Raw genomic sequence first — 144,179 nt, forward strand, 5'->3', positions numbered from 1 at the left:
GCGTCAAAAAGAGAGTTATTCGAGAGATAGCGGATTAGACGGGAGTGAACAAAGCGTTCCAGGAGTTTAGAGATAAAGGAGTTGTTAGAGACAGGTCTGTAATTAGCAGTGCAGTTCTTGTCCAGGGAAGGCTTTTTAAGTAAAGGGGTAATGATGCCATGTTTAAATGAGGAAGGAAAGATACCTGAAGAAAGAGAGAGGTTAAATATTGTAGTCAGGTGAATGGTGACCACTGGTGAGAGAGACTGCAGGATATGTGAAGGAATGGGGTCTCTGTTGCAGGTTGCAGGCCGAGCAGAAGTGAGGAGCTTGTAAACTTCTTCTTCTGAAACAGGCTCAAAGATGTCTAGTGAGCTTGAGGTATGGCAGGGAAGGGGATCCAGGCACTGAGGAGATTGCGCTGAGATATTCTGATGGATGCGGTTGATTTTTTCTAAGAAATTAGTGGCCAGATCCTCACCGCTGAGGTGGGTGATGGGGCCTGTTCTTTAGGTTTCAGGAGGGAGTTTAAGGTTTCAAAAAGTCATTTTGGGTTGTTGGATAGTGAGGTGATGGGGGTGGTGAAGTTGGATTGTTTGGCCAGATAAAGGGCAGAGTTATAGGTTTTGAGCATGAACTTATAGTGGATGAAGTCTTCTGCTAAGAGAGATTTTCTCCACTGCCGTTCTGCACACCTTGAGCAACGTTGAAGAAAGCGTGTTTGCATAGTGTGCCAGGGCTGCCGTTGTCTGTGTCAGGTCTTTCTGCGCGCAGAATGTGCTGCTTCATCTAGGGCATTCTTCAGTGTATTATTGAAGTGTGACAATGCTAAGTCTGGACTGGAGAGGGAGGAGATGGGGGGCTAGAGATGTGTGGAGATTGTCCACAAGCTGCTGGGTATTAATGGTACGTGTATTCCAATAAGTGTGGTAAGTGGGGGGGTCCCGGGTGTGGAGAGAATTCTTGATAGAGAAAGAAAGAAGGTTGTGGTCCGAGAGCGGGAGAGTGGAGTTAGTAAAGTCGTGCAGCGAGCGGGGATGGGAGAAAACCAGGTCCAGAATATTCCCGTCCTCATGCGTAGGAGAATTAGTAAACTGTGAGAGACTGAATGAAGAAGTTAGAGAAAGAAGATGAGAGGCAGATTGGGAGAGGGTATCATTGATGGGAATGTTAAAGTCTCCCATGATGAGGGCCGGGATGTCACAGGATAGAAAGTGAGTAAGCCAGGTGCCAAAGTTGTCTAGAAACTGGCAGGTCGAGCCTGGAGGGCGATAAACAACCGCCACTTGCAAGGTGAAGGGCTTAAAGAGTCTGACGGCATGGACTTCAAAGGAAGGAAATGTGAGTGAGGGAACAGGGGGATGACCTGGAAAGCACATTGTGATGAAAGGAGCAAACCAACACCTCCACCCTGTCTGTTCTCAGGTCTGGTGGTATGTGAAAATTTCAGCCCATCAAACGATAGTGCGGCAGCGGCGGTGGTGTCTGAATGCTGGATCCAGGTTTTTGAAATAGCCAGAAGGTTAAGGGAGTTAGAGAGGAAACGATTGTGAATGTAAGTTAGTTTGTTACACACAGACCGTGCATTCCAGAGAGCACAGTGGAAAGCGATAGGAAAAGGCATGCACTGAATGTTAATAAGATTAGCAGAGTTTCTATATGTAGCTAGAGAAGAGTAATGTATGCTTCTGTCACCTGCAACTAGTTGAAGGAGAAAAAACAGAAAGAGCAGGTGGTGGGATGATTTGTATGAACGTTTTGAGTGCTGCATGGAGGTAGTGGCTGGTTTGGAGTGGGTAAGAAATGTCAGTAGAGCCTCAGAGTTATACATGGGAGAGGGGAGAAGGGAGGGGTGGATATAGAGAGAGTGCCCAGAATGTGTTAAAGGGCGGGCGAGTTGTGAGAAAGCAGAAGTAAAAACAAATGAGAAGCAGATTGATATGATCAATGCATAATGTAGTATGACTGACCAAGAAGCATGATTGTTTCAAAAACGTATGAACGTATGCACCTTACCTGTCTCCTGCTGTGTCCAACTGCCATTTTCTAACTGCCAAGTACTTTAAACTGTTGCACTTAAAATATGTTGCACACACGAACCCGCACCCGTGCTATCCCAGCCAGACTAAATATGTATTAAATGGAGTGACTGCTAGCATCAGGAACCAAGTGGTCACAATCAGCAATTAACCAATTAGCATAAGGCCAGAGCAGGCATTAATATGGAGGGTAAACAACCAATGCTGAACAAGGCCATAAAGTAGTGGGAAAAAAGGAAAAAAAAATAGCTTTGAAAACTTTAAATCAGAAACCAAAAACAGAAAAAAAAACAACAACACAGGAGTGATGGATAAAATACCATGTGCAAAGCTTGCTAAATATGGTTCAGTTCACACTTGCAGTCAGCACACAAATGGATGGATGGATAAAATATCCTTATCATAGTTGTTATGGATTTTTCCCATGGCAACTCTCAGTCTATTAATTTTATTTTAAGGGATTTACACAGAAATGAAAATGCCTATAAAACTTAAAGAAGTTGTGCCCTTTAACCATTTACCATTTTTTCCCACCTCCCTTTTTTCTATGCTTTATCTTTGCATTTGTTGCCCATTTTGTATGCACTCTATCCCAGTGCTCTATTGTCATTCTTATTGGCCTCCGCTAAATGTCCTAGAACCAGGTTTCGTGCTTGGATGATAAATTGTTGTTTTTATAGCATTTATAAGGTGCCAATCAGGATTTTTGTTGTCACACCTCCATTGGGAGGCCAAATTTGTGACCGGCTAGCTCATTAATGGATATTTCCATGCTCTTTGCTAGCACCATACTGATGAGGGATTTCCTCTGCAGCGGCCCATGGCCAGGAACTCAACATACCATCCTCATCAATATACCTCCCTGGGTTATTAAAACGTGCTCTAATGGGCGGTCTACCTGGAGCTCTATGCTTCATTTTATTCCTAGCATGCCTCCGATCTGAATCATCCACTCCGCAAATGGCTGAAGGTATTACTGACATTAGTAGTTGCCACCCCTTTGCGCACACTTTCTTTCTCAGATGCGAGCCTCGTCACTCACCCAGACTGCATCTCCTGATCAAAGCTATAACAAGCATTGGGATCACCCACGCCTTTTTGTGTTCCTTCTTTTGTGACATATGAGTGGCGGTTCCACCCACCTGAGGTAATTGATTGCAGTTGTCAATCATAAGAATTATAACTGCATCTTTTATCATGCACATTGACAGCACATGTCGCGTCACCACCACCCCGATCATCACTATTGCCGAAGGGACATGCGCCTCTTGCCGAGCCTTTCAGCACTGTTGTGTTGTGTAGTGTCTGAGCACTATATATGTGTCTCCATGCAATATAGCTTCTGAACACATGATCTTAAGGCTATTAGGCACATTTCAGACTGAATTTCAACATGTCTTCATTAAGGTTTAGTTCCTCTGCATGGCCTTTCTAAGGATCTGTTTTCTGAACCCTGGGTTCTAATTTCTCCCTTTCTATTATTACATTCCCCTGATGAGGCCTCTATATCAAATCCAAAACGCAAAGGAAGGAACCTTGAGGATCATTTATTTAGGGTCTTAACTTGGGTACTGCCCTTGTCAGACCTGGAGCTCTGGTATGGGGCATGACAGGGGATTCTCTACAGGCCTTCTCAGGATACTAGTGAGATCTTCCTGTGTTTTTTTACTTGCACAGTTGTTATCGTGGCCATGGGCACTTATATGTCAGTAGGGCTGTTGTTAAATTGTACAAAATTGTATATCTATTTTTGGTTTTGAACATGGCTCTTGTAATATATGTGTATTAAAGGTTAAGTTTTACAAACACTCTCATTGCTGTTTATATAGAGTTACCTTACCAGAGAGCTTGTGGTAAGCACCACTATACCTAACTTTTTTCTTGTCTGTAAGGTAAGTCATACATTTTTTGCAAAAAACGTATCAACCAAATACCCTGTTTTTTACATCTTTTACTAGCACTTGCGGATTACTGCAACATTTTTTCAAACTGAGTGTTTTTGGTTTTACTATTCTCTTTTGTGTCTTCAGGTTTCTTGGTGGTGTGTGAACATGATCATACAGACTTGTTCACTGTGCAAGTAGCCCATGTGTTCCTGTTTCCATAATTGTTCTCTTGTGTCTACAAGACTGGGGAGTTCCACCACTCCTCTTGGGCTATCTGCACAAAAGCTGTTCTACCCTGTATGCACACATGGATTTTTCCTCTCTGAACCCTGTTCACACAGGTTATATACAGATGATCAGGTTTTTAAATACATCAGATAGGGATTGCATACATTAGTTAGGACTGCTCTGATAAGGGTATACCGTGAAGATTGGTAGAGCAGCTTAGTATACATTTTTTGCAAAAAACGTATCAACCAAATACCCTGTTTTTTACATCTTTTACTAGCACTTGCGGATTACTGCAACATTTTTTCAAACTGAGTGTTTTTGGTTTTACTATTCTCTTTTGTGTCTTCAGGTTTCTTGGTGGTGTGTGAACATGATCATACAGACTTGTTCACTGTGCAAGTAGCCCATGTGTTCCTGTTTCCATAATTGTTCTCTTGTGTCTACAAGACTGGGGAGTTCCACCACTCCTCTTGGGCTATCTGCACAAAAGCTGTTCTACCCTGTATGCACACATGGATTTTTCCTCTCTGAACCCTGTTCACACAGGTTATATACAGATGATCAGGTTTTTAAATACATCAGATAGGGATTGCATACATTAGTTAGGACTGCTCTGATAAGGGTATACCGTGAAGATTGGTAGAGCAGCTTAGTATACATTTTTTGCAAAAAACGTATCAACCAAATACCCTGTTTTTTACATCTTTTACTAGCACTTGCGGATTACTGCAACATTTTTTCAAACTGAGTGTTTTTGGTTTTACTATTCTCTTTTGTGTCTTCAGGTTTCTTGGTGGTGTGTGAACATGATCATACAGACTTGTTCACTGTGCAAGTAGCCCATGTGTTCCTGTTTCCATAATTGTTCTCTTGTGTCTACAAGACTGGGGAGTTCCACCACTCCTCTTGGGCTATCTGCACAAAAGCTGTTCTACCCTGTATGCACACATGGATTTTTCCTCTCTGAACCCTGTTCACACAGGTTATATACAGATGATCAGGTTTTTAAATACATCAGATAGGGATTGCATACATTAGTTAGGACTGCTCTGATAAGGGTATACCGTGAAGATTGGTAGAGCAGCTTAGTATACATTTTTTGCAAAAAACGTATCAACCAAATACCCTGTTTTTTACATCTTTTACTAGCACTTGCGGATTACTGCAACATTTTTTCAAACTGAGTGTTTTTGGTTTTACTATTCTCTTTTGTGTCTTCAGGTTTCTTGGTGGTGTGTGAACATGATCATACAGACTTGTTCACTGTGCAAGTAGCCCATGTGTTCCTGTTTCCATAATTGTTCTCTTGTGTCTACAAGACTGGGGAGTTCCACCACTCCTCTTGGGCTATCTGCACAAAAGCTGTTCTACCCTGTATGCACACATGGATTTTTCCTCTCTGAACCCTGTTCACACAGGTTATATACAGATGATCAGGTTTTTAAATACATCAGATAGGGATTGCATACATTAGTTAGGACTGCTCTGATAAGGGTATACCGTGAAGATTGGTAGAGCAGCTTAGTATACATTTTTTGCAAAAAACGTATCAACCAAATACCCTGTTTTTTACATCTTTTACTAGCACTTGCGGATTACTGCAACATTTTTTCAAACTGAGTGTTTTTGGTTTTACTATTCTCTTTTGTGTCTTCAGGTTTCTTGGTGGTGTGTGAACATGATCATACAGACTTGTTCACTGTGCAAGTAGCCCATGTGTTCCTGTTTCCATAATTGTTCTCTTGTGTCTACAAGACTGGGGAGTTCCACCACTCCTCTTGGGCTATCTGCACAAAAGCTGTTCTACCCTGTATGCACACATGGATTTTTCCTCTCTGAACCCTGTTCACACAGGTTATATACAGATGATCTGGTTTTTAAATACATCAGATAGGGATTGCATACATTAGTTAGGACTGCTCTGATAAGGGTATACCGTGAAGATTGGTAGAGCAGCTTAGTATACATTTTTTGCAAAAAACGTATCAACCAAATACCCTGTTTTTTACATCTTTTACTAGCACTTGCGGATTACTGCAACATTTTTTCAAACTGAGTGTTTTTGGTTTTACTATTCTCTTTTGTGTCTTCAGGTTTCTTGGTGGTGTGTGAACATGATCATACAGACTTGTTCACTGTGCAAGTAGCCCATGTGTTCCTGTTTCCATAATTGTTCTCTTGTGTCTACAAGACTGGGGAGTTCCACCACTCCTCTTGGGCTATCTGCACAAAAGCTGTTCTACCCTGTATGCACACATGGATTTTTCCTCTCTGAACCCTGTTCACACAGGTTATATACAGATGATCAGGTTTTTAAATACATCAGATAGGGATTGCATACATTAGTTAGGACTGCTCTGATAAGGGTATACCGTGAAGATTGGTAGAGCAGCTTAGTATACATTTTTTGCAAAAAACGTATCAACCAAATACCCTGTTTTTTACATCTTTTACTAGCACTTGCGGATTACTGCAACATTTTTTCAAACTGAGTGTTTTTGGTTTTACTATTCTCTTTTGTGTCTTCAGGTTTCTTGGTGGTGTGTGAACATGATCATACAGACTTGTTCACTGTGCAAGTAGCCCATGTGTTCCTGTTTCCATAATTGTTCTCTTGTGTCTACAAGACTGGGGAGTTCCACCACTCCTCTTGGGCTATCTGCACAAAAGCTGTTCTACCCTGTATGCACACATGGATTTTTCCTCTCTGAACCCTGTTCACACAGGTTATATACAGATGATCAGGTTTTTAAATACATCAGATAGGGATTGCATACATTAGTTAGGACTGCTCTGATAAGGGTATACCGTGAAGATTGGTAGAGCAGCTTAGTATACATTTTTTGCAAAAAACGTATCAACCAAATACCCTGTTTTTTACATCTTTTACTAGCACTTGCGGATTACTGCAACATTTTTTCAAACTGAGTGTTTTTGGTTTTACTATTCTCTTTTGTGTCTTCAGGTTTCTTGGTGGTGTGTGAACATGATCATACAGACTTGTTCACTGTGCAAGTAGCCCATGTGTTCCTGTTTCCATAATTGTTCTCTTGTGTCTACAAGACTGGGGAGTTCCACCACTCCTCTTGGGCTATCTGCACAAAAGCTGTTCTACCCTGTATGCACACATGGATTTTTCCTCTCTGAACCCTGTTCACACAGGTTATATACAGATGATCAGGTTTTTAAATACATCAGATAGGGATTGCATACATTAGTTAGGACTGCTCTGATAAGGGTATACCGTGAAGATTGGTAGAGCAGCTTAGTATACATTTTTTGCAAAAAACGTATCAACCAAATACCCTGTTTTTTACATCTTTTACTAGCACTTGCGGATTACTGCAACATTTTTTCAAACTGAGTGTTTTTGGTTTTACTATTCTCTTTTGTGTCTTCAGGTTTCTTGGTGGTGTGTGAACATGATCATACAGACTTGTTCACTGTGCAAGTAGCCCATGTGTTCCTGTTTCCATAATTGTTCTCTTGTGTCTACAAGACTGGGGAGTTCCACCACTCCTCTTGGGCTATCTGCACAAAAGCTGTTCTACCTTGTATGCACACATGGATTTTTCCTCTCTGAACCCTGTTCACACAGGTTATATACAGATGATCAGGTTTTTAAATACATCAGATAGGGATTGCATACATTAGTTAGGACTGCTCTGATAAGGGTATACCGTGAAGATTGGTAGAGCAGCTTAGTATACATTTTTTGCAAAAAACGTATCAACCAAATACCCTGTTTTTTACATCTTTTACTAGCACTTGCGGATTACTGCAACATTTTTTCAAACTGAGTGTTTTTGGTTTTACTATTCTCTTTTGTGTCTTCACATGTCTTCATTAAGGTTTAGTTCCTCTGCATGGCCTTTCTAAGGATCTGTTTTCTGAACCCTGGGTTCTAATTTCTCCCTTTCTATTATTACATTCCCCTGATGAGGCCTCTATATCAAATCCAAAACGCAAAGGGAGGAACCTTGAGGATCATTTATTTAGGGTCTTAACTTGGGTACTGCCCTTGTCAGACCTGGAGCTCTGGTATGGGGCATGACAGGGGATTCTCTACAGGCCTTCTCAGGATACTAGTGAGATCTTCCTGTGTTTTTTTACTTGCACAGTTGTTATCGTGGCCATGGGCACTTATATGTCAGTAGGGCTGTTGTTAAATTGTACAAAATTGTATATCTATTTTTGGTTTTGAACATGGCTCTTGTAATATATGTGTATTAAAGGTTAAGTTTTACAAACACTCTCATTGCTGTTTATATAGAGTTACCTTACCAGAGAGCTTGTGGTAAGCACCACTATACCTAACTTTTTTCTTGTCTGTAAGGTAAGTCATAAACATCATGAGGTCTGACACCTAGCAACCCCACTAATCAGCTTTTACTAGCTTTTATTCAAATACATAGAAACAGATCTGAAGTACCCAAGGGCAGCCATTTAACAATGTGCATTGTTGCTGTCGTCCTTTCCAAACCATGTTTTCATCCAGATGCTTACAGAAATGGTAGCAATTGAGTGTTAGAGTTCCCAGGTGTCGACACGGCTAACGATCTGATATTAATGACCAATCCTACACATAGGTCATCAATATCATAGTAGTGGACAACTCTTTAAAGGGACACTGTCACCTGAATTTGGAGGGAACAATCTTCAACCATGGAGGCGGGGTTTGGGGGTTTTTGATTCACCCTTTCCTTACCCGCTGGCTGCATGCTGGCTGCAATATTGGATTGAAGTTCATTCCCTGTCCTCCATAGTACACGCCTGCGCAAGGCAAGATTGTAAGGATTGCATTGTGCAGGCATGTACTACGGAGGACAGAGAATGAACTTCAATCCAATATTGCAGCCAGTATGCAGCCAGCGGGTAAGGAAAGGGTGAATCAAACACCCCAAAACCCCGCCTCCATGGCTGAAGATTGCTCCCTCCAAATTCAGGTGACATTGTCCCTTTAAAGAAGTTGTTCACTACTTGAACAACTTCTCATACCCCTTGCTTGGCCCCTGATAGCATAATAAAGCTTACACTCACCTCTCATGCCAGCGCTGTTACCGCAGTGTTGGCATTCATTCTCCCCGGAGCTCTCGTTCGGTGTTGTGACACGTCATCACATTGCCGACACGTGTCACAACACTGCACAAAAGCCCTGAAAGAGTGAGCGCTGACACAACGGGAGTGGCGCCAGCACGGGATGTAAGAACAGGCTTTATTGGACAACCCCTTTAAGCTTATAGCTTCTATGTCTCATGTTATGTACCTAATACTGAATAAATATCACAAATACGATTGCAACAGATTAAGAAAAGTTGAAATGTAAAACTCCCTTTTGGGGAAAAAGTGTTTATTTTGTTGGATAGAAATAATCTTTTTATAAACAATTCTAGTAACGTTCTCAGCTTTCAGTGAAAAAATAGTATGGGCCCACAATGTGCAGTTCTAGAATTTCTTAATGGTGCTTCACACTGTTCTTCCACTAAACCAATGTAGTACATTTTGTTTAATGGGTAATTTCTGTTCTCATTGACATAGGTTATGCAATCTCAGCTAATTATGCTTGAATATTTGAAGTACAATATATGTGAGTTCGTGTTACAAACAAAAAGACAGAGTAAATAGATTATACAATTTTACGGGTGAACAATAGAAGTGCTTTGGCCAAAACAACACATTAATAACAAGCCACGTATGTAAAAATATTTAGTTTACTTGACCTACACTAATATAAACAACAAAAAATAACAATTGTATGAGCTCCGGTATAAAACAATGAGGACAGATTGATTTTTAGCTACAGTGCACAATGATAGTAAATACAGTATGTTCCCAAAATGAGATTTTGGGAGGAGGTTAACTGTCAGGTTGGGTCACACTTGCGGGTGCAATGCGAGAAACTTACACGAGTCTCTCTCATCAATACCCGGCACAGCCGACGGCACTTGGGACCAGAGCGTGCAGCTGTACGTATTTCTATGCAGCTGAACGCTCCGGTCCTGAGTGCTGGAAGCAGTGTCAGGTATTGATGCGAGAAACTCATTCGAGTTTATCGCATTGCTCAAGCAAGTGTGCCCCGGCCCCAGGTGTTTCATCCATTGTCTCAGTGTACAAGGTTAAAGTTGGGGATATACCCTGTACAGCCTTATATATTGATGAATTTATCATCAATTATTAATAGCCACCATTATATACTTACCTTGCTGAGGATCTGTTTATACCAAGGAAGGTGACGGGCACTAGGGGGCATTCTTTGCATCTGGAGGAGAGAAGGTTTTTCCACCAACATAGAAGAGGATTCTTTACTGTTAGGGCAGTGAGAATCTGGAATTGCTTGCCTGAGGAGGTGGTGATGGCGAACTCAGTTGAGGGGTTCAAGAGAGGCCTGGATGTCTTCCTGGAGCAGAACAATATTGTATCATACAATTATTAGGTTCTGTAGAAGGACGTAGATCTGGGGATTTATTATGATGGAATATAGGCTGAACTGGATGGACAAATGTCTTTTTTCGGCCTTACTAACTATGTTACTATGTTACTATGTTACTTTCTGGTCTGATCAATTGTGTAACTGTCCATCCTTGAGCCCCCTCCATCAATCGTCTTGCTACTTTTTGTTATATGTAATTTTAGTATACTTTATTCTGGTCATTCTGCACTTCTAACCTCAGAAACTACATTGATAATGCAGGACTCCCATTATCAGTGTAATCTCTGGCTTGTAAAGCCTGGACACCCTTTTGGGACAGGAAGCACTGGGCAGTTTGCCTGTTACCCTCCAATAATTCTAGCTCTGATCCTATAAAAAATGTTGTGGAAGGGCCTAAAGATTGCAGTTCTTGGAAGAAAACAAGGAAACATAAAAGAGTTTTAGCTGTTTTGTAATTAACTAAAATTCCTACAGGGTGATGTGCAAGATTAGTTAACAATTAGTGGAAATGTTTAGATGTAGTTAACAAGGGCGTCTCTACATATACAGAAAGCAGAAGATTCACCTACTGATACCATTCACAGATATGTGATATTGGATCATTTCTCTCAATAAAAAAGACAAAGTCTAATGTTTTTTACTCAATTGTTTGATTTGGCCCCTTTTATCTACTTTCAGGAATTGTGTGAAAATCTGACATACCTAAAAGGTCAATTTAATCTATGCAGAAATATGGAACATTTTTGAAAGTTCACAAACTTTAAAGCGGCACTATAAGTTTTTTAAAACCTGTCAAAAGCCCAGACCATTAATTTTAGATTGATGCTGCTCTAACTGGGGGGAGCTGTGTCCCTTTTTTGCATACATTCCTTGCATTGGATAGTTCTGTACTTTTTATTGCAGTTGTGCCAGGCTTTGCAGATTTGACGCCTGAACTACATTATTAAATGCATGACATTGTGCCGTATATACCGGTGTGAACAACAAAAAAGACATGTCACACACCAAAATTTCCTATTTGCTTCAAAATAAATGGACCCTTATTTTATATTGGTCGCACAAACTGTAATAGACCATCAATTTAAAATCTGGAAAAATACTTTAACCCCTTCACGACATCCGCTGTACATGTACCGTGCCACTCGGAAGCGGGTGTATGGTGCAAACTAATGGTGCCTCACACTCAGCTCACAGACACATGATTGGCAGATAATGGCTGGGCTTGAAAGGAAATCATGATTTTTTTATATATACAGCAATACTGTTGCAATAGCAGCTTCAGGTCGACTTTGAGGAATAATAAGAACAGTGAAAAGTTAAAAAAAAAGTTTAAAAAAATATGAAAAACATTAAAAAACATAAAAGTTAAAATCTCTCCACCTTTCCCTAATTGAAAACAAAGATAATAAAAAATTTAAAAAAATATACAAATGTTGTATCGCAGTGAAAAGAAGTCCGATCTATCACATGGGTTTTTTTGGCCTTCCTCTGGATCAACATGTTAGGGCATGTTAGGTTAGGCTATGGGTTGAACTAGATGGACATAAAGTCTTCCTTCAACCTTAATGACTATGTAACTATGTAACTAAAATATAAAAATAATTGACCCGATCAGTAAACACCTTAAAAAAATATAAAGGTATGCCAAAATTACAAATGTATTGCTATGACAAGTGATCAAAATACATCTGCCCAAAAATGGTATCAATAAAAACATCATCTATCCTCACAAAAAATAAGCCGGGGTTCAGCTCCATCGACTGAAAAATGAAAACGTTAAAGGTCTGAAAAAATGACAACGCTAAAAAAAAAAAAAAATAAAAATTAAACTTCTGAATTTTTTTAAACTTCTAAATAATAAAAAAACTGGACATGTTTGGTATCACCATAATTGCACTGATGATCAGAATCATATTGTGAAGAAATGTTTGCCACAAAATGTACACTGTAAAAGCATTTCACCTAAAACAAAGTCAGAGATGAGTTTTTTTTCACAATTTTTTCCCACTTGGATTTTTTTTTCCCTGTTTTCTAGTACACTATGTGGTAAAATGAATATTGTCATTCAAAAGAGCAAATTATCTCACTAAAGAACAAGCCCTGATACGTCTGTGTGGACAGAACAATAAAATACTTATGGCTCTGGGAAGAAGGGGAGGAAAAACAAAACCACAAAAATGGAAATCGCGTGGTGAATGGGTTAACAGTTTAGGCATTGGTAGATTGCTTTCTCTAGCTCATTTTCTTTCCATATGCCTAGACCCTTTTACAATAGGATCTCACAGTAATATTTCACAAAACGTGCATTGCTTTGGGAGCAAGGATGCATTAAAATATTGTTAATTAGATTACTACTACTAATTTGGTGAATCACATTGAGACATTGATACTTAGACATTACACCGATATCTTACCATTCAAAAGAATATTGATGCAACATCGATAGTTTTACTTTAATAAATATTTGAAGACAACATAAAACGCTAAGACCCAGGCAGGTTCTGTATGCATGAGCTGTTCTGGCACAGATCTTTATGAACAAGCAGTCAAGAACTTCTGTGAATATTCCGATGAAGCATAAGTAGTTAGAAATTGGGTCAGAGAATATTGTGCCTGTGCACTTATATTTTAAGATTGATTTTTTTTTTTTTCAATATGAGCCATCTGTGTCAATATGATTTCTGGTATTTGTCCCACTTCAACAATTTTATCTTAATTTCAGAGACACATTTCGAGAAATTCTCGAGATTCCTTGACAATTTTATTAAACCACCTTCCTCAAACAATCTGACACAACATTGGAAAGGTACTGTCAAAATTATATGCGCTTATTTCCTGAAGATGACTTTTGTCACTGTTCCAAGTAAACACTAAGAGGAGATATGCAAATGACATTGCTGAGTTTTGTAATATATGATATCTAATAATGCTAGTTCTGAGAAAAGTGGGGGGGGAGAAGAGTTTGCTCAGAACAGCGACTGTCAGAAAATGATCTCCGGTATTCTGCATAATCACAGCCATGTGGAACATTCCGTCATTCTCCCTCCCTGCTCAGCTATTCTGTGTTTTTTAAGAAGACAAATTTACTGTTCTTGTTTGCCTAAATCCTCTCTTGCTCTTTATCCTAAGCCTCTTACAGAATTCATAGTCATATTTTGATGGAGACAAGGCAAACAAGTAATTAAAAGGACTGTATTGTCTGTATGACACTTTCTGAAATAAAGAAATAGAAAGATAAAAAGAGATTTACTGTTCTTCTGTGATTAAAGAAAGACTTGAGAGGAGCAAAGTTAACAAAAAGACAGCGATGGGCAAAATAGGTGAGGCTTAATGCATTTTTAGTTTAGAGACAATAAACAGTAACTTGGTGATGCCTTTCAGCATTAAGGGCCTAAACTTGAAGGGCTACAATGTTCTCCACCTATTCCGGTCATAATATCAACATTATAACTGGTCTAATGCAGGTAGAGGATTAATGTCCGCATCACTGGAGTCTTATGATATTAAAAGGGTCAATGCCAACATGCTTAGTAATCAATTGTGGTCTGGAGAATGGATAATTTCAACATTCCGGGTGGTCCACAGCAGCAAAAACGTTAATAATAATAATAATAATTTTTATTTATATAGCGCCAACATATTTTGCAGCGCTTTACAAATTATAGAGGGGACTTGTACAGACAATAGACATTACAGCATAACAGAAATCACAGTTCAAAACAGATACCAGGAGGAAAGAGGGCCCTGCTCGCAAGCTTACAAACTATGAGGAAAAGGGGAGACACAAGAGGTGGATGGTAACAATTGCTTTAGTTATTCGGACCAGCTATAGTGTAAGGCTCGGGTGTTCATGTAAAGCTGCATGAACCGGTTATCAGCCTAAGTATGTAGCAATACAGACACAGAGGGCTATTAACTGCATAAAGTGTATGAGAACATGATGCGAGGAACCTGATTATGTTTTTTTTTTTTTTGAATGGGCCACACAGGAATCGTTAGGTTAATGCATTGAGGCGGTAGGCCAGTCTGAACAAATGAGTTTTTAAGACACATAAAAATGTGGGGATTGGAGATTAATCATATTAACCTAGGTAGTGCATTCCAAAGAATCAGCGCAGCACGTGTAAAGTCTTGGAGACGGGAGTGGGAGGTTCTGATTATTGAGGATGCTAACCTGAGGTCATTAGCGGAGTGGAGGGCACGGGTAGGGTGGTAGACTGAGAGCAGAGAGGAGAATATTACGTTAATATTACACACAATGAATTCATTTGGATTTTTGGTTCTCCAGACTCCAGCACTTGACAGGAAATCAAATGAAAATCAACCCCATGCATTTTGGTTCCCTGTTCCTACTATTACCTTCATGACTACCTATTAATGATTAACAAATGTGCTGATATTTGAATTCAGCAGTTTGCCTTGAATTTGACATGAAATTTCAATTAACATTATTTCATGCATATCAAATTTCCCCCATGCTTCAAAACATAATAAACATAGGTGTAAAAAAAGAATAATAATAAATATAATATTAATACCCACCTCACTTCTCTCTTGTCCCATCACTGCCACAGACCACTGTCTGGTTCTCCACTTTGTCCGGCCTCTTGTTTCCTCCCTCCTCCGGCTCATGATGCTCTCTTTGGCATCTTCTCTCGCTAGCGCTTCCAGCACAGCTATTTTGTGATGAAGTGATGTTACAATGAGGGCTACCATCTTACAAGCCTACTCGGCACCAGAATCTCTAACACAGAATGAAGATTCCCAAAGAAGTTGTGTGAAAAAGGAAGAAGGAAAGAAGAATCCAAATGAAGAGGCAGACAGGACAGTGAGCTACTTCTGCGGTGGGTCTTAAGAGCAATACGTGAGTACAAATTAGTTTTTAACCCCTTTCCCAGCCCTCTACAATTCCATATTTTTGTGATTCTGGTATATTTTCACAAAATGAATTGCAAAAAAATTGTTTCAGGAAAATCTGATTTTTTTTTTAACTTTAGACAAATTCAATTTGCCTTGAGCAAATTTGCTCTTTTGTAATAGGTCAGCTATAGTTCTGTTCACATGTCCTTAAATTTAATCTGTCAGCAGGTATTTTTTTGCTATGTCATTTGAGAGCAGAATGATGTAGGTGAAGAAAGCCTGATTACAATGGTATATCACTTACTGGACTGCTTGGCGCAGTTTTGATAGAATCCTTGTGTTCTCTGTTGAAAATGTAGCAGTGGTCAGAATGCTGAGTGTGTATAACCCCACCCACACCCCTAATTGGCAGCTTCCTGAGTACATCATGCATTGTCAGCTAGTTGGCAATCAGTGATGGGGGCAGGGTTGCACAGATTACTCTTACTGGTCTCCATGTGAGTCCTAGTCAGGCAGTGATAATCTCCTGCTGATAAAACACTGATTATATTGAAACTACAACACACAGCCCAATAAGATACACCTCACTTGAATCAATTTCTCTTGCTCTAAATTACTCCACATTCAGATTAAATAGCAGAAACCTGCTGACAGATTCCCTTAAGCCTGATTAAGGTAACTGTTCACATGATACGCATGTAATGTGATTTTATTTTTGGGCCCAATTTTTCATAAATGCATTTTTCTTAAGCTGTAGCAAAAAAATGCATAGGAAGTGTAACGTGTAAACTTAGCCTAATCTAGTACTATTTATACCTACAACATTTGGACCCTACATGGTTTTACTGAATTGGATTTAATTTGTATAGATAACCATAGATCATTATGTTGATCTAAGTTTTGATCAATAGCGATCAAGGCTTTTGAAGCTTTTTATAATTTTGTCTATTAAATTTGATATATGTGTTGAGTAAAGCTGCAGAACATAATGTTCATATTTAGAACTTAAGTTAGTTTCAAGTAGCAATGAACTAAATTTAATATAAAATCACATTGAAAGTATAGAAAAAAGAAAAACTCATCCTACTTTTCCTCTATTTTATGTATCTTACAATGCGACTGGTGAAAGATTGAAAGATTTGCTGCATTTCAAGCAAGGTCTTTAGACTGTAAAGCTGTGTCTTGTCAGTAGTCAGTCTTTTCCTGACAGCTCCTATTAAAGGTAATTTGTGATGAAAAGGGCTTAAATAAAAGAGAAGCAAGGATTGATGGAAAGAATTTTATACGATGGATGGCATATTTCTAAGTGATGCAGGTCACTGGAAGCCATTCGTTTTTGCTGTTCTTGCAGAGGCCTTACATGAAGTACATTGCCGTAGAAAATGCAACTGGGTCTCTTCTACAACAAGCCACAGAATATCTAAAAAAATGCACTGCTGCTAGGACTCTGTAAAAAAGTATGGACCTACTATAACTCCTTTGGTAGCTCTTGGTGTTATGACATTTTTCATGAATCTTATTGCTATCTTAACATACCCCTTTCAATATGTTCATTACCATCCACTAGTACTTGCAAATGCTTTGCACAAACATTTGACAATTATAGACTTATTTCTGTATTATGTGTGTCTGTTAATATTGAGGTTTAGTAAATGGATTATTAATTAGCATGCAAGTATATCAATCAGATCTCAATTGTTCCATTTTCAAGAGGATCTCACAAAAATGTGACTTTGACTTTCATTGGCTAATTATTTGGCAACTGGTGCATTTCTTATTTAAAATAGTCAACATAAATCTCACTCACTGTGTACATGTATGACGAGTAGTGTTGAGCATTCCGATACCGCAAGTATCGGGTATCGGCCGATACTTGCGGTATCGGAATTCCGATACCGAGATCCGATATTTTTGTGATATCGGGTATCGGTATCGGAAGTGTAAAATAAAGAATTAAAATAAAAAATATTGTTATATTCACCTCTCCGGCGGCCCCTGGACATCAGCGGGAGGATCCGGCGTCCGGCACGGCTTCTTTCTTCAAAATGCGCGCCTTTAGGACCTGTGGTATGACGTCCCGGCTTCTGATTGGTCGCGTGCCGCCCATGTGACTGCCACGCGACCAATCAGAAGCCGCGACGTCATTCCTCAGCTAAAGTCCTAGAATGAGCGCCTTTTAGGACCTGAGGAATGACGTCGCGGCTTCTGATTGGTCGCGTGGCGGTCACATGGGCGGCACGCGACCAATCAGAAGCCGGGACGTCATTCCACAGGTCCTAAAGGCGCGCATTTTGAAGAAAGAAGCCGTGCCGGACGCCGGATCCTCCCGCTGATGTCCAGGGGCCGCCGGAGAGGTGAATATAACAATATTTTTTATTTTAATTCTTTATTTTACACTTTAATATGGATCCCAGGGCCTGAAGGAGAGTTTCCTCTCCTTCAGACCCTGGGATCCATGAGGATACATTCCGATACTTGATGTCCCATTGACTTGTATTGGTATCGGATATCGGTATCGGCGATATCCGATACTTTTCGGGTATCGGCCGATACTATCCGATACCGATACTTTCAAGTATCGGACGGTATCGCTCAACACTAATGACGAGCAAGAGTAAAGGTGTTATGGAAGGGGACTTTGGTGATGTTAACCCTTGTAAAGAAATGATTTAGAAATACAACCTACACTGACTCATGTCAATGTTTTTAAAAAATCAATAATACAAGTGAAAATAAATAACTTTGTAAAACATCTTATCAGAGAAAATATGCATATTTTTCCTCCTGAATTGACCTGTCTCTCTCAATTTGGGGGTAAAATGTGTATTAAGTGAATACAGACTTTCCCATTACTGAGATAGAACATTACATTTGGTGCTCATAAAGTTCTATGTAGATTTCCCCTCCCAACTGCATAGAATCTTATTATTATTATTTATTCATATAGCACCATTGATTCCATGGTGCTATACATGACAAGGGGTTACATGCAAAATACAGAAATCATTTACAGTAAACAAACTAAGAATGATAGACTGGTACAGAGGGAAGAGGACCCTGCCCTTGCGGACTTACATTCTACAGGATTATGGGGAAGGAGACAGTTGGTTGGAGGTTGCACTAGCTCTGGTGGGGTTGAGGCGGCAGCGTGGTCATTGCAGGTTTTAAGCTTTCTTGAAAAAAATAAAGACAGAAACATAATGATTAAATACTGTGCAGTAAATACATGAATAGCATAGTGCATGAAAATAATATACGGTATGTAGTTAACTTTTTTATCAAAAAATGTGAAAGTCATCCCACCTCATCACGGCAACTGTAATTGGGATAGTCCTAACTCTAATTTTAAAAACCTTACCATTTGTCAAGTGACATCCATGTAGATAAGGGCTGAAAGGGACTGAGCCCAACTAGTGGATGTACAGCCGTGGGAGACCACATCAATAATGCCCAGCTTAAAGGAAGGCAGGTCACACCTTTATATGCACATGATGCAATCAGACATAAAAAAACCATGATCAAAAAATATGTAAAGTAAATAACATAAAATATTTTCATGCGCTATGCTATTTATTTTTTTTACTGCGTGTATTTATTATGTTTCTGATTTTGTTTCTTTTCTGTTTAGTGGCTAGTAGTGTGAACATGCGCTTACATGCTGCATGCACACCAATTTAAGTCCCAGTTCATACCTTTGCGTTCTTTTTTAAGCTTTCTTGAAGCAATGGGTTTTCAGTAGAGTTGAGCAAATTTGTTAGGGTTCCCTCTTATTCGGAAAGCTATAGCACTTAACGAATAAGTTGCAGAGGGAACCTGGCTTCCTGGATCATGCCGGCTGATCAGCTGATCGGCACCACAGCTGTATGTGTTGCATCACAGTCACAGCACATATATGGAGAGCCTGTTTGTTGGGTTTTGCAATACAGGATGTCTTTTAGTGGGTGTCACACAAGCCAATCATGAAAAGCTGAAATAAATCTCGTATTGCTGTAATCGCACCGACCTAATGAATAAAATTGTCCAATCATTTATACCTCATGAGGAACAGCATAAAAAATAAATAAAACTAACTCTTGACCTGCTGTTAACTTGTTTATTCTGCCTCCCAAAGATCGCAGTAAGGCTTGACCTATGATCCGTTGGTGTCCCTCATTTTAAGCATACATAAAAACATGGTCAGCCACAGTTTTGTGCACCTCTGAAAAGGACACTGGTGTACAGAGGCCAAACAGAGTCCGGAGTAAGCTTGCTGCCTCATTAAAGTGAATGGATCTCTTAGGTAATTCATCTGAGTCATGTTGTCTCCATGTAAATCTATGAAATGAGGCAAATGGAGGCACTGTGGACTCTGTTTGGCCTATTATCTATCGGTGTCCGTCTTTTTAGGCATGCTTAAAACAAGGTCCACCAAAGTTTTGTGCACTTCTGTTAAAAAACTCATCACTGAAAAGAGGCCACACGGAGTCCAGAGTAACTCTGTTGCCTCATTATAGTGAATAGATCCCTCAGAGATTTTATCTGAATCGCGTCACTTGGAGATTTAGATGGAAACCCCAAAAGTAAGTTCTTAGCGTTGAGCGCAAGATAAATGTGATCCCAAGCATAATGTAAATTGTTCTCAATAAAAGCTTCAACTCAATCCACAAAAAAAGTCCCCACTCAGGTCCGTCATCTGTTAATGAAAATATAGGGGGCTTCAACGTTACTGCTAGCATAAAGCTCTGAAAAATCCCCTCCAAAAGAAATTAAGCAAATTCTGCGCTCCCAAAAGCAAATGCTTCTTGACAGCACAGTGTGCATAAACCACATTTAGTGCGCACATGTTTGGCATCTCTGGATCAATGAGAACTCGCCTAATTTATGGCTGCTTGTCTCCAGAAACATAAGCTTGGCATAGCATATTGGTCACTACAACGTTCTGGTCACTACAACTGAAGTTTGCAATTTTCACTCAGCAACATCCACTGCTGCTTGTTTCTGGAAAACATCCATGGAGTAAAAATTGTCACTACACCTGTAGATAAATTCCCAAAGGAGTATAATTTCCAAAATGAGGTCAATTGAAGGGGATTCAGCTCTACTAGCACATAGGAGCATTGCATTTTCAGTCCTCAAACTATTTTAGGAAAATCTGCACATCAGGAGGCAAATAGCGCTCTGTCCCTCCGAAGTCATGCCATGTAGCAATACAGTACTATTCTAGGGGCTTATTTCAGTCGGGTCCCTGAATACACACATACAGGCGCGACCACAAATAACAAGCTCATGACATGAGGTGATACTAGTGCATGGCCGTGCGGCCATGCAAACCTTTTATAGCTGCAGCAGCTTCAGGACCTTCCTAGGGAACCAATGGAACCAATAGAAGAGGCTACAGTACCTGAGCAACTTCAGGACCTTCCTAGAGGACCAATGATAGCTGCTGCAGTACCTGAGCATGTGACCCCTGACCTCCAATGAGTTGTCTTACCTTTGGCATGCTCACTGTGTGCAAGGCAGGACCAGAAAAGCCTGCTCGCCGCTGACCAGTGCAGGCTACAACAGCAGAGCCTGGAAAGGCAGCAGTAACCCTTTGCACAGTATCAGATTGAGCGAGATGCTGGGACCGATGTCTCCGCTGGGCAGGCTCCACTGCGGCTGATGTAGAATGGGAGACCGCAGCAGACATGGCTCGAGACTCACCCTGCGCAGCGGCAGGAACTCAACTCCTAACACACTATGCCTTAAAAGTGTTTTTTTGACCACATATGGAGTATCAGCATACTCCGGAGAAATTACACAAATTTTGGGTTTCATTTCCTTCTGCTACCCTTGTGAAAATAGAAAAAAATTGGAGCTAAAATACTATTTTTGTGGGAAAAAATAGATTTTTTTTATTTTCACAGCTTTACGTTGTAAACTTCTGTAAAGGACCAGGGGGTTCAAGGTGCTCAACACACATCTAGATAGTTTCATTGAGGGGTCTCGTATTCAAAATGTTGGACTTTTGTGGTGTTTCTCACTGTTTAGGCACATTAGGGGCTCTCCAAAAGTGACATGATACCTGCAGACCATTACATCAAAATCTGTGTTCCAAAACATCACCCCTTCCTTTCTGAGCCCTGCCAGGTGCCCAAACAGTAATTTTTCACCACTTATGGGGTTTCTTCCTACTCAGGAGAAATTGCACACCAAATTTGTGGTCCATTTTCTCCTGTTGTCTTGTGAAAATAAAAAATTTGGAACTAAGCAAAGAATTTTGTGAGATTTTTTTATTAACCTTATAAACTTCTGTGAAACATCTGGGCTTTGAATGTTCTCAGTGCATATCTAGATTAGTTCTCTGAGGGGTCTAGTTTCTAAAATTGTGTCACTTTTGGGGGGATTTCTTTGTTTAGGCACAACAGGGGCTCTCCAAACATGACAAGGCATCCTCTAAAGATTCCTGCAAATTTTGCTTTCAAAAAGTCAGATGGTGCTCCTTCCCTTCCAAGCCCTGCTGTGTGCCCAAACAGTAGTTTTACTCATCATATTGGGTATAACCATAATCAAGAGAAATTTTACAACATCTGTATGGTATAATTATTACTGTTACACTTAAGAAAATGCTAAATTTGTTAAAAAAAAATTTTTGCGGTATAAATGTGATTTTTTTATTTTCATGGCTCAATGTTATAAACTTCTGAGAAGCACCTGGGGATTCATGGTGCTCACTAATCATCTAGATAGATTCCCTGAGAGGTTTAGTTTCCAAAATTGTGGGTCACTTGTGGGGAGTTTCCACTATTTAGGTCCATCAGGGGCTGATCTCCAAACATGATATGGTGTCCGTTAATTATTCCAACAAATTTTGTATTCAAAAAGTTAAATGGTGTTCCTTCTCTTCCATGTCCTGCCATGCCCTCAAACAGTTGTTTTCCCCACATGTGGTATAAGCATGCTAAGGATATATTTCACAATAATTTTGAGGTCCATTTTTCCTATCATTGTGAAAATAAAAAATGGGGGTCTAAAATAATTTTTTAGTGGAAAAAAGTTAACTGTTCATTTTTTCTTTCCACATTCTAAAAAATTATTGTGGATCACTTGTGGGGTTAATACATTTCTTAAATGTGGTTTTAAGCACCTTTTGAGCCGTGTCAGTTTTGGGTATGTTCTGTCTTATAGACCCCTCAAAGTCACTTCAAATGTAATGTGGTCCCTAAAAATATGGTTTTGTAAATTTTGTGGCTAAAATTAGAAAGCACTGGTCAAATGTTAACCCTTATAACTTTGTAACAAAAAAAAGTTTCCAAAATTGTACTGATGCAAAGTAGACATGTGGGAAATATTATTTATTAACTATTTTGTGTGACATATCTCACTGATTGAAGGAACTAAAAATGAAAACAAATTACAAATATTAAAATATTGAAGAAATTTTACCATTCTCTTGTAGTAAAAAATGTCATGGAAAACTGTCTTAGAATTAGTGGGATCCATTGAAGCATTCCAGTGTTATTATCTCATAAAGTAACACTGGTCAGAATTGCAAATTTTTGCCTCGTCATGGAGGTGAAAACAGGCTTGGGGCAGAACTATTAACATTATGACTAATAACTATTCTCCAGAAAGTTGTAAACTATCAACAAAGGTGTAAACGGTCAAATTAAAACCCCGTCAGAGTTTATAATTTCTTTCTATATAACATTTGTACTCAAGTATTTTCCAGACCTTTGCTTTCAGCTTGGCAATAACACTGTTTTAGACATCCATAAAACTTAGCTTAGCATGCATGTTTAATTAATATGACCTAATTCAATGTTCTTAATAATACTCTTAGCTTAAGAGAGGTTTTATAGAATTTTAAAACTGCTCATTTGAGTGGAAAATAGAGGAAAGAATTGCAGTGACCCTCATAATTTGATTTATATATTACATAACGAAGGCTACATTCAGTAATTATACTAAGGTAATGTTTGCAGTGGATTAGCACAATTTACTGTAATTTGATAAAAAGGTATATTAACTGAAATTATTTACTTTTGTACATTGATGCGGAAATGTCCACTGTGAATAATTTAGTTTTGTGGAATATCAGTTAATTGTATATAAATAATCACCTTCAGTTTTCATATCATGTATAGGCAATGTTCCCACTTAGTTGTGAGAAGGAGGTGGTGTAGGTGGATGTGGCAGTGTTGGTGGAAGAGGCAGGGGAGGAGGTATACAACGTTGTTTTGGTGTTTTTTTCTTTTTGTTAGGAAACTGACTTAAAAGAATATAGAGCTAAAGAACTAACAATTTAGAGCCAGGAGGTAGATGTCCAAGTGGAGGTGTAGGTGGAAGAGACTTAGGAAGAGGAGGTAGCCAACACTGGATTTGAGTTTTTTTTTAGGAGGAGCTCTGAAACAGGCAGTGTAATAATCTGCTGGCCACTGTCTCTCTGTACACAAACCATGTAATACTCTGCACTTTTTTGGTTGAAAACAATGAGGAAAGCATCAAATACGGGACGTGGCCTTGTTGCTGCTGGTGGTGGTGTAGCTGCTGCTGGGAGAGAAAGGACATGGTCGATCTCCACCTGCTATATGCCCTAATAAAACACCTTTCTCTGGTGCATGCAGGTGACAGGACGTTCTGAGTAATTTCATAGGCACGAGTACCGCTGGATGAATGGTGAGTCCAGAACAAGTAGAAATGGTTTTAGATTGGCTGGCTGAGAGTGCCTTCAGTTGCTTTGCTTTATCTTTGACCCGGTTCCATGCTGAAAGCATAGATTTTGCACCTGTGGCCCATGGGCATCTGTCTTCCTCCTCACCCCCTTACAAATCTGTCAAGCAGTCTGTTCTCCTAGCCTTGCAACAATCACTTCTGCTTTTTGATTACTCTGCTGGCAGTGGTGCTGTGGGCCATCCACTTGAACCTAACCAACAATTGTAAGAGATTGTGCAGGATTATTATTATTATTTCTTTTAGAGCACCTTTGATTCCATGGTGCTGTATATGAGGAGAGGTTACTTGCAAACCACAAATAGAAATTACAGTGAACAAACTAATATGAGTAGATAGGTACAAAGGGGAGAGGACCCTACCCATGCTGCCTTAAATTGTTCAGGATAATGCGGAAGCAGACAGTAGGTTTGGGGACTGCAGTAGCTCTGGTGTGGTAGAGGTGGCAAGGGGTCATTGCAGGCCGTAAGTAGTTCTGAAGACATGAGTTTTCCATATCCATTTGCAATTTCTGAGTGTAGGTGATAATCAGATGTATTGGGACAAACAATTCTACACTATGGGGGATACTCAGGAGAAGTCTTGCGATTGGATGAGGAACATACAATTGTGGAGGAGAGAAGGCTGTCTTGGGAGGACCAGATATTGGTGGGAGATATTGGGAGATTAGTTCAGAGATATATGGGGAAAACAAGTTAAGGACAGGTTTATAGGTCATTATCAGTATTAGTAGTGGATACTGTGATGCTTAGGAATAGCTACTCTGAAGCGACTCACATTGGACCAGCAAAAGTGCAGTCACAGACACAGTTTGTACAAGCCACCTCTGCTAGGCAAGTCCTTAAGGGCCAAGTTATTCTTCAATCACTCCTGAAGTGGATTGGTTTACAGAGCCCTTCCCAGATTGCTGGTGTCTGGTGATGCAGTCAATGTGGAGTCAGGTACAAGAGGAAATCCAAAGCCAGCAAAAAACCCAAATGAAAACCAAAGGGAAACCCCAGGACAATAGCTAGTAAAGAAGAACCAATAGTGACCAATGGCTATTCCTGAGAAGAAACCAGAGTTCAACAAGTAAGCACTCACCATTCACCTACACAAGGGAACTAAAAAAAAAACAGCACTGAACCAGATTAGAAGAAGGCCAGCCCAAATCAGGTAATGCATTCCTCCCAGTCATGTACAGGGAGCTACTCCCTGCTCACCTGAACAGCAGGGTTCACAAATTCCCACCATTGGCTAACACCAGGCAAAGCAACATCCTGCATTGCTTGGCAACTGGGAGATGCAGTGTCCCATGTCTCCCAGCCCGCAAAACCAGTGGGAAGCACAGGGTCCCATGTTCCCACATCCCTCACCACTTTCACACACGAGACACCACAGTGTGTAGCCGCACCACCAAAATGTGCGTTAGCTCTGACGCCAGCACAAAATGAGTGCCGGTGCAGTCAGGAAACCATAGGAGGATGATTGTGTTGCAGAGGGGAGAAGCAGAAGAGTAGAATGAACAAAAGTGGATTAGTAGGTCAGCCGAGTAACGGACAGACTGGAGAGGTATGATGGGAGATGATGAGCTCCACATGCGAGTGACGTGGACAGTTTGGAGGAAAAGGTGGTAGTCACACTGCCACAGCTTTAGAGCAAACTAGAGAGCAGGGTGCAAAAGCACCGAGGCTGGCCCCTAGTCATTATGTTGGCTGCTAGTGTGCACCACAGGAAGCCCCTAGCCTTTTCTCTGTCTGAGTTGGCCTCCATGTGGGATGTGTGTTCCATGTTGCACTGCTACGAGTACTTTAGGAAAAGGGCCAGCACTGATGATGTCATCATCAGCATTACTATACTATTTCTATGCTTCCTCCTGGCTTTGTAGATGAGTGTTAGTATCTTGAAGTGGATACATTGTGAAATTGGGAAAAAATGAAGGGATTTGTAGCAGGGAAAAGCACCGATGGACTGAGCACTCCAAAGCCAGCTCTAAGGAGCTCCTTGACAAAACACAGATTGTTTGCATGCTGTAGAGATTGAAGAGAGGTGTAAATGTTCTTAACCTGAGCACACCTTTATATCAAGGCATCTGAGTGCAAAACACAAGCTGCAGAGGAGTATACACCTGAAAAAACAGTAAAGATCTGAGCCACCTCCTACTCCCTCTTCTGCTGCAGTCTCGACCTCTTATTCTCCCTCCAGAGCAACAGGGCTTTTTGGTTCCCTGAGAAGAGAGGGTATGACAGTACCTTCACCAGCAGTGAAATAGAGCGTCTCCACATTATCCCATTGAAGCATTCAGCTATACATCTGCTAAACGTTGGATCTCATAAACTACATGTGGTTTCACAAGTGATTTCCAAAGGGCTAACAATAAGTTGGGATCCTGAGAACCACAGTATATGGTTAATAGCCACCACTATTTTGCAAGCAGACTATCCCTGACCTGCATGAAAATCAGAAGTGCACTGCAAAATGCCACTGATACATAGACCGTTAAGCATGGAAAGGGACAATTTATTTTTCTAACTGCCCACTGACTAAATGCTGTGTCAGCTGGCCTTGAGGCAGAAAGCATTTTAGTTCCTGTCTTACCTCCGCAGAGGATAGCCGGAGGTTTGAAGGATGTTTCTCTGTCCATGTTGCCTCCTCCTCCTACTCGGCTTCCTCCAATGCTTCCTCATCTGGTCAGTGTAACACCTGCACAACCAACTTGAACACAGCTAGGGGTAAACTACAGCAAGCTATCTGAAGCTCATCTGTTTTGGGGAAAAATCCCACACTGTGCAGGAGCTGGGGATGGGGATCAAAGAACAGACAGATGTGTGGTTGGTGCTGCTAAACCTCAAGCCTGACCTGGTGGTGTGCAATAATGGGTGAAATATTGTAGCAGGTCTGGGCCTAGCCTGTTTTACACATGTACTGAATTTGGTGGTGTAGAGCTTCAATAAGAATTATTCAACTATGTCAGAGTTGTAGCTGAAACTGTCATCTGTGAAACCTGCTAGTCTTCTGGCTTCTCATTTAGCACCTCATATGTCATATACCAATGTCACGACCCTGTTGTTGGGTATCCTGGGACAGTGGTCTCCTTCCCTGTTCCTACTGTTAATTCTGATGATGAAGACACCAGGGCTAAGTACTTAGCTTCTGAATTTGCCCTCAGTCTTTACCTCTCCCCCACCCAGGAAAGGGGTGAGTTGTAGTGCACCTTAATACATGAACCAGACTAATAAAATAATACAAACAGGGATAAAGGAAAATACCAATCATACATATACACTTACAAAAACAGCAGAGGTATTCACCAGGGAGTGAAGGATGGGGAAAAAAAGTAGGAGAAAAAGGTGATTAGCACACACCTAAAACTTTGCAACAGTATCAAATAAATCCACCAAACACCTCACACAACAACCACAAACCACCATCTCCAACCATGCAACATAAGCTAACTCTGTCAATGAGTGCTAGCCAGAGCCCAGATTATATAGGAGATGTGAGTGGCTAACAATGAATAGCTGAGAGCCTTAATGCAGGAAAGCTTCCAAGAGCTCTCAACTGCACAGATTATCCCCTGCACTGCTAAAAGAAACTTGCACCATTTAATACGAAGGTTAAGTGCTTCTAAACAGTGCAGAAGTAGGGGAAATCAGGTGCTGCGATCTTCTGGCTCCTATCGTGACAGTACCCCCTTTCTACAAGGGACCTCCAGAACCTCAGATCTGGGTTTATCAGAGTGTGCCACGTCAAAAGACCTGATCAACCTGGCCACATGGACGTCAAATGCTGGTACCCACATTCTCTCTTCAGAACCGTAACGCTTCCCATGTACGAGATACTGAAGCGACTGATGATCTAAGCGAGAATCATCAATATTAGCTATTTGAAATTCTAAATTTCCACCCACAATAACCAAAGATGGCACTAGTGGTAGTCGTATTTGTGAGTAGAGATTAATTAAATACATTAGGAATCCTAAAAGGTGGCAAAGCAAGGAGGAATGTTATGGGATTGATGACCATATACATAGTCAGAGGGAGAAAGGTGATATAGAGCTGCTCATCTTACCCATCAGTGTATGCCAGTGTGTGTCCGGCAACTGGACCACATGGAGATTTACTTATCTGTAGGGATTGATCTGCATATATTCTAGCACTTTACTATGCACTAAGCACTTTTTTTGTCTGCTCTGTTATATGCATTATTTACCAACCTGCTCATTGAGCCCATACTGCTATTACAGTAGTCTGTGTCCTCTGTACATGAACTCTGTCTGGATCTTGTTATGTCAGTCTGTATTTATATTCTGATTTAATTGATTGTCAATAAAATGCATTGTTATCTTTTTTATCACTAGCTTATGGGACTGTTTACTCCATGGCTTGTTGTAGGATATATAGTTTTGGAGTGTCCTTGGTATTTACATAGTGTCCAAGCTTATTGGGTATACACCCTCAGTATAGTTTCTAGGATATGCATCAGTGGTATCTGTTCTCAGAAATATTATATAGTCTGCTCTTAGGCAGCTTGGCCACAGGAAAAAGATTAAGGGTGTAGTCATAAAGACAATAGGGAGGAAGTTCTTGGCACCCCTAGTCTGAAAATACATACCAAAAGACAGACAGATATTTAGGCACAGACTGGGTATCCACCTTAGCTAGCCGGGTGCCCAAACAGTGTCCATGGCAATTCCTGCTCCACTTTACCACCACCTGAGTCTGCCAATCTGCCATAGAGTAGTGTAGCTTGAGCCAAGGTAGACCAAGAACCAATGGCGAGAGCAGACCATCTAGCATGTAACAGTCAATACATTGTGAGTGCATGACCCCTACCTGCAGATGTAACCCTTGAACGACTTGAATAAAATAACCCTGTCTCAAGGGTGCGGAGTCGATGAAGATTATGGGTATATGTATGGACAGCATATGGCTTGATTTCCTGGACCTGGACGAGCCTAGCATCATAGTAACATAGTAACATAGTTTTAGCAATGCCGTAAAAAGACATTTGTCCATCCAGTTCAGCCTATATTCCATCAGAATAAATCCCCAGATCTAAGTCCTTCTAAAGAACCATCGATTATATTAAACCCTTTCTCACTGTCCAGAAAGGCAGAAACATCCACCTTATTTTTGTCCAGATGGATTTCAGCTGGTAGAAAACATTGTGTTCTACCCAAAGAGGAGATATGTACACCTGGATCGATAACCTCCTTGTAATCGAGGCTCCTTAGTTATCTGGCGGCTGCTTACACTGAGGTAGAGAAGGACAAGCACTCAAAAAATGGCCCTTTCTCCCACAGTAAAAACACACTCTTGCTAAGATGGCGACACACATACAGTTAGAGATTGTTTGCCCTGAAAATGTTGCCATTTAGGCTTATGGAGATGTAATGTTTCTGCAACCTCTTGGCGGTGGCTGTCCCTCGGTACTTGGTCCCCAGCCACACTATTTGTCCCAGTATGCTTACACAAGCAGGTGTCCTATAACAACAGCTGTGTCCTGATCAATGCTGTGGCTGGGATGGTCCACTTAACCATAGACAGCTGGACAAGTGCTTGTGTCCAGGGCTGCTATATTTCCCTGACAAGACACTGAGTGAACATTGTGGAAGCCGTGACCCAGTCGGAGCCTGGGATGGAACACATGCTACCTACACGGAGGATTGAAAGCCCTGGTTTAGTCAGGGTTGGCCCCATCTTCAACAGCAGGTTATGCACCTGCTCCTCCCTATCCTCCATTTCAAAATATCAACATCAGTTTTCAAGCTGGAAGCATTACAGCACTGCCTCGGCCAAGGGGCACCAAGCTGTGTTGAAGCTAATCTGCTTAGGCTACGTTCACATTAGCGTCGCGTCGCCGTTGCGTCGGCGACGCAGCGGCGACGCACGGAAAAACGCGCGCAAACGCGCGCAAAAACGCGCGCGTTTTGCGACGCGTGCGTCGTTTTTGACGAAAATCAGACGCACAGAAAATGCTACATGTAGCGTTTTCTTGCGTCCGACGCTAGCGTCGGAAACGACGCACGTGGCGAAAAACGCCACCAAAACAACGCACGCGTCCCCTATGTTAAACATAGGGGCGCGTCGCCGCTGCGTCGCCGCTGCGTCGCCGACGCAACGGCGACGCGACGCTAATGTGAACGTAGCCTTAGCTGACTAACTGCACACTGGCGAGGAGTTGCTGAAAGGTCTAACAGACCTGACTGATCTGTGGCTCTCGCCCCTAAACCTACAACCAGGCAAGGTCATGTGTGATAACGGCCCTAACTTGGTGACAGCTCTGAAGCTTGGAACTTTTCACACATAACTTGCCTGGCCCAAATGCTAAACTTAGGGGCTCAGTGGTTTCTCAAAACCTACCTAGGTCTGTCTGAGCTACTTGTGAAAGTAGGCTGCGTGTGAGCTCATTTATGCAAGTCAGCTACAGCTGCTGCCCTGGCAGTGCTGCAGTAGCATTTGAAACTTAGAGATCACCAACTGGTGTGCGATGTCACCACATCTTGAAACTCAAAGTTACACATGTTGTCAAGTCTTTGTGAGTAGTAGAGCGTAGTAGTTAAATATCAGCTATACCATGCATATTTGTATTCCGATCAGCCTCTGCACATAGGGGCTGATGAGTGGGCATGGATGTCTGACATCTGTTCTGTTCTCAAAAATTTTGAGGACTCGACCAAGATGGTGAGCGGCAATGACGCAGTAATCAGCATCACTATCCCACCTCTGTCTATTGAAATGCTCGCTGCTCACATTTAAAGAGGAAGCTTTGCAAATGGAGAAAGCTGAGATGGAGCAAGAAACTATACTGGGTGATGCTACGGAGCCCAGCCTCATCTTATCTTCTTGGATTGGGTGATTGTGAGGAGGAGGAGAAAGAGCTGATTGGCTGCTCCACAGTCAGTAATACACATACCACCTTCATCCCGTTTGTTCAGCATGGATGGTATAATGACAAGGAGGAGAGGGCGAACAAGGAGGACAACATGGGCATTCACCTTCTTGGTGGGGCCAAGGGAAGTTTTGGTTGTTGGCAATCTGGCACACATGGCTGAAATTATGTTCCACTGACATTCTCGTGACCCTCGAGTTGAATGCATTTTGGCAAACTCTAAATTCTGGTTGGTCACCTTCCTAGACCCATGCTACAAGGAGAACTTTGAATATCTTCTTAACTTGGTGGAGAGGTCAAAGAAAATGTTGCAGTACCAGAAGGCCTTAGTTGAAGATTTATTACAAAAATTCTCATCTGACAACGCAGGTGGCAGAAGTCACAGTTTCTTGGACAAGGAGTTGAGACTAGGGAGACACACACCAGATGCAGCAGAGGCAGGGAAACATTCTAAATGGTCTGGAATAGTTTTCTCAGACCTTCCCATTGTCCAGGCCCTGATGACGTTTTGGAAGATGCTGAAGGAATATATTGCCAACTGTAGCAGAGTCCATTATGATTCCTCTGTGCCTTACAACTATTAGGTATCCAAGCTAGACACATGGCATGAACTGTCTCTCTATGGCTTGGAGGTCCTGGATTGTCCTGTTGCTAGCGTTTTGTCAGAGCTAGTTTTTAACTTTGCCTGGGGTATTATAACCGATAGGCAAATCTGCCTGTCAGTACTGAAAGGCTGCTTCTTATTAAAATGAACAAGAGCTGGTTTGGGCAAGATTTATGTACACCCCCAGATGACTGCAGTGGAGCTTAAACTCAAATGCAGGTTTTTTGTTTTTTCTTCTGGTGTATTTCCATGCACCCTTTCCCACCCAAACATTGGTTTACGCTTCAGGATTTCATCTTTTTTGTGTCGTCCTCCCTCTTCTCCTCCTCCACCACCAGATCAACAGGGTGATCATGCTAGCTCTACAATTTTTAAGGGTGTTTATGATGCCCACATTAACAATTTTTAGAGGCCTACCTCGAACATTCTATTATATGAATGTATACACCTTCCAGCTGTAATTTTTTTTAGCCCATGCATGGGCATTACCAATCTAGGATACCACTCCTTAATAATGGGAAAAGAATGCTTTCTGAGACACTCCACTATGTCTCTACGAAAGGATATTGTAGTGCATCCTTCTAATTTTTGGCATCCCTTGCACTTAGTGCATATCCTTTACCGTCTAGGAGACCCACTCCATAGTAAAGGAATAAAATGTTTTTCTGAGGACACACCTTCTAGTTGAGGGAAATTTTTTTTAAACCAAAAAAGTCGGTGGGTTCTATTAGTGTTTGATTCAGTGCCTTGTTTTGGCTGTCAGGTGGTCGTCACATAGGAAGATCTCATACTCCTTACAGGATTCCACAACTATGACAGTAGAGTTTGTACATTAAGTACAGAAGATCCTGGTCTCCTATGTACCAGGCTGAGTAGATGCGAGATTCTCCACTATATTCCCCAGCAGGATTTGTGAAATAACAGTCCTTGATGCTGCTACATTAAACTAATCACTTTTTTCAGGGTGTCACGTTACTGGTGATACAGGACTGAAGGTCAGTGGCCGAAGCAGATGTATACAAGTGACCGGACCATGGAAAGACCTTTGGAGAGGCAACATATGGCAGTAATAGTTCAATATATCCGCAGATGCAGGCACCAGCTCGAGCAAGGGCCGGCCTGTATCACACACGTGCACAAAGTCCGTATGAGCAGCAGGAGTTCAGGGTAGTAGCAGCAGAATATCAGTAAGAAGCAGAGAGATGCCAGCAAGACACCTTCCAACCAGGAGCTCAGAGATTGCTTCACTCAGTTAGACTGAGCACACAAAAATACTCAGCAACAGGAAGCTGCACAGGGCCAGGTACATAAAGCAGGTCCAATCAAGCTCAGTCAGGGCGGGGACAGATCAACAGGGCGGTGATGATCTCTAAACAGACAAAGTTCATATGGTTTCAGACAGAAGTCAAGCAAGTTCAAAATAGCTCCTCAAGCAAAGGAACGGACTAACAAACAGAGTTACAGGTTCAAATCCTAACATAGGGCTAATTCAAATAGATTCCATTATGTTATAATAATACTGCTTTTATCTGCATTTCGTCTACGGGGTGAGGTGTGGCAGTAGTTATAGCGTATGACAGCCATCTAGTCAGGGTTTTTTTTCATTATAAATTCTAAGCTTTGCTGTTGCTTTTTCCCATGGATTCATTGACAGATTAATGTTTTTAACGTTGATCTGTACTCAGAAATTCATCAAAGCTGACAGTGTTACTTAACTATAATGCTCAGTTGAGATTTTTTAGTGTCTAACCTATTAATCCCAAGTAAGTTGCTACACAAGCATAATGTAAACGCTGCTTCCTGCTAATAGGGACTGTATCAGATGGTGGTGCTGGATGCTGTGACATGTTGAGTAAGGTTTTCCACATTTCTGCCATGCTAACCCTCCCAATGATGCCGATACCCTAGCTGCAGTGGTGACTTCCTCCTCCTCTGCCTTGTGCTTCCCCTGTCCTCCTGGGATATGGTTGTTCATTTTATTTATTTTTTTTACAGGGGACATGGGCTTCAAAGGATAAGGTGAGAAAGTGAGCATAACTTTGCTTTTCTATTTTTATTGAAAATAAAGGTGTCTTTATTTGAAATAAAGGATTTTATTCTTGCAGTGTGCCTATTTCAAAACTTACTGTTGAGTTGGTAATGGGGGTGACTTACAGATGCCTCTCCATTACTAACCCTTATCCTTGATGTCAGCTTACAATACAAAGCCAATATCAACCCCACAAATATCACCCCACTTGCCACCGCAACAAGCAAGTGGTAAGAGTGAGCCTAAGTTCCAGATTTGGGGCATTTTATGGATGCTCCATTTCTGGAGAGGATGATGGCGGATGTGGGGGGAGCAATATCTCTTTCACTCTGCTGGTTTTACGTGGGAGCCCACAATTTTGATTTATTTTTATTTATTTAACAAAAAAACACAAAGACATGTTCTGAGATGCCAGAACAGCACCAAAGATGCAAAAATAAATATACTGTGCATCATATTTATAAAACATTAGAAAACTGACATTTACATTAGAGGTGAGCAGATCAGGCAAAATTTGAAATTGTTTATTCACTGTAATTTTTCTTGGAAATTTAATTTGCAGTGAAAGTATTCTCCGTAGATTTAGGATTCGTGTAGATTACTGCAATTTCATGACAAGTGCGATCTGACAAAAAAACAGGTCATTCTTTTCAGAGTTTGATCAGAGAGTAATTTTCATAATCAACCTGATTATCTTGGAGGAAAAAACATAACATACGGTTGTCTAAACCTGCCCTGGATGTCCCTAATTATGCTGCAGACTTCAATAAAAAATAAGATAATTCATAACAACACTTATACTCCAACCTAGTATGAGATGGATAGGGGATGTAGCTCTTATGCTCTTGTGGGGGTGATAAGAGTCGTGATTGATATGTAGGTGTCACACTTGCAACTGCAATGCGAAAAACTTGCGTGAGTCTCTCGCCTCAATACCCGGCACTGCCACCTGCATTCGGGACAGGAGTGTGCGGCTGCATGTATGTCTATGCAAGTGTGACACCGGCCTTAGGAGTGAGTGTGAGGGCCCAGAAAGGTGAGAGATAAAGTGAGTATAACTATTTATTTTTAACCTTTTCATGGCCCATTACAAATCAGAAAATTGGTGACCAGTGATTGCCCTTTTGCTGAAAGTGCATGGAAACAAAAAAAAAATTCACATTTTGGTGAATGCAAATTTTTGTAATCGAGTAAAATTCAATTCTACTTGAATATTTTCGCTCATCTCTAAATTATATGTAGAATGTTTTCTTTTAATTATTCATATCTTTTAAGTTAGGTCAACATTCAACATGCACAGAATTGCTTCTGCTCAGCGCTATCAAAACAAGAGAGATAATTAGTATTTGCCTACAGACAATAATGATTCATGTTTGTGTCTAAAGAATTGATGCTCACAAAAAACACAAAAAATATTCTTAGACCCAAATTCAGACATTTCCTTTTTTTTTAGAAAAATGCCACTGCAGTTTTTGATACGGTGTGCTTATTTTTTCTAAGTCAAAGCTTTTCATGTTATAGATATCCTGCAGGATCTCTGCACCTGTTAGCTTAAATTAGGTTACTTGCAGTTTTTTCATTGCATTTTTGAGTTTTTTAAATAGATTTTTTATTGCATTATTGACGCTGGGGTTTTTGTCTTTTTTTGGTATGTTATTTTTTAAATAAATCTTCTTTGTTTCTGACACTTTCTGTTATTTGGCTTAGACAAAACTTTATTGTGGCTCTTTTAATGTTCTTAGTCTGTTTCTGTAGCAGAAATGCACTTAAAATGTATATGGGGAAAATCGCCAGAAAAAACTATTTTAATATTTGAGCATAACTATTTTTCCTTAATTTTCTACCATCTCAAAGCCCTTTATAGTTAAGAAGCAGAGTGGATGAACATATTTTAAAAATACACCCCAGATAATAATTGTGCAGTCTAAAAATAAGAAGCAAAGTGAGTATAATATTTTCATAAATACTATCCACTTTGCTGGAACTGTTAGACACTGAATTTTATGAGCAGAGAAAAAATATGCAAAGTGAAAGACTCACTAAAATCTCACCATGAGAACTTAACCTAACAGTGTGAAATAAAAGAGATGTGTATTACACATTTAGGGTATGTGTACACGTTGTGGATTCTCTGCAGATCTGCAATGTTTTTTGCGGTGCAGAAACACTGCAGATCCGCAATTGATCTACAGTACAATGTAAATCAATGAGAAAAAAAAAAAGCTGTGCACACTTTCCGGAAAATCCGCTGCGGAAAAGCTGCGGTTTAAAAGAAGTAGCATGTCACTTCTTTTTGTGTGTATCTGCAGCTTTTTTGTACCCATTCCAATATAGAAAACCGCATGGGTAAAAAACGCAGCAAATCCGCAAGAATACCGCAGCAAAAATGCACAAAAAACGCTGCGGAACCGCACAAAATACGAGACAAATCCACAGGTGCGTTTACTGCCAGGAGAGGCAGAATCCGCACCAGAAATTCCTAAGCCTAATCCGCAACGTGTGCACATAGCCTTAGTTCTCCAAATACATATACATGTGCATTATATTGCATACTTTATTATATTGATCTTGAACAAAACAGGCACCTTAGAAATATCAAATGTTAAAATCAATAATTTAAATTAATAATAAAACAAATTGGAGAACATAATAATACATTACCGAAAATAACTTAGATCATTACGATCTTTTTAAGCTTATAGGACCCAAAGCTTCCATTTTCATAATTAACTGTGTTTCTTTTTGCAATATTGTTTTGTGATAATTTCCTCTCTGCTCAAGGTTTAGACCTATAAATGATGGTGAGTAAAGTCCTTTAGACCCATAAATAAAGGTAAGGAAAGTCCTTTAGACCCATAAATAAAGGCGAGGAAAGTCCTTACTAGAGATGAGCGAATATGTAAGCGCTATAGCACTGAATCATTTATAAACTGAATGAATTGTTTTTCCAATATAGAACCTACCACAATTACAAATCTGATATATAAAGCTGAATGTGTGTGTGTGTGTGTGTGTGTGTGTGTGTGTGTGTGTGTGTGCGTGCGTGTGTGTGTGTGTGTGTATGTATGTATGTGTGTATGTCCGGTATTGACATCTGCAGCTACAGCCACAATATTTAGCACAGTCACACGTCTGGACCCTGAGAGCGTCATAGGCTATGTTGTGAGGCGAAATTTTAACCCTGTGCATTCCAATTCACCAAACAATTTTGCCCCTATCTACATAATGGAAAAAAGTGAAAGGAGAAGTGTTCCAGGCAAATTGACAACTGCCAGATGTGAACAAGGGGGACTTAAAGAGTGAGAGCGATGACTCCAAAGAGTATATACCATACAGTTGCTAAGGTGGGGCCCCGAAATGGGATACTCACCACACACGGGGATATGAACACACACACAAAATGTGCCACACACTACCACGTGCTTGAACACATATACCACCCTCAGCACACATTTCACCACACATACACCAACCTCGCCACATAAAAGTCGAAACAGAAAAGTCACTGCTCAAAACTCACCACGCGCAAAATTCGCCACATGCAAAACTCGCCACATGCAAAACTAGGCTCACGCAAAACTAGCCACACATGCAAAACTCAGCTCAGGGAAAACGCGCCACACGCAAAACTTGCACACACGGAAAAATTGACACATGCACAAAAGTTGCAACATATGCAAAAGTTGCCTCACACAAAACTTGCACATACTCAAAACGCACCACACATAAAACTCGCCACACACAAAACTCACCATGCGCAAAACTTGCTGCACACAACTTGCTACACTAACCTGTCACATGCAACTCGACACACAAAAAGTTGCTACAAACATGTCGCCACACAAAACTCATCTCACAAAAGTCACTACATGCTTGTCGCCACACGCAACTCAACACACACAACTGGACACATGAAACTTGCCCTAAAACAAACACAAGTCTAGTATTATCCTTCAAAAATAAAAATCTGATTAATGAGCAGACAAACTACAAGAGAACAAATGTACCATATAGGAAATACGGCAGCTGTCAGTCACATGACCTTTCTATTATGTGTATGTGTGAGCTAATATATACTGCCAGGGGGAGGGCTTCCTGTTGGCTGGGGATTTATCAGGCTGCCAATTTAGCTTACAAATACTGAGGTAAAAATACTGACCAAACAACGTGTGAATGTGGTCTAATACAGGAGGAGATAACGCACAGATATATATTATATACAGGAGGAGATGACATACAGGTATATACTATATACAGGAGGCGATTACATACAGGTATATACTATATACAGTGGGGCAAAAAACTATTTAGTCAGTCAGCAATAGTGCAAGTTCCACCACTTAAAAAGATGAGAGGCGTCTGTAATTTACATCATAGGTAGACCTCAACTATGGGAGATAGACTGAGAAAAAAAAATCCAGAAGATCACATTGTCTGTTTTTTTTATCATTTTTTTTGCATATTATGGTGGAAAATAAGTATTTGGTCAGAAACAAACAATCAAGATTTCTGGCTCTCACAGACCTGTAACTTCTTCTTTAAGAGTCTCCTCTTTCCTCCACTCATTACCTGTAGTAATGGCACCTGTTTAAACTTGTTATCAGTATAAAAAGACACCTGTGCACACCCTCAAACAGTCTGACTCCAAACTCCAGTATGGTGAAGACCAAAGAGCTGTCAAAGGACACCAGAAACAAAATTGTAGCCCTGCACCAGGCTGGGAAGACTGAATCTGCAATAGCCAACCAGCTTGGAGTGAAGAAATCAACAGTGGGAGCAATAATTAGAAAATGGAAGACATACAAGACCACTGATAATCTCCCTCGATCTGGGGCTCCATGCAAAATCCCACCCCGTGGGGTCAGAATGATCACAAGAACGGTGAGCAAAAATCCCAGAACCACGCGGGGGGACCTAGTGAATGAACTGCAGAGAGCTGGGACCAATGTAACAAGGCCTACCATAAGTAACACACTACGCCACCATGGACTCAGATCCTGCAGTGCCAGACGTGTCCCACTGCTTAAGCCAGTACATGTCCGGGCCCGTCTGAAGTTTGCTAGAGAGCATTTGGATGATCCAGAGGAGTTTTGGGAGAATATCCTATGGTCTGATGAAACCAAACTGGAACTGTTTGGTTGAAACACAACTTGTCGTGTTTGGAGGAAAAAGAATACTGAGTTGCATCCATCAAACACCATACCTACTGTAAAGCATGGCGGTGGAAACATCATGCTTTGGGGCTGTTTCTCTGCAAAGGGGCCAGGACGACTGATCCGGGTACATGAAAGAATGAATGGGGCCATGTATCGTGAGATTTTGAGTGCAAACCTCCTTCCATCAGCAAGGGCATTGAAGATGAAACGTGGCTGGGTCTTTCAACATGACAATGATCCAAAGCACACCGCCAGGGCAACGAAGGAGTGGCTTTGTAAGAAGCATTTCAAGGTCCTGGAGTGGTCTAGCCAGTCTCCAGATCTCAACCCTATAGAAAACCTTTGGAGGGAGTTGAAAGTCCGTGTTGCCAAGCGAAAAGCCAAAAACATCACTGCTCTAGAGGAGATCTGCATGGAGGAATGGGCCAACATACCAACAACAGTGTGTGGCAACCTTGTGAAGACTTACAGAAAACGTTTGACCTCTGTCATTGCCAACAAAGGATATATTACAAAGTATTGAGATGAAATTTTGTTTCTGACCAAATACTTATTTTCCACCATAATATGCAAATAAAATGTTAAAAAAAACAGACAATGTGATTTTCTGGATTTTTTTTTCTCAGTTTGTCTCCCATAGTTGAGGTCTACCTATGATGTAAATTACAGACGCCTCTCATCTTTTTAAGTGGTGGAACTTGCACTATTGCTGACTGACTAAATACTTTTTTGCCCCACTGTACAGGAGGAGATGACATACAGGTATATACTATATACAGGAGGAGATGACACACAGGTATATACTATATACAGGAGGAGATGACATACAGGTATATACTATATACAGGAGGAGATGACACACAGGTCTATACTATATACAGGAGGAGATGACATACAGATATATACTATATACAGGGGAGATGACATACTGGTATATACTATACACAGGAGGAGATGGCACACAGGTATATACTATATACAGGGGAGATGACATACAGGTATATACTATATACAGGAGGAGATGACATATAGGTATATACTATATACAGGAGGAGATGACACACAGGAATATACTATATACAGAGGAGATGACATACAGGTACACACTATATAAAGGGGAAATGACACACAGGTATATACTATATACAGGAGCAGATGACACACAGGTATATACTATATACAGGAGGAGATGACTTACAGGTATATACTATATACAGGAGGAGATGACATACAGGCATACACTATATATAGGAGGAGATGACATAAATCAGGTATATACTATATACAGGAGAGTTGACATACAGGTATATAGTATATACAGGAGATGGCATACAGGTATATACTATATACTATATATAGGAGGAGATGACATACAGGTATATACTATATACAGAAGATATGACATACAGGTATATACTATATACAGGAGGAGATGACACATAGGTATATACAATACACAGGAGGAGATGACATACAGCAGGTATATACTATTTATATACACCTATAAATTGAAAAGAGCATAGGGCCCCATATTGGACAAAAACTAATTAAGTCAGATAGAAATATAAAATAAATAAACTTTATTAACAACAAATACACAAAAAGTACAATAGTAAATAATAAGGAAGAAGTATGTGACGACACTCAAGGACAGACACACTGGAGTACGCTCATATGCCAGAGTATAGGCGCAGCAGGAGCACATGGGGAAAATAGTAAATAGCAACAGCTAGTGATAAAGTGCCAAAAGTTTAAATATATGTATATTGGGTGATAGCACAGAGGAAAAGGGGAGGGTTTTTCAACAACGCTAACAACCCTAGTGGGTGTATCTCCTATCCCTGAATGTGTTCACCCACATTGCAACCTGCCCATAAACTATAGCACAAAGAACACACCCCTAGACCTGCTAATTGCTTACCCATGAACGTGACCTCCAATGTGCGCTGTCCCACCGAAAGCCCCGACGCGCGTTTTGCGCTAAAAGTGCTTCCTCGGGGGGCTGTGTGGTTTGTGACAGCTGCCCGGTTTTTATATCATGCCCGCAGCTGAAGCGAGTGAACCGCAGGAGCACTACGGCGCATGCGGGCGGGTCCAGCGGCCGGCAACGCGCCACTTCCGGCTTTCCCAGGTACGCCCCGAGAGGAGGGAAATCCCTCTTGACGTCACCAACTCTGGGCGTCCCTGTTGCGGAAGCCTTACGGAGGCACGGCTCAGCCGAGGGCCCACGACGCACGCGCACCGCCCCGGCGGCCATCTTGGAAGAGGGAAGACGTGCTGGCATCATAACAGCAGGTAACTAGTAGCATTACAATGATATAAAACAGAACGAGTATAGGTGAAACGAATCCAGCAAGGTAGTGTTATCCAAAGGAGTGTGGATATATCAGCCACAAGTCCAACATTGTAATATTCTGGATTGTCTTTTTAAACGTCCACGCCTCATCATATGAAAGTGCTGTATCAATGGAATGATGCTGTACATCTTTCAGATAGTGCCTTCCAAAGGAAAAGTATCAGCTGCAAGGATGTCTGTTCCACACCAATTAGAGTCAAATACCTATAAAATCTACAAAACTAAAAATAAACATAACAAACTAAAAAGAAAAAAGAAGAAAAAGGGAACAAAACACAAGTTAAAAACCAAACCATTAAAATGATATAAGAGAGAAACAGTTGATGGCGACTAGACACAGAATCAATAAGTATAACCAGCAGGAATACTAGTACTAATAATCACGCGTCTTATAAAAAAGGGATAAAGGACACCTGTTCATTCAGGCCGTTAGGGACCATAGTCCCCAGAGAGACAATCCAACGGCACTCAATTTGTGCCAAGATCCATTTAAGGTCCCCCCCCCTATTGCCACTATGGACCCTATCAATCCCACGCACCTTAAAGGACGCCGGATTACAGGCATGGTATAGCTTGAAATGTCTCGGAATGGTGTTAAGCTCCGAGACATCAAGCAATGTCCTTAGCTGCCAAGATACCCCTCACATGTTCCCGAACCCTGACACGGAGCTCACGTGAAGTCAGGCCGACATAGATTAAATTACATGCGCAAGTGGCATAATACACCACGAACGTAGTGCTACAAGATATGTAGCTTGTGATTCGGTAATCCCTACCTCCCCCGCTGCCGAAAAGTGAGTGGCTCTAATGATATTGTTACAAGCTTTGCATGAGCCACATGGGAAACACCCCCATCTCTGTGGTCCCGATCCGAAAATTCTAGAAGGGGCAGGGGTGTAATGGCTCCTCACTAGTTGGTCTTTTAAACTTCTGCCTTTTCTCGCTGTGAGGAGAGGACGATCGGGTAAGATCTTGTTAAGGATAGGTTCGGTTTTTAATACTGACCAATGCCTTTGTAGAATCTCCCGCACCATATCCCACCTATTATTGTAGGTGGATATGAATCTTAATGGCTGTGATTTTTTGGTGGAAACTGATCTAGGAGGTCCACATAGTAACTGGTTTCTGGGCGAGTTCCTGGCTCGTAGATAACCTTTCTTAATAGTCCTGTTGCTATAACCCCGATCCTGGAACCGTCCGACAAGGTCCCGAGCCTGCCTCTCAAAGATCTCATCCGCAGAGCAGATTCTCTTCATTCTAAGAAACTGACCCACTGGTATGGCCCGTATTGTGGACCGCACATGTGCCGAGGTGGAATGTAAGAGGGCATTGACCGACGTCTCTTTTCGAAAGACGTCGGTCTGTATTTCACCATCATTGCACCTCATTATTTTGATGTCGAGAAAATCAATATCACCACTTGCTATTCTGTGGGTCAGCCTGATATTACGATTATTCTGATTGAGCTCGCGGATGAAATCCAAGAGGGCCGGCTCAGGACCCTGCCAGATCATCAACATATCGTCGATGTATCGATACCAGCACTGCACATGGGAGGCGGCGTGAGCGCCCCCACCAAAAACCTCTCTCTCCCAGAGACCGAGAAAGAGGTTAGCGTACGAGGGCGCACACGCCGCGCCCATGGCAATGCCGCGTTTTTGTAAAAAGTATCGGTCCTTAAATAGGAAAAAATTGTGCGTTAAGACGAACTGTAATAGTTCCAGGATCAGGGTCTGCATCAGGGAGTCCAGGTTACTCATGCCCAGAAAGAACTCGGCCGCCTCCAAGCATCACTATGTTGAATACTAGTGTAAAGAGATTCTACATCAATAGTCGCAAAGATCATATCGGGCTCAAGAGTAAGGCCATCTAGCTTTAACAGGATGTCCGTGGTGTCTCGGACATAGGAGGGGAGCGACTCCACCAGCGGGTGCAGATAATACTCAATAAACTTACAAACAGGGTCGCAAAGCCCACCCATGCCCGAGACAATCGGACGTCCTGGAGGTGTCACCGGATCTTTATGTACCTTTGGCAGCAGGTACAAGGTAGGGACCACCGGGAACTCAACAAGCAGGCCTTCAAAAACTTTTTTTGTTATTATGCCCCGTGTCAGGGCCCGATCCAGAATCCCAAGTAATTCACTTGAGAATCCAGATAATGGATTAGATGACAGAGGGGTATATGCTTCCCGATCTCTCAACTGGCGAAATGCCTCTCTTTCATACTTAGCTGTTGGCCAGATTACCAAAAAAAAGAAAAAAGAAAAAGGTATATACTATTTACAGGAGAGATGACATACAGGTATATACTATATACAGGAGATGACATACAGGTGTATACTATATATAAGGGAGATGACAAACATGTACTGTATATACTGAGGGGAAAATGAGAGGTGTGAGGGGAAAATGAGAGGTGTGAGGTCAAAATGAGAGGTGTGAGGTGAAAATGAGAAGTGTGAGGTGTAATTGAAAAGGTGTGAGTGCAAAATGAGAGGAGTGAGGGAAAATAGGGGAGTGATGGAAAAATGACAGATGTGAGGTTGAATGTTAGAGGGGAATGAGAGGAGTGAAGGGGGAATGAGAGGAGTGAGGGGGAAAATAAGAGGAGTGAGGGAGAAAATGAGAGATGCGAGGGGGAAAATGAGAGGCGTGATGGGAAAATTAGAGATGTGAGGTGCTATAAAAAAACACAGATATTTACTATGCCCAGGCAACGCCGGTCTCTTCAGCTAGTAGTTACATATAATGCATATTCAGTTTGGAATGTAAGCAAAAATGTTAGATACTTAGTCATCTATTCATCAAAACGATTATGCTAGAAGTTGCAAATAATTTGATGTTTTGGGTGGAGCTGGGATTGAACGCAAATTTATACTGGTGCTATATTTGTAGTATATACAATTCTATGTAGACAGAAAGAGAGGCTAGAACGAGAGCTCTTCCCTCCTACTCCGCCTCCTATCTACATAGAATCTTTTCATTAGCGCGTGTCATCTCCTATCTCAGTAATGGGAAAGTCTGTCTTCATTGAATACAGATTTTACCTCAGGATTGAGAAATTTGATATTTTCTGGTTAATCTTAGCACAGAAAGAAACAGATTTCCCTGATAAGATATATTACAGATATATTTCATTATATTATTTTCATGTGTACTATTGATTTATTAAATTAAAACAACTGTTATTCTTTAACCATCGTGTGCCAACTCTTTTGGAACTTCTGTGAGTCATCCCCTCCACCCCCAACAAAAAAGGAAAGACTTCCCAGACTCTTGGAAGAATTGGCTAACCCCCCATATCCCGTGAAGTATATTGGAAGCCATTGCTTCCCACCTTTTTTTATTGCCATGAAACAGAGCCCTGAAATCAAAAGGTGTATTCAGGAACAAGTCATGTCAAAAAAGGGTCTTTAGGGGACAAAATGCTTTTTAATCTGCAAGAAAATTTAGAATATTGTTAAGTATGGCTGAGTCTACCAAATTCCATCAATCGTGGGCAAAGTTTTATGTTGCTGAGAAAACCTTTAACCGTTCGGCAGGCTTGCTTTCTTTCATAAACTTATAAAGTCTTAAATTGATGATGATATAGTATTTAATTTATATGCATCATTTTCTACCATGCCAAATGTTACTTACTGGATTGATCTTGGATTAAAAGACGTCTAAGGAACAGGAGGTAAAAATAATACATTTGCCTTGAGCTTCCTGATGAATTGTCCGTTCTATGAAAAATGACAAATAATCCTTTTTCTTTGGATCTTCATTACCTTACAGGATTGACGCAGCATTTTTGCTTGCTTGTTTAATGATATGCAAGTTCCAAAATTATTCATATAATTTAAAAAAAAATAACTTTAATTCAGGACTTTCTACAAACATTTACTACTTTGCAAATGTGCTCTAGAGAAGCGGTCATATAACTAAGTATTAGAATATCGTTATGGAAACAGAGCGTCCAGCTAGGTAACAAGGCAATAATAACTACTCTGCGCAGGGAAGGGAACAAAACTATGGATTGCAGCTTATTAGTGTTAACAACTAGTTGAAATCTTTACTATCCTCACCACTCTTGTCTATAAATATAATAAATGTAATAAATTATATGTTGCTTATTTTTCAATAGCTGTACACTTAGCTCCATCTAGAGAACTAGAGATGAATTTTTTATTAAAGGTTTACGCAGAAAATGTCTTGCTTTAGAATGTCACTCTATTAAAGGGAATGTCCTGGCTTGGGATATTGTTGACCTATTTTTTGGATAGGTCACCAATAGCAAACTGGTGGATGGGACTCGCTGATCAGCTGTTATTACCTACAGCAGCGACCAGACATAGACAGTAAATAAATCCAGAATTGCACAGCTCCATTCACTGTTTGGTGGCCTTTGCCAAGAACTGCAGCTCAGCTCTTATTCAATTCAATTGAATATGTCTAACTGCTCTGGAAATCCTCACTCTACTTATTGAGGCAATCTTTTGTGCAGGTGGTCTGGTCTCCGTTATTCAGGACAACAGCTACTTGCTTGCAGCTGTGGCTGGCACTTAAATGCTTCTCAGTGGCCCTAAAGGTACCTTCACACATAACGATTTTGTTAACGATATCGTTGCTTTTTGTAACGTAGCAACGATATCGTTAACAAAATCGTTATGCGTGACAGCGACCAACGATCAGGCTCCTGCTGGGAGATCGTTGGTCGCTGGGGAATGATCAGGACCTTTATTTGGTTGCTGATCACCCGCTGTCATCGCTGAATCGGCGTGTGTGACGCCGATCCAGCGATGTGTTCACTGGTAACCAGGGTAAACATCGGGTTACTAAGCGCAGGGCCGCACTTAGTAACCCCATGTTTACCCTGGTTACCATTGTAAAAGTAAAAAAAAACAAACAGTACATACTTACATTCCGGTGTCTGTCCCCCGGCGTCAGCTTCCCTGCACTGTGTCAGCGCCGGCCGTAAAGCAGAGCACAGCGGTCACCGCTGTGCTCAGCTTTACAGCCGGCTGGCGCTGACACAGTGCAGGGAAGCTGACGCCAGGGGACAGACACCGGAATGTAAGTATGTACTGTTTGTTTTTTTTAACTTTTACAACGGTAACCAGGGTAAACATCGGGTTACTAAGCGCGGCCCTGCGCTTAGTAACCCAATGTTTACCCTGGTTACCCGGGGACTTCGGCATCGTTGGTCGCTGGAGAGCTGTCTGTGTGACAGCTCTCCAGCGACCACACAATGACTAAACAGCGACGTTGCAGCCATCAGCATCGTTGTCTATATCGCTGCAGTATCGCTAAATGTGACGGTACCCTAAGTAAGCATGTCATATCACATAAGTGTTTACTTATCACACTTCCAGCTATTTTAGTGCGTACATTCCTTTAAATCACTCTTTTCTCTTTTTTTGTGCCTGTAGTGAGTCCTATCCTTACTACCGTATATACTCGAGTATAAGCCGACCCGAGTATAAGCTGAGCCCCCTAATTTTGCCACAAAAAACTGGGAAAACTTAATGACTCGAGTATAAGCCTAGGGTGGAAAATGCAGCAGCTACCGGTGAATTTCAAAAGCAAAAATAGATACCAATAAAAGTAAAATTAATTGAGACATCAGAAGGTTAAGTGTTTTTGAATATCCATATTGAATCAGGAGCCCCATATAATGCTCCATAAAGTTTGATGGGCCCCATTAGATGCTCCATATTAAAATATGCCCCATATAATGCTGCATAAAGGGTAATAAGGGCCTCATAAGATGCTCCATAGAGATATTTGCCCTACATAGTGCTGCACAAATGTTATGGCCCCATAAGATGCTCCGTACAGTCACTTGCCCCATATAGTGCTGCACAAGTGTTATGGCCCCATAAGATGCTCCGTACAGTCACTTGCCCCATATTGTGATGCACAAGTGTTATGGCCCCATACAGATGCTCCGCTCAGCTACTTGCCCCTTATAATGCTGCACAAGTATGGCCCTATAAGATGCTCCACACAGTCACTTGCCCCATATAGTGCTGCACAAGTATGGCCCCATAAGATGCTCTGCACAGCTACTTGCCCCATATAGTGCTGTACAAGTATGGCCCCATAAGATGCTCTGCACAGCCACTTGCCCCATATAGTGCTGCACAAGCGTTATGCGTTATGGCCCCATAAGATGCTCTGCACAGCTACTTGCCCCATATAATGGAAACAGGAACACATGGGCTACTTGCACAGTGAACAAGTCTGTATGATCATGTTCACACACCACCAAGAAACCTGAAGACACAAAAGAGAATAGTAAAACCAAAAACACTCAGTTTGAAAAAATGTTGCAGTAATCCGCAAGTGCTAGTAAAAGATGTAAAAAACAGGGTATTTGGTTGATACGTTTTTTGCAAAAAATGTATACTAAGCTGCTCTACCAATCTTCACGGTATACCCTTATCAGAGCAGTCCTAACTAATGTATGCAATCCCTATCTGATGTATTTAAAAACCTGATCATCTGTATATAACCTGTGTGAACAGGGTTCAGAGAGGAAAAATCCATGTGTGCATACAGGGTAGAACAGCTTTTGTGCAGATAGCCCAAGAGGAGTGGTGGAACTCCCCAGTCTTGTAGACACAAGAGAACAATTATGGAAACAGGAACACATGGGCTACTTGCACAGTGAACAAGTCTGTATGATCATGTTCACACACCACCAAGAAACCTGAAGACACAAAAGAGAATAGTAAAACCAAAAACACTCAGTTTGAAAAAATGTTGCAGTAATCCGCAAGTGCTAGTAAAAGATGTAAAAAACAGGGTATTTGGTTGATACGTTTTTTGCAAAAAATGTATACTAAGCTGCTCTACCAATCTTCACGGTATACCCTTATCAGAGCAGTCCTAACTAATGTATGCAATCCCTATCTGATGTATTTAAAAACCTGATCATCTGTATATAACCTGTGTGAACAGGGTTCAGAGAGGAAAAATCCATGTGTGCATACAGGGTAGAACAGCTTTTGTGCAGATAGCCCAAGAGGAGTGGTGGAACCGCTGTGCTCAGCTTTACAGCCGGCTGGCGCTGACACAGTGCAGGGAAGCTGACGCCGGGGGACAGACACCGGAATGTAAGTATGTACTGTTTGTTTTTTTTAACTTTTACAACGGTAACCAGGGTAAACATCGGGTTACTAAGCGCGGCCCTGCGCTTAGTAACCCAATGTTTACCCTGGTTACCCGGGGACTTCGGCATCGTTGGTCGCTGGAGAGCTGTCTGTGTGACAGCTCTCCAGCGACCACACAATGACTAAACAGCGACGTTGCAGCCATCAGCATCGTTGTCTATATCGCTGCAGTGTCGCTAAATGTGACGGTACCCTAAGTAAGCATGTCATATCACATAAGTGTTTACTTATCACACTTCCAGCTATTTTAGTGCGTACATTCCTTTAAATCACTCTTTTCTCTTTTTTTGTGCCTGTAGTGAGTCCTATCCTTACTACCGTATATTCTCGAGTATAAGCCGACCCGAGTATAAGCTGAGCCCCCTAATTTTGCCACAAAAAACTGGGAAAACTTAATGACTCGAGTATAAGCCTAGGGTGGAAAATGCAGCAGCTACCGGTGAATTTCAAAAGCAAAAATAGATACCAATAAAAGTAAAATTAATTGAGACATCAGAAGGTTAAGTGTTTTTGAATATCCATATTGAATCAGGAGCCCCATATAATGCTCCATAAAGTTTGATGGGCCCCATTAGATGCTCCATATTAAAATATGCCCCATATAATGCTGCATAAAGGGTAATAAGGGCCTCATAAGATGCTCCATAGAGATATTTGCCCTACATAGTGCTGCACAAATGTTATGGCCCCATAAGATGCTCCGTACAGTCACTTGCCCCATATAGTGCTGCACAAGTGTTATGGCCCCATAAGATGCTCCGTACAGTCACTTGCCCCATATTGTGATGCACAAGTGTTATGGCCCCATACAGATGCTCCGCTCAGCTACTTGCCCCTTATAATGCTGCACAAGTATGGCCCTATAAGATGCTCCGCACAGTCACTTGCCCCATATAGTGCTGCACAAGTATGGCCCCATAAGATGCTCTGCACAGCTACTTGCCCCATATAGTGCTGTACAAGTATGGCCCCATAAGATGCTCTGCACAGCCACTTGCCCCATATAGTGCTGCACAAGCGTTATGCGTTATGGCCCCATAAGATGCTCTGCACAGCTACTTGCCCCATATAATGGAAACAGGAACACATGGGCTACTTGCACAGTGAACAAGTCTGTATGATCATGTTCACACACCACCAAGAAACCTGAAGACACAAAAGAGAATAGTAAAACCAAAAACACTCAGTTTGAAAAAATGTTGCAGTAATCCGCAAGTGCTAGTAAAAGATGTAAAAAACAGGGTATTTGGTTGATACGTTTTTTGCAAAAAATGTATACTAAGCTGCTCTACCAATCTTCACGGTATACCCTTATCAGAGCAGTCCTAACTAATGTATGCAATCCCTATCTGATGTATTTAAAAACCTGATCATCTGTATATAACCTGTGTGAACAGGGTTCAGAGAGGAAAAATCCATGTGTGCATACAGGGTAGAACAGCTTTTGTGCAGATAGCCCAAGAGGAGTGGTGGAACTCCCCAGTCTTGTAGACACAAGAGAACAATTATGGAAACAGGAACACATGGGCTACTTGCACAGTGAACAAGTCTGTATGATCATGTTCACACACCACCAAGAAACCTGAAGACACAAAAGAGAATAGTAAAACCAAAAACACTCAGTTTGAAAAAATGTTGCAGTAATCCGCAAGTGCTAGTAAAAGATGTAAAAAACAGGGTATTTGGTTGATACGTTTTTTGCAAAAAATGTATACTAAGCTGCTCTACCAATCTTCACGGTATACCCTTATCAGAGCAGTCCTAACTAATGTATGCAATCCCTATCTGATGTATTTAAAAACCTGATCATCTGTATATAACCTGTGTGAACAGGGTTCAGAGAGGAAAAATCCATGTGTGCATACAGGGTAGAACAGCTTTTGTGCAGATAGCCCAAGAGGAGTGGTGGAACTCCCCAGTCTTGTAGACACAAGAGAACAATTATGGAAACAGGAACACATGGGCTACTTGCACAGTGAACAAGTCTGTATGATCATGTTCACACACCACCAAGAAACCTGAAGACACAAAAGAGAATAGTAAAACCAAAAACACTCAGTTTGAAAAAATGTTGCAGTAATCCGCAAGTGCTAGTAAAAGATGTAAAAAACAGGGTATTTGGTTGATACGTTTTTTGCAAAAAATGTATACTAAGCTGCTCTACCAATCTTCACGGTATACCCTTATCAGAGCAGTCCTAACTAATGTATGCAATCCCTATCTGATGTATTTAAAAACCTGATCATCTGTATATAACCTGTGTGAACAGGGTTCAGAGAGGAAAAATCCATGTGTGCATACAGGGTAGAACAGCTTTTGTGCAGATAGCCCAAGAGGAGTGGTGGAACTCCCCAGTCTTGTAGACACAAGAGAACAATTATGGAAACAGGAACACATGGGCTACTTGCACAGTGAACAAGTCTGTATGATCATGTTCACACACCACCAAGAAACCTGAAGACACAAAAGAGAATAGTAAAACCAAAAACACTCAGTTTGAAAAAATGTTGCAGTAATCCGCAAGTGCTAGTAAAAGATGTAAAAAACAGGGTATTTGGTTGATACGTTTTTTGCAAAAAATGTATACTAAGCTGCTCTACCAATCTTCACGGTATACCCTTATCAGAGCAGTCCTAACTAATGTATGCAATCCCTATCTGATGTATTTAAAAACCTGATCATCTGTATATAACCTGTGTGAACAGGGTTCAGAGAGGAAAAATCCATGTGTGCATACAGGGTAGAACAGCTTTTGTGCAGATAGCCCAAGAGGAGTGGTGGAACCGCTGTGCTCAGCTTTACAGCCGGCTGGCGCTGACACAGTGCAGGGAAGCTGACGCCGGGGGACAGACACCGGAATGTAAGTATGTACTGTTTGTTTTTTTTAACTTTTACAACGGTAACCAGGGTAAACATCGGGTTACTAAGCGCGGCCCTGCGCTTAGTAACCCAATGTTTACCCTGGTTACCCGGGGACTTCGGCATCGTTGGTCGCTGGAGAGCTGTCTGTGTGACAGCTCTCCAGCGACCACACAATGACTAAACAGCGACGTTGCAGCCATCAGCATCGTTGTCTATATCGCTGCAGTGTTGCTAAATGTGACGGTACCCTAAGTAAGCATGTCATATCACATAAGTGTTTACTTATCACACTTCCAGCTATTTTAGTGCGTACATTCCTTTAAATCACTCTTTTCTCTTTTTTTGTGCCTGTAGTGAGTCCTATCCTTACTACCGTATATACTCGAGTATAAGCCGACCCGAGTATAAGCTGAGCCCCCTAATTTTGCCACAAAAAACTGGGAAAACTTAATGACTCGAGTATAAGCCTAGGGTGGAAAATGCAGCAGCTACCGGTGAATTTCAAAAGCAAAAATAGATACCAATAAAAGTAAAATTAATTGAGACATCAGAAGGTTAAGTGTTTTTGAATATCCATATTGAATCAGGAGCCCCATATAATGCTCCATAAAGTTTGATGGGCCCCATTAGATGCTCCATATTAAAATATGCCCCATATAATGCTGCATAAAGGGTAATAAGGGCCTCATAAGATGCTCCATAGAGATATTTGCCCTACATAGTGCTGCACAAATGTTATGGCCCCATAAGATGCTCCGTACAGTCACTTGCCCCATATAGTGCTGCACAAGTGTTATGGCCCCATAAGATGCTCCGTACAGTCACTTGCCCCATATTGTGATGCACAAGTGTTATGGCCCCATACAGATGCTCCGCTCAGCTACTTGCCCCTTATAATGCTGCACAAGTATGGCCCCATAAGATGCTCCGCACAGTCACTTGCCCCATATAGTGCTGCACAAGTATGGCCCCATAAGATGCTCTGCACAGCTACTTGCCCCATATAGTGCTGTACAAGTATGGCCCCATAAGATGCTCTGCACAGCCACTTGCCCCATATAGTGCTGCACAAGCGTTATGCGTTATGGCCCCATAAGATGCTCTGCACAGCTACTTGCCCCATATAATGCTGTACGAGTATGGCCCCATAAGATGCTCTGCACAGTCACTTGCCCCTTATAATGCTGCACAAGTATGGTCCCATAAGATGCTCTGTACAGCCACTTGCCCCATATAGTGCTGCACAAGCGTTATGGCCCCATACAGATGCTCTGCACAGCCACTTGCCCCTTATAATGCTGCACAAGTATGGCCCCATAAGATGCTCTGCACAGTCACTTGCCCCATATGCTGTGGCTGCCATAAAAAAAAAAATCACATACTCACCTCTCTTCGCTCAGGACCCCGGCACTGTCACCTGCTCCTCATGCAGCTCCGTCTTCGGCACTGATGCTCAGCAGAGGGCGTGCACTAATCACGTCACTGTGCCCTCTCACCTGAGCGTCACTGCTGAAGACAGAGCGACACCCGGACCGAGGAGCAGGTGACTATTGTGCAGCGCAGCGCTCCCCCTCCCCGTATACTTACCTGGTCCTGGCGCTGCGTCCCTGCTTCTTCCCCGACGCTGCATCTTCTTCCTGTATTGAGCGGGCAGCATCACCACTCATATACAGTAATGAATATGCGGCTCCACCTCTATGGGAGGTGGAGCTGCATATTCATGACTGTAATGAGCGGTACCATGTGACCACTCAATACAGGAAGAAGATGCAGCGCTAGAAGAAGCAGGGACTGCAGGGACCGTGCCGTGAGCAGGTAAGTATATTACACAGCCCCCGCTCCCCCTCCCGTGCCGACCCCTGGGTATGACTCGAGTATAAGCCGAGAGGGGGACTTTCAGCCCCCAAAAAAGGGCTGAAAATCTCGGCTTATACTCGAGTATTTACGGTAATTTTTTCATGCTCTCTAAGATACTCTAGGGGACTTGAGAATACATGCCAGGATAATCCTATGTTCACTCATAACACCTGACTCAACTGTGACCTCATGCATATTTAAAAGGAGTCCGCCACCTACAAAATGCATTTTTAATGTGCTATAAAGTGTTTTAGGGGATTTAAACACCTTATAACAAACCATACTAGCTGTGATAAACGTGAAGGATCCACACCACGCCACCACGCCTGACGTCACTATTACCTCAGTGGGATCACGTGGTAAGGTCTCCCTACTTGTACCAATGTGACATTCAGCACATCCTGGGGACAAGTAAGATCAGCTTGGCACAGTTTTACACAGACAACCCACTGTCCACATGGGTCCAAGGAGGCATGGGAAGTGAGAGAAAGTGGTCCACGCAGTCACTGACGTGGCTGTTATGAATAGGTAATTCAGAACCACAGTGGACCTTGAAGTTCAGAGCACACAAGTGACCTGACAAAAACCACAAAACATAGGACGAGCTCTGAGACGTGGGAACTCTGCTGACCGCAATCCCTAAACCTATCAAACCACACTAGAGGTAGCCGTGGATTGCGCCTAACGCTCCCTATGCAACTCGGCACAGCCTGAGAAAATAGCTCGCCTGAAGATAGAAAAATAAGCCTACCTTGCCTCAGAGAAATTCCCCAAAGGAAAAAGCAGCCCCCCACATATAATGACTGTGAGTTAAGATGAAAATACAAACACAGAGATGAAATAGATTTAGCAAAGTGAGGCCCGACTAACTGAATAGACCGAGGATAGGAAAGATAGCTTTGCGGTCAACACAAAAATCTACAAACAACCACACAGAGGGGCAAAAAGACCCTCCGCACCGACTAACGGTACGGAGGTGCTCCCTCTGCGTCTCAGAGCTTCCAGCAAGCAAGAAAAACCAAAAAAGCAAGCTGGACAGAAAATATAGCAACAAAAGTAACACAAGCAGAACTTAGCTTATGCTGAGCAGACAGGCCACAGGAACGATCCAGGAGGAAGCAAGACCAATACTAGAACATTGACTGGAGGCCAGGATCAAAGCACTAGGTGGAGTTAAATAGAGCAGCACCTAACGACTTAACCTCATCACCTGAGGAAGGAAACTCAGAAGCCGCAGTACCACTCGTGACCACAGGAGGGAGCTTGATCACAGAATTCACAACAGTACCCCCCCTTTGAGGAGGGGTCACCGAACCCTCACCAGAGCCCCCAGGCCGACCAGGATGAGCCATATGAAAGGCACGAACAAGATCGGCAGCATGGACATCAGAGGCAAAGACCCAGGAATTATCTTCCTGACCATAACCCTTCCACTTAACCAGATACTGGAGTTTCCGTCTCGAAACACGAGAATCCAAAATCTTCTCCACTATATACTCCAACTCCCCCTCCACCAAAACCGGGGCAGGAGGATCAACAGATGGAACCACAGGCGCCACGTATCTCCGCAGCAATGACCTATGGAATACGTTATGGATGGAAAAAGAATCTGGAAGGGTCAAACGAAAAGACACAGGATTAAGAACCTCAGAAATCCTATACGGACCAATGAAACGAGGCTTAAACTTAGGAGAGGAAACCTTCATAGGAATATAACGAGATGACAACCAAACCAAATCCCCAACACGAAGTCGGGGTCCCACACAGCATCTGCGATTAGCGAAACGTTGAGCCTTCTCCTGGGACAAGGTCAAATTGTCCACTACATGAGTGCAAATCCGCTGCAACCTGTCCACCACAGTATCCACACCAGGACAGTCCGAAGACTCAACCTGCCCTGAAGAGAAACGAGGATGGAACCCAGAATTGCAGAAAAACGGTGAAACCAAGGTAGCCGAGCTGGCCCGATTATTAAGAGCGAACTCAGCCAACGGCAAAAAGGACACCCAATCTTCCTGATCAGCAGGAACAAAACATCTCAGATATGTTTCCAAGGTCTGATTGGTTCGTTCAGTCTGGCCATTTGTCTGAGGATGGAAAGCCGAGGAAAAAGACAAATCAATGCCCATCCTAGCACAAAAGGCTCACCAAAACCTTGAAACAAACTGGGAACCTCTCTCAGAAACGATGTTCTCTGGAATGCCATGTAAACGAACCACATGCTGGAAGAACAATGGCACCAAATCAGAGGAGGAAGGTAATTTAGACAAGGGTACCAAATGGATCATCTTAGAGAAGCGATCACAAACTACCCAAATGACCGACATTTTTTGAGAGACGGGGAGATCCGAAATAAAATCCATAGAGATATGTGTCCAAGGCCTCTTCGGGATCGGCAAGGGCAAAAGCAACCCACTGGCACGAGAACAGCAGGGCTTAGCCCGAGCACAAATCCCACAGGACTGCACAAAATAACGCACATCCCACTACAGAGACGGCCACCAAAAGGATCTAGCCACCAAATCTCTGGTACCAAAGATTCCAGGATGACCAGCCAACACCGAACAATGAACCTCAGAGATAACTTTATTCGTCCACCTATCAGGGACAAACAGTTTCTCTGCTGGGCAACGATCAGGTTTATTAGCCTGAAATTTTTGCAGCTCCCGCCGCAAATCAGGGGAGATGGCAGACACAATTACTCCCTCTTTGAGAATACCCGCCGGCTCAGGCAAACCCGGAGAGTCGGGCACAAAACTCCTAGACAGGGCATCCGCCTTCACATTTTTAGAGCCCGGAAGGTACAAAACCACAAAGTCAAAACGGGAGAAAAACAGCGACCAACGACCCTGTCTAGGATTCAACCGTTTGGCAGACTCGAGATAAGTCAAGTTCTTGTGATCAGTCAAGACCACCACGCGAAGCTTAGCTCCTTCAAGCCAATGACGCCACTCCTCGAATGCCCACTTCATGGCCAGCAACTCTCGATTGCCAACATCATAATTTCGCTCAGCAGGCGAAAACTTCCTGGAAAAGAAGGCGCATGGCTTCATCACCAAGCAATCAGCACCTCTTTGCGACAAAACAGCCCCCGCTCCAATTTCAGAAGCATCAACCTCAACCTGGAACGGAAGCAAAACATCTGGTTGACACAACACAGGGGCAGAAGAAAAACGACGCTTCAACTCCTGAAAAGTTTCCACAGCAGCAGAAGACCAATTGACCACATCAGCACCCTTCTTGGTCAAATCGGTCAATGGTTTAGCAATACTAGAAAAATTACAGATGAAGCGACGATAAAAACTAGCAAAGCCAAGGAACTTTTGCAGACTCTTCAGAGATGTCGGCTGAGTCCAATCATAAATGGCCTGGACATTAACAGGGTCCATCTCGATGGTAGAAGGGGAAAAAATGAACCCCAAAAATGAAACCTTCTGAACACCAAAGAGACACTTTGATCCCTTCACAAACAAAGAATTAGCACGCAGGACCTGGAACACCATTCTGACCTGCTTCACATGAGACTCCCAATCATCCGAGAAGACCAAAATATCATCCAAGTATACAATCAGGAATTTATCCAGGTACTCTCGGAAGATGTCATGCATTAAGGACTGAAATACTGATGGAGCATTGGCAAGTCCGAATGGCATAACTAGGTACTCAAAATGGCCCTCGGGCGTATTAATTGCAGTTTTCCATTCATCGCCCCGTTTAATACGCACAAGATTATATGCACCACGAAGATCTATCTTGGTGAACCAACTAGCCCCCTTAATCCGAGCAAACAAATCAGATAGCAGCGGCAAGGGCTACTGAAATTTGACCGTGATTTTATTCAGAAGGCGGTAATCAATACAAGGTCTCAGCGAACCATCCTTCTTGGCCACAAAAAAGAACCCTGCTCCCAATGGCGATGACGACGGCCGAATATGACCCTTCTCCAAGGATTCTTTTATGTAACTCCGCATAGCGGCGTGCTCAGGTACAGATAAATTAAACATTCGACCCTTAGGAAACTTACTACCAGGAATCAACTCGATAGCACAATCACAATCCCTTTGCGGAGGTAGGGCATTGGACTTGGGCTCATCGAATACATTCCGGTAATCAGACAAGAACTCTGGGACCTCAGAAGGGGTGGATGATGAGATAGACAGAAATGGAACATCACCATGTACCCCCTGACAACCCCAGCTGGACACAGACATTGATTTCCAATCTAATACTGGGTTATGGACTTGTAGCCATGGCAACCCCAACACGACCACATCATGCAGATTTTGCAACACCAGAAAGCGAATATCCTCCTGGTGCGCAGGAGCCATGCACATGGTCAGCTGGGTCCAATACTGAGGCTTATTCTTGGCCAAAGGCGTAGCATCAATTCCTCTCAATGGAATAAGACACTGCAAGGGCTCCAAGACAAACCCACAGCGCCTAGCAAACTCCAAGTCCATCAAATTCAGGGCAGCGCCTGAATCCACAAATGCCATGACAGAATAGGAAGACAAAGAGCAGATCAAAGTAACGGACAAAAGAAATTTCGACTGTACCGTACCAATGGTGGAAGACTTAGCGAACCGCTTAGTGCGCTTAGGACAATCGGAGATAGCATGAGTGGAATCACCACAGTAGAAACACAGCCCATTCTGACGTCTGTGTTCTTGCCTTTCAGCTCTGGTCAAAGTCCTATCGCACTGCATAGGCTCAGGTTTATGCTCAGATAATACCGCCAAATGGTGCACAGATTTACGCTCACGCAAGCATCGAACGATCTGAATGGCCAAAGACATAGACTCATTCAGACCAGCAGGCATAGGAAATCCCACCATAACATCCTTAAGGGCTTCAGAGAGACCCTTTCTGAAGATTGCTGCCAAAGCACATTCATTCCATTTAGTGAGCACAGACCACTTTCTAAACTTCTGACAATAAATCTCTATCTCATCCTGACCCTGACACAGAGCCAGCAAATTTTTCTCTGCCTGATCCACTGAATTAGGTTCATCGTACAGTAATCCGAGCGCCAGAAAAAATGCATCAATATTACATAATGCAGGATCTCCTGGCGCAGGGGAAAATGCCCAGTCTTGAGGGTCGCCACGTAATAAAGAAATAATGATCTTAACTTGTAGAACTGGGTCACCAGAGGAGTGAGGTTTCAACGCCAGAAACAGTTTGCAATTATTTTTGAAACTCAGAAATTTAGCTCTATGTCCAGAAAACAAATCAGGAATAGGAATTCTTGGTTCTAACATAGAATTCTGAGCCACAAAGTCTTGAATATTTTGTACTCTTGCAGTGAGAAGATCCACACATGAAGACAGACCTTTAATGTCCATCACCACACCTGTGTCCTGAACCACCCAAATCTCTAGGGGAAAAAAAAGGCAAAACACAGTGCAAAGAAAAAAAAATGGTCTCAGAACTTCTTTTTTCCCTCTATTGAGAAGTATAGTACTTTGGGCCTCCAGTACTGTTATGAATAGGTAATTCAGAACCTCAGTGGACCTTGAAGTTCAGAGCACACAAGTGACCTGACAAAAACCACAAAACATAGGACGAGCTCTGAGACGTGGGAACTCTGCTGACCGCAATCCCTAAACCTATCAAATCACACTAGAGGTAGCCGTGGATTGCGCCTAACGCTCCCTATGCAACTCGGCACAGCCTGAGAAACTAGCTCGCCTGAAGATAGAAAAATAAGCCTACCTTGCCTCAGAGAAATTCCCCAAAGGAAAAGGCAGCCCCCCACATATAATGACTGTGAGTTAAGATGAAAATACAAACACAGAGATGAAATAGATTTAGCAAAGTGAGGCCCGACTAACTGAATAGACCGAGGATAGGAAAGATAGCTTTGCGGTCAACACAAAAACCTACAAACAACCACGCAGAGGAACAAAAAGACCCTCCGCACCGACTAACGGTACGGAGGTGCTCCCTCTGCGTCTCAGAGCTTCCAGCAAGCAAGAAAAACCAAAAAAGCAAGCTGGACAGAAAATATAGCAACAAAAGTAACACAAGCAGAACTTAGCTTATGCTGAGCAGACAGGCCACAGGAACGATCCAGGAGGAAGCAAGACCAATACTAGAACATTGACTGGAGGCCAGGATCAAAGCACTAGGTGGAGTTAAATAGAGCAGCACCTAACGACTTAACCTCATCCCCTGAGGAAGGAAACTCAGAAGCCGCAGTACCACTCGTGACCACAGGAGGGAGCTTGATCACAGAATTCACAACACGTGGCACCATACTCACCCACAACCCTGATAGACTGAGAGAACCCCTTTCACTAGCACCTGTGAAACAGAGCCTTTTCAGTCCGGTAGGACTGCCACCAGTTCCTCATTCGATATATACACCTGGTCCATTAACAGGGTTATATCGGGCCAGAAACCCGCCCGAAGTAGCATGTGAAATTAGGCCAAGAAACGGACGTGTGGATTCATGGATCGAGATAAATCAGGAGCCCAAGTTTAAATTGTATATTTAATCACCTTAAGTGAACACTAGACAATACACTATATATGTATAATGGTTATACATACAGTGGGTACAGAAAGTATTCAGACCCCTTTAAATTTTTAACTCTTTGTTTCATTGCAGCCATTTGGTATATTCAAAAAAGTTCATTGTTTTCTCATTAATGTACACACTGCACCCTATCATGACTGAAAAATAACAGAAATGTAGTAATTTTTGCAAATTTATTAAAAAAGAAAAATTGAAATAACACATGGTCGTAAGTATTCAGACCATTTGCTCAGTATTGAGTAAAAGCACCCTTATGAGCTAGTACAGCTATGAGTCTTCTTGGGAATGATACAAAAAGTTTTTCACACCTGGATTTGGGGATACTCTGCCATTCTTCTTTGCAGATCTTCTCCAGTTCCATCTGGTTGGATGGTCAATGTTGGTGAACAGCCATTTTCAGGTCTCTCCAGAGATGCTCAATTGGGTTTAGGTCAGTGCTCTGGCTGGGCCAGTCAAGAATGGTCACATAGTTGTTCTGAAGCCACTCCTTTGTTTTTTTAGCTATGTGCTTAGGGTCATTGTCTTGTTGGAAGGTGAACCTTTGGCCAAGTCTGAGGTCCAGAGCACTTTGGAAGAGGTTTTCATCCAGGATATCTCTGTACTTGGCCACATTCAGTGCTGCCTTATTTATTTGATTGCATATGAGTTAGTGACGCTAGGTCCAGCACCTGTTCACACTTAGTCTATGTTTGGATGTGGCGGTCAGTTTTTTGAAATTTGTATTCATTAGCCATCTGACTGAGAACTCCGCCTTTTAGCCACAGGCATTTTTAATCACAGCAGGACCACTACCCCTCCACAGAGATATAGATTTTAGTCTAACAGAGGATTCATGTTCCCATGCAGATGAAGACTTTATTCTAAGTGAGGAAAGGCATTGTTAGTTCCTGGTAAACAAGAAATGGCTTTTCGCGGCTACCAGGTACACATGAATTGGCCAATTTATGCGCTAAACTTTCTCAATTTCTCATATTTCTAGAGCAGTAATGGAATTCAATTTTCATATTTCATGTGTTAGGGGTCGAGTTCCCACCTCTGCACAGGGGGAATCTCGGGCCATCTCCACTGCGGTCTCCTATTCTTCTCCTGCTGCAGTGGAGCCTGCTCAGCGGAGACAACAGTCCCAGCGTCTTGCTCAGTCTGACTCTGTACAAAGAGTTACTGCTGCTTTTCCTGCTTCTGCCATTGAAGTCAGTGCTGGGCAGCGGCGAGCAGATGCTTCTGGGACTAAGTCCTGCTTTTCTCATTCTGAGCATGCCCAGGGTAAGATCTCTCAGTGGAGATCGAGGATCACATGTTCAGATACTGCAGCTAAAGCCATTGGTCCTTCAGGAAGGTCCTGTAGGTGCTCAGGCTCTGTGGCAGCCTCTCATTGGTCCTTCTAGGAAGGTCCTGTACATGCTGCAACTATTTAAGGCTCATTTAAGGATCGTTTTAATAGTCTTGTGAATCGTGAGAGTTTTTGGATTTTTAAGCTCGGTACATTAACCCCTGAGGGGCTTAACTTAATGATTGAGAAAGTAGCTAGATAAGAGTCATAATTATTGAACACGTTATTTTTTGTCTATATAGGTGTAGATTCATAATGACTAGTGTTGAGCATTCCGATACCGCAAGTATCGGGTATCGGCCGATACTTGCGGTATCGGAATTCCGATACCGAGATCCGATACTTTTGTGGTATCGGGTATCGGTATCGGATACATAGAGATGTGTAAAATAAAGAATTAAAATAAAAAATATTGATATATTTACCTCTCCGGCGGCCCCTGGACTCAGCGCGGGTAACCGGCAGGCTTCGTTGTTCAAAATCAGCGCTTTTAGGACCTGAGAATCACGTCCCGGCTTCTGATTGGTCGCGGGCCGCCCATGTGACCGCCACGCGACCAATCACAAGCCGCGACATCACCGCAAGCTATTAGCGCGCTCATTTTTGAAAAATGAGCGCGTTAATGACTTTCAAAGACGTAGCGGCTTGTGATTGGTCGCGGCCACGCGACCAATCACAAGCCGCGACGTCACCGCAAGCTATTAACGCGCTCATTTTTAAAAATGAGCACGTTAATGGCTTTCAAAGACGTAGCGGCTTGTGATTGGTCGCGTGGCCGCGACCAATCACAAGCCGCGACGTCACCGCAAGCTATTAACGCGCTCATTTTTAAAAATGAGCGCGTTAATGGCTTTCAAAGACGTAGCGGCTTGTGATTGGTCGCGGCCAATCACAAGCCGCTACGTCTTTGAAAGTCATTAACGCGCTCATTTTTAAAAATGAGCGCGTTAATAGCTTGCGGTGACGTCGCGGCTTGTGATTGGTCGCGGCCACGCGACCAATCACAAGCCGCTACGTCTTTGAAAGCCATTAACGCGCTCATTTTTAAAAATGAGCGCGTTAATAGCTTGCGGTGACGTCGCGGCTTGTGATTGGTCGCGTGGCCGCGACCAATCACAAGCCGCTACGTCTTTGAAAGTCATTAACGCGCTCATTTTTCAAAAATGAGCGCGCTAATAGCTTGCGGTGACGTCGCGGCTTGTGATTGGTCGCGTGGCGGTCACATGAGCGGCCCGCGACCAATCAGAAGCCGGGACGTGATTCTCAGGTCCTAAAAGCGCTGATTTTGAACAAAGAAGCCTGCCGGTTACCCGCGCTGAGTTCAGGGGCCGCCGGAGAGGTAAATATATCAATATTTTTTATTTTAATTCTTTATTTTACACATCCCTATGGATCCCAGGGCCTGAAGGAGAGTTTCCTCTCCTTCAGACCCTGGGAACCATGAGAATACCTTCCGATACTTGATGTCCCATTGACTTGTATTGGTATCGGATATCGGTATCGGCGATATCCGATATTTTTCGGGTATCGGCCGATACTATCCGATACCGATACTTTCAAGTATCGGACGGTATCGCTCAACACTAATAATGACTTTTATTTATTATTTTTTATCTGTCATATAGTTTTAAATATTATATGTAAATATTTTTAAAAAATAAATAAAAATAAATAAAAAAAACCTTGTTTTCATGATTTTAATGTTATATTTTGAATTTATGTGATTATTGTTTGATTATATTTATCAGTGAATGTTCCTTTAAATTTGTAAATCTGTGAACAGCATTGTGATTGGCTGTTTATTGTTTAAATACTGCCTTCCTGTTCCCATTAATAAACTCCCACCTGAAGAAGACAGTGTTTACCGTCGAAACGCGTTGTGGCAAACGACATATGTTGTCTGAGTTTCCTTCAGCGCTCCTGGGACTGATTTCTGTTTGACACCTGCTCTTTAAGATCTTTTAGGCTGCCATCAACTTTGAACTCTCCTGACTGGACGTGTGACTGGACGTGGCCAGAATAGACGAGACTGCCAAGTTTTCGGTCAGTTCCAGGGACTTTTGGCCATGGTCACTGCAACTGCATGTAGTGTCTGCTTCTCTTCTGCTGCTGGCCAAGTCACTGGTTCAGACTATCTAACCTGGCCCTCTAAAATCCTGGTTTGTGAGGAACCCTGCAATGAGGCCTTACCTGGGAGCCGTACCTTTCCTGGGATCACCCTGGCCTCAATTGCATGCTCTCCCTCCGCTGTTGTCTGCCCCCTTTCTGTCCTCTCTGTTACAACCTCACAGTAAACTGTTCCAGCCAGCCTGCTGGCCACATTCAAAGGCATTATTCCAGCTGGCTTGATTAATCTCCTCCCCTCCAAGGGGGGTGGGGCACAGTTAATCACCCACCTCCAGATCTCCATCAGTAGGTACATTATTCAAATTGACATCAACAAGGGTGGACATTATGTTTTGATCTGGAGGATCAGGCCTTGGAAGTTCAACGGCCAGATACTGGGACATTAGCCGCCCCAAGTCTGTCCCAAGTAAATAGTGAAAGATAAACTTAGGCACTCAACTTAAATGGATTTTTTTTGCAATTTATTGTAGTCATCAAAATAAATGTTTCGGCCTCAATGCTTGGCCTTCTTCAGTAACAGTTTCCATAAGGAAGATATAGAAGCGTCCCTTGGACGTGATGTGGGATGTATGGCACTAGTGCAGTATGAGCTGCTCGAGGTAATGAAGTCTGGGTTATAGTGTCCACAATTAGTTATCAAGAGAACGGTGCCAGATTGTGCTAGTGTGACGCGGTATCCACCACTAGTCTACTGAGTCACACTAGCACAAGCCGGCACCGGTCTCTTGATAACTAATTGTGGACACTATAAGCCAGACTTCATTACCTCGAGCATCTCATACTGCACTAGTGCCATATATCCCACATCACGTCCAAGGGACGCTTCTATATCTTCCTTATGGAAATTGTTACTGAAGAAGGCCAAGCATTGAGGCCAAAACGTTTATTTTGATGACTACAATAAATTACAAAAAACTCCAATTAAGTTGGGTGCCTAAGTTTATCTTTCACTATAAACGGCTTTGGACCCTACTAAGGCACCATTTCCAGATAGTGCACGCAGTTTTCCTCTACACTGTCTCAAGTAAATCACTTGCAGGAATATTTGAGGTTACCTCGACTTCCCACACTCTCCTCTTGGTGCCTCAGTCCAAATACACATTGGCAATAAGCAGCGCCGGCTTGTCACCTTCAATCCTGGAAACCGCAAGGGCTTTCCTGGATACCTAATCCTGTGGGGACACCAGCTCAGACTGCACAAGAGTCATCTCAGTGCCGGTGTCTTGCAGTCGCTTAGACATAGCCTGGTCTATGGTGATGGACTGAAGGTTGTCAAGTGACCTCCCACCACCCCCACCTACACACAAAAGATTGGACAGTTTCTTTTCTGGGACAGGGACGGCCCTTCTGGTGATGGGGACACATGGTTTTGAATTTTCCTGGCTGTCTGCACTAGCCTCTTACTTCCGTAACACAACAGATGTCCTGGCACAGGTTGATGGTATCCTTGTGGACAGCAACACTCTTTTTGTCTCTGCAGATGTTTAAACTCTGTGTACCTGCATTGGTCACTCACTGGGTTTGGAGGCAATCTGCCTCTTTTCGAGAGCCTCCAACCTGGACGGCCCTTTGTGTGAGCTCATCCTCGAGCTGATGCACTATGTCCTTACCCACAATTACTTTGTGTACAAGGACATATTTTATCTACAGAACCGTGGCATGGCCATGGGAGCAGCCTGAGCACCCTCATATGCCAATCTCTTCCTAGGTTCCTGGGAGAGATCTCTCTTTGGCGACGCAGGCACGCTGGGCGCTTCACATGTGCTTTGCTGGCTTAGATACATGGACAATGTTCTATTTTTGTTGGAAGGGACTGTGCAGCAGCTCGAGGAATTTATGGCATGTCAAAATAAATATTAACAGTAACATAAAGCTTGCTTATAATTTTGAGAATAGGAAGATAGATTTCCTGGACATCTCTTTTGAAATCGACACCAACAAGTGTATACAGACAGATGTCTACAGGAAACCTATGTCTGTGAATGCCTGGATGCATGACCAATCAGCACACAATCCTGCCACCATTAGGGTCTTCCCAGTAAGACAGCTCCAAAGGCGTATTTGCTTTTCTGACAGATTTGAGACGCAAGCCTCGGACCTTAAGAAATGCTTTGAAGCCCAGGGTTATAGCCACAAGTGTTTCAAGCGGGGGTATGTTAGAGCTAGGAGAACACCCCATAGTGACCTTTTGAATGGGTTATAGGAATGTGAATGTCAATGGAGATGGACCTATTTGGTTTATCTCCAGCTACAACCATGAGTGGAACAATATGCCACAAATTCTTGACAAATATTGGGCTATTCTTAGAGCTAAGCCCTACATTGGGGCTTCACTGGGCAGCTTCCCCTCCATGACCTCAAGAAGGTCTAAGAATTTAAATGACCTGTTAGTTAAGAGTTAATACATCCCAGCAGTCACTAATTTGTTTGGTACTAAAGGTCCTATTTTGGATTGTTCCCTGTGGTCAATCTCTTGCCTGCGCAAATGTCCTGCGCTGCTCCACCTTCCACTCAGATGGCTCCTGAGGCTAGGGTCACATTGCGTTAGTGCAACCCGTTTAGCGCTAGCGCTAGCGGGTTGCGCTAATGCAATGTTTTTAATGTGGCCGCGTCCCGGGGTCGCGGTAACGTCTCCGCTCTCGCAGATCCCCGATCTGTGAGAGCGGGGAAAGGACCGCGGGCGCGCCTCGGACGCTGCAAGCAGCGTCCGCTGCGCGCCAGGAAACACCGGCGCGTCGCTAACGCATGCCGAACATGGCACGCGCTAGTGCTGTGCGTTCCCATTGCCGTGAATGGCCGCGATAACGGACGCGTTGCACGGCGTTAATTTCGCCGTGCAACGCTGTCCGTTAGCGCATTCCCATTAACGCAATGGGAACCAAGCCTAAATGGTTTAATATTCAACAACGTATACAGCTCTGGCAAAAATTAAGAGACCAATGCAAAATTTTCAGTTTCTCTGATTTTTCTCTTTATAGGTATATTTTTTAGAAAAATGTAAATTGTTCTTTTTATTCTATAAACTTCTGACAACATGTCTCCGAATTTCCAAGCAATAAATTTTGTATTTTTTTCTGAAAAGGAGAAATGGTCAAAATAAAAAATAACCAGTGCTTTCAGACCTCAAATAATGCAAAGAAAACAAGTTCATAATCATTTAGAAACAACAACACTAATGTTTTAACTCAGGAAGAGTTCAGAAATCAATATTTTGTGGAATAACCATGATTTTTAATCACAGCTTTCATGCGTCTTGGCATGCTTTCCATCAGTCTTTCACACTGCTTCTGACGCAAAAATGTAAGCCGTTCTTCTTTGTTTGATGGCTTGTGACTATCAACCATCCTCTTGATTACATTCCAGAGGTTTTCACTGGGTTTCAGGTCTGGAGATTGGGCTGCCCATGACAGGGTTTTGATGTAGTGGTCTCTTAAGTTTTGTCAGAGCTGTATCTTACAGCAGTACTAATGTAATATATTATGCTGAATGATGAGGAATCCAGCTCAACGATAAAGTGAAAAAATCTTTTCTTTATTCACTTAGAAAATTGCTCGGTGGAGGATAAAAACATCAGCAATAACAAAGAACAAAATGCGATATCAATGGGTTTCTGGTGACCAAGCACCGTTAGTCATGCTATCCAACATGTAGCTTGTCTTACACTTTTATACTGAAATCCGGTGAACACACCGGTATGGTAATTAAATAACATAATTGCTGAGCAAAGTGAAAACATGTGAAAGTGAATATAAATTAAAAACAAGTACTTTGGCTGCATGGAGATACAATGTCAATAATGTATTATTCACAGTATTAGTATTAGTTTTTGGATCCAGGATCCTGTTAGATAAAAGTATCAGTAAAAATATCTAGAATATATGAAATTTCATTTAACATCATTATTTTATAAAAAACAGAAAATTCACTGTAATTGATAGCATATCCAATATAAGAACAGATCTAGCTCTAATGGTCAATTTTTGAATCCAAAATCCTGTAAAATAATTGTGGCAACAAAAGACATCTAGGATGAATGTGATTTCATTCAACATAGTTTTTTGTTAATCATAAGTACCGAAAATTCAATATAATTAATAACAGGTCTAATGAAGCAACCTAGCCTTTCGGATGTCAATTATGGTGAGTTGGAATTTGATTTTCAATATATTACGCTACATGTTGCTGATCCAAAATATATATTGGTCTCACATCCATTGAGCTTAGAGTGCGGCTACATGTGCATGTGCAGGACATTTGTGCGGCCAAGACAGTGACCTAAAAACAATCCCCCGCCATTTTAAGTCTGATCACAATTCTGAGGCAACATCACTTAAGGTCCGGGGGATTGACATCATTCATATGGGAGTCAGAGGGAATGACTATAAAAAACTTTTGGCCCAGACGGGATTGTTAACCTAGACACGATGGCCCCCTAAAGGCCTGATTGAATCCATCAGTTTTGTATCTTCCCTATAATACTGTTTTCAGTTATACTTAATGATCCTTATTGATTGTACTGCATATCTTGATTTTAACCTTGTTTTCATTTATTTTCCTATTCCTTCCACTTATTGTTGTAATTTATATTATTCAGAGCCATATATTACCCACGGTGTATAGGTGACATTCTGATTTGCCCTTATGATTTACCACCATCTACAGCAAATGTTCTACACAGAGTGCTAAAGATTTATCTGCTGACATACAGTACAAACCAAAGGTTTGGACACACCTTCTCATTTAAAGATTTTTCTGTATTTTCATGACTATGAAAATTGTACATTCACACTGAAGGCATCACAACTATGAATTAACACATGTGGAATTATATACTTAACAAAACGTGTGAAACAACTCAAATTATGTATTATATTCTAGGTTCTTCGAAGTTGTGACCTTTTGCTTTGATGACTTCTTTGAACACTCTTGGCATTCTTTTGATGAGCTTCAAGAGGTAGTCACCGGAAATGATCTTCCAACAATCTTGAAGGAGTTCCCAGAGATGATTAGCACTTGTTGGCCCTTTTGCCTTCATGATGCGGTCCAGCTCACCCAAAACCATCTCGATTGGGTTCAGGTCTGGTGACTGTGGAGGCCAGGTCATCTGGTGTTGCACCCCATCACTCTCCTTCTTGGTCAAATAGCCATTACACAGCCTGGAGGTATGTTTGGGGTCATTGTCCTATTGAAAAATAAATGATGGTCCAACTAAATGCAAACCGGATGGAATAGCATGCCGCTGCAAGATGCTGTGGTAGCCATGCTGATTCAGTATGCCTTCAATTTTGAATAAATCCCCAACAGTGTCACCAGCAAAGCACCCCAACACCATCACACCTCCTCCTCCATGCTTCACGGTGGGAACTGGGCATGTAGAGTCCATCCATTCACCTTTTCTGCGTCACACAAAGGCACAGTGGTTGGAACCAAAGATCTCAAATTTGGACTCATCAGACCAAAGCATAGATTTCCACTGGTCTAATGTCCATTCCTTGTGTTCTTTAGCCCAGCAAGTCTCTTCTGCTTGTTGCCTGTCCTTAGCAGTGGTTTCCTAGCAGCTATTTTACCATGAAGGCCTGCTGCACAAAGTCTCTTCTTAACAGTTGTTGTATAGATGTGTCTGCTGCTAGAATTCTGTGTGGCATTGACCTGGTCTCTAATCTGAGCTGCTGTTAACCTGTGATTTCTGATGCTGGTGACTCGGAAAAAATTATCCTCGGAAGCAAAGGTAACTATTGGTCTTCCTTTCTTGGGGCAGTCCTCATATGACCCAGTTTCTTTGTAGCATTTGATGGTTTTTGCCACTGCACTTGGGGACACTTTCAAAGTTTTCCCAATTTTTCAGACTGACTGACCTTCATTTATTAAAGTAATGATGGCCACTCATTTTTCTTTACTTAGCTGCTTTTTTCTTGCCATAATACAAATTCTAACAGTCTATTCAGTAGTACTATCAGCTGTGTATCCACCAGACTTCTGCACAACACAACTGATGGTCCCAACCCCATTTATAAGGCAAGAAATCCAACTTGTTAAACCTGACAGGGCACACCTGTGAATTGAAAACCATTCCCGGTGACTACTCTTGAAGCTCATCAAGAGAATGCCAAGCGTGTGCAAAGCAGTCATCAAAGCAAAAGTTGGCTACTTTGAAGAACCTAGAACATAAAACATAATTTCAGCACCTTAGCACCTGCTGCTGCCCTCTGCGGCCCACACTTGGCCAGGCGTTTTTTGGCCTCCTGAATGCACCCTGAGATTTTCCCCCCTCCCTCCATGCACGCATTGATGCTTGATGGCCTGCGCTGCTAGCGCACTTCTATTGGCCCATTGTGTCCTTTTGACCATGCTGTATCTGCCAGGACCTGCTGTGTGTACGATTAGCATTGGTCCAGAGAGACCAATATGAACTTGTGACCAATTATCTGGGCTATTTTAAGGTCCTTGCATACATAACCGCATCCCCTTGAGAAATCGGTGTCTGGAACACGCGAAATTTACGTTGGGGTCTTGCAATCCGGCTCAGGGTCACCTCTTCACTTCTTGGAAGCTCTACCCCCTGAGTATAACTGTGTTTGTTATTTTTAAATAAAAAAGGAAAATGTGTTTTATTTTATTTGTAATAAAGCACTTTATTCTGGCTGTGTCTTTATTTACCATACAACTATAGGATTAGTAGTGGATAAGTGTCTTATTGACTCCTCTCCATTAGTAATCCGTGGGCTTGATGTCACCTGACAATGTAAAGGTGACATCAATCCCACAAATGTGAACCCCACTTGCCAACCCTACAGAGAGAGTGGGAAGAGCTGGGCAAAGCACCAAAATTGGTGCATCAAGTAAATGTGCCTTTTTGGGCTACTGCAGGCTGTTATGTTTAGGCTGGGGTGGTTCTATATCAATGGCCCCTTAACAGCCTAATACTAGCTCTTATCTCTCGGCTGGCTGTGAAAAATTGGGGGATCCCACACCATTTTTTTAAATTGTTTATTTATTTATTTATAGCACAGGAGCCAGCTGATGAATGCTCCCTTCAGCTATTCCTTGTACTGCTGTTATTAGCTGCAGCAGGTGTAGGCTGATGGGAGTAGTAGTCCCAAAAGCCACTGCCTGCTGTCATTGTTCTCACTTGATTACAACTCTCATCATTCTCCCCTGCTCGTGCTGATCGCCGGCAGAGCAAGAAGAGAATGATGATAATGATGAGAGCCGTCTTCAGTACTGGGGGAACAGCACTTACTCTACTGTTGCTTCCCTGGTGCCTGCCGTGTGGTATGGATGCGGGACAAGTTTGCCCCATGTGTGCCGCAAGTATTACACTCACGGACACTGACATCTCCTTTACCGTTTTGACATTAGCTCGAGCATCGTGAGAAAATTTCTACCAGTGCTCATGCTGATGTCAGATAGGTATCAGGACTCGAAGAAATGACCCGGAAGTGGACCCTCTGGGATATAGTTCTAGAGCCCCCAAGGGCGAGCGGACCTGATGGGACCACCCCCTATAGGGGGAGCGTTAGGGACAGGCCCAAGGGGATGGAACCACAACGGCTGGAGCCAAAGGGGCAACTAAGGATAAATAAAGAGAGAGAAGAGGCTGGGGTATGAAGTTGGTGGATGAGAACAGAGGACAAACGGGCTCTTATGGAATATGGGTGGTAGATGGACCAGGAGGACCAGAGACGGAGCGGTGGCACAATGCTGGAAGAGAGGAAAGAGAAAGGTAATAACAAGCAGGGATAAATGGAACTGGAAGACAGGAGTGGACACTGGGCAGGGGTGGCGGAGACACTGAGCTGATACGACAGAGACACAGGGTAGGTATAGGTGAGACACAGAGTAGGTACGGCTGAGGCACAGGGCAGGTACAGCTGGGGTAGAAGGCAGGTATGGCTGAGGCACAGGGCGGGTACGGCTGGGGTGCAAAGATTTGCCATTTCTAGGGTGGCTGAGAGTTGATGCTTTTAGCATCAGGGCGCAGAATCTATACACACAAAAGATTGGACAGTTTCTTTTCTGGGACAGGGACGGTCCTTCTGGTGATGGGGACACATGGTTTTGAATTTTCCTGGCTGTCTGCACTAGCCTCTTACTTCCGTAACACAACAGATGTCCTGGCACAGGTTGATGGTATCCTTGTGGACAGCAACACTCTTTTTGTCTCTGCAGATGTTTAAACTCTGTGTACCTGCATTGGTCACTCACTGGGTTTGGAGGCAATCTGCCTCTTTTTGAGAGCCTCCAACCTGGACGGCCCTTTGTGTGAGCTCATCCTCGAGCTGATGCACTATGTCCTTACCCACAATTACTTTGTGTACAAGGACATATTTTATCTACAGAACCGTGGCATGGCCATGGGAGCAGCCTGAGCACCCTCATATGCCAATCTCTTCCTAGGTTCCTGGGAGAGATCTCTCTTTGGCGACGCAGGCACGCTGGGCGCTTCACATGTGCTTTGCTGGCTTAGATACATGGACAATGTTCTATTTTTGTTGGAAGGGACTGTGCAGCAGCTCGAGGAATTTATGGCATGTCAAAATAAATATTAACAGTAACATAAAGCTTGCTTATAATTTTGAGAATAGGAAGATAGATTTCCTGGACATCTCTTTTGAAATCGACACCAACAAGTGTATACAGACAGATGTCTACAGGAAACCTATGTCTGTGAATGCCTGGATGCATGACCAATCAGCACACAATCTGCCACCATTAGGGTCTTCCCAGTAAGACAGCTCCAAAGGCGTATTTGCTTTTCTGACAGATTTGAGACGCAAGCCTCGGACCTTAAGAAATGCTTTGAAGCCCAGGGTTATAGCCACAAGTGTTTCAAGCGGGGGTATGTTAGAGCTAGGAGAACACCCCATAGTGACCTTTTGAATGGGTTATAGGAATGTGAATGTCGATGGAGATGGACCTATTTGGTTTATCTCCAGCTACAACCATGAGTGGAACAATATGCCACAAATTCTTGACAAATATTGGGCTATTCTTAGAGCTAAGCCCTACATTGGGGCTTCACTGGGCAGCTTCCCCTCCATGACCTCAAGAAGGTCTAAGAATTTAAATGACCTGTTAGTTAAGAGTTAATACATCCCAGCAGTCACTAATTTGTTTGGTACTAAAGGTCCTATTTTGGATTGTTCCCTGTGGTCAATCTCTTGCCTGCGCAAATGTCCTGCGCTGCTCCACCTTCCACTCAGATGGCTCCTGAGGCTAGGGTCACATTGCGTTAGTGCAACCCGTTTAGCGCTAGCGCTAGCGGGTTGCGCTAATGCAATATTTTTAATGTGGCCGCGTCCCGGGGTCGCGGTAACGTCCCCGCTCTCGCAGATCCCCGATCTGCGAGAGCGGGGAAAGGACCGCGGGCGCGCCTCGGACGCTGCAAGCAGCGTCCGCGGCGCGCCAGGAAGCACCGGCGCGTCGCTAACGCATGCCGAACATGGCACGCGCTAGTGCTGCGCGTTCCCATTGCTGTGAATGGCCGCGATAACGGACGCGTTGCACGGCGTTAATTTCGCCGTGCAACGCTGTCCGTTAGCGCATTCCCATTAACGCAATGGGAACCAAGCCTAAATGGTTTAATATTCAACAACGTATACAGCTCTGGCAAAAATTAAGAGACCAATGCAAAATTTTCAGTTTCTCTGATTTTTCTCTTTATAGGTATATTTTTTAGAAAAATGTAAATTGTTCTTTTTATTCTATAAACTTCTGACAACATGTCTCCGAATTTCCAAGCAATAAATTTTGTATTTTTTTCTGAAAAGGAGAAATGGTCAAAATAAAAAATAACCAGTGCTTTCAGACCTCAAATAATGCAAAGAAAACAAGTTCATAATCATTTAGAAACAACAACACTAATGTTTTAACTCAGGAAGAGTTCAGAAATCAATATTTTGTGGAATAACCATGATTTTTAATCACAGCTTTCATGCGTCTTGGCATGCTTTCCATCAGTCTTTCACACTGCTTCTGACGCAAAAATGTAAGCAGTTCTTCTTTGTTTGATGGCTTGTGACTATCCATCATCCTCTTGATTACATTCCAGAGGTTTTCACTGGGTTTCAGGTCTGGAGATTGGGCTGCCCATGACAGGGTTTTGATGTAGTGGTCTCTTAAGTTTTGTCAGAGCTGTATCTTACAGCAGTACTAATGTAATATATTATGCTGAATGATGAGGAATCCAGCTCAACGATAAAGTGAAAAAATCTTTTCTTTATTCACTTAGAAAATTGCTCGGTGGAGGATAAAAACATCAGCAATAACAAAGAACAAAATGCGATATCAATGGGTTTCTGGTGACCAAGCACCGTTAGTCATGCTATCCAACATGTAGCTTGTCTTACACTTTTATACTGAAATCCGGTGAACACACCGGTATGGTAATTAAATAACATAATTGCTGAGCAAAGTGAAAACATGTGAAAGTGAATATAAATTAAAAACAAGTACTTTGGCTGCATGGAGATACAATGTCAATAATGTATTATTCACAGTATTAGTATTAGTTTTTGGATCCAGGATCCTGTTAGATAAAAGTATCAGTAAAAATATCTAGAATATATGAAATTTCATTTAACATCATTATTTTATAAAAAACAGAAAATTCACTGTAATTGATAGCATATCCAATATAAGAACAGATCTAGCTCTAATGGTCAATTTTTGAATCCAAAATCCTGTAAAATAATTGTGGCAACAAAAGACATCTAGGATGAATGTGATTTCATTCAACATTGTTTTTTGTTAATCATAAGTACCGAAAATTCAATATAATTAATAACAGGTCTAATGAAGCAACCTAGCCTTTCGGATGTCAATTATGGTGAGTTGGAATTTGATTTTCAATATATTACGCTACATGTTGCTGATCCAAAATATATATTGGTCTCACATCCAGGGAGCTTAGAGTGCGGCTACATGTGCATGTGCAGGACATTTGTGCGGCCAAGACAGTGACCTAAAAACAATCCCCCGCCATTTTAAGTCTGATCACAATTCTGAAGCAACATCACTTAAGGTCCGGGGGATTGACATAATTCATATGGGAGTCAGAGGGAATGACTATAAAAAACTTTTGGCCCAGACGGGATTGTTAACCTAGACACGATGGCCCCCTAAAGGCCTGATTGAATCCATCAGTTTTGTATCTTCCCTATAATACTGTTTTCAGTTATACTTAATGATCCTTATTGATTGTACTGCATATCTTGATTTTAACCTTGTTTTCATTTATTTTCCTATTCCTTCCACTTATTGTTGTAATTTATATTATTCAGAGCCATATATTACCCACGGTGTATAGGTGACATTCTGATTTGCCCTTATGATTTACCACCATCTACAGCAAATGTTCTACACAGAGTGCTAAAGATTTATCTGCTGACATACAGTACAAACCAAAGGTTTGGACACACCTTCTCATTTAAAGATTTTTCTGTATTTTCATGACTATGAAAATTGTACATTCACACTGAAGGCATCAAAACTATGAATTAACACATGTGGAATTATATACTTAACAAAACGTGTGAAACAACTCAAATTATGTATTATATTCTAGGTTCTTCGAAGTAGTCACCTTTTGCTTTGATGACTTCTTTGAACACTCTTGGCATTCTCTTGATGAGCTTCAAGAGGTAGTCACGGGAAATGATCTTCCAACAATCTTGAAGGAGTTCCCAGAGATGATTAGCACTTGTTGGCCCTTTTGCCTTCATGATGCGGTCCAGCTCACCCAAAACCATCTCGATTGGGTTCAGGTCTGGTGACTGTGGAGGCCAGGTCATCTGGTGTTGCACCCCATCACTCTCCTTCTTGGTCAAATAGCCATTACACAGCCTGGAGGTATGTTTGGGGTCATTGTCCTATTGAAAAATAAATGATGGTCCAACTAAATGCAAACCGGATGGAATAGCATGCCGCTGCAAGATGCTGTGGTAGCCATGCTGATTCAGTATGCCTTCAATTTTGAATAAATCCCCAACAGTGTCACCAGCAAAGCACCCCAACACCATCACACCTCCTCCTCCATGCTTCACGGTGGGAACTGGGCATGTAGAGTCCATCCATTCACCTTTTCTGCGTCACACAAAGGCACAGTGGTTGGAACCAAAGATCTCAAATTTGGACTCATCAGACCAAAGCATAGATTTCCACTGGTCTAATGTCCATTCCTTGTGTTCTTTAGCCCAGCAAGTCTCTTCTGCTTGTTGCCTGTCCTTAGCAGTGGTTTCCCAGCAGCTATTTTACCATGAAGGCCTGCTGCACAAAGTCTCTTCTTAACAGTTGTTGTATAGATGTGTCTGCTGCTAGAATTCTGTGTGGCATTGACCTGGTCTCTAATCTGAGCTGCTGTTAACCTGTGATTTCTGATGCTGGTGACTCGGAAAAAATTATCCTCGGAAGCAAAGGTAACTATTGGTCTTCCTTTCTTGGGGCAGTCCTCATATGACCCAGTTTCTTTGTAGCATTTGATGGTTTTTGCCACTGCACTTGGGGACACTTTCAAAGTTTTCCCAATTTTTCAGACTGACTGACCTTCATTTATTAAAGTAATGATGGCCACTCATTTTTCTTTACTTAGCTGCTTTTTTCTTGCCATAATACAAATTCTAACAGTCTATTCAGTAGTACTATCAGCTGTGTATCCACCAGACTTCTGCACAACACAACTGATGGTCCCAACCCCATTTATAAGGCAAGAAATCCAACTTGTTAAACCTGACAGGGCACACCTGTGAATTGAAAACCATTCCCGGTGACTACTCTTGAAGCTCATCAAGAGAATGCCAAGCGTGTGCAAAGCAGTCATCAAAGCAAAAGTTGGCTACTTTGAAGAACCTAGAACATAAAACATAATTTCAGCACCTTAGCACCTGCTGCTGCCCTCTGCGGCCCACACTTGGCCAGGCGTTTTTTGGCCTCCTGAATGCACCCTGAGATTTTCCCCCCTCCCTCCATGCACGCATTGATGCTTGATGGCCTGCGCTGCTAGCGCACTTCTATTGGCCCATTGTGTCCTTTTGACCATGCTGTATCTGCCAGGACCTGCTGTGTGTACGATTAGCATTGGTCCAGAGAGATCAATATGAACTTGTGACCAATTATCTGGGCTATTTTAAGGTCCTTGCATACATAACCGCATCCCCTTGAGAAATCGGTGTCTGGAACACGCAAAATGTACTATGGGGTCTTGCAATCCGGCTCAGGGTCACCTCTTCACTTCTTGGAAGCTCTACCCCCTGAGTATAACTGTGTTTGTTATTTTTAAATAAAAAAGGAAAATGTGTTTTATTTTATTTGTAATAAAGCACTTTATTCTGGCTGTGTCTTTATTTACCATACAACTATAGGATTAGTAGTGGATAAGTGTCTTATTGACTCCTCTCCATTAGTAATCCGTGGGCTTGATGTCACCTGACAATGTAAAGGTGACATCAATCCCACAAATGTGAACCCCACTTGCCAACCCTACAGAGAGAGTGGGAAGAGCTGGGCAAAGCACCAAAATTGGTGCATCAAGTAAATGTGCCTTTTTGGGCTACTGCAGGCTGTTATGTTTAGGCTGGGGTGGTTCTATATCAATGGCCCCTTAACAGCCTAATACTAGCTCTTATCTCTCGGCTGGCTGTGAAAAATTGGGGGATCCCACACCATTTTTTTAAATTATTTATTTATTTATTTATTTATAGCACAGGAGCCAGCTGATGAATGCTCCCTTCAGCTATTCCTTGTACTGCTGTTATTAGCTGCAGCAGGTGTAGGCTGATGGGAGTAGTAGTCCCAAAAGCCACTGCCTGCTGTCATTGTTCTCACTTGATTACAACTCTCATCATTCTCCCCTGCTCGTGCTGATCGCCGGCAGAGCAAGAAGAGAATGATGATAATGATGAGAGCCGTCTTCAGTACTGGGGGAACAGCACTTACTCTACTGTTGCTTCCCTGGTGCCTGCCATGTGGTATGGATGCGGGACAAGTTTGCCCCATGTGTGCCGCAAGTATTACACTCACGGACACTGACATCTCCTTTACCGTTTTGACATTAGCTCGAGCATCGTGAGAAAATTTCTACCAGTGCTCATGCTGATGTCAGATAGGTATCAGGACTCGAAGAAATGACCCGAAAGTGGACCCTCTGGGATATAGTTCTAGAGCCCCCAAGGGCGAGCGGACCTGATGGGACCACCCCCTATAGGGGGAGCGTTAGGGACAGGCCCAAGGGGATGGAACCACAACGGCTGGAGCCAAAGGGGCAACTAAGGATAAATAAAGAGAGAGAAGAGGCTGGGGTATGAAGTTGGTGGATGAGAACAGAGGACAAACGGGCTCTTATGGAATATGGGTGGTAGATGGACCAGGAGGACCAGAGACGGAGCGGTGGCACAATGCTGGAAGAGAGGAAAGAGAAAGGTAATAACAAGCAGGGATAAATGGAACTGGAAGACAGGAGTGGACACTGGGCAGGGGTGGCGGAGACACTGAGCTGATACGACAGAGACACAGGGTAGGTATAGGTGAGACACAGAGTAGGTACGGCTGAGGCACAGGGCAGGTACAGCTGGGGTAGAAGGCAGGTATGGCTGAGGCACAGGGCGGGTACGGCTGGGGTGCAAAGATTTGCCATTTCTAGGGTGGCTGAGAGTTGATGCTTTTAGCATGAGGGCGCAGAATCTATGTCCCTTTTTAGGCTATTAATATCAGCCTGCAGCTGTCTGCCCAGCCTTTGCTGGTTATTAATTATATGGGGACCATATGCCATTTTTTGGGGTGGCCCACCATTTTCATAGCCACTAAAGGCTAAGTATACAGCTGTGAATTGACATTAACCCCTTCATGACCCAGCCTATTTTGACCTTAAAGACCTTGCCGTTTTTTGCAATTCTGACCAGTGTCCCTTTATGAGGTAATAACTCAGGAACGCTTCAACGGATCCTAGCGGTTCTGAGATTGTTTTTTCGTGACATATTGGGCTTCATGTTAGTGGTAAATTTAGGTCAATAAATTCTGCGTTTATTTGTGATAATAACGGAAATTTGGCGAAAATTTTGAAAATTTCGCAATTTTCACATTTTGAATTTTTATTCTGTTAAACCAGAGAGATATGTGACACAAAATAGTTAATAAATAACATTTCCCACATGTTTACTTTACATCAGCACAATTTTTGAAACAAAATTTTTTTTTGTTAGGAAGTTATAAGGGTTAAAATTTGACCAGCGATTTGTCATTTTTACAACGAAATTTACAAAACCATTTTTTTTAGGGACCACCTCACATTTGAAGTCAGTTTGAGGGGTCTATATGGCTGAAAATACCCAAAAGTGACACCATTCTAAAAACTGCACCCCTCAAGGTACTCAAAACCACATTCAAGAAGTTTATTAACCCTTCAGGTGCTTCACAGCAGCAGAAGCAACATGGAAGGAAAAAATGAACATTTAACTTTTTAGTCACAAAAATTATATTTTAGCAACAATTTTTTTATTTTCCCAATGGTAAAAGGAGAAACTGAACCACGAAAGTTGTTGTCCAATTTGTCCTGAGTACGCTGATACCTCATATGTGGGGGTAAACCACTGTTTGGGCGCACGGCAGGGCTTGGAAGGGAAGGAGCGCCATTTGACTTTTTGAATCAAAAATTGGCTCCACTCTTTAGCGGACACCATGTCACGTTTGGAGAGCCCCCGTGTGCCTAAAAATTGGAGCTCCCCCACAAGTGACCCCATTTTGGAAACTAGACGCCCCAAGGAACTTATCTAGATGCATAATGAGCACTTTGAACCCCCAGGTGCTTCACAAATTGATCCGTAAAAATGAAAAAAGTACTTTTTTTCACAAAAAAATTCTTTTAGCCTCAATTTTTTCATTTTCACATGGGCAACAGGATAAAATGGATCCTAAAATGTGTTGGGCAATTTCTCCTGAGTACACCAATACCTCACATGTGGGGGTAAACCACTGTTTGGGCACATGGTAAGGCTCGGAAGGGAAGGAGCGCCATTTGACTTTTTGAATGAAAAATTATTTCCATCGTTAGCGGACACCATGTCGCGTTTGGAGAGCTCCTGTGTGCCTAAACATTGTCGCTCCCCCACAAGTGACCCCATTTTGGAAACTGGACCCCCCAAGGAACTTATTTAGATGCCTAGTGAGCACTTTAAACCCTCAGGTGCTTCACAAATTGATCTGTAAAAATGAAAAAGTACTTTTTTTTCACAAAAAAATTCTTTTCGCCTCAATTTTTTCATTTTCACATGGGCAGTAGGGTAAAATGGATCATAAAATTTGTTGGGCAATTTCTCCCGAGTACGTCGATACCTCATATGTGGGGGTAAACCACTGTTTGGGCACTCGGCAGGGCTCGGAAGGGAAGGCGCGCCATTTGACTTTTTGAATGGAAAATTAGCTCCAATTGTTAGCGGACACCATGTCGCGTTTGGAGAGCCCCTGTGTGCCTAAACATTGGAGCTCCCCCACAAGTGACCCCATTTTGGAAACTAGACCCCCCAAGGAACTTATCTAGATGCATATTGAGCACTTTAAACCCCCAGGTGCTTCACAGAAGTTTATAACGCAGAGCCATGAAAATAAAAAATAATTTTTCTTTCCTCAAAAATGATTTTTTAGCCTGGAATTTCCTATTTTGTCAAGGATAATAGGAGAAATTGGACCCCAAGTATTGTTGTCCTGTTTGTCCTGAGTACGCAGATACCCAATATGTGGGGGTAAACCACTGTTTGGGCGCACGGCAGGGCTCGAAAGGGATGGCACGCCATTTGGCTTTTTAAATGGAAAATTAGCTCCAATCATTAGCGGACACCATGTCACGTTTGGAGAGCCCCTGTGTCTAAACATTGGAGATCCCCCAGAAATGACACCATTTTGGAAACTAGACCCCCAAAGCAACTAATCTAGATGTGTGGTGAGGACTTTGAACCCCCAAGTGCTTCACAGAAGTTTATAACGCAGAGCCATGAAAAAAAAAAAAAATATTTTCTCAAAAATGATCTTTTAGCCTGCAATTTTTTATTTTCCCAAGGGTAACAGTAGAAATTTGACCCCAAAAGGTGTTGTCCAGTTTCTCCTGAGTACGATGATACCCCATATGTGGGGGTAAATCACTGTTTGGGCACATGCCGGGGCTCGGAAGTGAAGTAGTGACGTTTTGAAATGCAGACTTTGATGGAATGCTCTGTGGGCGTCACGTTGCGTTTGCAGAGCCCCTGATGTGGCTTAACAGTAGAAACCCCCCACAAGTGACCCCATTTTGGAAACTAGACCCCCAAAGGAACTTATCTAGATGTGTGGTGAGCACTTTGAACCCCCAAGTGCTTCATAGAAGTTTATAATGCAGAGCCGTGAAAATAATAAATACGTTTTCTTTCCTCAAAAATAATTATTTAGCCCAGAATTTTTTATTTTCCCAAGGGTTACAGGAGAAATTGGACCCCAAAAGTTTCGTCGTTTCTCTCCTGAGTACGGTGATACCCCATATGTGGGGGTAAACTACTGTTTGGGCACATGCCGGGGCTTGGAATTGAAGTAGTGACGTTTTGAAATGCAGACTTTGATGGAATGCTCTGCGGGTGTCACGTTGCGTTTGCAGAGCCCCTGATGTGCCTAAACAGTAGAAACCCCCCACAAGTGACCCCATTTTAGAAACTAGACCCCCCAAGGAACTTATCTAGATATGTGGTGAGCACTTTGAACCCCCAAGTGCTTCACAGACGTTTACAACGCAGAGCCGTGAAAATAAAAAATCATTTTTCTTTCCTCAAAAATTATGATTTAGCAAGCATTTTTTTTGATTCACAAGGGTAACAGGAGAAATTGGACCCCAGTAATTGTTGCGCAGTTTGTCCTGAGTATGCTGGTACCCCATATGTGGGGGTAAACCACTGTTTGGGCACACGTCAGGGCTCGGAAGTGAGGGAGCACCATTTGACTTTTTGAATACGAGATTGGCTGGAATCAATGGTGGCGCCATGTTGCGTTTGGAGACCCCTGATGTGCCTAAACAGTGGTAACCCCTCAATTCTACCTCCAACACTAACCCCAACACACCCCTAACTCTAATCCCAACTGTAGCCATAACCCTAAACACAACCCTAACCGCAACACACCCCTAACCACAACCCTAACCCCAACACACCCCTAACCATAACCACAACCCTAATTCCAACCCTAACCCTAAGGCTATGTGCCCACGTTGCGGATTCGTGTGAGATATTTTCGCACCATTTTTGAAAAATCCGCGGGTAAAAGGCACTGCGTTTTACCTGCGGATTTTCCGCGGATTTCCAGTGTTTTTTGTGCGGATTTCACCTGCGGATTCCTATTGAGGAACAGGTGTAAAACGCTGCGGAATCCGCACAAAGAATTGACATGCTGCGGAAAATACAACGCAGCGTTTCCGCGCGGTATTTTCCGCACCATGGGCATAGCGGATTTGGTTTTTCATAGGTTTACATGGTACTGTAAACCTGATTGAACACTGCTGCGGATCCGCAGCCAAATCCGCACCGTGTGCACATAGCCTAATTCTAAAGGTATGTGCACACGCTGCGGAAAACGCTGCGGATCCGCAGCAGTTTCCCATGAGTTTACAGTTCAATGTAAACCTACGGGAAACAAAAATCGCTGTGCCCATGCTGCGGAAAAACTGCACAGAAACGCAGCGGTTTACATTCCGCAGCATGTCACTTCTTTGTGCGGATTCCGCAGCGGTTTTACAACTGCTCAAATAGAAAATCGCAGTTGTAAAACCGCAGTGAAATGCGCAGAAAAACCGCGGTAAATCCGCCATAAATCCGCAGCGGTTTAGCACTGCGGATTTATCAAATCCGCAGCGGAAAAATCCGCAGAGGACCAGAATACGTGTGCACATACCGAAACCCTAACCCTAGCCCTAACCCTAACCCTACCCCTAACCCTACCCCTAACCCTACCCCTACCCCTACCCCTAGCCCTAACCCTAACCCTAACCCTAACCCTACCCCTACCCCTAACCCTAACCCTATTCTAACATTAGTGGAAAAAAAAAATTTCTTTATTTTTTTATTGTCCCTACCTATGGGGGTGACAAAGGGGGGGGGTCATTTATTATTTTTTTATTTTGATCACTGAGATATAATCTATCTCAGTGATCAAAATGCACTTTGGAACGAATCTGCCGGCCGGCAGATTCGGCGGGCGCACTGCGCATGCGCCCGCCATTTTGGAAGATGGCGGCGCCCAGGGAGAAGACGGACGGGACCCCGGCTGGATCGGTAAGTATGATGGGGTGGGGGGGACCACGGGGGGGGATCGGAGCACGGGGGGGGAATCGGAGTGCGGGAGGGGTGGAACGGAGCACGGGGGGCGTGGAACGGAGCACGGGGGGGCTGGAATGGAGCACGGGGGGGTGGAACGGAGCACCGGGGGGGGTGGATCGGAGTGCAGGGGGGGTGATTGGAGCACGGGGGGGTGATTGGAGCACGGGGGGAGCGGACAAGAGCACGGGGGGGAGCGGAGCACTGGACGGAGGGGAGCCGGAGCAGTGTACCGGCCAGATCGGAGGGCTGGGGGGGCGATCGGTGGGGTGGGGTGGGGGCACACTAGTATTTCCAGCCATGGCCGATGATATTTCAGCATCGGCCATGGCTGGATTCTAATATTTCACCCGTTATAATAGGTGAAATATTACAAATCGCTCTGATTGGCAGTTTCACTTTCATCAGCCAATCAGAGCGATCGTAGCCACGAGGGGGTGAAGCCACCCCCCCTGGGCTAAACTACCACTCCCCCTGTCCCTGCAGATCGGGTGAAATGGGAGTTAACCCTTTCACCCAATCTGCAGGGACGCGATCTTTCCATGACGCCGCATAGGCGTCATGGGTCGGAATGGCACCGACTTTCATGACGCCTACGTGGCGTCATGGGTCGGGAAGGGGTTAATAGCATGGGAAGCTCCATGGGTTTTACCTTTTCCCAAGTTAAAAACATCGTCCTCAGCCGTTGGCTTTCACTCTGCTGTTTAAGAAAATTATGTGGGAGCCCAAGACATGTTTTTCAGAAAAATAATCTTTTAATAATTAAAAACATGTACAGTAAGCTGCACACACACTGTACTAATTGTATAAGTTACTGACATCTCCTTTACCACTTTTTTCCAATACCAGTAATATCAGGACGTGTGAAACCGGCCTTAGGATGTAAGTCGGATGCTAGGTGTTTAAAATCAGATTGTACTCTCATAAAAAATGCATGACACTTGCATTACACTCACCCGACTTTGCAGGAGCAAAATTGGACCGATTTTAAAATCACTAGTGTGCCTTAGGATATGTGCACACATAGGCTATTTGCTTGCAGAAATTTCTGCAAGGTTTCTGCATCTCTTGGCAGCAAAAATGCTGTGGAAAAAATGTTCATTTTGCCGTATTTTTGGCGCTTTTTTTGGAGCGATGTTGCATGTGTTTTTCTACAGCAATGAAAGCTTTGTTGAGCTAAATAAAGATATTTTAAAACAATGTTTTGTGAATTAATTTCTTGGTTCAACACCTTTCTCATTCTGATGCAGTAGCATCAGGGTAATGGGATTAGGTCTTAATGTAAGCAGCTGTCATTGACCCAAAGCCCTAGGTTTAGTAATGAAAAGACACCCTCATTACGCGAACACACACACACACATGCGCACGCATGCACACACTCTAACTAGCCTATGTAGGAGCATTAACAGAATGAACCAACATAGGCTGTATCCAAACAGCATCAGTTATTTTTTGCAAAAAACAATTGCGTGGGCTCCTGCACAAGCATAGGGAAAGCCGACTGCTGATGGATGATATTAATATTCTGGGAAAGAGCCAATAGCCATAAAGGTTCTCAGGCTATTAATATCAGCTCACAGCTATTTGTTTAGCCTTTACTGGCTAGTTTACAATGGAACTTCAGAAAAAAATTGACATAGGGTCCCGCTACAAAATTTAACTAGCAAATACTAGGCAGTCAGCTGCAGGCTGATATTATTAGCCTAGGTAGAGGCCATGAATATTGGCCTCTTCCCAGACTAAAACCATCAGCTCTCAGCAGCCCCAGAAAAGGTGCATGTGTAAGATGCGCCAAATCTGGTGCTTAGCCTCGCTCTTCCCATTTGTAGTGGTAGCAAGTGGGGTAATGGTTGGGGGGTTGATGTCACCTTTGTATTGTCAGGTGACATCAAGTCCACAGGTTAGTAATGGAGAGGCATCTATAAGATGCCCTCATTACTCACCCCATAGTAATATAAAATACACACACCCAGAAGAAAGTCCTTTATTTGAAATAATGATACCGACTCCTTTATTGTATCTAAATTAAACCATACTCACCGAGCGTCTAATCCACTGAAGCCAATGTCTCCTGCAACAAAAATAAAATGATAAACCACAATATTCTTCATCTCTTCTCAGTGAAGATAATCCATAATGTCCCACGATAATCTTGATGATTTTGAGTGATACACAGTGGGAGCGATTACCTCCTGTCAATGTATCGCTGGCGGCCGGGTAGAGCAGTCACATCTCCTGATCTGACTGTTCTACAAGTGAGATCGCCGTGGGACACTCGGGATTATGTGGACTACGTTGGACAAGTGAGTATATGGTGGTTTATTATTTTTTATTTTTTTAAGGCGACATGGCCATCGGAGATTAGATGTAAAGTTAAGTATATGTTGTTTTTTTTTTATTTTACATTTTTTATAGGATGGCATTGGGGATTTGGTGTTAGGTAAGTATAATGTGTGTTTATTTATTTATATTTTACTTTGAGAACAGGAGCCTGCTGAAAAGAGACTACTTCTTCCATCAGTAGCTCCTGTTATCAGTGACAACAAACATAGCCTGACGGGAGTAGTCTCTAATCAGCCAATGCCTGCTGACCTGTAGTAAGATTTTTACAGCAGGTCACTGCTGGAGGTCACAGTACCTCTATGGGGTCACGCTGACATCTGACAGCCATCTGAATACCATTGGTATTCATGTTGTATTCTCCTGATGAAGAATTCATTCAGACTTCAAAACACTTTGATTAAACCACCATCCTTTATGTGAAACATATCTGGACCTACAAATATTCAGCAGCGAGGACCAGATCCACAATAATTCCTTTATTAATCTTCAATATGGTCACCCACTTACCCGCGGATCTGCTGCAGCTGCTATCTCTACATGCTTTACTAAAACCCTGCATCAGGTTAGTACAATCTGAGTGTTTGCTCAAATTTTCCATCGGATAAGACCCTATTTGCACTGAACTCTTCAGCAGTGTATCGCCACCTGTCTGCCAAGAAGATAATAATCCATAATGTCCCATCTTAATGAAATTAATGTCCCATCTTTAGACTTTGATAGTAGCTATACACTGACACAGGAGTTAGTCGCTCCTGTAGTGTATAGCACTGAGCTGCAGTGAGAGAGTTCACTGGAGTTCATCAGCTGATCGGCTTCGTGATCTCACTTAAGGCACCACCGCTGAGTGAGAAAATTCAACGGAGTTCATCAGCTGAACAGCTCTGGTGATCTTTCTTATGGCAGCCCAGTGCTATGCATTGTGGGAGCAATGACGCTCCTGTCAGTGTGTCGCCAATGTGACTGTTCTACACATAAGATCGCCGTGGGACACTTGGGATTATGTGGACTATGACAGATAGGTGAGTATATGGTGTTTTTTTGTTTTTGATTTTTTTTATTGAAGACATGGGCATCAGGGATTGTTCTTTTTTTATTTTACAGTTTTTCTAGGAGACATCGGCATCGGGCATTATTATTATTTTTAGTTGAATATGTATTTAATAAATATACTTTTTTTACTTTGAGCACAGGCACTGGTTGACGAGAGACTACTCCGATCAGCAGCCTTGCCATCACTGTTTTCTACAGCAGATGGGGCCAGAGGGGAGGAGTAGTTTCTCATCAGCTTACATGAGGCAAGCATTTTACCGCTGGTCACCACTGCGGGTCACAGTCTCTCAGCGGGGTGATGCTGACATCTGCCAGCATGACCTTAAAGTGCTCTGAACGATGGTAACCTTTTTTTTTTTACTTTGAGCAAAGGCGCTAGCTGAATAGATACTACTTCTCCCATAAGCAGCTCCTGCTATCACTGTTATCAGTGACAGTAGACATAGCCTGATGGGCAGAATAGTATCTCATCAGCTGATGCCTGTTGAACAGTACTAAGCTTTCTACCGTGGGGTCTCGACGACATCTTACAATGTGATCCTCTGATGGCGGAAACGATCTACTGACTGTAACATTACCACCGATCAGAAACGTGGTGTCGGTGTTTCCCACACTGTCATACAGTGTGGAAAGCACCGGCATTTGTGCTGTGTATTCGTTTGTTTTTGCCTCCCATTGACTCCAAAGGTGTTCGGCTATAGTTGGCAAATATTCGGCAAATATTATAAATTTGGCGATCGTAATCTGAACCGAATGTTGAAATATTTGCTTATCTCTAGTGATGAGCAGCCCACTGCGGGACCGACCACCAGTGACAGGCTCCCTGAGGAGCCTGAACTGAACTCCTCTGTTTGAGCAACTTCAACTTGCACCTTTTCCTCACCATTCGTGGCATTGGCCATCTCCCTGGCTCTGCCTCTGGTGCCACTGGCCATCCTTGCACTCTTTGGATACTTACACAGAGCTGCAACCTGATGCATCCACATCCCTTACAGTATTTACACTCGGACTGTTTAATGCTACGCTGATCTTAGGACCCAGTGGCAAAAAGCTACTGCTGGTAGTCACTAGCGTTTTGAAGTCTGGGTCACACACTCACACACACTATTATCTCAATCTTATCACGCTGCCATCACTTGTCATGAAACATGAAGGATCCACACCATGCCACCCAGCCTGACATCAATATTTTGTCAGCGGAATCACATGGTAAGGTCTCCCCACTTGTATCAATGTGATATTCTGTACACCCTGGGGACAAGTAAGGTCAGCTTGGCACAGTTTAACACAGACACCCCACTGTCAACATGGGCCCAGGGAGGCATGGGGAGTAAGAAAAGGTGGACTGTGCAGTCACTGACATGGCACCACACTCACCCACAATCCAGACAAGCTCAGAGGCCCCTTTCACTAGCACCAGTGCAATAGAACCTCATCAGCCCGGAATGACTGCCACCAGTTCAATATATATGCCTGGTCTGTTAACATAGGTGCAGTATATCAGGCCAGAAACCCGCCCCGAGTAGCATGTGAATTTAGGCCGAGAAACGGACGTTTGGATTTGTGGATCGAGATAAAAGAGCAGCCCAAGGTTAAATTATATATTTATTTGCCTTAAGGGGATGCCACATGGGAGGCTTGTGGTCCCCTTTGTGTGTGACTTCTCTTCACAAGATGTGTCCTCATGACCTCACAGATAAAAAAAAAAGCAATAGAATATGTTGCACATAAGCATTAAACCCTCTGGGTCACTCTACTCCTGCCCTCTGGGCTGAACCTAAATCCCCTTCTATGGAGGCTTGGAGAAAAATCTCCCAAAACCCATGAAATATCATAACTCCTTTCTGTCCTAGGGCAGCGGTTCTGGTGCCATTGGATCCAACCGGAATTCTGCTACGCGTAGTGATTAAATGCTATTTTGCTATCTAGCTGCGAGTGGCTGTTCTATATATCTCCCTTCCCGTGCATGTCAGAATGACTCGAGACTTAGGCAGGCGCTTATGCTGTTATGGGAATCTTGGATATTTACACACTGTAAAGCTAGGATGTATAGTATTTCCATAACTTTTTTATGAAATCCTAACTGGCTGAACAAATGACTTAGGCCTCATGGCTTGAATCCACAAGGGGTCTTCATGTGGAAGTGTTTGTTGTATTGAGGCCATCATGCTGTGTGGAGGGTGGTGTTTGGACCATTGTACTGTGTGGAGGGTTGTTGTGCCTTTTATACTGTATGAAGGACCATTATATTGTATGCATAGCTGTGTGGGAGCCATCATATTGTGTCGAGGGCTGTGCTGGTGGTCACGGTTTGGACATCACACTGTGTTTGGGTAACCATACTTTACGTGTGGGCGGTATAGTATGTCATTATACAGTGAGTTTGGAGTGGAATTCACTGTGGGAGTATCATACTGTCTTTGGGAGGCATTTTTGTTGGCATCATGCTTAATGGGGCAATGAAAGGGGAGTCTAGGGAATTCAATGGAAGGATAGATAATTTGTAAGGGTTTCAAAGTTGTCAGATATGCTCTTCTCTGGCCTTGCTGAATATTATAACTTTTTTTCTCTGGGGTGGCCCTAATAAGTCTTTTTCTAAAGGGCCCCATGATTTCTGTATATGCCCTTATTATTGGACAAAATTTTGGTGTACAGTTACTCCTCCACATTTGTATATTTGAGGCCTTCCCGCTCTTCTGACTAACTGTGCTCATTTCGCAGAGCAAGCACTAGAATGCTGCCGGTGTGTGTGCGTATGTGTACTGACATTGCCTGTCCCCGGCCGAACACGCAGGGTAGCTGGGCATGTTCTCCTCTCTGATGGAACCACAAGAACATACTTGCTAATTTGTCTTATTGCTGGAACAATCCTGAGAAAAGGAGACTGAAAGAGTTTGGGTTTGGAAAAATTGCCTGTTATAAGTGCCCTTTTTGTGGATATTCTTATATGTGGGCAAATCTTAAATGGCACGTATTTTTCATTATAAATGTATGTTAGAACGTAAGACTACAGTAAGTTACATTATTCAAGCACTGTTGGAATTTCCAGTCAATCTTTATAGGGCCAAATAGGAAGTTCAGTGAAAACAACATTCACTAATGACAGTTCCCAGTAGTCAGGTGAAGAAAAATATCAGCCACATGTGGAGATGTAAGAAAAAAAACACAAAAAAGTGCTTAGCAATGTAAAACAGTAGTAGGTTCTTAAAACAAACACATATTATGCAAATCATAATCTATAATATAACGCTGGGAGCGTCACTCTGTCCGAAGCCTTTATAGACTGCGCAGGCGCAAGCGCCGGCGCAGTCTGGCCCCCACAGAGTGACGCTCCCAGGAGATCGCGGTATCCGTAAGCACTGAACGCATACCGCGATCTCCACCGGAGAGTCAGGGACCGCCAGGAGGGTAAGTATATTCACCTCTCCCCGTTCCAGCGCTGCGTGCGGCTCCGTCTCCCGGCTCCTCTGCTGTGACAGTTCAGAGGGCGCAATGACGCGCTTAATGCGTGCCGGCGCCGCCCTCTGACTTACCAGTCACAGGCAGAGGAGCCGGAGTGTGTCTTCAAAAAAATGGCGCCGGAAAGCGCGGACTGCGCAGGCGCCGATTCCTGCTGCCGGAATCGGCGCCTGCGCAGTCCGCGCTTTCCAGCGCCATTTTCTTGAAGACACACTCCGGCTCCACTGCAGGTGTGTCTTCAAGAAAATGGCGCCGGAAAGCGCGGACTGCACAGGTGCCGATTCCTGCTGCCGGAATCGGCGCCTGCGCAGTCCGCTCTTTCCGGCGCCATTTTCTTGAAGACACAACTGCAGAGGAGCCGGACAATAGGTGAGTATGGTATTTTTTTTTTTTATATGGCAGCAGCCTAAGGGGGCATACACACTGGAGCGCCTTATGGGGGGCATATAATACAATGGTGGTGCAGGATGGGAGCAGCACATGACAGAACGGGGGCAGGATGGCAGCAGCACATGACAGAACGGGCGCAGGATGGCAGCAGCACATGACAGAACGGGCGCAGGATGGCAGCAGCACATGACAGAACGGGTGCAGGATGGCAGCAGCACATGACAGAACGGGCGCAGGATGGCAGCGGCACATGACAGAACGGGCGCAGGATGGGAGCAGCACATGACAGAACGGGCGCAGGATGTCAGCGGCACATGACAGAACGGGCGCAGGATGGGAGCAGCACATGACAGAACAGGGGAGCAGGATGGGAGCAGCACATGACAGAACGGGCGCAGGATGGCAGCAGCACATGACAGAACGGGCGCAGGATGGCAGCAGCACATGACAGAACGGGCGCAAGATGGCAGCAGCACATGACAGAACGGGCGCAGGATGGGAGCAGCACATGACAGAACAGCGGAGCAGGATGGGAGCAGCACATGACAGAACGGGGGCGCAGGATGGGAGCAGCACATGACAGAACGGGGGCGCAGGATGGGTGCAGCACATGACAGGATGGGAGCAGCAAATGACAGAATGGAGGTGCAGGATGGGAGCAGCACATGACAGAACAGGGGAGCAGGATGGGAGCAGCACATGACAGAACGGGCGCAGGATGGCAGCAGCACATGACAGAACGGGCGCAGGATGGCAGCAGCACATGACAGAACGGGCGCAGGATGGCAGCAGCACATGACAGAACGGGCGCAAGATGGCAGCAGCACATGACAGAACGGGCGCAGGATGGGAGCAGCACATGACAGAACAGGGGAGCAGGATGGCAGCAGCACATGACAGAACGGGTGCAGGATGGGAGCAGCACATGACAGAACGGGCGCAGGATGGCAGCAGTACATGACAGAACGGGCGCAGGATGGGAGCAGCACATGACAGAACAGGGGAGCAGGATGGGAGCAGCACATGACAGAATGGGGCGCAGGATGGGAACAGCACATGACAGAACGGGGGCGCATGATGGGAGTAGCACATGACAGAATGGGGGAGCAGAATGGGAGCAGCACATGACAGGATGGGAGCAGCAAATGACAGAATGGAGGCGCAGGATGGGAGCATCACATGACAGAACGGGGGCGCAGGATGGGAGCAGCACATGACAGAACGGGGGCGCAGGATGGGAGCAGCACATGACAGGATGGGGATGCAGGATGGAGCAGCACATGACAGAATGGGGGCGCAGGATGGAGCAGCACATGACAGGATGGGGACGCAGGATGGAGCAGCACATGACAGGATGGGGACGCAGGATGGAGCAGCACATACCAGGATGGAGACCATATACCAATATAAATGCTCGCCACCCGGGCGTAGAACGGGTTCAATAGCTAGTAAATATATAAGTCTTTTTATATAATAATTTATATGTAACCAGATGTTTTATAATTCTGAAATGTTTCAAACTAAAGTTTAAACTGGCCTTTATTTTTTGTTACAGTCTGATAGTATCAATTAGAAAAGGTAACAAAGAATTAAGTATAAGTCTTTCTTGAGCAGGCATGTTACAGTGCATGAACTACTCAAAGTCATCTCTACTCATTCCATGATACAGAGGATACAGAAGAGAGAAAGAAATTAAAAGTTAATCGGTCCCTTGTTATGAAGTGTTGCTTTAATAAACTGTGACTCAAATCATCTTTCTGTAAAACAATCACAATTGGCTTTTTCAAAGCTTTAAAGGGCTTAAGGTTTTAATTGAGTGATTAGGCTATGAGGATTTTAATTGTCAGATATGAAGGCGTCAGAATTTGCAAGTGCAGTCATCGTCTGATCGTCTTTTAATTTCCAACAAATTGCATTTTCATGCTGAACTGCTACATAACATATACTGCCTGAGTCAATAATTCTGGCAATATTCTCATCCAGATACTGTTACTTGACATGCAATGTGCAGCAGTATTTAAATGGTCCCAATTTAAATAATATAGAAAGTTTAAAATAAACTTGATATAGAGCAGAACCAGCATTAGGGTCTGTTTTTACGGATTGATCAACAGCACTAAATGGTAAACTTTTTCTGATGGGCGTTTATTTAATACGCTCTTTGCACAGGCATAAAGCAGTAAACGATGCGCACTGACCATTTTATAGTACATAGTTTGGCTTGCTTCAGTTACCATTATTCTCGGTAGAGCAAGTCCTGTTTACACAGAATGATGCACTACCAATATTAATGGTCTTTGGAACAGCGGAAAATATTATTTCACCCTATGAATGTGAATTTTGCATGTTCCTCAGAAAATCTGCAGCATCTTTACTGAAAGATTCTAAAGTTCTTTTTCAATGTAAATGCAGTTTGGAGAATAAAAATGGGACATTTTACCTTGTGCTCCAGATGCCCAAAGAAACAACAATTTTTACGGGTATCTATGTCCTGAAACCTATACAATTGGCACCAGAAGTTTTAACATATTTATTAATGACCTTGCAGGGGTATACAGAGTAGAATTTCAATTTTTGCAGATGACACTAAACTCTTCAGGATAATCAATACAGAGGAGGACAATATTATATTACAAGATGATTTATGTAAACTAGAAGCTTGGGCTGATAAATGGCAAATGAGCTTTAATGGGGATAAATGTAAGGTCATGCACTTGGTTAGAAGTAATAAGATGTATAAATATGTGCTTAATTCTAAAACTCTGGGCAAAACTGTCAATGAAAAAGACCTGGGTGTATGGGTGGATGACAAACTCACATTTAGTGGCCAGTGTCAGGCAGCTGCTACAAAGTCAAATAAAATAATGGGATGCATTAAAAGAGGCATAGATGCTCATGAGGAGAAAATAATTTTACCTCTGTACAAGTCACTAGTTCGACCACACTAAGAATACTGTGTACAGTTCTGGTCTCGGGTGTATAAGACATAGCTGAACTAGAGCGGGTGCAGAGAAGAGCGACCAAGGTTATTAGAGTACTGGGGGTCTGCAATATCAAGACAGGTTCTACACTTGGGGTTATTTAGTTTGGAGAAACGAAGGCTAAGGGGTGAGCTTATTACATTGTATAAATACATGAGGGGACAGTACAAAGACTTTTCTATTGACTTTTTTACTCATAGAACTGAGACGTGGACAAGGGGGCATCCTCTACATCTGGAGGACAGAAGGTTTAATCATAATAACAGACCCAGATTCTTTACTGTAAGAGCAGTGAGACTATGGAACTCTCGGTAGTATGATCTTGTAATGAGTGATTCATTACTAAAATTTAAGAAGGGACTGGATAACTTTCTAGAAAAGTATAATGTTACAGGCTACATACACTAGATTCATTGACAGGGTATTGATCCAGGGAACTAGTTTAACCCCTTCCCGACCTGTGACACAGCGTATGCGTCATGAAAGTCGGTGCCAATCCGACCTGTGATGCATATGCTGTGTCACAGAATGATCGCGTCCCTGCAGATCCGGTGAAAGGGTTAACTCCCATTTCACCCGATCTGCAGGGACAGGGGGAGTGGTAGTACAGCCCAGGGGGGTGGCTTCACCCCCCCCCGTGGCTACGATCGCTCTGATTGGCTGTTGAAAGTGAAACTGCCAATCAGAGCGATTTGTAATATTTCACCAATTGTAACTGGTGAAATATTACAATCCAGCCATGTCCGATGCTGCAATATCATCGGCCATGGCTGGAAACACTGATGTGCCCCCACCCCACCCCACCGATCGCCCCCCCAGCCCTCCGATCTGTCCTTTACACTGCTCCGCTCCCCTCCGTCCTCCTGTCCGCTCCCCCCCCGTGCTCTTGTCCGCTCCCCCCGTGCTCCAATCCCACCCCCGTGCTCCAACCACCCCCCCTGCACTCCGATCCACCCTCCTGCAGTCCGATCCACCCCCCCTGCAGTCCGATCCACCCCCCGATGCTCCAATGCACCCCCCCGTGCTCCGATCCACCCCCCGTGCTCCGATTTACCCCCCCATGCTCCGATCCACCCCCCCATCATACTTCCCGAGCCTCCCGTGGTCCGTCCGTTTTCTTTCCTGGGCGCCGCCATCTTCCAAAATGGCGGGCGCATGCGCAGTGCGCCCGCTGAATCTGCCGGCCGGCAGATTTGTTTCAAGTGCATTTTGATCACTGCGATAAAACCTATCGCAGTGATCAAAATAAAAAAAATACTGAATGACCCTCCCCTTTGTCACCCCTATAGGTAGGGACAATAATAAAATAAAGATTTTTTTTTTTCTTCCACTAAGGTTGGGGTAAGAACTAGGGTTAGGGTTAGGGTTTCGGTATGTGCATACGTATTCTGGTCCTCTGCGGATTTTTCCACTGCGGATTTGATAAATCCCGCTGCGGATTTATGGCAGATTTACCGCGGTTTTTCTGCGCATTTCACTGCAGTTTTACAACTGCGATTTTCTATTGGAGCAGTTGTAAAACCGCTGTGGAATCCGCAGAAAGAAGCGACATGCTGCGGAATGTAAACCGCTGCGTTTCCGTGCAGTTTTTCTGCAGCATGTGTACAGCGATTTTTGTTTTCCATAGGTTTACATTGAACTGTAAACTCATGGGAAACTGCTGCGGATCCGCAGCGTTTTCCGCAGCGTGTGCACATACCTTTAGAATTAGGCCATGTGCACACGGTGCGGATTTGGCTGCGGATCCGCAGCGGATTGGCCGCTGCAGATTCGCAGCAGTGTTCCATCAGGTTTACAGTACCATGTAAACCTATGGAAAACCAAATCCGCTGTGCCCATGGTGCGGAAAATACCACGCAGAAACGCTGCGTTGTATTTTCCGCAGCATGTCAATTCTTTGTGCGGATTCCGCGGCGTTTTACACCTATTCCTCAATAGGAATCCGCAGGTGAAATCCGCACAAAAAACACTGGAAATCCACGGTAAATCCGCAAGTAAAACGCAGTGACTTTTACCCGCGGATTTTTCAAAAATTATGCTGAAAAATCTCACACGAATCCGCAACATGGGCACATAGCCTTAGGGTTAGGGTTGGAATTAGGGTTGTGGTTAGGGTTAGGGGTGTGTTGGGGTTAGGGTTGTGGTTAGGGGTGTGTTGCGGTTAGGGTTGTGATTAGGGTTATGGCTACAGTTGGGATTAGGGTTAGGGGTGTGTTGGGGTTAGTGTTGGAGGTAGAATTGAGGGGTTTCCACTGTTTAGGCACATCAGGGGTCTCCAAACGCAACATGGCGCCACCATTGATTCCAGCCAATCTTGTATTCAAAAAGTCAAATGGTGCTCCCTCACTTCCGAGCTCCGACGTGTGCCCAAACAGTGGTTTACCCCCACATATGGGGTACCAGCATACTCAGGACAAACTGCGCAACAATTATTGGGGTCCAATTTCTCCTGTTACCCTTGTGAAAATAAAAAAATGCTTGCTAAAACATCATTTTTGAGGAAAGAAAAATGATTTTTTATTTTCACGGCTCTGCGTTGTAAACGTCTGTGAAGCACTTGGGGGTTCAAAGTGCTCACCACATATCTAGGTAAGTTCCTTGGGGGGTCCAGTTTCTAAAATGGGGTCACTTGTGGGGGGTTTCTACTGTTTAGCCACACCAGGGGCTCTGCAAACGCAACGTGACACCCGCAGACCATTCCATCAAAGTCTGCATTTCAAAAGTCACTACTTCCCTTCTGAGCCCCGACGTGTGCCCAAACAGTGGTTTACCCCCACACATGGGGTATCAGCGTACTCAGGAGAAACTGGAAAACAACATTTGGGGTCCAATTTCTCCTGTAACCCTTGGGAAAATAAAAAATTCTGGGCTAAATAATTATTTTTGAGGAAAGAAAACGTATTTATTATTCTCACGGCTCTGCGTTATAAACTTCTGTGAAGTAATTGGGGGTTCAAAGTGCTCACCACACATCTAGATAAGTTCCTTTCGGGGTCAAGTTTCCAAAATGGGGTCACTTGTGGGGGGTTTCTACTGTTTAGCCACATCAGGGGCTCTGCAAATGCAACGTGACGCCCGCAGAGCATTCCATCAAAGTCTGCATTTCAAAACGTCACTACTTCACTTCCGAGCCCCGACATGTGCCCAAACAGTAATTTACCCCCACATATGGGGTATCACCGTACTCAGGAGAAACTTCACAACAACTTTTGGGGTCAAATTTCTCCTGTTACCCTTGGGAAAATAAAAAATTGCAGGCTAAAAGATCATTTTTGAGAAAATATTTTTTTTAAAAATTTTCATGGCTCTGCGTTATAAACTTCTGTGAAGCACTTGGGGGATCAAAGTCCTCACCACCCATCTAGATTAGTTCCTTTGGGGGTCTAGTTTCCAAAATTGGGTCATTTGTGGGGGATCTCCAATGTTTAGGCACACAAGGGCTCTCCAAACGTGACATGGTGTCCGCTAATGATTGGAGCTAATTTTCCATTTAAAAAGCCAAATGGCGTGACTTCCCTTCCGAGCCCTGCCGTGCGCCCAAACAGTGGTTTACCCCCACATATGGAATATCAGCGTACTCAGGACAAACTGGACAACAACATTTGGGGTCCAATTTCTCCTAATACCCTTGGCAAAATAGGAAATTCCAGGCTAAAAAATCATTTTTGAGGAAAGAAAAGTTATTTTTTATTTTCATGGCTCTGCGTTATAAACTTCTGTGACGCACCTGGGGGATTAAAGTGCTCAATATGCATCTACATAAGTTCCTTGGGGCGTCTAGTTTCCAAAATGGGGTCACTTGTGGGGGAGCTCCAATGTTTAGGCACACAGGGGCTCTCCAAACGCGACATGGTGTCCGCTAACAATTGGAGCTAATTTTCCATTCAAAAAGTCAAATGGCGCGCCTTCCCTTCCGAGCCCTGCCGTGTGCCCAAACAGTGGTTTACCCCCACATATGAGGTATCAGCATACTCGGGAGAAATTGCCCAACAAATTTTAGGATCCATTTTATCCTATTGCCTATGTGAAAATGAAAAAATTGAGGCGAAAAGAAATTTTTTGTGAAAAAAAAAGTACTTTTTCATTTTTACAGATCAATTTGTGAAGCACCTGAGGGTTTAAAGTGCTCACTAGGCATCTAGATAAGTTCCTTGGGGGGTCTAGTTTCCAAAATGGGGTCACTTGTGGGGGAGCTCCAATGTTTAGGCACACAGGGGCTCTCCAAACGCGACATGGTGTCCGCTAACGATGGAGATAATTTTTCATTCAAAAAGTCAAATGGCGCTCCTTCCCTTCCGAGCCTTACCATGTGCCCAAACAGTGGTTTACCCCCACATGTGAGGTATCGGTGTACTCAGGAGAAATTGCCCAACAAATTTTAGGATCCATTTTATCCTATTACCCATGTGAAAATGAAAAAAATGAGGCTAAAAGAATTTTTTTGTGAAAAAAAAGAACTTTTTCATTTTTACGGATCAATTTGTGAAGCACCTGGGGGTTCAAAGTGCACACGGGGGCTCTCCAAACGTGACATGGTGTCCGCTAAAGAGTGGAGCCAATTTTTCATTCAAAAAGTCAAATGGCGCTCCTTCCCTTCCAAGCCCTGCCGTGCGCCCAAACAGTGGTTTACCCCTACATATGAGGTATCAGCGTACTCAGGACAAATTGGACAACAACTTTCGTGGTTCAGTTTCTCCTTTTACCATTGTGAAATCGAAAAAAAATTGTTGCTAAAAGATAATTTTTGTGACTAAAAAGTTAAATGTTCATTTTTTCCTTCCATGTTGCTTTTGCTGCTGTGAAGCACCTGAAGGGTTAATAAACTTCTTGAATGTGGTTTTGTGCACCTTGAGGGGTGCAGTTTTTAGAATGGTGTCACATTTGGGTATATTCAGCCATATAGACCCCGTAAACTGACTTCAAATGTGAGGTGGTCCCTAAAAAAATGGTTTTGTAAATTTCGTTGTAAAAATGAGAAATCGCTGGTCAAATTTTAACCCTTATAATTTCCTAGCAAAAAAAAAATTTGTTTCCATAATTGTGCTGATGTAAAGTATACATGTGGGAAATGTTATTTATTAACTATTTTGTGTCACATAACTCTCTGGTTTAACAGAGTGAAATTTCAAATTGTGAAAATTGTGAAATTTTCAAAATTTTCGCCAAATTTCCGTTTTTATCACAAATAAACGCATAATTTATTGACCTAAATTTACCACTAACATAAAGCCCAATATGTCATGAAAAAACAATCTCAGAACCGCTAGGATCCCTTGAAGCGTTCCTGAGTTATTACCTCATAAAGGGACGCTGGTCAGAATTGCAAAAAACGGCCAGGTCATTAAGGTCAAAATAGGCTGGGTCATGAAGGGGTTAATTGCTGTATGTGGAGTAGGGAAGGATTTCTTTTCCCCGATGTGGAGCTTACTGTTTGCCACATTGTTTTTTTTTGCCTTCCTCTGGATCAACATGTTAGGGCATGTTAGGTTAGGATATGAGTTGAACTAGATGTACTTAAAGTCTTCCTTCAACCTTAAAAACATATGCATGTTTTTCTCAATATCTGACATGAAATCAGAATAAACCTTTCCCATTTTAAGTTAATTAGATTACCATAATTATTAATGTTTGCCAAATGCCAGAATAATGAGAGAAAGAATGTTTTAAGACATTTTTATTACTTACTGCAAAGTCAAAAGTTTACATACATTTCATTAGTATTTGGAATCATTTCCCATACACTGAATAACTTGGGTCAAATGTTTGGGATCTCCTTCCAAAAACTTCTCACAATAGTTGGCCGGAATTTGGGCCCATTCCTCCTGACAAAACTTGTGCAACTGATCCAGGTTAGTATGTCGCCTTGCTCGCACCTGCCTTTTCGGCTTTGCCCATACATTTTCAATAGGATTGAGATCAGGGCTTTGTGACAGCCACTCCAAAACATGGACTTTGCTATCCTTAAGCCACTTTGTTACCATTTTGGCAGTATGGTTTGGGTTATTGCTATTAAGGATGGTGTTCTTAGACTTCCAAGCTTCTCCCTTTTTCCTCCAAATGTAACGATGGTTATTATGCCCAAAAAGTTAAATTTTATTTTTATTTTCATCAGAACATATGGCATGTCTCCAAAAATTAAGGCCTTTGTTCCTGTATTCACTTACAAACATTAATCTGGCTTTTTTATGTTTCTTTTGGAGTAATGGCTTCTTTCTGTCAGAGTGGCCTTTCAGCCCATGTTGATACATTACTCGTTACTAGTGTTGAGCATTCCGATACTGCAAATTGTTATGAACAGGTGACCTTGGAGCAGCATGAAATGACCTTCACTGGAGCAGTGGTAACTTTACTGACCGCAAACCCTGATCCTATCACTGCAACTAGAAGTAGCCGTGGGGTGTGCCTAACCAGACCTAGACACCTCCACACAGCCGGAGAACTAAATATCCCTAAAGATGGAAATAGGAAAACTCTCTTGCCTCAGAGCAGACCCCCAAAGGATAGGTAGCCCCCCACAAATAATGACTGTGAGTAGGAGAGGAAAAGACAAACGCAGACAGAAAACAGGGATAAGCAAAGGAGGCCACTTCTACCTAGATAGGAAAGGATACTATGCGGTCAGCTTAAAGGGAACCTGTCACCCCGAAAATCGCGGGTGAGGTAAGCCCACCATCATCAGGGGCTTATCTGCAGCATTCTGTAATGCTGTAGATAAGCCCCCGGTGTTACCTGAAAAAGGAGAAAAAATATTATACTCACCCAGGGGCGGTCCCGCTGCTGGTCAGGTCGGATGGGCGTCTCTGGTCCGCTGCGGCGCCTCCTATCTTCATTACAAGACGTCCTCTTCTGATCTTCAGCCACGGCTCCGGCGCAGGCGTACTTTGCTCTGCCCTGTTGAGTGCAGACAAAGTACTGCAGTGCGCAGGCGCCGGGCCTCTGACCATTCCGGCGCCTGCGCACTGCAGTACTATCCTCTGCCCTCAAGAGGGCAGAGCAAAGTACGCCTACGCCGGAGCCGTGGCTGAAGATCAGAAGAGGACGTCTTGTAATGAAGATGGGAGGCGCCGCAGCGGACCAGAGATGCCCATCCGACCTGACCAGCAGCGGGACAGCCCCTGGGTGAGTATAATATAACGTCTTTTTCTCCTTTTTCAGGTAACATCGGGGGCTTATCTGCAGCATTACAGAATGCTGTAGATAAGCCCCTGATGCCGGTGGGCTTACCTCACCCGCGATTTTCGGGGTGACAGGTTCCCTTTAAAACACTACAAAATATCCACAACAGAAAAATACAAAAACTCCACCACCCAACTAAAGATGTGGAGGGTATATCTCCGACTCCAGCGAATCCAACTAGACTGAGAAAAGCAACAGGCACAGTCTAGCAGGAACAAAAATAGAAACAAGATCAGCACAGAAAATAAACACACAGCAGTGTGTCTAAAAAATGAAGCCAAACACTTATCTTAGCTGAACTGGCAGCAAGCAGGAGAGGCCAGGAGAGGACCAACACTTCCAAAGGAACATTGACTACTGGCAAGGACTAATGAGTCCTGCACAGCTAAATACCCCAGTCAGAATTGCAATTAGCAGAAACACCTGTCCAAGACTGCTGCTCAGGAACAACTGCATTACCATCAACAACCACCGGAGGGAGCCCAAGAGCAGAATTCACAACAGCAAATATCGGGTATCGGCTATTTTTGCGATATCGGAAATCGGAATCGGAAGTTCCTATAAGTTCCCAGATATCTTCCGCGTGTGCGGTGCGTATGGTTCCCAGGGTCTGGAGGAGAGGAGACTCTCCTTCAGGCCCTGGGATCCATATTCATGTAAAAAATAAAGACCACGTGTGTGGTCAGGTGACCGGTCACCTGACAGTGACGTCATCGAAGGTCCTTCACTCTCTGCATTCTTAGGAACAGAGGCAGACGCTTGCAGCGGTGACAGCCTGGGTTCATCAGAGGGGTGAGTATATCCATATTTTTATTTTTATTCTTTATTTTTTACATGGATATGGATCCCAGGGCCTGAAGGAGAGTTTCCTTTCCTTCAGACCCTGGGAACCATCCAGGATCACTTCCGATATTTGTGTCCCATTGACTTGCATTGGTATCGGGTATCGGTATCGGCGATATGCAATATTTTTTGGATATCAGCCGATCCCATCCGATACCGATACTTTCAAATATCGGAAAGTATCACTAAACACTACTCGTTAGACTTTGTATATTGACACAATCTTACCAGCTTCTGCCATCATCTTTATAAAGTCTTTTGCTTTTGTCCTTGGGTCGATATGCACATGTTGGACCAAAGCACGTTCATTTCTAGGACACAGAACCCGGCTTTTTCCTTAGGGGTATGATGGCTGTACATTCACATCTTGTTTGTACTTACGTATAATTGTTTGTACAGATGAGCGAGGCAACTTGAGGTATCTTGAAATTGTACCCAAGGATGAGCCAAACTTATGCAAATCCACAATTATTGTGCTGACATCTTGCCTGATTTCTTGAGACTTTCCCATGATGCTACACAAAGAAGCAGTGTGTTTCAGGTGTGCATTAAAATACATCCTCAGGTATGTCTCTAATTAACTCAGATGTTCCCAAAAAAACAGATATTGCCAAATCAGAATTTTCCAAAGTTTCCAAACACATGATATGGGCAGTCCAAAATTGTTTGGAAGCATAGTAATCTTAGTGTATGTAAACTTTTGACTTTGCAGTAAGTCATAAAAATGCCTTAAAACATTCTCTCTCTCTCTCTCTCTCTCGTTATTCTGACATTTGGCAATTATTAAAAATTATGGTAATCCTAGGAGCCCTAAAAAGATTTAATCTGATTTCATGTCAGATATTGAGGAAAAACATGCACGTGTCTTTTTATATAGTGTATGGATGTGAATACTTTTCTGCCCAATGATGACGAAAGTATTCTCGGAGTGATATCTTTATTGGCTAACCAGAAAATAAAATGTTTGCAAACTTTCAGAGCACAAAGGCTCCTTCTTCAGGCAAAATTACAAATAGATTAATAAGATAAAAGCACAACATTTAAGGGTACCGTCTCACAGTGGCAATTTTGTCGCTACGACGGTACGATTCGTGACGTTCCAGCGATATCCATACGATATCGCTGTGTCTGACATGCAGCAGCGATCAGGGACCCTGCTGAGAATCGTACGTCGTAGCAGATTGTTTGGAACATTCTTTCGTCGCTGGATCTCCCGCTGTCATCGCTGGATCGGTGTGTGTGACACCGATCCAGCAATGTGTTCACTTGTAACCAGGGTAAACATCGGGTTACTAAGCGCAGGGCCGCGCTTAGTAACCCGATGTTTATCCTGGTTACCATCGTAAATGTAAAAAAACAAACAGTACATACTTACATTCCGGTGTCCGTCAGGTCCCTTGCCGTCTGCTTCCCGCACTGACTGACTGCCGGCCGTAAAGTGAAAGCAGAGCACAGTGCGCTGTGCTGTGCTTTCACTTTACGGCCGGCAGTCAGTCAGTGCGGGAAGCAGACGGCAAGGGACAGACACCGGAATGTAAGTATGTAGTGTTTGTTTTTTTTTACGCTGGTAACCAGGGTAAACATCGGGTTACTAAGCGCGGCCCTGCGCTTAGAACCTGATGTTTACCCTGGTTACCCGGGGACCTCGGCATCGTTGGTCGCTGGAGAGCTGTCTGTGTGACAGCTCTCCAGCGACCACACAACGACTTACCAACGATCACGGCCAGGTCGTATCGCTGGTCGTGATCATTGGTAAATCGTATAGTGTAACGGTACCCTAAGGAATACTACAGTAGGACATTTGTTCAGGGGGTGGGAAGTATGATGCCTCCTAGAGATAAGCCAAGGAAATCAAATTAGGCATTTTCTTACAAATGTAGAGGCAGTGGGAATGACGTTCTTAGCTATCTGGAGTCCATCTGCTGGAGGTGTGAATTGTATTCATGTAGTGAGTCATAAATCCAGGTGTTAAATTGAGTCCTAGTGTCAAAGAATTGAACATCTTTATAAAGGCCCCTTCACACTAAGCGACGCTGCAGCGATACCGACAACGATCCGGATCGCTGCAGCGTCGCTGTTTGGTCGCTGGAGAGCTGTCACACAGACCGCTCTCCAGCGACCAACGATGCCGGTAACCAGGGTAAACATCGGGTAACTAAGCGCAGGGCCGCGCTTAGTAACCCGATGTTTACCCTGGTTACCATGCTAAAAGTAAAAAAAAACAAACACTACATACTTACCTACCGCTGTCTGTCCTCCAGCGCTGCGCTCTGCTTCTCTGCTCTCCTCTTGTACTGTCTGGGAGCCGGAAAGCAGAGCGGTGACGTCACCGCTCTGCTTTCCGGCTCACAGCCAGTACAGGAGGAGTGCAGAGCGCAGCGCTGGAGGACAGACAGTGGTAGGTAAGTATGTAGTGTTTGTTTTTTTTTACTTTTAGCATGGTAACCAGGGTAAACATCGGGTTACTAAGCGCGGCCCTGCGCTTAGTTACCCGATGTTTACCCTGGTTACCAGTGAAGACATCGCTGGATCGGTGTCACACACGCCGATCCAGCGATGTCTCCAGGGAGTCCAGCGACAAAATAAAGTTCTGGACTTTATTCAGCGACCAACGATCTCCCAGCAGGGGCCTGATCGTTGGTCGCTGTCACACATAACGATTTAATTAACGATATTGTTGCTACGTCACAAATAGCAACGATATCGTTAACAATATCGTTATGTGTGAAGGTACCTTTAGTTTGAATTCCCAAATTTTTCTTTCTCTGTCATCCTTAAAATTACCTTTTAGTATTAAGACTTTTAAATCTGTCCAGAGAAATGTTTTCCCACAGGTGTGTCCATTTCGTTTCTGATTGTGTGTCTGTGTAGGTTCATCCTTGTTTGTAGTTTTTGCATGGTTTCCCCAATATAGATACTTCCAGGTCACCTCGTACATTGTATCATGTACACCACGTTGGAGGATGTACATGAAAAGGAACCCATGACCTTATAGTCCTGAATTGTGTTTGGTACGCGGACTATATTTGTTGGTAATATGTGAGTACAAGTTTTGCATTTTTATTGTTACATGGGAATGTGCTAGTTACTGATGGTGATGAGAGGACACTTCTGACAAGGAGATTTCTTAAGCTAGGGGGCTGTTTATAGGATAGAAATGGTAGTTCTGGGAATATGTCTTTCAATTTGTGGTCTCTGAGGAATATGGGTTGGAGATCAGCACCAATTTTCCTTAGGATGTTCGTGTGGGGGTTGTATGTGACCACAAGAGGTAACCTGTTGTTATCCTCTCTCAGTTTGTAACCTAGGAGGCTGTTTCTTGGAATCATTGTAGCCCTGTGGACCTCTTCATCTATTACTAGTTGATGGTATCCTTGTTGTAGGAATGTATTCCTCAGTGTTAGCAGCTGTAGTTCCCTGCCTTTGCTGTCTGAACAGATCCGAATATGCGTCAGAGCTTGACTGTAGATGATGGAATTTTTTGTGTGTCTTGGATGAAAGCTGTTCCATCTAAGATATGCATCAGCAGAATCCCAAGGCGCACTACAATAACATATATCAAATAAATAAACTAAACTAAATACAATATGGAGGGCAAGTGAGTGATAAATAAACTGAACGATAAAAAAGAGAAAAGCATCACTCCAAATATGCACATATACATCACATATACAAAACATCACATATACAAAAAATAGAAGCATAATACTGAATAATATGAAAACACAAGATTTTTATTGACACACCACATAAAAATAATATCTAAGATATGCCGAACGTCCTGTGGGCTTATGGTAAATTGATGATTTTATGGCTTTGTCCTAGATGTATATGGTCATGTCCAGAAAATGTATTTGGGTCTTTGAAAAGTTGAGTGTGAGATTGATGGTTGGGTGGTTCTTGTTGAAGTTAAGGTACCGTCACACATAGCGATGCTGCAGCGATACCGACAACGATCCGGATCGCTGCAGCGTCGCTGTTTGGTCGCTGGAGAGCTGTCACACAGACAGCTCTCCAGCGACCAACGATCCCGAGGTCCCCGGTAACCAGGGTAAACATCGGGTAACTAAGCGCAGGGCCGCGCTTAGTAACCCGATGTTTACCCTGGTTACCATCCTAAAAAGTAAAAAAAACAAACACTACATACTTACCTACCGCTGTCTGTCCTCGGCGCTCTGCTTCTCTGGTCTGGCTGTGAGCGCCGGGCAGCCAGAAAGCAGAGCGGTGACGTCACCGCTCTGCTTTCCGGCTGACCGACGCTCACAGCCAGAGCAGGAGGAGAGCAGAGCACAGCGCTGGAGGACAGACGGCTGTAGGTAAGTATGTAGCGTTTGTTTTTTTACTTTTAGGATGGTAACCAGGGTAAACATCGGGTTACTAAGCACGGCCCTGCGCTTAGTTACCCGATGTTTACCCTGGTTACCAGCAAAGACATCGCTGAATCGGTGTCACACACGCCGATTCAGCGATGTCTACGGGGAGTCCAGCGACGAAATAAAGTTCTGGACTTTCTTCCCCGACCAGCGATCTCCCAGCAGGGGCCTGATCGCTGCTGCCTGTCACACTGGACGATATCGCTAGCGAGGACGCTGCAACGTCACGGATCGCTAGCGATATCGTCTAGTGTGACAGTACCTTTATTGTGGAAGGTGAGCAGATCTGGAGGGGTCATTACACCCTGTGAAGCTGCCACAATCAGCACTATCTCCCAGGATTTAATCCCAAGAGTAAATAAACGATTGTTCAGGACACAGTTGTAATGGAGGCAATTTGTATGGATTAAAGGAGTGAAAGCACTCCTCTCCAGGGCAGACTCAGACTATGCCAACATGAGGAATTTGATCAATATAGGGCAGAGGAAGAAGAATTTTCTTGTAAAAAGCACAAAGGATTAAAAAATCTATCATAACTATACAAATAAAAATATAATAAATATATTTATATTTTTATTTGTATAGTTATGATAGATTTTTTAATCCTTTGTGCTTTGAGCTATTTAAGATTTAAATATACATTTAGGATTATCTTGAGTCATTCATTGATATGTTTAGTTGTAATTTCTGCCTTAATTCCATGTAATTCCTTTTATTTTTATATTTTTTTACAAGAAAATTCTTGTGTCCTGAACAATGGTTTATTTACTCTTGGGATTAAAGGTACCTTCACACATAACGATTTCGTTAACGATATCGTTGCAACGTCACGCTTTTTGTGATGTCACCGCTGTGCTCTGCTTTACGGCCGGCGCTGACACAGTCAGTGCGGGAAGCTGACGGCAGGGGACGTGAAAGACATCGGAATGTGAGTATGTAGTGTTTTTTTTTTACTTTTACAATGGTAACCAGGGTAAATATCGGGCTACTTAGCGCGGCCCTGCGCTTAGTAACCCGATGTTTACCCTTGTTTCCCGGGGACTTCGGCATCGTTGAAGACAGTTTCAATGATGCCGAAGTCTTTCCCCTGATCGTTGGTCGCTGGAGAGAGCTGTCTGTGTGACAGCTCCCCAGCGACCACACAACGACTTACCAACGATCACGGCCAGGTAGTATCGCTGGTCATGATCGTTGGTAAGTCGTTTAGTGTAACGGTACCTTAAGTCCTGGGAGATAGTGCTGATTGTGGCAGCTTCAAAGGGTGTAATGACCCCTCCAGACAGGAGCACTTAACTTGATCCTCCTTCACTCTGCTGCCAGGCAGGCGTCCCTTCTCATGCTGCTGTTCTTTGTGATCACTGAGTACTATGTATTCATTCATTCCCCTCCCTTGGCAATGCTATATTCTCTCTTGTTACATATGATATCTATCATTGGTCCTTGGACAGGTGAAGTGTTAATTTCACTTTGTTTCTGCGCTCACCTAAAGCGCTGGTTCGCTGCTTAAATTGTTACTCTTATGTACTTGACGCAATTTTAAACTCACTAATTATAATTTTCGCAATTTTAGATCACCACAAACCACCACAAATTAATCTTCACATATATTTATATTTTTTAATGTAAAATAATAAAACATGATTTTATTCCACATTCAATGTAAAAATTCCAATGGATTTTCAATAAGAAAAAGCAGACTGTTGAACAGGGTAGTTCATCTGTAAGGCATTTTCTTCTGAACTGGAGTAACTCCTTTTCTTACAGGTTCTTGTCCACTTAAGTAGAGATGTTTTTTTTTATTACTATTTCCTCCTAAATGCTGCAAATTTGGAACTATTGTCTAGAAATATAAAAGAAGTCATTGTATTTTTATTATATATACCTCTCTAATCGTTTGAATTGCTAATTGTGTGTTATCATTAGTGTTGAGCGATACCTTCCGATATTTGAAAGTATCGGTATCGGATGGTATCGGCCGATACCGGCAAAATATCGGATCTCGCCGATACCGATACCCGATACCAATGCAAGTCAATGGGACACAAATATCGGAAGGTATCCTGGATAGTTCCCAGGGTCTGAAGGAAAGGAAACTCTCCTTTAGGCCCTGGGATCCATATTAATGTAAAAAATAAAGAATAAAAATAATAAATATGGATATACTCACCCCTCCGAAGGACCCTGGCTGTCACCGCTGCGAGCGTCTGCCTCCGTTCCCGAGAATTGCAGAGAGTGAAGGACCTTCGATGACGTCGCGGTCACATGAGCGGTCACGTGAGCGGTCACCTGACCGCGACGTCATCGAAGGTCCTTCACTCTCTGCAATTCTCGGGAACGGAGGCAGACGCTCGCAGCGGTGACAGCCAGGGTCCTTCGGAGGGGTGAGTATATCCATATTTATTATTTTTATTCTTTATTTTTTACATTAATATGGATCCCAGGGCCTGAAGGAGAGTTTCCTCTCCTCCAGACCCTGGGAACCATACACACCGCACACGCCGATTCCGATTTCCGATATCACAAAAATATCGGAACTCGGTATCAGAATTCCGATACAGCAAATATCGGCCGATACCCGATATTTGCAGATATCGGAATTCTCAACACTAGTTATCATTGAACTTTGACACTGAGTCATCTGACCTGTTGGTGCTCATTTTTTTTTGTAACCTAGCAAAACTATTTATACCTGTGATGCCTGTATATTCTGTGCAGTATTCCCTAATGAAGGGGGCATGAAATCCCTGAAACGCGTTGAATAAAACCACTGTGAATCAAATATACTCTCCTGAAATTCATCTTAGCGGCAGCGCAGAATTTTAACTACAAATCTCCCTTTGAAGACATTATTTTCTCTGGTCGGTGAAGACCTGTGGATCTGCAGCAGCCGCTATCTATATGCTCTAATCTCATCCTAACCAGATGAGCAAATTTGGTGTGTATTCTCCTCTGTGTAACATGGATAAGACCCTATTGCGCTCTTTGTCTTCCCATTGTTTTGCAATAGTTTACATTGTCTTGTGATGTGATATCTGCATGGTTATGAAAGAATTCTTTGAGTCGAAATCTGCAGAGGAATTCCTCGATATCACTACAGAACTGAGCCCTATCAAGCTGTTTTGTAGGACAGAATATTAGACCCTTTCATAGAGCATGCATTACTCTGAAAGCTTGCAAACATTTTATTTTCTGGTTAGCCAATAAAGGTATCACTCCAAGAATACTTTTGTCATCATTGGGCAGAAAAGTATTCACATCGATTTTTCTGGCTAAAATGGTACCACAATATAATTTGTTATTGTACATCATATATAGGGTAAGCAAACTTCTGGTTTCAACTATATCAGAGCAGGGAGTTATATTCTTTCTAACTGCTATTTAGGCTATGTGCACACGTTGCGGACTAGGCTTAGGAATTTCTGGTGCGGATTCTGCCACTCCTGGCAGAAAACGCACCTGCGTTTTATTGTGCGGTTCGCAGAGTTTTTTTGTGCATTTTTGCTGCAGTTTTATTGCGGATTTGCTGTGGTTTTTACCCCTGCGGTTTTTTATAATGGAATGAGCACAAAAACGGAGATTCACAAAAAAGAAGTGACATGCTACTTCTTTTAAACCACAGCGTTTCCGCAGCGGATTTTCCGCAAAGTGTGCACAACATTTTTTTTCTCATTGATTTACATTGTACTGTAAATCAATTGCGGATCTTCAGCGTTTCTGCACCTTAAAAAACGCTGCGGATCCGCAAAGAATCCACAACGTGTGCACATACCCTTATAGGCCACTCTAGTCTTGCAGCTTACAAAGCTAAATTATCACACACAGTATGTATACAGTACAGTGGATAAAAAACGTCTACACACCCTTGTTAAATTGCCTGTTTTTTTGCCCTGCAAAAAATCATACCAAGAAGAATAATTTCTGAAATGTTTCCATCTTTAATCTCTTTTTGGCATCAGCTGTACATGTACAATCAAAAGCAGGTGCATGGGTCAGCCTTACCTGACAAATAATGACTATATAAGGGAAGGGTTCTATGGACATATAACTTGGAAGAGGATGGCAATGCAATGCTTGCAAAGGCTGGCAACTCTGCAGACTCGACTGTGACATTTCCAAAGAAATACATGCTATCATGCTCAGGTCGGGAGAGCCAACTGCTAGTCTGAGCATTGCATTGCAATCCTTGTCCGAGTTAGGCTACTTTCACACTTCGGTCGGTACGGGACCGTCGCAAACCGTCGGCCCGACGTACTGACGGACATTGTGCTAAATTTAGCACAACGAGGGCAGCGGATGCAGTTTTAAAAAGCATCCGCTGCCCATTGTGATGACGGCGAGGAGAGGGCGGAGTTTCAGCCACGCATGCGCGGTCGAAAATGGCGGACACATCGCACAATAAACGTTACATTGAACTTTTTTTGTGCGTCGCGTCCGCCAAAACACGACAGATCCATGGCACGACGAATGCGACGTGTGCCCATCCATCGCAATTTGTCGCTAATACAAGTCTATGGGCAAAAAACGCATCCTGCAAGCACATTTGCATGATCCGTTTTTTGCCCATAACGACGGATTGCGACAGAGGAAAAAAGACGGAAGTGTGAAAGTAGCCTTATACAGCCATCAGACTCTTCCCTAACAGCCAAGATCTACCTCTAACGGACATGAGCAGAGCAAATGTATTAAAAAAAAACCTGAAATATCACATGGTAATAAGTATTTAGTGCTCAGCAGGGCCGTATTTGCCACTAGGCACTTGAAGGTACGTGCCTAGGGTGCCAGGATGCGGGGGGGGGCGCTCTTGAGCAAGTTATTTTTTTTTAATAAAGACCGGGGTCAACTGCCCGCCCCCCACCCACCTACCTTCCTCCCCCCCCCTCCCTACTTCCTTGAAGATGTCATACTCACCCTCCTCCAGCGGTCCCTGCAACTCCGTCTCAGCGCCGGCAGCTCTTCCTGTCCTCAGCGACCACATGGTACCATTCATTAAGGTGATGAGTATTGACCCATATTCATCACTTTAATGAGCAGTACTACGTGACCGCTCATACAGAAAAAAGCTGTGGCGAGACAAAGATGTCAGGAAGTTCAGCACCACACGGTGTGAGGAAGGTGAGTATGACAGGGGAGGACGGGGGGGAGGATGGAGGAGTCATGCATACAGTATGGGAAGATGGGGGAGCCATGCATGCAAGATGGGAGGATGGGGAGCCATGCATACAGGATGGGAGGATGGGGGAGCCATGCATACAGGGTGGGAGGATGGGGAGCCATGCATGCAGGATGGGAGAATGGTGGAGCCATGCATACAGGGTGGGAGGAAGGGTGGAGCCATGCATACAAGAGGGGAGGGGGGGAGTCGAGCCATACATGCAGGATGGGAGGATGGGGGAACCGAGCCATGCATACAAGATGGAAGGATGGGGGAGCTAAACATAGAAGATGGGAGGGGGGAGCCGAGCCATACATACAGGATGGGAGGATGGGGAGCTGAGCCATGCATACAAGATGGGAGGATGGGGGAGCCATGCATACAGGATGGGAGGATGGGGGAGCCATGCACACAAGATGGGACTGGGGAGCCATGCATACAACAGGGGGATCCAAACAGAGCAGAACTGGATGGGGGAAACCACACATACCGGGATAGGGATGAGGGGACAATACTCGAGTCGATAAGCTTACCCAGTTTTTTGTGGCAAAATTAGGTGGCTTATACTCGGGTCGGCTTATACTCGAGTATATACGGTATGTAATATATACACATGTATGTGTGTGTGTCTATATACATATATATATATATATCTTTGTTGCCATAAAAGGAGGGGGGTCGAGACACAATTCTTGCACAGGGGCCCCAAGCTGTCAGTGTCCACCTCTGCCCAGGGATCAATTGTACTCGCATCTTACAGAAGTGAGTACAGTTGAGGCTCTGATTGCCGGGTCAGAGCGATGTGAGCAGCGTGATCAGATCATGTGATCACGCTGCTGACATCGCTCACTCGCGCTGCAGAGGCGAACACTGGTGGTAAGTGCTCAAGTGGAGCAGAAGACACTGAAGATTAAGTGCATGGGGGGACAATTTGAATGGAGATGGGGTTATTAATTATGTGTGGGGAGAATTGGGGTGAACATGGGGGATTTATTACGTGTGGGGACAATTGGAGTGGGGATGGAGGGATTTAATGTGAGGGGGAGATTTGAGGACACAAAATGAAGAGCAAAGGGGGAGATGGGGAAACAGTACAGGGGAATGGGGGCATGTATGAGGAAACAGTACAGGGGAATGGGGGCATGTATGGGGAAACAGTACAGGGGAATGAGGGCATGTATGAAGAAACAGTACAGGGGAATGGGGGGCATGTATGAGGAAACAGTACGGGGAATGAGGGCATATATCATGAAACAGTATGGGGGAATGGGGGCATGTATGAGGAAACATTACAGGGGAATGGGGGGCATGTACGAGGAAACAGAATGGGGGCATGTATGAGGAAACAGTATGGGGGAATGGGGGCATGTATGAGGAAACAGTACGAGGGAATGGGGGGCATGTATGAGGAAACAGTATGGGGGATGGGGGGCATATATGAGGAAACAATATGTGGGAATGGGTGCAGACAGTATGGGGAGCGAACGGGGGAATGTATGCTGACACAGCATGAGTAGCAATGTGAAAAATGTATGTTTACAGAGTACAGGGAGTGAGGGTGATGGGATGTGTGCAGTCACAGTAGGGGAGTCAGGTGAGCAGGCAGTATAGAAAGTGAGGGGGTAAATATATGAGGAGACAGTTTGGTGAAAAAGGGGATGTGAGAGGAGATAGTATGAGGAGGGAGGAGAATATTGTGAGGAGAAAATATGGGGGCAGAAAAGTGAGTGGGGGGAGAAAAGTGAGTGGGCACAGAATAGAAACTGAGTAGTGGGGGCGTAGCATGGAGGGACAGTGTAAGGGCACAGCCAGGAGGGGACAATATACCAAGGAGGGGGAGTGTGATGACACAGTACAATATAGATACTGGACGCTATAAGGGGGACACAGTGTGAGAGGACAGTGCGAAGACGGGGCCGGTATGGAAAGGAGAGGTTAGTGTAAAGAGCATGTACCATAAGAGGGACAAAGTGGGGGTCATATTTTGTGCAGACATTATAGTGAGGGCAATTTTTTATTCAGGAGCATTATAATTGCACTTGTATCTTTAAGGGCATCATGTGGAGATTTTCTGCAAAAGAGTGGAGAAGATGGAAGTCTGCAGAGACAGGCTGTGGATGAGAAAACTCATCATGGGGTCTGCACAAGATGAAGAAAAGAAGAACAACTCCAGAGACGATGTCATCTATAAGGTACCTGGATGTAAATGTTATGTGTGATACTAACTAACTCTCATATTTTTATTTATGTTAGGAGCGTTAAAGGGGATGTCCAGGTTTGTAATGAGTCTGCAGTCATTCTTTGTGACTTCAGACTTCTGAATTCTCACAGTGCGCACTGCACGCTGTCAGCATTCTGTCGTGCTGGCGATTTACATACATGCAGTCACGTGCCAATGTGTGGACTAACTCAATGAAAATGAACAGAGTGAGGATGGGCACATCTAGTCAGAAGTATACAAATCGCATGCTTATGCTTACATGACTGTTCACCAACAAAGGAGAATCCTACGACTGTGCAGTGCATTAGTTGTAAGAATTCAGAAGCCTGCGATGTCAGGATTCAGCTCTGTAGGTTCCAGCAGTCATCATATGGACACTTCGCTCATATGTGATTTTCTTACTTGTGGTCCTGTGACAACGAGCTTCTCTTCCTGCCTCTCTGTTTTTCACTAAACATTGAGAGCATTAGGGAGAGGAGCTCGAGGGTACATGACTAATTGTGCAAATCGCATATGTCCTTGTTGGCGAGGGGGGGCACCAAAATGAATTCTTCCCTCGGGTGCCATAAACCTTAGATACACCTCAGCCAGTATGCTACTGCGTGCAGTGATTACTGGGTCCAGTGGAGGGATATCTGTGCACAATGCAGAACAGGCAGTGAGGCAGGGACTGAGGGTGTACACAGAGAGATAATGGAGACCCGGAGACTGCCCGTCCCAGTCTACGCAGTAGCCTGGAGTCCTCATTGTCATAGGAATACGGCAGTTAATAAATTATTTTTCTAAAGCTTTATAGTGTAGTTTTAGGTCAGAGGGATGGTTAGGGATGAGCTAGCAAGGTGCAGGGACAGGTAGTGATGGCTACTTGCGGACATGTGCAGCACTTGCGGTTTTGCACTTGCGGTGAGACAAAACAACTCTGCTAGCAGTGTTTTTTTCCATTGCTGCAAGTGCCACATTTGTCGAATCGCGGCAAAACCGCAAGTGCTGCACATGTCCGCAAGTCCCATAGGGAATGAATGAGGCCAAACGTAGTTGTCGTAAGATGCAGCAGATGCAGAAAAACTGCCGGATCTGCTGCAGAAGGCTACTTTCACATCAACGATTTTTGCCAAAGTCACTGCCAATAGTGTCACACTCACCAATGGGGGAGGCAGCACTAAAAGTGCCTAGGGCAGCAGAAACTCTAAATACTGCCCTGGTGCTCAGTATTCAGTAGAAGCACCCTTTTTAGCTGCTACATCCCAGAGTCTTCTTGGGAATGATGCAACAAGTTTTTCACACTTGGATTTGGGGATCCTCTGCCATTCTTCCTTGCAGATCCTCTCCAGTTCCATCAGGTTGGGTGGTGAATGTTAGTGGACAGCCATTTTCAGGTCTTTCTAGAGATGCTCTATGGGTTTAGGTCAGGGCTCTGCATAGGCCAGTCAAGAATGGTCACAGTGTTGATCTGAAGCCACTCCTTTGTTATTTTAGCTGTGTGCTTAGGGTCATTGTTTTGTTGGAAGGTGAACCTTCGGCCAAGTCTGAGGTCCAAAGCACTCTGGAAGAGGTTTTCATCCAGGATATCTCTGTAATTGGCCGCATTTATGTTTCCTTAAATTACAACCAGTCATCCTGTGCCTGCAGCTGAAAAACACCCCCATAGCAAGATGCTGCCTCCGCCATGTTTCACCTGTATTGGGCAGGAGATGAGCAATGCCTGGATTTCTCCACACATACTGCATAGAATTATCAACAAAAAAGTCTATCTTCATCTCATCAGACCAGTGTATCTTATTTCTCCTAGTCTAGGAGTCCATCAAGCATATTTTTTAGCAAACTCTATCCGGGCTTTCATATGTCTTGCATTGAGGAGAGGCTTCTGTTGGGCCACTTTGCCACAAAGGCCTGACTGGTGGAGGGGCTGCAGTGATAGTTGACTTTGTGGAACTCCCTCCCATCTCCCTACTGCATGTCTGGAGCTCAGCTACAGTGATCTCAGGCTTCATCTTTACCTCTCTCACCAAGGCTCTTCTCCCATGATTGTTCAGTTTGGCTGGATGGCCAGGTCTAGGAAGAGTTCTGGTGGTCCTAAACTTCTTCCACTTAGGGATTATGGAGGCCACTGTGCTCTTTTATAACCTTGAGCACAGCAAGAAATTCTGTTGTAACCTAGGCCAGATCTGTGCCTTGCCACAATTCTTTCTCTGAGCTCCTTGGCCAGTTCCTTTGACCTCATCATTTTCATTTGATCTGACATGCACTGTGAGCTGTGAGGCCTAATATAGACAGGTTTGTGGCTTTCCAAATCAAGTCCTATCAGTTTACACAGCTGGACTCCAATGAAGGAGTAGAACCATCTCAAGGAGGATCACAAGGAAATGGACAGCTAACTTGTGAGTAAAATATGAGTGTCTGAGCAAAGGGTCTGAATATTTATGACCATGTGATATTTCTGTGATATTTAAGTTTTTCTTTTTTAATACATTTGCAAAAAATGTCCACTTTTTTTTTTCAGTCAAGATGGCTTGCAGAGTGTACATTAATGAGAAAAAAATGAACTTTTTTGAATTTACCAAAAGGCTGCAATGAAACAAAGGGTGAAAAATTTAAAGTGGTCTGAATACTTTCCATATCCACTGTATATAGTAAAAACGATTGCAGGTTTTGGTTCCCTTAAGGGACACACAAATACACTAGAACGTAAAAACAATTTTACAAAATCTGAAAAAATGAAAAAAACAAAACATAAAATACAAAATAAATATACATGTATGGTATCGAAAAAATCAGATCTATCAAATAATAATTGTAAATAGAAGAAAATGTCAACATAAAAAAATTGAGCAAAAAGTGATGAAAATGTCATATTTATCCCAAAATGGTATAAATAAAATGTCAGCTCGCACCACAAATCTAAGCTAAAAAATAAGGTATCGTGTATACTCGAGTTTAAGTCGACCCAAGTATAAGCCGAGACCCCTAATTTTGCCACAAAAAAACTGGGAAAACTTATTGACTCGAATATAAGTCTAGAGTGGGAAATGCAGCAGCTACTAGTAAATTTCAAAAATAAAAATAGATACCAATAAAAGTAAAATTAATTAATGCTGCATACGGTTCATGATGGGCCCCATAAGATGCTCCATACAAAAAACACCCCAAATAATGCTCCATAAAGTTCATGATGGGCCTCATAAGATGCTTCATATTAAAATATGCCCCATATAATGCTGCATAAAAGATTAATGAAGACCCCATAAAATGCTCCATATAATATTATGCCCCATATAATGCTGCACAAAGGTTGATGGCCCCCTAAGATGCTCCATAGAATTTTATGCACCATATAATGCTGCACAAAGGTTGATGGCCCAATAAGATGCTCGTAGAATAATATGCTCCATATAATGCTGCACAAAGGTTGATGGCCCCATAAGATGCTCCATAGAATATTATGCCCCATATAATGCTGCACAAACGTTCATGGCCCCATGAGATGCTCCGTGGAATAATATGCCCCGTATGCTGCTGCTGCGATTAAAAAAAAATGACATACTCACCTCTCATCGCTGGGGTCTGGTGCCAATGTCCTGGGCAGGCGGGGACACCAGCGCTCTATGGGGGCAAGGTGCAGGAATCGCCGCTGGCTCAGCACACCGGTACTTGTGATATTCACCTGTCTGTTATGATACGGTGACCTTGGAGCAGCATGAAAACTTTCACTTGGTAGGTGGTCACTATACTGACCGCAAACTTGATCTTAATACCGCAACTAGAAGTAGCTGTGGAGTGTACCTAACAATCCTAGACACCTCGTCACAGCCGGATGACTAAATACCCCTAAAGATGGAAATAGGAATACTATCTTGCCTCAGAGCAGAACCCCAAAGGATAGACAGCCCCCCACAAATATTGGCGGTGAGTCGGAGAGGAAAAACATACACAGGCAGAAAAACAGGATTTAGCACACGAGGCCACTCTAGCTAAAATAGGACAGGATAGGACAGAGTTCTGTGCGGTCAGTATTAAAACCCTTCAAAAATATCCACAGCAGAATATACAAAAACTTCCTCCATCTAACTAAAGACGTAGGAGCGTAAATCTGCAACTCTAGCGAATCCTACATTCAGAGCAGGAATACAATCAAAAACAAGCACACAGCATTGTGCCACATAAAAATAAACAGACACTTATCTTTGCTGAAATAGCAGCCAAGCAGGAGAAGCCAGGCAGAGATCACTCATATCCCAAAAGACATTGACAACTGGCAAGGACTAATGAGTCCTACATGCCTAAATACCCCAGTCAGAACTGCAATTAGCAGATACACTTGTCCAAGACTGCAGCCCAGAAACAACTGCATTACCATCTGCTACCACCAGAGGGAGCTCAAAAGCAGAATTCACAACAGTACCCCCACTTGAGGAGGGGTCACCGAACCCTCACCAGAGCCCTCAGGCCGATCAGGATGAGCCAGATGAAAGGCACGAACCAAATTAGCAGCATGGACATCAGAGGCAAAAACCCAAGAATTATCCTCCTGGCCATAACTCTTCCATTTGACCAGGTACTGAAGCTTCCGCCTCGAAAAATGGGAATCCAAAATCTTCTCAACAACATATTCCAACTCCCCATCAACCAACACAGGGAACACACCACAACACACCACAGAGGGAACAACGGGCTCCACATATTTCCGCAATAAAGATCTATGGAAGACATTATGGATAGCAAAAGAGGCCGGAAGCGCCAGTCGAAAAGACACCGGATTAATAATCTCAGAAATCCTATAAGGACCAATAAACCAAGGCTTAAACTTAGGAGAAGAAACCTTCATAGGAACATGACGGGAAGACAACCAGACCAGATCCCCAACCCGAAGCCGGGAACCAACACACCGACGACGATTAGCAAAACGTTGAGCCTCCTCTTGAGACAACACCAAATTGTCCACCACATGAACCCAAATCTGCTGTAACCTGTCCACCACAGAATCCACACCAGGACAGTCAGAAGGCTCAACCTGCCTAGAAAAAAAACAAGGATGAAAACAAAAATTTCAAAAGAAAGGCAAAACCACGGTAGCCGAACTAGCCCGATTATTAAGGGCAAACTCGGCCAATGGCAAGAAAGCCACCCAATCATCCTGATCAGCAGACACACAGCATCTCAAATAAGTCTCCAAAGTCTGATTAGTTCGCTCGGTCTGGCCATTTGTCTGAGGATGAAATGCAGAAGAAAAAGACAAATCAATGCCCAGCCTAGCACAAAAGGCCCAACAAAACCTAGAAACAAACTGGGAACCTGTGTCGGACACAATATTCTCCGGAATACCATGCAAACAAACCACATGCTGAAAAAACAACGGAACCAAATCTGAAGAGGAAGGCAATTTAGGCAATGGCACCAAATGAACCATCTTAGAGAACCGGTCGCAAACAACTCAGATAACAGACATTTTCTGGGACACCGGAAGATCAGAAATAAAATCCATCGAAATATGCGTCCAGGGCCTCTCAGGGACTGGCAATGGCAAAAGCAACCCACTAGCACGGGAACAACAAGGCTTGGCCCGCGCACAAGTCCCACAGGACTGCAGAAAAGAACGCACATCACGTGACAAAGAAGGCCACCAAAAGGACCTACCAACCAAGTCTCTGGTTCCAAAAATGCCAGGATGACCAGCCAACACGGAACAGTGAACCTCAGAAATCACTCTATTAGTCCATCTGTCAGGAACAAACAGTTTCCCCACAGGACAGCGGTCAGGTTTGTCAGCCTGAAATTCCTGAAGAACCCGTCGTAAATCAGGGGAAATGGCAGAAAGGACCACCCCTTCTTTCAGAATACCGACCGGTTCTAAGACCTCAGGAGAATCAGGCAAAAAACTCCTAGAGAGAGCATCAGCCTTAATATTCTTAGAACCCGGAAGGTATGAGACCACGAAATCAAAACGGGAAAAAAACAAGGACCATCGAGCCTCTCTAGGATTCAGCCGTTTGGCAGACTCGAGGTAAATCAAATTCTTATGATCAGTCAAGACCACAATACGGTGCTTAGCTCCCTCAAGCCAATGTCGCCACTCCTCAAACGCCCACTTCATAGCCAACAACTCCCGATTGCCAACATCATAATTGCGTTCAGTAGGCGAAAACTTACGGGAAAAGAAGGCACACGGTTTCATTAAGGAACCAACAGGATCCCTCTGAGACAAAACGGCCCCTGCCCCTATCTCAGAAGCGTCAACCTCAACCTGAAACGGAAGAGAAACATCCGGTTGGCGCAACACCGGAGCAGAAGTAAATTGACGTTTAAGCTCCTGGAAGGCAGAGACAGCCGCAGAGGACCAATTCGCCACATCAGCACCTTTCTTCGTCAAATCGGTCAAGGGTTTTACCACGCTGGGAAAAATTAGCATTGAAACGGCGATAAAAATTTGCAAAACCCAAAAATTTCTGAAGGCTCTTCACGGATGTGGGCTGAATCCAATCATGAATGGCCTGAACCTTAACCAGATCCATCTCTATTGATGAGGGAGAAAAAATAAAGCCCAAAAAAGAAACCTTCTGTACCCCAAAGAGACACTTAGACCCTTTCACAAACAAAGCATTGTCACGAAGGATCTGAAATACCATCCTGACCTGTTGCACATGAGACTCCCAATCATTGGAAAAAATCAAAATATCGTCCAAATATACAATCAAGAAATTATCAAGATAAGTCCGGAAGATATCATGCATGAAGGACTGAAAAACAAATGGAGCATTAGAGAGTCCAAATGGCATCACAAGGTATTCAAAATGGCCTTCGGGCGTATTAAACGCAGTTTTCCATTCATCACCCTGCTTAATACGAACAAGATTATATGCCCCTCGAAGGTCAATCTTAGTAAACCAACTAGCTCCCTCAATTGTTGTGAATTCTGTGGCTGAATTCACTCCTGTGGTCACAAGTGGTATTGCAGCCTCTGGGCTTCCTCCCTCAGGTGTTTTGGTGAGCTCGTTGGCTGCCTTGCTATTTAACTCCACCTGAGTCTGTCTTCCTTGCTCCTTGTCAATGTTCCAGTGTTGGATCTGAGCTACTGCATCTTTCCTGTGGCCTGCTGCTCTGCTAGATAAGTGTTACTTTGTTTTTGTTTCCGTTTTTTCTGTCCAGCTGTGCTATTCTCTTTTGCTGGAAGCTCTGAGACGCAAAGGGTGCACCGCCGTGCCGTTAGTTCGGCACGGTGGGTCTTTTTGCCCCCCTTTGCGTGGTTCTGCTTTAGGGTTTTTTGTAGACTGCATAGTTCTCTTTGCTATCCTCGCTCTGTCTAGAATATCGGGCCTCACTTTGCTGAATCTATTTCATTCCTACGTTTTGTCTTTTCATCTTGCTAACAGTCATTATATGTGGGGGGCTGCCTATTCCTTTGGGGTATTTCTTTGAGGCAAGTCAGGCTTGTATTTCTATCTTCAGGCTAGTCAGCTCCTCAGGCAGTGCCGAGTTGCATAGGTAGTGTTAGGCGCAATCCACTGCTGCTTTTAGTTGTGTGAGGATAGGTTCAGGTATTGCAGTCTGCAGAGATTCCACGTCTCAGAGCTTGTTCTATTGTTTTTGGGTTATTGCCATATCACTGTATGTGCGCTGATTACTGCACACTGTGTTGCCTGATAGCACAGCATAACAGTACAAGGAGCCAAAACTAGTGTTGAGCGATACCGTCCGATACTTGAAAGTATCGGTATCGGATAGTATCGGCCGATACCCGAAAAATATCGGATATCGCCGATACCGATATCCGATACCAATACAAGTCAATGGGACATCAAGTATCGGAATGTATCCTCATGGATCCCAGGGTCTGAAGGAGAGGAAACTCTCCTTCAGGCCCTGGGATCCATATTAAAGTGTAAAATAAAGAATTAAAATAAAAAATATTGTTATATTCACCTCTCCGGCGGCCCCTGGACATCAGCGGGAGGATCCGGCGTCCGGCACGGCTTCTTTCTTCAAAATGCGCGCCTTCAGGACCTGTGGAATGACGTCCCGGCTTCTGATTGGTCGCGTGCCGCCCATGTGACCGCCACGCGACCAATCAGAAGCCGCGACGTCATTCCTCAGGTCCTAGAAGGCGCTCATTCTAGGACTTTAGCTGAGGAATGACGTCGCGGCTTCTGATTGGTCGCGTGGCGGTCACATGGGCGGCACGCGACCAATCAGAAGCCGGGACGTCATTCCACAGGTCCTGAAGGCGCGCATTTTGAAGAAAGAAGCCGTGCCGGACGCCGGATCCTCCCGCTGATGTCCAGGGGCCGCCGGAGAGGTGAATATAACAATATTTTTTATTTTAATTCTTTATTTTACACTTCCGATACCGATACCCGATATCACAAAAATATCGGATCTCGGTATCGGAATTCCGATACCGCAAGTATCGGCCGATACCCGATACTTGCGGTATCGGAATGCTCAACACTAGCCAAAACCAATGATTCTCAATAGAGGGAAAAAAGAAGTCCTGACATCATTTTTTTTTTTTTTTTTTTTTTTCTCCTCAGTTCTGTCTTCAGTTCTTTTTTTCCCCTAGACATTAGAGTGCTTCAGGACACAGCTGTGGACATGGATATTCAGGCTCTGTGCTCCTCAATGGATAATATGTACAAAAGATTCAAGATACAATTGATCAGAAATCTATGCTAGAACCAAGAATTCCTATTCATGATTTGTTTTTTGGTGACAGAACTAAGTTCCTGAGCTTCAAAAATAATTGTAAGCTATTTCTGGCCTTGAAACCTCATTCTTCTGGTAATCCTATTCAACAGGTTTTGATTATTATTTCTTTTTTGCGCGTCGACCCACAGGACTGGGCGTTTTCTCTTGCGCCAGGAGACCCTGCATTGAGTAATGTTGATGCGTTTTTCCAGGCGCTTGGATTGCTTTACGATGAGCCTAATTCAGTGGATCAGGCTGAGAAAAATTTGCTGGCTTTATGCCAGGGTCAGGATGATGTAGAAGTATATTGTCAGAAATTTAGGAAGTGGTCAGTACTCACTCTGTGGAATGAATCTGCACTGGCGGCTTGGTTCAGAAAGGGTCTCTCTGAAGCTCTTAAGGATGTCATGGTGGGATTTCCTATGCCTGCTGGTTTGAATGAGTCTATGTCCTTGGCCATTCAGATCGGTCGTCGCTTGCGCGAGCGTAAATCTGTGCACCATCTGGCGGTATTGTCTGAGAGTAAACCTGAGCCTATGCAGTGCGACAGGACTATGACTAAAGTTGAACGGCAAGAACACAGACGTCTGAACAGGCTGTGTTTCTACTGTGGTGATTCCACTCATGCTATTTCTAATTGTCCTAAGCGCACTAGGCGGTTCGATAGCTCTGCCGTCATTGGTACTGTACAGTCCAAATTCCTTCTGTCCATTACCTTGATATGCTCTTTGTCATCGTATTCTGTCATGGCGTTTGTGGATTCAGGCGCTGCCCTGAATCTGATGGATTTGGATTATGCTAAACGTTGTGGATTTTTCTTGGAGCCTTTGCGGTGTCCTATTCCGTTGAGAGGAATTGATGCTACACCTTTGGCCAAGAATAAGCCTCAGTACTGGGCCCAGCTGACCATGTGCATGGCTCCTGCACATCAGGAAGTTATTCGCTTTCTGGTACTGCATAATCTGCATGATGTGGTCGTGTTGGGGTTGCCATGGCTACAAACCCATAATCCAGTATTGGATTGGAACTCTATGTCGGTAACCAGCTGGGGTTGTCAGGGAGTACATGGTGATGTTCCATTTTTGTCGATTTCGTCATCCACCCCTTCTGAGGTCCCAGAGTTCTTGTCTGATTATCAGGATGTATTTGAAGAGCCCAAGTCCGATGCTCTACCTCCGCATAGGAATTGTGATTGTGCTATCAATTTGATTCCTGGTAGTAAATTCCCTAAAGATCGATTATTTAATTTATCCGTGCCTGAACACACCGCTATGCGCAGTTATGTGAAAGAATCCCTGGAGAAGGGACATATTCGCCCATCGTCATCACCATTGGGAGCAGGGTTCTTTTTTGTAGCCAAAAAGGATGGTTCGCTAAGACCGTGTATTGATTACCGCCTTCTTAATAAGATCACTGTTAAGTTTCAGTATCCCTTGCCATTGATATCTGACTTGTTTGCTCGGATTAAGGGGGCTAGTTGGTTTACTAAGATTGATCTTCGTGGTGCGTATAATCTGGTGAGAATCAGGCAGGGAGATGAATGGAAAACGGCATTTAATATGCCCGAGGGTCATTTTGAGTATCTGGTGATGCCGTTCGGACTTGCCAATGCTCCATCTGTTTTTCAGTCTTTTATGCATGACATTTTCCGTGAGTATCTGGATAAATTCCTGATTGTTTACTTGGATGACATTTTGACCTTCTCTGATGATTGGGAGTCTCATGTGAAGCAAGTCAGAATGGTTTTCCAGGTACTGCGTGCTAATTCCTTGTTCGTGAAGGGATCAAAGTGTCTCTTCGGTGTGCAGAAAGTTTCATTTTTGGGGTTCATCTTTTCCCCTTCTACTATCGAGATGGATCCGGTTAAGGTCCAGGCCATCCAGGATTGGACTCAGCCGACATCTCTGAAAAGTCTGCAGAAATTCCTGGGCTTTGCTAATGTTTATCGTCGCTTCATCTGTAATTTTTCTAGCATTGCCAGACCATTGACCGATTTGACCAAGAAGGGTGCTGATTTGGTTAATTGGTCTTCTGCTGCCGTGGAAGCTTTTCAGGAGTTGAAGCGTCGTTTTTGCTGTGCCCCTGTGTTGTGTCAACCAGATGTTTCTCTTCCGTTCCAGGTCGAGGTTGATGCTTCTGAGATTGGAGCAGGGGCGGTTTTGTCACAGAGAGGTTCTGGTTGCTCAGTGTTGAAACCATGTGCTTTCTTTTCCAGGAAATTTTCTGCTGCTGAGCGTAATTATGATGTGGGCAACCGAGAGTTGCTGGCCATGAAGTGGGCATTCGAGGAGTGGCGTCATTGGCTTGAGGGAGCTAAGCATCGCGTGGTGGTATTGACTGATCATAAGAATCTTACTTATCTCGAGTCTGCCAAGCGCTTGAATCCTAGACAGGCCCGTTGGTCGTTATTTTTTGCTCGTTTTGATTTTGTGATTTCGTACCTTCCGGGCTCTAAAAATGTGAAGGCGGATGCTTTGTCTAGGAGTTTTGTGCCCGACTCTCCGGGGTTATCTGAGCCGGCGAGTATCCTCAAGGAAGGAGTCATTGTGTCTGCCATCTCTCCTGATTTGCGGAGAGTGTTGCAGAAATTTCAGGCTAATAAACCTGATCGTTGTCCGGCCGAGAAACTGTTCGTCCCTGATAGGTGGACTAGTAAAGTTATCTCTGAACTTCATTGTTCGGTGCTGGCTGGTCATCCAGGAATCTTTGGTACCAGAGAGTTAGTGGCTAGATCCTTCTGGTGGCCATCTCTGTCACGGGATGTGCGTGCTTTTGTGCAGTCCTGTGGGATTTGTGCTAGGGCTAAGCCCTGCTGTTCACGTGCCAGTGGGTTGCTTTTGCCCTTGCCGGTCCCGAAGAGGCCTTGGACACATATTTCGATGGATTTCATTTCTGACCTTCACGTTTCTCAAAAGATGTCGGTCATTTGGGTGGTCTGTGATCGCTTTTCTAAAATGGTCCATCTGGTGCCCTTGGTTAAATTGCCTTCCTCCTCTGATTTGGTGCCTTTGTTCTTCCAGCATGTGGTTCGTTTGCATGGCATTCCTGAGAATATTGTTTCTGACAGAGGTTCCCAGTTTGTCTCGAGGTTCTGGCGAGCCTTTTGTGGTAGGGTGGGCATTGACCTATCTTTTTCCTCGGCCTTCCATCCTCAGACTAATGGCCAGACCGAACGAACCAATCAGACCTTGGAAACATATCTGAGATGTTTTGTTTCTGCTGACCAGGATGATTGGGTGTCATTTTTGCCGTTGGCTGAGTTCGCCCTTAATAATCGGGCCAGCTCGGCTACCTTGGTCTCTCCATTTTTCTGCAATTCTGGGTTCCATCCTCATTTCTCTTCAGGACAGGTTGAGTCTTCGGACTGTCCTGGTGTGGATTCTGTGGTGGACAGGTTGCAGCAGATCTGGACTCAGGTAGTGGACAATTTGACCTTGTCCCAGGAGAAGGCTCAGCTTTTCGCTAATCGTAGACGCCGTGTGGGTCCCCGACTTCGTGTTGGGGATCTGGTTTGGTTATCTTCTCGTCATATTCCTATGAAGGTTTCCTCTCCTAAATTTAAACCTCGTTTTATTGGTCCGTATAGGATTTCTGAGATTCTCAATCCGGTGTCTTTTCGTCTGACCCTCCCAGACTCCTTTTCCATACATAATGTATTCCATAGGTCGTTGTTGAGAAGATACGTGGCACCTATGGTTCCATCTGTGGAGCCTCCTGCCCCTGTTTTGGTGGAGGGGGAATTGGAGTATATTGTGGAGAAAATTTTGGATTCTCGTGTCTCTAGACGGAAACTCCAGTATCTGGTCAAATGGAAGGGTTATGCTCAGGAGGATAATTCCTGGGTTTTTGCCTCTGATGTCCATGCCCCAGATCTTGTTCGTGCCTTTCATGTGGCTCATCCTGGTCGGCCTGGGGGTTCTGGTGAGGGTTCAGTGACCCCTCCTCAAGGGGGGGGTACTGTTGTGAATTCTGTGGCTGAATTCACTCCTGTGGTCACAAGTGGTATTGCAGCCTCTGGGCTTCCTCCCTCAGGTGTTTTGGTGAGCTCGTTGGCTGCCTTGCTATTTAACTCCACCTGAGTCTGTCTTCCTTGCTCCTTGTCAATGTTCCAGTGTTGGATCTGAGCTACTGCATCTTTCCTGTGGCCTGCTGCTCTGCTAGATAAGTGTTACTTTGTTTTTGTTTCCGTTTTTTCTGTCCAGCTGTGCTATTCTCTTTTGCTGGAAGCTCTGAGACGTAAAGGGTGCACCGCCGTGCCGTTAGTTCGGCACGGTGGGTCTTTTTGCCCCCCTTTGCGTGGTTCTGCTTTAGGGTTTTTTGTAGACTGCATAGTTCTCTTTGCTATCCTCGCTCTGTCTAGAATATCGGGCCTCACTTTGCTGAATCTATTTCATTCCTACGTTTTGTCTTTTCATCTTGCTAACAGTCATTATATGTGGGGGGCTGCCTATTCCTTTGGGGTATTTCTCTGAGGCAAGTCAGGCTTGTATTTCTATCTTCAGGCTAGTCAGCTCCTCAGGCAGTGCCGAGTTGCATAGGTAGTGTTAGGCGCAATCCACTGCTGCTTTTAGTTGTGTGAGGATAGGTTCAGGTATTGCAGTCTGCAGAGATTCCACGTCTCAGAGCTTGTTCTATTGTTTTTGGGTTATTGCCATATCACTGTATGTGCGCTGATTACTGCACACTGTGTTGCCTGATAGCACAGCATAACACTCAATCCTAGCAAACAAATCGGAAAGCAAAGGTAAAGGGTATTGAAACTTGACCGTGATCTTATTCAAGAGGCGATAATCTATACAGGGTCTCAAGGAACCATCTTTTTTAGCAACAAAAAAGAACCCCGCTCCCAACGGTGAAGAAGATGGTCGAATATGCCCTTTCTCCAAAGACTCCTTAATATATCTCGGCATGGCGGTATGTTTAGGCACAGACATGTTGAAAAGTCGACCCTTAGGAAACTTACAGCCTGGAATCAAGTCAATAGCACAATCGCAGTCCCTGTGCGGTGGAAGGAAACTGGACTTGGGCTCATCGAATACATCCTGAAAAATCAGACAAAAACTCTGGAATTTCAGAAGAGGAAGAAGAGGAGATTGACATCAAAGGAACATCATTATGAACCCCCTGACAACCCCAACTAGTCACAGACATGGACTTCCAATCCCACACAGGATTATGTACCTGCAACCACGGAAAACCCAGCACGATAGCATCATGCAAATTATGCAACACCAGAAATCGACAATCTTCCTGATGGGCTGACGCCATGCGCATGGTCACCTGTGTCCAAAACTGGGGCTTATTTTTAGCCAAGGGTGTAGCATCAATGCCCCTTAAAGGAATAGGGTTCTGCAAAGGCTGCAAGGAAAAACCACAACACCTGGCAAACCCAAAGTCCATTAAGTTCAAGGCGGCGCCTGAATCCACAAACGCCATGACAGAAAATGATGACAATGAGCAGATCAAGGACACAGATAACAGAAATTTAGGTTGTACAGTATTGATGGTAAATGAACTAGCGATCTTCTTTGTCCGCTTAGGACAGACTGCAATGACATGAGAAGCATCGCCACAATAATAACACAACCCATTTTGACGTCTGAATCCTTGTCGTTCTGTTCTAGACAGAATCCTATCACACTGCATTGGCTCAGGAATCTGCTCTGAGGACAACGCCACAGCGCGCACAGTTCTGCGCTCCCGCAAGCGCCGGTCAATCTGAATGGCCAGAGACATAGAATCACTCAGACCAGAAGGCGTGGGAAACCCCACCATGACATCTTTAACGGATTCAGAAAGACCCTTTCTGAAAATTGCCGCCAAAGCATCATCATTCCATTTAGTCAACACAGACCATTTTCTGAATTTCTGACAGTACAATTCTGCCGCCTCTTGACCCTGAGACAGGGCCAACAAGGTTTTCTCAGCTTGATCCACAGAATTAGGTTCATCATATAATAATCCCAAAGCCTGAAAAAAGGAGTCTATATTAAGCAAAGCCGGATTCCCAGATTCCAGGGAAAATGCCCAATCCTGCGGGTCGCCACACAGCAGGGAGATTACGATCTTTACCTGCTGAATGGAATCACCGGAGGATCGAGGTCTCAGAGCAAAAAACAATTTACAGTTGTTTTTAAAACTCAAAAAATTTAGACCTGTCACCAGAAAACAAATCAGGAGTAGGAATCTTCGGTTCTAAGGCAGGAGTTTGAACAATATAATCAGAAATACCCTGTACCCTAGCAGCAAGCTGGTTTACACGAGAAGCTAATTCCTGAACATTCATGCTAGCACAACGCTCCTCAGTCACCCAGAGATGAAGAGGGAGGAGAAGACAAAGTAGACTAAAGAAAAAAAATGGCTCAAGACCTTTCTTCCCTTCTTCTGAGATGCATTTAACTCATTATGGGCCAATTGTACTGTTATGATACGGTGACCTTGGAGCAGCATGAAAACTTTCACTGGAGTAGGTGGTCACTATACTGACCGCAAACCTGATCTTAATACCGCAACTAGAAGTAGTGGAGTGTACCTAACAATCCTAGACACCTCGTCACAGCCGGAAGACTAAATACCCCTAAAGATGGAAATAGGAATACTATCTTGCCTCAGAGCAGAACCCCAAAGGATAGACAGCCCCTCACAAATATTGGCGGTGAGTCGGAGAGGAATAACATACACAGGCAGAAAAACAGGATTTAGCACACGAGGCCACTCTAGCTAAAATAGGACAGGATAGGACAGAGTTCTGTGCGGTCAGTATTAAAACCCTTCAAAAATATCCACAGCAGAATATACAAAAACTTCCTCCATCTAACTAAAGACGTAGGAGCGTAAATCTGCAACTCTAGCGAATCCTACATTCAGAGCAGGAATACAATCAAAAACAAGCACACAGCATTGTGCCACATAAAAATAAACAGACACTTATCTTTGCTGAAATAGCAGCCAAACAGGAGAAGCCAGGCAGAGATCACTCATATCCCAAAAGACATTGACAACTGGCAAGGACTAATGAGTCCTGCATGCCTAAATACCCCAGTCAGAACTGCAATTAGCAGATACACTTGTCCAAGACTGCAGCCCAGAAACAACTGCATTACCACCAGAGGGAGCTCAAAAGCAGAATTCACAACAGTACCCCCCCTTGAGGAGGGGTCACCGAACCCTCACCAGAGTCCCCAGGCCAATCAGGATGAGCCAGATGAAAGGCACGAACCAAATTAGCAGCATGGACACCAGAGGCAAAAACCCAAGAATTATCCTCCTGGCCATAACTCTTCCATTTGACCAGGTACTGAAGCTTCTGCCTCGAAAAACGGGAATCCAAAATCTTCTCAACAACATATTCCAACTCCCCATCAACCAACACAGGGGCCGGAGGATCCACAGAGGGAACAACGGGCTCCACATATTTCCGCAATAAAGATCTATGGAAGACATTATGGATAGCAAAAGAGGCCGGAAGCGCCAGTCGAAAAGACACCGGATTAATAATCTCAGAAATCCTATAAGGACCAATAAACAGAGGCTTAAACTTAGGAGAAGAAACCTTCATAGGAACATGACGGGAAGACAACCAGACCAGATCCCCAACCCGAAGCCGGGAACCAACACACCGACGACGATTAGCAAAACGTTGAGCCTCCTCTTGAGACAACACCAAATTGTCCACCACATGAACCCAAATCTGCTGCAACCTGTCCACCACAGAATCCACACCAGGACAGTCAGAAGGCTGTCCAAGACTGCAGCCCAGAAACAACTGCATTACCATCTGCTACCACCAGAGGGAGCTCAAAAGCAGAATTCACAACACCTGTCCCTGTTCCACCGCCATGCGCCGCTGTGTCTTCTGGCTCTCTGCAGTGACTGTTCAGGCAGAGAGCACGCACTAACCACGTCATCACACACTCTGACCTGAACATCACAGCCAGAGGACGCGGAAAACAAAGCCCGGCGGTGTAATGGGGATAGGTGAATATCGCATGGCTCACCCTCCCCCGTCATACTCACCCTATCCTAGCATGGTCTCTGCTTCTCAGATGATCTCTGGCGCCGGCAGCTTGTGCCTGTGTTCAGCGGTCACATGGTACCACTCATTAAAGTAATGAATATGCGCTCCACGCCTATGTGAGTGGAGTCCATATTCATTACTTTAATGAGTGGTACCACGTGACCGCTGAGCACAGGAAGAGCTGCGGGTGCCGGAGAACAACAGAGAAGCAGAGAAGTGTAGAGACCATGCTGGGAGCAGGTGAAAATATTGTAACAGCTGCCACTCCTGCTGCTCCCCCTTTCCCGCCAACCCCCTGGGACAATGACTCAAGTATAAGCCGAGAGGGGCACTTTTAGCCTAAAAACATGGGCTGAAAATCTCTACTTATACTTGAGTATATATGGTAATACTGAAACTGCAAAAGTTTGGTTTTACTGTAATTGTACTGATAAGAATCATGGTGATTGGTCAGTTTTACCACACAACGTATGCCTTAAAAACAATCCCAAAAAATAATGTTAGAAGTGTATTTAATTGGTCATTCATAAGTACAACTCATCCTGCAAAAAACATGCCCTCATACTTGTGGACAGAAAAGTAAAAAAGTTATGCAAAAATGGATGTTGACCATGTAGAAATGGAATTAATGTCACACATAATATGCACAAATCCTTTGAGACACTAACAAAACATTAAGGCTAAAATAAAAACACCAAAACTGAACTAAAATGGTTGCATAAGTATGAACAACCTTGTATAATTTTAGACATACAGTAGATGTGTCGAGCAATCACTTTTAAACTCATTTTATATCTTTGTCAGTACACAGCTGTTATCATTTGAAGTGATTCTGATTAAGCCCACATAAAGTTTAGCTGTCTTAAAATAATTTTTTTGACATTTTATAGTTTAAGCTATAATCATTTAAAAAGCATACAATGCAGCAAATGGATTTCATCGTTCAAAGTTATCTGTCAGTAAAATCATCATCATGGAAAACCGTGAAGACTATGATTAAGAAGTGGCTTAAATTTGGCACATCATTGACATTACCTAGAGCTATACAACCCACATAAATTGATGGAAATATTAAAAGAAAATTGGTCTGTGGGCAAGTACTGTTTGTGTACTGCATCTGACAATAATGTCTCATGTTCGTCTTATGTCTAGCCTGTGGGGTATGGTGACAAGAAGGAACCTGTAAGGGCTCCCCAGTTTAAGTGGTTCCTCTAATCCTCTTGTCTGGGTGGGTTCAGGAACCCCAGGCATTGTTGCTTTCCAGAGGACATGTAGAATTGTGGGGACTAGGACTAATTGGAAACTCTGCATCAAATTGACAGATGGTGAGGAATCCATCAGGGATGGATGTGAGTTGAAACACAGTAGTATAGATAATGGAGCATACCAAACAGGGAACTCGAGTCAAAATCCAAAAACACAAGTGTGTGTAAGTGTGTGTGTTAATGGGTCTTAAATAGGTCTAGGGAGATGATGTCATTGATCCACGTTGGGCAACATGAAAAATCTGATGTGGAGCACAACATAGAGCAGGGAAGGGAAGAAAGACTGAAATACCCAGAACATCTATAATGGAAGCCTTTTCTTACAAAGAAAAATATTCAAAGTAATTGTAATGCCCACCAGGGCCAAGGGGTACTCGGTACTGGGTCCAATACTTAAAGGGAAGTACCACAGCGGCGGTGACCCAGTCCATGACCCTGGGTGCCCAAGTAAAAGGGATGGTCTTTAACTCCTTCCTGAACTGTGATACAGCATATGCATCATGATAGTCTGTGCCAATCTGACTTGTTACGCATATGCTGTGTCGCAGAATGATCATGTGCCTGCTGGTCGGGTGACCGGGGTGATTGAAAGATCACCCGACCCGCACATACTGGGTGATCTATACTTGACCCTGGGGGGGTGGCTTTGCTCCCCCGTGGCTACGATCGCTCTGATTGACTGTTGAAAGTGAAACAGCCAATCAGAGCAATTGTAATATTTCACCAATGAAACTTGGTGATATATTACAATCCAGCCATAGCCGATGCTACAATATCATCGGCCACAGCTGGAGACCGCGATCTGCCCCCACCACCGACTGATGGCGGCGATCTACCACCGCTGTCAGTCTTTCCTTCCCTCCATTCTGTCCTCCGCTGCTCTCCTCTCCCCTCCATCCTGTCCTCCACTTGCCCCGCAGTCCGATCCAACCCCCCATACCTCCCGAGTCCCGGTGTCCCTCCCGGTGTCTGTCCATCTTCCCCCATGGGCGCCGCCATCTTCCAAAATGGCAGGCGCATGCGCAGTGTGTCCGCCGAATCTGCCAGCCGGCAGAGACATTCATTACAGGTACACTTTGATCACTAGAAATGGGCTTAAGGTTGGAATTAGGGTTAGGGTTAGAATTAGGGTTGGAATTAGGGTTAGGGTTAGAAATAGGGTTAGGGTTGGAATTAGGGTTAGAGGTGTTTTGGGGTTATGGCTAGGCTTGTGGTTAGGGTTATGGTTAGGGTTGGAATTAGGGTTAGGGGTGTGTTGGGGTTATGGCTAGGCTTGTGGTTAGAGTTATGGTTAGGGTTGGAATTAGGGTTAGGGGTGTGTTGGGGTTAGGGTTGTGGTTAAGGTTATGGTTATGGTTGGGATTAGGGTTAGGAGTGTGTTGAGGTTAGTAATGGAGTTAGAATTGAGGGGTTTCCACTGTTTAGGCACATCAGAGGGTCTACAAACGTGACATGGCGCGACCATTGATTCCAGACAATCTTGGGTTCAAAAAGTCAAATGGTGCTCCCTCTCTTCCGAGCTCCGACATGCACCCAAACAGTGATTTATCCAAACATATGGGGCATCAGTGTACTCAGGAGAAAATGCAAAACAACTTTGGGGTTCTAATTTCTCCTGTTACCTTTGGGAAAATAAAAAATTGGGGGCTAAAAAATTATTTTTGTGGAAAAAAATAGATTTTTTATTTTCACGGCTCTGCGTTATAAAATTCTGTGAAGCACTTCGGAGTTCAAAGTGCTCACCACACATCTAGATAAGTTCCTTTGGGGTCTAGTTTCCAAATTGGGGTCACTTGTGGTGTATTTCTAATGTTTAAGCACATCAGGGGCTCTCCAAACATAACATGACGCCCGCAGACCATTCCATGAAAGTCTGCATTTCAAAATGTCACTACTTCCCTTCCGAGCCCAATGTGTGCCCAAATAGTAGTTCACCACACATATGGGGTATCAGCCTACTCAGGACAAACTGGGCAACAACTTTTGGGGTCCAATTTCTCCAGCTAACCTTGTGAAAATAAAAATTGTGGGTTAAAAAATGATTTTTTGAGAAAAAAAATGATTTTTTATTTTCACGGCTCTGCGTTATAAACTTCTGTGAAGCACTTGGGGGTTCAAAGTGCTCAACACACATCTAGATAAATTTCCTGGGAGGTCTAGTTTACAATATGGGGTGTTAGGGGTCGAGTTCCTGCCTCTGCACAGGGGGAATCTCGGGCCATCTCCTCTGCGGTCTCCAATTCTTCTCCTGCCGCAGTGGGCTTGCTCAGCAGAGACGTCGATCCCAGCGTCTCGCTCAGTCTGACTTCTGTGCTTAGAGTTACTGTTGCGTATCCTGCTTCTCCCATTGAAGTCAGTGCTGGGCAGCGGCGAGCGGACGTTTCTGGGGCTAAGTAATGCTTTTTACATTCTGAGCATGCCCAGAGTAAGATCTCTCAGTGGAGATCGAGGGTCACATGATCAGAAACTGCAGCTAAGGTCCTTGTAGCTGCTAGGACTAAATCCTGCTTTGCACTCTGAGCATGCCCAGGGCGAGATCTCTCAGTGGAGATCCAGGGTCACATGCTCAGGTGCTGCAGCACTCCATTGGTCCTTCTTTGGAAGGTCCTAAACATGCTGCAGCTATTTAAGCCTCGCATGGCCGCACGGCCATGCGCTAGTATTGTCTTTTGTAAATGTGTGTGTGTTGTGAGTGAAAATCGTTCTTTAAAATCCCCTCCCTATTGTATGACTGTTCGCGGAAGGTGGGTGATTGCTACCTAGCGCCCGACTTAGCCATCAGCACGGTACACACATTACAGCGTCTTATTGCTGTGACCGCCAGTGCGGCGCCGTGCGCTTTCTCTGCGCTTTCCTAACCCAAGCCTGGGTGGTTAGTGGCGTCCGCCAGTGTGGCACCGCACGCACTCTCGTGCCTCTAAATATATTCTCTTGGTGCGGTACCGCGGCCCTGTGACTCAACAGGGTTCGCTTCCTTCACACTGGGTGAAGTTAACCCAAGTGTGTATTCATATTGTACCGCCATCTCGTCCGTCTCTACTAGCAGCAGGGTTTTCGCCTGCACGGTGGACCTCGGACGGCGAACGCACCTAATACAATTACACCTTATACTTGGTGCGTTCCGCCAGTCCTAACATAGGGTCACTTGTGGGGGAGCTTCAATGTTTAGGCACACAGGGGCTTTCTATACACGACATGGTGTCTGCTAACGATTGGAGCTAATTTTCCATTTAAAAAGTCAAAGGATGCTCCTTCCCTTCCGAGCCCTGCCGTGCATCCAAACAGTGGTTTATGACCACATATGAGGTATTCGTGTACTCAGGAGAAATTGCCCAACAAATTTTAGGATCCACTTTATCCTGTTGCCCATGACAAAATGAAAAAATTGAGGCTAAAATAAAATTTTTGTGAAAAAAAAGTGCTTCTTCATTTTTATGGATCAATTTGTGAAGCACTTGGGAGTTCAAAGTGCTCACTATGCATCTAGATAAGTTCCTTGGGAGGTTTAGTTTCCAAAATGCGGTCATTTGTGGCAATGTTGCAAAGTTTAGGCATACAGGGGTTTTCGATACACGACATGATGTCCGCTAACGATTGGACCTAATTTTCCATTCAAAAAGTCAAATGGTGCTCCTTCCCTTCCGAGCCCTGCTGTGCGCCCAAACAGTGCTTCCCCCCCACATATGGGATTTCAGCCTACTCAGAACAAACTGGTCAACAACTTTTGGGGTCCAATTTCTCCTTTTACCCTTGGGAAAATAAAAAAAATTGTTGCTAAAAGATCATTTTTGTGACTAAAAAGTTAAATGTTCATTTTTTCCTTCCATGTTGCTTCTGCTGCTGTGAAACACCTGAAGGGTTAATGAACTTCTTGAATGTAGTTTTGATCAGCCTAAGGGGTGCAATTTTTAGAATGTTGTAATTTTGGGGTATTTTCTGCCATATGGACCCCTCAAAGTGACTTCAAATTTGAGGTGGTCCCTAAAAAAATGTTTTTTTTTTTATTTTGATGTAAAAATGAAAAATTGCTGGTCAACTTTTAACCCTTATAAAAAAAATAAAATTTGTTTCCAAAATTGTGCTGATGTAAAGTAGACATGTGGGAAATGTTATTTATTAACTATACTACTTTGTGTCACATAACTCTCTGGTTTAACAGAATAAAAATAAAAATTTTAAAATTGCGAAATTTTCTAAATTTTTGCCAAAGTTCCGTTTTTTTTTCACAAATAAACACAAAAATTATCGACCTAACTTTGCCACTAACATGAAGACCAATGTGTCACAAAAACAGTCTTAGAATCGCTAGCTTTCCTGGGTTTTACCTCATAAAGGGACACTGGTCAGAATTGCAAAAAATGGCCAGGTTATTAAGGTCAAAATATGCTGGATCATGAAGGGGTTAAAGGGGTTTGTGAAATAATAAAAGTTTGTGACACCACCTGTGGTACTCGGTCAGGGGTGACCGACACTGCTTACAGGGTTCCTCTGGGGTGATCTTATGGCAGCAGGGATGGTATGGATTCTCACAGGTGAAGCTGGTTCCCCAGGGCTCCCAATGAGGTTGGCAAGGATGGTGTGGTGTGGAAAATAAATGGAGGACACAGGGTTGCAGTCTCTTTACCTGATTGACTGATGATAAACAGATACAGTACAGGGTACCAGCAATGGGTGTAGGTGAGGTCCGTCCGGCCTGGAAGCAATTATAGATCCATTTCCCAGATGAGGTTTGTAAGCCTTCCGTCTTACGCTTTTAAGTGAGTTCCTTGCTACCTGTGGCTTCTGTCAAGGCATTCTCTCTCTTGTCCGGGGATAGTACCTGCATGGTAGGTGACTCGAGGCTTTTTACAGAGTCTCTATCACGACTCGGGCTCTGTGTGTTGTTGTACCTTCAGGCTAGGGTGCGGACAGTCAAAATAAAATCTACTGTCTTCCGGTTCTGCTGTGGGAAATAACATACTACACAGCCTCGGGCTCCCGGCGCCTGGTCCCTGCGCTTCGCTTTGGATGGAGCGCAACCGCAACTCCCTTCCAGCTCCCTTGTTCTCCTGTGCTTCTCCCCTCAGATACTTCACTCTCTATGAACAACTATCTAACTCCTCCTCCAGAATATATATATTTATCCTGGAAGAAGCTCACCTGAAACCAAATTCAGAGCTCACTCTTCTGGCCTGGAATCAGAATGTGTTGCATGTAGGTGTACTACCTGTTAAAGAGATCTTCCTTGCTTCCAGGCATGTCATCACCTTCCCCAAAAGGAAAGCAACATCACTGTAACAACCGGTTACCTGGGGTGTTACACTTCCCCCATTAAATCCAGTACTCCTGGACTGGGAAAAGAAACAAAAACAGTAAAGGTTAAAGATGTGGCAAAACATTTTTGAATTGCACTTAACAGGTTAATCAGGTACAAAATATTTGCTTCCCTTTATGGGAGATACTTTGCTTTAAACATTACATAACATAAATCTACAAAAAAAGTGCAAACATTTTAATATCAGGGTGTCCTTGTGCACCAACAATAGTAATGATGCGGGGAACCTGTTCTAAACCCCCAGCGTAGACTTGGGCCAGCTGCAAGGCATAACATTCAGACCTTGTCTTCGGCCACACCAAACATTTTTTGTGGGTCTTACAAAGCAAACAGGGTTCTTTACACGCTACCGGAGCTTGGTAAAACCAATAAGGGGAACCTTAAGAGGTGTAAACTATTTACAGGGGAAAGTTTTCAGGTATGCACCGTTCGTTACCCTACTGTCCTTTAAATTTCAACAAACATTAATTAACACAATCAAAACATTTTTACACCCGATATCTCTATTCCTTATTTCCTTTTCCAAGATAGGCAGTGGTTCCCACTGCTTCCTGACTGGGGAAGCTCCTTTTTATATGTCACAACTAGAGTTGAGCGACTTTTACCTTTTTTAGGATCGTTTCGGGTTTCGCGAAACCCGACTTTGTCAAAAGTCGGGTCCGGTGAAATCGGTCGATTATTGCGAAGTCAGGGGTCGGCCGAAACACGAAACCCAATGCAAGTCAATGGGGAATGAAAGTCGGCAGTGAGTGGAAAACAGGAAAACACCTACAGTGTCCATTTTAATGCCAAAAACATCAATTCGCATTACTGAAGCTTGTCAATCTTAATTTACTTTATAATAATAGTTAGGCATTGAAAACAGGGGCTCATTTGGCTCAAGATGTGGGAGGGTTGGGCTGGCTCAAGATTTTTGTGGGCCCGGGAAACGCAGAATACGTCACAGCAGTGGAGCAGGGAGAGGTAAGTATTTCAACTTTGCAAGTGCTGCGATCCTGAGCAAGCAGGGGGGCCCACTAGTTGGCACTGGCACAGGGCCTTTCAAAGTACGGCGGTGTGTTTGACGGTGGGCGACGCCTCCCACTGCCAGAGACACTTTTGCGTACTGAGGGGTCCTGTGCCAGTGCCAACTAGTATGCCCCCCCACCTGATGAAGGAACCTGCACTTTCATCTGCACCTTCCTCTTTGTCCCCGTGTAAGGTGGTATAGTATGCAAGAAGGTGAACCAGACTTTCAGCAGGGTCAGATTCTGGCTGTGTAGAGTGCAAGGGGAATGTAGTGGTCTATGTCATTCTACCAGCAGACTCATCTAGCAGTGGCTGGCCAATGGGCAGGATGAGGAGGAAACACAGATATAGGCCCAAATAATAAAGTAGGCTAAAAGAAGTTCAGAATTGGTAACAGGACTAAACAGGGGCATTGCTTTGTTCAGTGGAAGACAGCTGTAATGAGTTGCAGACACAGTTAATAGGCCCAAGTAATAAAGTGGGCCAAATGCAGTTCAAAATTGGTTAAAGGAGTAAACAGGCTGCTCAGCTTTGTTCAGTGGAGGAGAAAAGCAAGGAGCGGCAGACACCGATAGTAGGCCCAACCAAACAAGTAGGCCAAATGCAGTTTAATATCCGAAACAGGATGAAAATTGAGGCTCAGCTTTGCACAGTGGAGGAGAACAACAAGCAGTGGCAGACACCGTTAGTAGGCCCAACCAAACAAGTAGGCAAAAAGCAGTTTAATATCCAAAACAGGATGAAAATTGAGGCTCAGATTTGTAGAGTTGAAGGATAACAACAAGCAGTGGCAGACACTGTTAGTAGGCCCAAGTAATAAAGTGGGCCAAATGCAGTTCCAAATTGGTTAAAGGAGTAAACAGGCTGCTCAGCTTTGTTCAGTGGAGGAGAAAAGCAAGGAACGGCAGACACCGATAGTAGGCCCAACCAAACAAGTAGGCCAAATGCAGTTTACTATCTGAAACAGGATGAAAATTGAGGCTCAGCTTTGCACAGTGAAGGAGAACAACAAGCAGTGGCAGACACCATTAGTAGGCCCAACCAAACAAGTAGGCAAAAAGCAGTTTAATATCCGAAACAGGATGAAAATTGAGGCTCAGGTTTGTAGAGTTGAAGGAGAACAGCAAGCAGTGGCAGACACTGTTAGTAGGCCCAAGTAATAAAGTGGGCCAAATGCAGTTCAAAATTGGTTAAAGGAGTAAACAGGCTGCTCAGCTTTGTTCAGTGGAGGAGAAAAGCAAGGAGCGGCAGACACCGATAGTAGGCCCAACCAAACAAGTAGGCCAAATGCAGTTTAATATCCAAAACGGGATGAAAATTGAGGCTCAGCTTTGCACAGTGAAGGAGAACAACAAGCAGTTGCTGACACCATTAGTAGGCCCAACCAAACAAGTAGGCAAAAAGCAGTTTAATATCCGAAACAGGATGAAAATTGAGGCTCAGGTTTGTAGAGTTGAAGGAGAACAGCAAGCAGTGGCAGACACTGTTAGTAGGCCCAAGTAATAAAGTGGGCCAAATGCAGTTTAATATCTGAAACAGGATGAAAATTGAGGCTCAGCTTTGTTCAGTGAAGGAGAAAAGCAAGGAGCGGCAGACACCGCTAGTGGGCCCAACCAAACAAGTAGGCCAAATGCAGTTTAATATCCGAAACAGGATGAAAATTGAGGCTCAGCTTTGTACAGTGGAGGAGAACAACAAGCACCGGCAGACACCGTTAGTAGGCCCAACCAAACAAGTAGGAAAAAAGCAGTTTAATATCCAAAACAGGATGAAAATTGAGGCTCAGGTTTGTAGAGTTGAAGGAGAACAGCAAGCAGTGGCAGACACTGTTAGTAGGCCCAAGTAATAAAGTGGGCCAAATGCAGTTCAAAATTGGTTAAAGGAGTAAACAGGCTGCTCAGCTTTGTTCAATGGAGGAGAAAAGCAAGGAGCGGCAGACACCGTTAGTAGGCCCAACCAAACAAGAAGGCAAAAAGCAGTTTAATATCTGAAACAGGATGAAAATTGAGGCTCAGCTTTGTAGAGTTGAAGGAGAACAACAAGCAGTGGCAGACACTGTTAGTAGGCCCAACCAAACAAGTAGGCCAAATGCAGTTTAATATCTGAAACAGGATGAAAATTGAGGCTTAGCTTTGTAGAGTTGAAGGAGAACAACAAGCAGTGGCAGACACTGTTAGTAGGCCCAACCAAACAAGTAGGCCAAATGCAGTTTAATATCTGAAACAGGATGAAAATTGAGGCTCAGCTTTGTTCAGTGAAGGAGAAAAGCAAGGAACGGCAGACACCGCTAGTGAGCCCAACCAAACAAGTAGGCCAAATGCAGTTTAATATCCGAAACAGGATGAAAATTGAGGCTCAGCTTTGTACAGTTGAGGAGAACAACAAGCACCGGCAGACACCGTTAGTAGGCCCAACCAAACAAGTAGACCAAATGCAGTTTAATATCTGAAACAGGATGAAAATTGAGGCTCAGCTTTGTAGATTTGAAGGAGAACAACAAGCAGCGGCAGACACCCTTAGTAGGCCCAACCAAACAAGTAGGCCAAATGCAGTTTAATATCTGAAACAGGATCTAAATTGAGGCTCAGGTTTGTACAGTGGAGGAGAACAACAAGCAACGGCAGACACCATTAGTAGGCCCAACCAAACAAGTTGGCCAAATGCAGTTTAATATCTGAAACAGGATTAAAACAGAGCCTCAGCTTTGTACAGTGGAGGAGAACAACAAGCAGCGGCAGACACCATTAGTAGGCCCAACCAAACAAGTAGGCCGAATGCAGTTTAATATCTGAAACAGGATGAAAATTGAGGCTCAGCTTTGTTCAGTGGAGGAGAAAAGCAAGGAGCGGCAGACACCATTAGTGGGCCCAACCAAACAAGTAGGCCAAATGCAGTTTAATATTTGAAACAGGAGTAAACTGGTGGCTCAGCTTTGTCCAGTGGAGGACAACTCTAATGGGAGGCAGACACAGTTAGTAGGCCTAAATAAGTAAGTAGGCTAAATGCAGTTCAAAATTGGTAACTGGAGTACACAGGCGGCATAGCTTTGTTCAATGGAGGACAGCTGTAATGAGTGGCGCAGACAGACTTAGTAGACCTAAAATAAAAAAAGTAGGCTAAAAGCAGTTCAAAATTGGTAACAGGAGTAAACAGGCAACTTGGCTTTGTTCAGTAGAGGACAGCTGTAATGAGTGGCACAGACACAGTTTGTAGGCCCACAATAAAAAAGTAGGCTCAATGCAGTTCAAAACTGGAAACAGGAGTAAACAGGAGGCTTAGCTTTGTTCAATGGAGGACAGCTGTAATGAGTGGCGCAGACAGACTTAGAAGGCCTAAAATAAAAAAAAGTAGGCTAAAAGCAGTTCAAAATTGGTAACAGAACTAAACAGGCGGCATAGCTTTATTCAGTGGAGGACAACTGTAATGAGTGGCGCAGACACAGTTAGTAGGCCCAAATAATAAAGTAGGCTAAATGCAGTTCAAAATTGGTAACAGGACTAAACAGGTGGCATAGCTATGTACTGGGGTGGGCTCCTCTGCAGTAGCAGACAGTGGTAGTAGGCGCAAAGTATTAACTGGTCTAAATGGAGGCCAGGGCCCCTGTATATTTTAACTATCAACTATCATTTCAACAAATTTGTATTGGCAGTGCCATTGAAGGATTTAACAGCACAGACTACACAGTGGTGGAGCAGGGAGAGGTAAGTATTGCAAGTGGTAGAGCACTGTTCGAGCTGGGGGGGACACTCTCTCGTGGGCGGCGGTACTGGCCCAGGGCCCCTCATATTACGATAGTGTGTCTGACGTTGGTTTTGCACCACCACTATCAGAGACACTTCATTGTACTATGAGGGACCCTGTGCCAGTACCATCGCCCAAGAGTGGGCGCACCCACCTGTCCAGGCAAACGGCACACGCATGGGTGGTTGCGCCAAGTGGTGACCACGGCCCTGTGGGGAGAGTCAGCCCATTTAGGGAGTAATAAAAATGGCCTATGGTGGACATTCAGCAGCTGCAAATGGTGGAATTGGAGAAGTAAGTAAGAGGAGGCCAAAAGCAAGACATTTTTCAGGCAAGCTAAGTGTCAGCAGGAGAAGGTGGGGCAAAATAATTTTAAATCCATGATTGGTTCATTTTAATGAAGGTTAGATCATAAACATACTGGGTAGCCAGACATGTCCTTTTTTCGGTCAGTATTGAAACAGCAGCACTGAAGACTCTGATAGCACACTAGAAGCAGGGCAAGCGAGCTCATGTAATGAATATTCGGCCAATTCAGGACAGGTGTCTATTTTAGATGCCCAGTAATCAAAGGGGAATGACCTGTGAGGGAGAACATCGATAAGTTAGGAAAAGTAGTTCGTAACCATACTGGACAAATGCTGTCACCTGTCACTTTGAATCGATGCAGCAGTACCTGTCATGTCAGCGGTCATTGCGAAATCATACCACAACCTGGTCATAAAACCCCTCTGTCCAACGCCACTTCAGATTTGTGCACCTCTAACACCTCTGCCATATTGCCCCCTACGGCTCGTGTGAGAACCATCACCGCCGCTATGTGCTGGGAATGCCTGAACCAAACGGTCTACAAGAGTTGCTTGCTTGGTAGCCAATATTTGCTAAAGGTTCTCATGTGGCATGATATTTTGTAATTTTCCTTTATATGGTGGATCCAGGAGGCAGGCCAACCAGTAATCGTCATCGGTCATTATTTTGATAATGCGGGGGTCCCTTTTTAGGATACACAAGGCATAGTCAGCCATGTGGGCCAATGTTCCAGGTGTCAATTCACTGCTTGTGCTGGGTTGAGGAGCACTTTCTTGCAAATCAACATCACTTTTGTCCTGCAAAAACCCTGTACCTGACTTTGCGACCAGTTTCAATTGCCCCCTGTGAAGCATCCTACTCCCATAAATATTCATCCCCATCATCCTCCTCCTCCTCCTCTTTATTCACCACCTTGTCCAGGAGAATTCCCTGAGCAGACAATGGCTGACTGTCATCAAGGCTTCCCTCCTCCTCGGCTGCAGACGCCAGCTCCTTAATGTGCGTCAAACTTTGCATCAGCAGACGCATTAGTGGGATGCTCATGCTTATGATGGCGTCGTCTGCACTTACCAGCCGTGTGCATTCCTCAAAATACTGAAGGACTTGACAGAGGTCTTGGAGCTTCGACCACTGCACACCAGACAACGCCATGTCTGCCATCCAACTGCCTGCCCGTGTATGTGTATCCTCCCACAAATTAATTACAGCACGCCTCTGTTCGTACAGCCTCTGAACCATGTGCAGTGTGGAGTTCCACCTTGTTGCATAGTTGATTATTAGGCGGTGCTGGGGAAGATTCAGTGATCGCTGATGGTTCAGCATACAGATGGAGTGTACGGGCGACCGGCAGATGTGCGAGCAAAGTGTTCACACCTTCAGGAGCAGGGCTTGTAACTCCGGATAATTTTTGAGGAAGCACTGCACCACCAGGTTCAAGGTGTGAGCCAGTCAAGGTACGTGTTTAACTTCTGAAAGGGCTATGGCAGCCATAAAATTCCTTCCGTTATCACTGACTACCATGCCTGCCTCAAGATGTACACTGCCCAGCTATGACTGAGTTTCTTGCTGCAAGTACTCAGCCAGTACTTCTGCGGTGTGTCTGTTGTCGCCCAAGCACTCAATTTCTAACACAGCCTGCTGACGCCTACCACTAGCTGTTCGATAATGGGACACCTTGTGTGCAACACTTGCAGCTGCGGATGGAGTGGTCGTGCGATTGAGCTCTGTGGACGAGCTTTCGCTTCTGGAGGAGGAGGAGGAGGGGTGGCGAACACCTACAGCCAACTGTTTCCTAGACCGTGGGCAAGGCAGAACTGTCCCACTATGGCTGTCCCCTGTGGACCCAGCATCCACCACATTAACCCAGTGTGCCATGATGGACATGTAACGTCACTGGCCATGCCTACTGGTCCATGCATCTGTTGTGAGGTGCACCTTTCTACTGACTGATTGCCTCAGTGCATGGACAATGCGGTCTTTGACATGCTGGTGGAGGGCTGGGATGGCTTTTCTCTCAAAGAAGTGTCGACTGGGTAGGTCATATCGTGTTACTGCGTAGGTCATCAGGGCTTTGAAAGCTTCGCTTTCAACCAACCGGTAGGGCATCATCTCTAATGAGATTAGTCTAGCAATGTGGGCGTTCAAACCCTGTGTACACGGATGAGAGGATGAGTACTTTCTTTTTCTAACATGAGTCTCTTGTATGGTGAGCTGGACTGGAGAGGTGCATATGGTAGAACGAGCGGTGGTAGTGGTGGTGGACATGGCGGATTGGGAGAGGGTTGGTGATGGTATTCTCGATGTTGGCCTACATAGAGTGTTTCCTACCAATAACCTTGTGATTCCCTGACTGCTTTGGCCTTGCGACGATACCTCCACATTTGCTGCTGGTGGTGTCCTAACCGATGGGCTTAGAGTGAGGGAAGCAATGTAGCGTTGCTGACTACCTTCATTCTGAGCAGGTGCACCAATGGTATGGGACGTTTGGTAGTTAGTCCAGGCTTGCAAGTGCATGCTGGTTAAATGTCTAAGCATGCATGTTGTATTTAAATTTTGAAGATTCTTCCCTCTGCTAAAGGTCTTTGAGCATTTCTTACAGATAACTTTTTTTTTTTTGATCATTCGGATCTTGGTTAAAAAAATGCCACACTGCACTCTTCCTACTATGGAATACCTTTTCAGGCATTGCACACTTTGCTACATTCACCGGATGGCCACGCTGTCCTAAAACTGTTTTTGTTTTTGACAAACGTTTTTGGCCTGATACGGGCCTGCCAGATGACAGCTGTTGTGATGTAGATCGCTGCTGCGGATGATCCTCCTCTGCTTCTGAGCTACTGGCACCCTCTTCCCCCAATGGCTGCAAATCTGGGTCATCAACTGGGTCATCTATCACCTCCTCTTCAATGTCATGTGCACCTTCCTCTGTGTCACCGTGTAAGGTGCTATAGCATTCGGGACGGGGCACCATAGTCTCATCAGGGTCAGATTCTGGCTCAGTACACTGCGAGGGCAATGTAGTGATCTCACATGTAAAGCGCCATGGAATAAATGGCGCTATAACAATAAATAATAATAATAATAATCTGAGTCAATGGAACAGCATTATAATCTAGCTGTGGCTGTGCATCAGTGCACTCCATGTCCGATTCATCTTGTAATGGGCAGTTAACAATTTCTGGGTCTAACCCAGGCACAGTATGTGTAAAGAGCTCCATGGAGTAACCTGTAGTGTCGCCTGACGCATCCTTCACTTTTGGTTTAGGTGAAGGACACAAGAAACGTCTTGTTCCTGACCGGGAGCATCCACTGATGACTCGCTGCTTTTATATTTGGAACTTTCTGAAGAGGAGGCAAAAGAGCTAGAGGCTGAGTCAGCAAGGAAAGCCAAAACTTTTTCCTGCTGCTCCGGCTTTAAAAGCAGTTTTCCTACTCCCAGATAAGGGACCTTTCAAGGCCTTGTGTAGCCAGATGATGACGCTGGCTCAACACCTCCAGCCTTAGGTGCTATTGAGCTTTTGCCATTACCACCAGA

Source organism: Ranitomeya imitator, chromosome 3, assembly GCF_032444005.1.
Source record: "Ranitomeya imitator isolate aRanImi1 chromosome 3, aRanImi1.pri, whole genome shotgun sequence".
Taxonomy (NCBI): domain Eukaryota; kingdom Metazoa; phylum Chordata; class Amphibia; order Anura; family Dendrobatidae; genus Ranitomeya; species Ranitomeya imitator.